Here is a 144,179-nt window from a genome sequence, read left to right as displayed (position 1 = left end):
ATTACGGCACAAGAATCACTGGACGACATTTGTTGTTTAATCCTAGATGGATATAAACCCATTGCAATGGAACCTCCACCATGTCAACACAATCCATGGTTCCATTGCCAACCACATAGTCATATTCATAGTTATGAAAATAGTGGTTTTGCTTTTTATGCACGAGTGATAAACATAGTACTTTGCAAGTAATTTGATAAAAATACTCAAATGACATGAGCAAGCGATGAACTTGCCTTTCTTGACTGCAAGATTATGCAGACAAGGTCTTCGATACGCAATAACTCCAAATTCTGAAATAGCATCATCGTCCGATAAGGACGATGTTTAAAAGATTGGCAAATATGCTATAATGCATAAGTATGAGATGCAATCGCTCTAAGCGTGACCTAACCCCGATGATTTAGGATTAGTGACTTGTAATGGTTGATTTAGGGTGTGTTGCACTTTTAAAGTGATTCACAAACAAGATTCTTATCTATGTTGATTACTTGGTATTATAAACAAGTAATAGAATGCATATTAACAATCATACATATCAAAGGATAGTGGTTGTATAATAAGTAAAGAGCAGTTGTCAATTTTAAGTCCTATAGTATATGGTTGATGATTACTTATTATATACTTCAAAAGAATAACTTTTGAAGAACATATTCGTTAATAAAGAATAAGTATGATAATTATGGTTGTGGCTCTGTGGTTTACTATTGTTTCAAGTAGCTTAAGGATTAGATGGATCACAGCAAGTTTGGATTCATCAATAGTTAGGACTTGTAGGATTGAGTTAAACTTAAGCATCTTAAGAAATTTATTATAATTAGTTGCTATTAAGGTTGGTATACTTTGCTGGTGTTAATTGACTATTGTTTATAAGTCCTAACAAGCAAGGTTGACGAATACTCTATATTTACCTCAAAAGAATAACTTTTGAAGAACATACTTCTTAAAGAATAAGAAGTATATCAATTTAGGGTTGAGGTTGTCTAGGATTTACTATTGGTTCCACTAAATAAATAGTAGTTGGTACCTAAATAGGATGATTCATTATTTATGAATTACTTGTAGGGTTTAGTGGTATATGATTGGGTAATGCACAATATTTGGCATTGTTGCTAATGGGGTTCATCACAATGGTGCGATGCTAAATATGGACAACCAAGGATGGTGGTTTTGGTACTATTAGCTAGGTTTAAATATGGTTGATCCTATTTGATCACCATAGTTTGATTGTATGCATACATGGAATGCTAAAGTATTAGTGACAGGGTTCCTACATTTCATGTGGACTTGGTAAGCATTTAGTTGCTAATTATGGATCCATGAATACTAATGAAGTATCATGATCACATAGTTGTCCTAAGGTTTAGGTTGAGAGTCAAATTAGGATTCATATGGAATAGTAGAGCTAGGGTTCCTAATAAAATTAGGGTTTCAGGATTCACATGAAATGATAAGGTTGTAATATAATTCAATAAGGAATTAGGGTTTACTAATTAGTAAATAATTCTTGGGTTAATAACTTCATTATAATTGAAGTTATAATAACTTTGAAATAAAAATAATATTGGATTTGGCAATATATTATTTTTATCTAATTAATAATTAAGATAATTATTAATCAGGGTTTAAATTCCAATAATAAAGATTTAATAAGTTACAAATAAAGAAAATTAGTTTTATTGTTTTCTTTATTTACTTTACTGGTTTTTATTTATTTTAGAAACTTTTCTTAATTTCTGAGATTTAAATTCAATTAAGAATAATAGAAAATGCTCAAATAACAAGTATTAAATACTTAAATTTTTATTACAAATAAAAATTCCATTTTATGTTTTTATTGGATAGATTTTTCTTTTCTAAGAATTTTGATATCTTATTTTCATTTTTCTGAGTTAATATGAATTTTCTAAATTCATTTGAAGTCTCTGGAATTTATGAATTTGAATTAAAATGAATCAAAATACTAAGGCTACCCGGATAAGAGCTACACACAGTCACTGGCCAGTGGGCCATTGCCACGGTGGCTGCCACACAAGCATTGACCAAGGTCAAAATTCGAGTTCATCTCCAGAGGCTACTGGACGGCGGGGAAATCGTCAATCGACAACGATTGCAGGCTTGCGTGGATGGGAAAATAGGCGGGTTAGACTCAGGGTGACTAGAGGATCCTTTTGGTGGTGGCGCCGCCGTTTTTGAGTCGCCGGAGCACGATCAACGGTGAGGTGCGGCGGCGGCGGTTACGGCCTAAACGATGCGACGATGCTACGATGGTGAATCGAGCAAATTAAGGATGCGGAGATGTTCAGGAGCTCACCAGGAGCATGTAGAGCTTGACGGCGAAGTCAATGGTGGTCGGCATCGCCGGAATTCATCGGTGCCGGTGTCGAGGAAGAAGAGCTCGGCGGCGAGGCTACAGCTCTCCCTGGCTCGATTCCTTTTGCACCGAGAGCATGTCGAGGACGGCGGAGACGATGGTGTACTTTGTTTGGCTCGGGGAAGCTTCGTTCGCCGGCGATAGAAATCACCGGTGTGTCCAGGGTTGCGGTGTGGGGAAATTAGAGCAGCGAGGAAGAAGGGAACGGATAGGGTTCGTCGTGGTTTATATATGGCGTCAGTGCGCGTGCCTCGTCATGATTTTGGAGAGCTGGGAAGTCGACAGCGAGAGAGAGGAAGAATTCCACGGCGTCTTCTTTGTCGGCCATGCGAGAGAAGGAGATGAGGATGAACTCCTCCAGATCTTTTCAACGAAGAGGTATGGGCTAGGGTTTGGGCTGTGCTTGTTGGGCTTGGTTAGTGGGCTGCTCAGCCAGGTAATGTTTTTTTTTTCATTTCTGTTTTTATTTTCTGTTTTATATATTCTATTTGAATTCATATTTGAATTCAATTCTGCTTGCAGATATTTCATTTATGTTGATTCAATCAAGATTTAGTTTTCTGATTGTTATTCCCAAATTCTATTTGAACAAATATTTTGAATGAGTTTATATTACATATTTATGGATTAATTCAATATAGCAATTAGGCATGAATTATATTTTCACTTTATTTTCCTTCATACAATGAATTTAATTCTATGTAGAAATATGAGAGTTGATACTTTCATCTTAAAGTATTTCAGAGATTGTTATTAGATCATGGTTTCTATTGGAGGGTTTATTCACTTGCATATTATTTCATGTGAGCACTTATTTATTAAGGGCTTGTAGAATTTAATTATAACTCATATCAAAGTTAGCATTAGTGTTATGTTTTATTAACACTATGAAATACTAGAGTAGATATTACTCTCCTCAAGGTTGGGCTTTATTTATAGAGATAAGTGGTTGATCATCACACATGGATTTAATTGTGAGATTAAGAACTAGATGTTTCTTAGGTTTAATTAGTGAAGAATAGAATTTAGCTAATGAGCAATTCTAGGGTTCTAATTATATTCACCTAATGACAAATGGTTTGAATCTCAATTATGGCCTGGGTTCATATTGTGATCACCATAGTGATACACAAACTAGAGTTGAAATATATTTTTAGGTTATAGATATAAGGTGACATCATATTACATTTGCTAGGGTTTAATCTCCCCTATCCATGATAAGATGATTACTTACTTAATAGTTAATGTTCTCCTTTAGTGACTAAGGATTTGAGAATTGATTCTATCTTATTCCTATAGACTTCTTTTCTATCCTTAATCTATTATTTAAGTAACTATAATGGCTATGGTTCTTTTTATAGTTAACTTTGGTTATAATGATTAATGGTCTCTCACCATACAAAGTGTAGAGTTTGTTTCTAAGTGTTCTTAGGTTCTTAACATCCTCTACCTTAAGTTCTTAGGGTTTATGATCCCTACTCAATTTATAGTGATCAAGGTTTGGCTTCTTAAGGTATCTCTCAAGAATTAGGTTTCTCACTCTCAAGATCAAGTATTGTCTTGATCATCTAGGGTATAGTACTTCTGTTATACTATCTTGAGTGGACATGGCTATGGTTGTCTCAATAGATTATATCCCAGGAGAATGCCTGAGATATTCACTTAGAGTTATTCTCAAGGAATGATGATATAATCATCTGGATATATGGATTAGTTCTCTCTCACAATTCTAAGTGTTGCCTCAACTATCTTGAGTGTAACACCATAGCTTGAGCTCTCTTATATAGGAATGGATTCTTCTAGGGTTTATGGTGTACTCATAATATCTTCTTAGGTATCTAGGCTAAGATTCCATTTGTCTAACTTAATTGGATTAGTCTCCTCCTTACTTTATCAATTCATGGATATAATCTTATTCCATGTGATATTAGGTTATCTCACCACTCCCAGATGAAATGGTTAATCTCCTAATACTTTAGTTCAATGGTGGTCCTTTATTCTTAAATAGGTAAAGCTAAGATTGGTATGAATGGTCTCTCTCATTTGGGAAAGACTTCAATGCTAACCTAAGGTTAGGCTCCATAGAGAATGATGTGATCATCAATATCTATGTTTAACATAAATGGGTTTTCTCTCTCAGGATTATCTTGAATAATATCCTAGGGTTTCTCTTAAAGATGATGATTTGAATACATGGATACATATCCAAGGTTTAGCTCAAAGTTTGTCATTGCTTCTCTAATAAATAATATAGAACTCTCACCTCTCTAGGTTTGATGTATGATAATTTGGAATAGAGAAGAATATATACTTCTAGAGTTGATCTCCTTGTCATGTTTTCAAGAATTAAGTGGAATGAATACCATGAGGTTCATGGTAAGAACATTAATTAGTTTAAGACATGGAAAAGATAAGTGAAGAATGGTTTCTCCACTTATTGTTATTTGATTTCCAATTAAATGAATGTTCATATGTTATGGCAAAGAATACCATGTTATGATCTTTCATAAGATCAAGTAGTTGACCATTGATTAAAGTGTTGTTGTGTTAGTTTTAATTCCATTTGATCTAACCCCTTAGATCAAATCATTTCTACCCAAAACAAAGTTTTAGAAAAGGTCACATTGAGGTTTATAGCACTTGGCTTGATGATCTACTTCAATTCCATCAAGGTCAAGTGAAACTTCGATTCTTGTATTTATTTTACTTTAAAGCGCGAAAATTCCCCGGATTTTCTATGCATGAATGCAATGCACACATCTGTTTCCTCTATTTTTGTAACCCCAAATCCTGGGATATTACAGTCTCTACCCCTTAAACTAAACTTCGTCCTCGAAGTTTGAACTCTCTCACGTTCCGGAGTGTGGATCTGACTTGTGCAGACTACAACATTTCTCGAACTCCATGGTGATCTCACTGGATATAGTTGAACATTCCCCTTGTCCAGATTCTTCCTGGAATCAAATCGTGTCTGTCTCTGAGCCATGGCTTCTTACTTCAATTCCCTGATTTCTTTCAATATTATAATCTTGTTTCCTTTCTCATTGAAGATTCAATGATTGGGACTTCTTCTGGTGCTGCTAGTCTTAACTAAAGACTAATTTGATAACATACTCCTAATTGGTAAATAGGTCTTTGTTTTCCCATACTACCAAAACTGCAATAATGGTACTTGGTAAGGTACTTACCATGGAAATGGTCGTGATGGTTTATTTCCCTAAGAATGGATTAGACTCATTTAGTCCATCCAATCATGGTTTATAGTTGATACCTATAACTATTTTGGGTTCTTTAGGTTCCATGAAAGGAATCTTTCAACTAGTCTTTGATTCTGGTATGGTCAAACTCCTTCAGTCTTTGACCTTTTTGAGTTGTATTTGGTCTCCGGTATTTCCTTCGTCCAACTTCATTAACCTTAGTTTACTTGAGCTGTCGTACTTCTGAGTAAATATTACTCACTTTCTCAAGTTATAATCCATTTCTTACTTCCTCGAGGTATAAACCTCGGCTTCTGGTCTGACATCCTTCTGAAAGTAGTGTCAAACAATCTTATGAAAATAAGATCGAACTTCCTCTCAGTTCAGACCTTCTACTTCTATCTTACTCAAAGTAATGAGTCATTGTACATCCAACACAATCTTTACTCTACCCCTTGGAGTTTTCTTATAGTTTTCAACTCCTTTTCTTCCAACCATTGGACTTATGGTTAAATTATTGGTCTAGGTCTAGCTTATGGTTTGTACTTTTCTAAAAGTCTCGCGAAGAATCTTTGTGGTGTATCCACTCAATTGTGGATATCCAATGTGAATCCTTCGACTGGATGTTTATATGTCACAGTTATTTGGTTAATAAGGTTTTATTTGTTCACAACTTCTTGTTACAAATAATTAAATGGTGGACTACTTGATACCAACTGTGGCTATTTGATATCCAAAATTGGATTCTAGTATAGGTTCTAATCAACTGGACGAGACATCCTCTACTTTATCTCGCAGTATTGATCCTATACCAACTGTGGTCTTCTGATACCAACTGTGGTCTTCTTATATCTGCTATGGTTTCATATGTCATCTTCCTTCCTTTAGGGTTTATTTTGCAAGAAAACCACTAGCTGACACTTTTAATATAGTATCCTAAGTGATTTCCCTTGCATTCCCTCTTCCATAATGACTATGGATCTACTTCTACTTCACCATAATCACCAGATTTCTCACATTCATGCTTCTCCTGTGCTAAAGTACTCCTCTGTTGAGGCTAAGCATGAGTTTTGATTGATACTCCCTTCAGGGTATTGTGGTTACTTCCCACAATTTTTTTCTTTCTTCTTCTGATGAACCTTCATCTTGTCTTCAAAATCTTCAGATTTCGTCACTTCCTCACACGAATACCATTACCCTCTAGATCTATGACATCAAGTAAGAACTTGATATTGCAACATGCACTTGCATATCAAAGTCGAACTTCATGTATGGATCTAGTCAATCAAATAAAATCCCATAAAAATCCAAGAAGATTCAGCTTTGTGCTTATAATACACATTATCATAAGCCTGAATAATAATAGTTGAGTAAGACATCTCTAAACATCAGGCCCTGATGTGTAGTATATAACACCACATAAGATAGGTTTATATCGTGATACTTAGCACGAATATGTGGATTTCTACTATTTGTCTCAACATTTATCTTAATTGCACATTTGCAATGAGATAGACTTGAAACAAAGTGGCCTAGGATAGTTAAAGTTAACCTAGTTTTCTTTAGAAGTACTAATTAAATCGTATACCCTATATACGTGCTATTGAGGACTACTTCCTATGATACATTTAGTTCTAACTTGTCTACTCTGAATACATATTTATTAGGATATAGCTCCTATACTTCCAAGTGTTTCTACCATGTGACTATGGTCCTGATGTACTTGACACAGTTCCCATGGTTTTGGAACATAATTCTTGCACTATTATTTAACACTTGGCTTCTTATTGTACTTCTCCTAAGTATTTATGATGTTCTACTCCATCACATAATGATTCTCAAGTGAATCATATATGATTAATAACTCTACCCTGTAAGTAGACATATTTTATTCCTATATCTCTTCCTTACCTCCCATGATTGACTCATCATGGTCTATACTACCTCATATAACTTATATTTATCACTTACTATCAGTTATTTCACAAACTTGGATAAATTTTACTTACCCATTACTTATCTTGGTATACATCTTCTAGTAAGACATCTTCCTTATATACCTCGCTTCATTACTTGATATTACTCCTATTACAGGTCTGGATAACTTTTACTTAACCATAACATGTGTTGGTACACATATTCCAATAGGATATCTTCCTTATGGTTGTATCCTCTCTTTGGACTACCATGTATTGTATACCACTGTGGTCTACTCATATATTATTTTCAGGACTTAATGGTGTGGTACATACTTGGGATTAGCTAACTGACTTCACTTAGCAAAGATAGATAAGAAAGTTTGACTCGAGTGTGTTAGGATTATTCTCAATTGAATATCCATCTCAAGTCATAAAAAGAATTTGGTTTAGCTAAGACAACTTCCTATAGACACTACCAAACCTATGGGTCTCCTTTAAAGGGTGTTAATCCTAGGTCAAAGCATTTGCTCTGATACCAACTGTGGTGACCCAGCATACCACTGCATGGTGTAGTATGCAAGTCTGATATAACACCAATGAAACACCGTTCCACTAGTATTATATCGCTCAGAGTGGTACAACAGAAACATATGCGGGTCCAAGGCATGTCTATAAAATTACAACACTGACTCTTTACAAAGGATCCACACAGCCTCCTACTTTACAATGAGGTAAAACTGCAAATAAACTCCAGAAGAACGTCTCGTGGTCTAATCTTATCACAAACTCCAATTATAGAGTATTTGACTAGCTACAGAGGTTAAGACTAGATTCTAGCTACATAGGAGCTAGGTTTAGGGAGCTAGTTCCCTTCTACTGTTTAATCTAGGTTTTCTCCATGGTAGATGTGGTGTTCGACTCTTCTGGCAGGGTTCTGTCCCCTTGAAGTAGTTGTATACTCCTCGGTCTTCGAGTTGCACGGTAGATCTTCCTTCGATGCCTCCATATCTAAGCAGGGGATTTAAGAGTGGGATGAGTACGAGCGTACTCAACAAGTTCATTATAGGAAAGAGGTGTTTAATGCACTAGCTACAACCATGGACCAGAAAGTCCAAGGCAATGCAGGTTTTTGTAATCATTTCTTCAAATGGTTGCTTTTATTCAGAAGAGCTATGTCCGTCAGCCTTCACCGGTTTACTAGAACTTCATGGAGTTCCTTTCCGGCAGCGTTCACAGTTCCATATCCCGGAACAGGGAGTGCCAGGTCACGATTCATTACACTCTGCAGAGGTGTGTTGCTTTACCCATAAGAGATCTTAACCTTGGTGCCAACCGGGTGATCTTTCCCGTCCATACTTCCTTTGGTGTGAGGCCCGGTATAAGGTCTAGCCAATCATGTTCCTCCGCTACCTCGAACACCCACCCTTTGTTGCAATTCCGACCTTGGGTTCTCGCCGGCCAGCGTATCCATAGGATACCATCCGACCTCAACTATTACCAGGTCGCAACCATGGTCCTTCGCCGGTCGTTGCAACCCATCATAGACCGCATTACCGTGGGGAATTAGAATGGGATCCCCACCCTCCGGTTGTTCTCGCAAGATACAACTGCTACGGTAAGCGCATCCGTTGATGAACGAGAGGTGGAAACACTTTTGACTACTCCGTCCCACTCCAAATCTTATGGTTAACACGGGTATTACGGCACAAGAATCACTGGACGACATTTGTTGTTTAATCCTAGATGGATATAAACCCATTGCAATGGAACCTCCACCATGTCAACACAATCCATGGTTCCATTGCCAACCACATAGTCATATTCATAGTTATGAAAATAGTGGTTTTGCTTTTTATGCACGAGTGATAAACATAGTACTTTGCAAGTAATTTGATAAAAATACTCAAATGACATGAGCAAGCGATGAACTTGCCTTTCTTGACTGCAAGATTATGCAGACAAGGTCTTCGATACGCAATAACTCCAAATTCTGAAATAGCATCATCGTCCGATAAGGACGATGTTTAAAAGATTGGCAAATATGCTATAATGCATAAGTATGAGATGCAATCGCTCTAAGCGTGACCTAACCCCGATGATTTAGGATTAGTGACTTGTAATGGTTGATTTAGGGTGTGTTGCACTTTTAAAGTGATTCACAAACAAGATTCTTATCTATGTTGATTACTTGGTATTATAAACAAGTAATAGAATGCATATTAACAATCATACATATCAAAGGATAGTGGTTGTATAATAAGTAAAGAGCAGTTGTCAATTTTAAGTCCTATAGTATATGGTTGATGATTACTTATTATATACTTCAAAAGAATAACTTTTGAAGAACATATTCGTTAATAAAGAATAAGTATGATAATTATGGTTGTGGCTCTGTGGTTTACTATTGTTTCAAGTAGCTTAAGGATTAGATGGATCACAGCAAGTTTGGATTCATCAATAGTTAGGACTTGTAGGATTGAGTTAAACTTAAGCATCTTAAGAAATTTATTATAATTAGTTGCTATTAAGGTTGGTATACTTTGCTGGTGTTAATTGACTATTGTTTATAAGTCCTAACAAGCAAGGTTGACGAATACTCTATATTTACCTCAAAAGAATAACTTTTGAAGAACATACTTCTTAAAGAATAAGAAGTATATCAATTTAGGGTTGAGGTTGTCTAGGATTTACTATTGGTTCCACTAAATAAATAGTAGTTGGTACCTAAATAGGATGATTCATTATTTATGAATTACTTGTAGGGTTTAGTGGTATATGATTGGGTAATGCACAATATTTGGCATTGTTGCTAATGGGGTTCATCACAATGGTGCGATGCTAAATATGGACAACCAAGGATGGTGGTTTTGGTACTATTAGCTAGGTTTAAATATGGTTGATCCTATTTGATCACCATAGTTTGATTGTATGCATACATGGAATGCTAAAGTATTAGTGACAGGGTTCCTACATTTCATGTGGACTTGGTAAGCATTTAGTTGCTAATTATGGATCCATGAATACTAATGAAGTATCATGATCACATAGTTGTCCTAAGGTTTAGGTTTAGAGTCAAATTAGGATTCATATGGAATAGTAGAGCTAGGGTTCCTAATAAAATTAGGGTTTTAGGATTCACATGAAATGATAAGGTTGTAATATAATTCAATAAGGAATTAGGGTTTACTAATTAGTAAATAATTCTTGGGTTAATAACTTCATTATAATTGAAGTTATAATAACTTTGAAATAAAAATAATATTGGATTTGGCAATATATTATTTTTATCTAATTAATAATTAAGATAATTATTAATCAGGGTTTAAATTCCAATAATAAAGATTTAATAAGTTACAAATAAAGAAAATTAGTTTTATTGTTTTCTTTATTTACTTTACTGGTTTTTATTTATTTTAGAAACTTTTCTTAATTTCTGAGATTTAAATTCAATTAAGAATAATAGAAAATGCTCAAATAACAAGTATTAAATACTTAAATTTTTATTACAAATAAAAATTCCATTTTATGTTTTTATTGGATAGATTTTTCTTTTCTAAGAATTTTGATATCTTATTTTCATTTTTCTGAGTTAATATGAATTTTCTAAATTCATTTGAAGTCTCTGGAATTTATGAATTTGAATTAAAATGAATCAAAATACTAAGGCTACCCGGATAAGAGCTACACACAGTCACTGGCCAGTGGGCCATTGCCACGGTGGCTGCCACACAAGCATTGACCAAGGTCAAAATTCGAGTTCATCTCCAGAGGCTACTGGACGGCGGGGAAATCGTCAATCGACAACGATTGCAGGCTTGCGTGGATGGGAAAATAGGCGGGTTAGACTCAGGGTGACTAGAGGATCCTTTTGGTGGTGGCGCCGCCGTTTTTGAGTCGCCGGAGCACGATCAACGGTGAGGTGCGGCGGCGGCGGTTACGGCCTAAACGATGCGACGATGCTACGACGGTGAATCGAGCAAATTAAGGATGCGGAGATGTTCAGGAGCTCACCAGGAGCATGTAGAGCTTGACGGCGAAGTCAATGGTGGTCGGCATCGCCGGAATTCATCGGTGCCGGTGTCGAGGAAGAAGAGCTCGGCGGCGAGGCTACAGCTCTCCCTGGCTCGATTCCTTTTGCACCGAGAGCATGTCGAGGACGGCGGAGACGATGGTGTACTTTGTTTGGCTCGGGGAAGCTTCGTTCGCCGGCGATAGAAATCACCGGTGTGTCCAGGGTTGCGGTGTGGGGAAATTAGAGCAGCGAGGAAGAAGGGAACGGATAGGGTTCGTCGTGGTTTATATATGGCGTCAGTGCGCGTGCCTCGTCATGATTTTGGAGAGCTGGGAAGTCGACAGCGAGAGAGAGGAAGAATTCCACGGCGTCTTGCTGTCGGCCATGCGAGAGAAGGAGATGAGGATGAACTCCTCCAGATCTTTTCAACGAAGAGGTATGGGCTAGGGTTTGGGCTGTGCTTGTTGGGCTTGGTTAGTGGGCTGCTCAGCCAGGTAATGTTTTTTTTTTCATTTCTGTTTTTATTTTCTGTTTTATATATTCTATTTGAATTCATATTTGAATTCAATTCTGCTTGCAGATATTTCATTTATGTTGATTCAATCAAGATTTAGTTTTCTGATTGTTATTCCCAAATTCTATTTGAACAAATATTTTGAATGAGTTTATATTACATATTTATGGATTAATTCAATATAGCAATTAGGCATGAATTATATTTTCACTTTATTTTCCTTCATACAATGAATTTAATTCTATGTAGAAATATGAGAGTTGATACTTTCATCTTAAAGTATTTCAGAGATTGTTATTAGATCATGGTTTCTATTGGAGGGTTTATTCACTTGCATATTATTTCATGTGAGCACTTATTTATTAAGGGCTTGTAGAATTTAATTATAACTCATATCAAAGTTAGCATTAGTGTTATGTTTTATTAACACTATGAAATACTAGAGTAGATATTACTCTCCTCAAGGTTGGGCTTTATTTATAGAGATAAGTGGTTGATCATCACACATGGATTTAATTGTGAGATTAAGAACTAGATGTTTCTTAGGTTTAATTAGTGAAGAATAGAATTTAGCTAATGAGCAATTCTAGGGTTCTAATTATATTCACCTAATGACAAATGGTTTGAATCTCAATTATGGCCTGGGTTCATATTGTGATCACCATAGTGATACACAAACTAGAGTTGAAATATATTTTTAGGTTATAGATATAAGGTGACATCATATTACATTTGCTAGGGTTTAATCTCCCCTATCCATGATAAGATGATTACTTACTTAATAGTTAATGTTCTCCTTTAGTGACTAAGGATTTGAGAATTGATTCTATCTTATTCCTATAGACTTCTTTTCTATCCTTAATCTATTATTTAAGTAACTATAATGGCTATGGTTCTTTTTATAGTTAACTTTGGTTATAATGATTAATGGTCTCTCACCATACAAAGTGTAGAGTTTGTTTCTAAGTGTTCTTAGGTTCTTAACATCCTCTACCTTAAGTTCTTAGGGTTTATGATCCCTACTCAATTTATAGTGATCAAGGTTTGGCTTCTTAAGGTATCTCTCAAGAATTAGGTTTCTCACTCTCAAGATCAAGTATTGTCTTGATCATCTAGGGTATAGTACTTCTGTTATACTATCTTGAGTGGACATGGCTATGGTTGTCTCAATAGATTATATCCCAGGAGAATGCCTGAGATATTCACTTAGAGTTATTCTCAAGGAATGATGATATAATCATCTGGATATATGGATTAGTTCTCTCTCACAATTCTAAGTGTTGCCTCAACTATCTTGAGTGTAACACCATAGCTTGAGCTCTCTTATATAGGAATGGATTCTTCTAGGGTTTATGGTGTACTCATAATATCTTCTTAGGTATCTAGGCTAAGATTCCATTTGTCTAACTTAATTGGATTAGTCTCCTCCTTACTTTATCAATTCATGGATATAATCTTATTCCATGTGATATTAGGTTATCTCACCACTCCCAGATGAAATGGTTAATCTCCTAATACTTTAGTTCAATGGTGGTCCTTTATTCTTAAATAGGTAAAGCTAAGATTGGTATGAATGGTCTCTCTCATTTGGGAAAGACTTCAATGCTAACCTAAGGTTAGGCTCCATAGAGAATGATGTGATCATCAATATCTATGTTTAACATAAATGGGTTTTCTCTCTCAGGATTATCTTGAATAATATCCTAGGGTTTCTCTTAAAGATGATGATTTGAATACATGGATACATATCCAAGGTTTAGCTCAAAGTTTGTCATTGCTTCTCTAATAAATAATATAGAACTCTCACCTCTCTAGGTTTGATGTATGATAATTTGGAATAGAGAAGAATATATACTTCTAGAGTTGATCTCCTTGTCATGTTTTCAAGAATTAAGTGGAATGAATACCATGAGGTTCATGGTAAGAACATTAATTAGTTTAAGACATGGAAAAGATAAGTGAAGAATGGTTTCTCCACTTATTGTTATTTGATTTCCAATTAAATGAATGTTCATATGTTATGGCAAAGAATACCATGTTATGATCTTTCATAAGATCAAGTAGTTGACCATTGATTAAAGTGTTGTTGTGTTAGTTTTAATTCCATTTGATCTAACCCCTTAGATCAAATCATTTCTACCCAAAACAAAGTTTTAGAAAAGGTCACATTGAGGTTTATAGCACTTGGCTTGATGATCTACTTCAATTCCATCAAGGTCAAGTGAAACTTCAGTTACTGTGACTGTTTTACTTTAAAGCGCGAAAATTCCCCGGATTTTCTATGCATGAATGCAATGCACACATCTGTTTCCTCTATTTTTGTAACCCCAAATCCTGGGATATTACAGTCTCTACCCCTTAAACTAAACTTCGTCCTCGAAGTTTGAACTCTCTCACGTTCCGGAGTGTGGATCTGACTTGTGCAGACTACAACATTTCTCGAACTCCATGGTGATCTCACTGGATATAGTTGAACATTCCCCTTGTCCAGATTCTTCCTGGAATCAAATCGTGTCTGTCTCTGAGCCATGGCTTCTTACTTCAATTCCCTGATTTCTTTCAATATTATAATCTTGTTTCCTTTCTCATTGAAGATTCAATGATTGGGACTTCTTCTGGTGCTGCTAGTCTTAACTAAAGACTAATTTGATAACATACTCCTAATTGGTAAATAGGTCTTTGTTTTCCCATACTACCAAAACTGCAATAATGGTACTTGGTAAGGTACTTACCATGGAAATGGTCGTGATGGTTTATTTCCCTAAGAATGGATTAGACTCATTTAGTCCATCCAATCATGGTTTATAGTTGATACCTATAACTATTTTGGGTTCTTTAGGTTCCATGAAAGGAATCTTTCAACTAGTCTTTGATTCTGGTATGGTCAAACTCCTTCAGTCTTTGACCTTTTTGAGTTGTATTTGGTCTCCGGTATTTCCTTCGTCCAACTTCATTAACCTTAGTTTACTTGAGCTGTCGTACTTCTGAGTAAATATTACTCACTTTCTCAAGTTATAATCCATTTCTTACTTCCTCGAGGTATAAACCTCGGCTTCTGGTCTGACATCCTTCTGAAAGTAGTGTCAAACAATCTTATGAAAATAAGATCGAACTTCCTCTCAGTTCAGACCTTCTACTTCTATCTTACTCAAAGTAATGAGTCATTGTACATCCAACACAATCTTTACTCTACCCCTTGGAGTTTTCTTATAGTTTTCAACTCCTTTTCTTCCAACCATTGGACTTATGGTTAAATTATTGGTCTAGGTCTAGCTTATGGTTTGTACTTTTCTAAAAGTCTCGCGAAGAATCTTTGTGGTGTATCCACTCAATTGTGGATATCCAATGTGAATCCTTCGACTGGATGTTTATATGTCACAGTTATTTGGTTAATAAGGTTTTATTTGTTCACAACTTCTTGTTACAAATAATTAAATGGTGGACTACTTGATACCAACTGTGGCTATTTGATATCCAAAATTGGATTCTAGTATAGGTTCTAATCAACTGGACGAGACATCCTCTACTTTATCTCGCAGTATTGATCCTATACCAACTGTGGTCTTCTGATACCAACTGTGGTCTTCTTATATCTGCTATGGTTTCATATGTCATCTTCCTTCCTTTAGGGTTTATTTTGCAAGAAAACCACTAGCTGACACTTTTAATATAGTATCCTAAGTGATTTCCCTTGCATTCCCTCTTCCATAATGACTATGGATCTACTTCTACTTCACCATAATCACCAGATTTCTCACATTCATGCTTCTCCTGTGCTAAAGTACTCCTCTGTTGAGGCTAAGCATGAGTTTTGATTGATACTCCCTTCAGGGTATTGTGGTTACTTCCCACAATTTTTTTCTTTCTTCTTCTGATGAACCTTCATCTTGTCTTCAAAATCTTCAGATTTCGTCACTTCCTCACACGAATACCATTACCCTCTAGATCTATAACATCAAGTAAGAACTTGATATTGCAACATGCACTTGCATATCAAAGTCGAACTTCATGTATGGATCTAGTCAATCAAATAAAATCCCATAAAAATCCAAGAAGATTCAGCTTTGTGCTTATAATACACATTATCATAAGCCTGAATAATAATAGTTGAGTAAGACATCTCTAAACATCAGGCCCTGATGTGTAGTATATAACACCACATAAGATAGGTTTATATCGTGATACTTAGCACGAATATGTGGATTTCTACTATTTGTCTCAACATTTATCTTAATTGCACATTTGCAATGAGATAGACTTGAAACAAAGTGGCCTAGGATAGTTAAAGTTATCCTAGTTTTCTTTAGAAGTACTAATTAAATCGTATACCCTATATACGTGCTATTGAGGACTACTTCCTATGATACATTTAGTTCTAACTTGTCTACTCTGAATACATATTTATTAGGATATAGCTCCTATACTTCCAAGTGTTTCTACCATGTGACTATGGTCCTGATGTACTTGACACAGTTCCCATGGTTTTGGAACATAATTCTTGCACTATTATTTAACACTTGGCTTCTTATTGTACTTCTCCTAAGTATTTATGATGTTCTACTCCATCACATAATGATTCTCAAGTGAATCATATATGATTAATAACTCTACCCTGTAAGTAGACATATTTTATTCCTATATCTCTTCCTTACCTCCCATGATTGACTCATCATGGTCTATACTACCTCATATAACTTATATTTATCACTTACTATCAGTTATTTCACAAACTTGGATAAATTTTACTTACTCATTACTTATCTTGGTATACATCTTCTAGTAAGACATCTTCCTTATATACCTCGCTTCATTACTTGATATTACTCCTATTACAGGTCTGGATAACTTTTACTTAACCATAACATGTGTTGGTACACATATTCCAATAGGATATCTTCCTTATGGTTGTATCCTCTCTTTGGACTACCATGTATTGTATACCACTGTGGTCTACTCATATATTATTTTCAGGACTTAATGGTGTGGTACATACTTGGGATTAGCTAACTGACTTCACTTAGCAAAGATAGATAAGAAAGTTTGACTCGAGTGTGTTAGGATTATTCTCAATTGAATATCCATCTCAAGTCATAAAAATAATTTGGTTTAGCTAAGACAACTTCCTATAGACACTACCAAACCTATGGGTCTCCTTTAAAGGGTTTTAATCCTAGGTCAAAGCATTTGCTCTGATACCAACTGTGGTGACCCAGCATACCACTGCATGGTGTAGTATGCAAGTCTGATATAACACCAATGAAACACCGTTCCACTAGTATTATATCGCTCAGAGTGGTACAACAGAAACATATGCGGGTCCAAGGCATGTCTATAAAATTACAACACTGACTCTTTACAAAGGATCCACACAGCCTCCTACTTTATATCTTGGCGGCTAGCTTCTTCGCGGCGGCCTTCTTCGCCGCCGGCTTCTTCTGTGGGTTGTTGACTGACTTCTTCGACCGCTTGGTCGGAGCGGGAGCGGGAGAAGCATCCCCGGTTGCAACGACATGCTTCCCCAGCCGCTTCCGTTTGTCGTTGGGGAGGGCAGCTTACTGGGCGCCGTCGACCACGAGCTCCTTGGCGGCTCCTAGTGCGGCGGCGGCTCGAGATCTGGTGGGCGGGGTCGATCCGAGCGGCGCGGCCTGGTCAGCGACCACCGGCTAGTTGGGGGCTTCCATTGCAGTGCAAGTTCGCTGCGGCGGGGGCTGGAAAGGGTGGGGGTGGCGGGATCGGCGGCAAATAGTGGGGCGGATGCGGAAAGGGGAGGAGCTAAAACTTCCTTGGCGCCAACGCGGGGGTGGGGATGGGGTTCGCGCTCGGGCAGCCTCGCGGAACTAGGTACTTGGGGTTTCCGTGGCGCAGAACTAGATGGTCTGAAAAAATATTTTTGAATGCGGGCTCGATGCGGTGTCTGGACTAGCCCTTTTGCTTCTGAACCTGCAAAGCTACAATTATTATGCGCGGAACTAGGCACTTGGGGTTTCCGTGGCGCGGAACTGGATAGTCCGGAAAAATATTTTTGAATGTGGGCTCGATGCGGTGTCTGGACTAACCCTTTTGCTTCTAAACCTGCAAAGCTACAGTTATTATGCGGATACGGGGTTCTCATACTCCCGCTTGCTGCCAGAGTAATCTTCGCGCGCCACCCATTCCTCTCCTTGGTGGCTGTCAGAAGTCTCCCCGCGCGCCATGCCTAGCGGCCTAGCGCTCCATGGTCGCCGCCCCGTCCCCAATTCTCCATGCCGACGGCCGACACCAACTCTCTTCTGAGGTCTCCAGCCGCGGAATGCCATGGCCTCCCTGAGGCACTCGGCGCGATGCCGCTCCTCCCCTCGTGTTGCTGGAGCACAAGCATTCTACAAGGAGACCGATGGCAGGGAACTCATTAGTCCTCGTTCGGCAGGCCAGGTTCGAAAGATTTTATCGTGTAATCATCCTCACCAGGCCTATGTATAACACGCTAAAACACTTGCGCATCGTTCGGTAGTCCGGTTTTGAACAGAACTAGCCCCATAAATCTGGAAGCACATTTGATGCACATGAGCACCAGTTCTTCCAGTATTCAAAAATATTTAAAAATTATATATTTTTGTTTTAAAAAATTGTCACATTTTATTTTATGAATACATACACATGTCCTGAATGCTCGTGTGAAATTTTGGTAGAAATTGCATTGTATTTTGAGCTACATGAAAAAAACAAATTTGTGGCTACGTATAGGAGTATATTTATCAGAAATTTGTTCTTTTTTGTTTAGCTCAATATACAACATATTTTTCTCCAAAATTTCTATAGTATATGTCTATATATATGTGGGTATTTAATTTTAAATTTTTTAGAATTCAAAAATTGTGATTTTAAAAAACCAGAAGTGCTGATGCTCATGTGCCAAACACACTTTTCTCATGAATCCCCTATTTTACGCTGAAATACTGGTTAGTTCCACGGGATCACAAAACGTGTCACTTAGCTACCTCGCGCTTTTGCTGGATCCGAACTCCTTTTTTTAAGTACTAATAGAAAATCAAGTTACATACCAGACATACCAGAATTAAACGGTTGTTCTGAAAACATTGTAGAAAAAAATCTAAAGGACAGAAATATACAAAACTATTTCTAGCGTTTCCTGCACTCGCCGAAGCGAGCACCGCCGCCTAGACGCGTGTTGGAAGAGAGGCGCTGAGCCTCCACCATTGCCAGATCCAAAAAAACACCATCGTTAACGAGGCTTTGTAAGTCGATGAACAGGCCCGCTGCAAGCAGCGAGGAACATGTCGCTTGACCGGAGACATCCCCGTGCTATCTTGGACCAAGATCCACTGCATCCCATCGACGAAGTCGAGGAATAATGACAAATCCACCACCCCCGGACCAGCATCCTTGCTCCAGAGCATCCACCTCGCCCCAACCCAGGGTCGTCGTGGACAATGAGAGACGTCAACGACACGTCGAGAAACAGATCTCGCCAGATCTGAAAACGGCGAGAAGACCAAGCTGCGGACCTGAACGATCGACAAGCACACGTTGCCAACAACCCCGAGACGCCGCCGTAAAGGTCGTCGCCGGTGTGAGATTGGAGTTAAGGCAGATTTATTTGCCTGGACGCCGCTTCCACCACCCCACCGACGCACCACGGCAACTACAAACCGGAGGAACGAGGTCCTCTCCCCCTCCTGCCACCAGAGCGATAAACGGAGGGAGAGGGGCCCAACGATGCTGCCCGTGGAGATGGGATCTGGCCGCCTGCACCCCATCGCATGGGAGAGAGAGGGGCAAAACGGTTCGCACCTCTCTGAACTCCCGATTAATGCCTCTTCAGTTACGCCCCAATCTATGGATCGATGGGATCAACGGGATTAGCTGTTAGGATCCACTCCCTTTCTTTTTTCTGCTAGCACATTCATCAGCTATCTTTATCCGTAAATACGGGATAGAGATTTGGTGCACATAGGCACCAGTGATCCCTTTTTTAAAAATAATTAAAAATCATGTTTCTAAGTTTCAAAAAATCTGAAAATTTATGATGTAGCCAGTATTGTATCCCACAAACGTATAAACTTTCAACTAGAAATAATATATATTTTAGGCTACACAAAAATAACAAATATGTAGATCTAAGTATAGTGATTCAAATCTCCAAAAAAAAAAAATCACACTTCAGCATTTTTGTGTAGCTCAGAAAACAAAACATTTGTAATTCGAGTTTTGTATGTTAGTGGGATACATCATCAACTCCTTTTAGGATTTTGTTACATATTTTTTTTGTACACATAAATATAATTTTCATTTTTTAAATACAACGAGACCACTGGTGCCTAGGATCCAAAATAACTTTTCGGTGAATACGAGCCTAGTATCGTACATGAAAACACCTCGAAGTCCTCGATCGTTGAATATACACGCTAATCCACGCCTTACTCACCCAAGACACTCCGAATAAAACTCTTTAACCACGTCTTCCATCCATGGGAGATGGGAAGTAGCGGGGGCAGGTAGGGAGAGAACGGCGATGCCGGTACTTTCTTTTCCTTTGTTATTATGCCAGACCAAGCGGTGGAGCTTCTCGATAGTCCGCACCGTTTTGACCGTGCTTTGGTAGCTGCTACTCCCTCCGTTCCGGTTTACAGGGTCTACACGTATCCCAAAATCGTTAATTTAATCAATATAATATAAATTTTACGGTACAAAAATTATACCATTAGAAAGTACAACATCCGAACTTTCTAATGCTATATATTTTGTGGTATATATATTATGTTACGTTAGATAAATTAGTGACCTAGGGATACGTGTAAGACCTATAAACCGGGACGGAGGTAGTAGATGAAACCCAGGTCACGAAATAACTGGGTCACCATTCGAAAATAAATCAAACGGAAAAGAAAAATCGAGTCACTGTACGTAGACTGACACCATCTACAGTAACCAAAATCGTTGAGATTCCAGTAAAAGGTTATGGTGCATTGGAAACCAAAGAATTACGATCAAAACCTTACTCATAATTCTCTGTTAATGCTCCTTGCCGTCACAATGCAATGGAACAGTTCCCCTAATGCAATTTGCTATATAGGTTGCCTAACATTGGATGCACTGATATTCCATCAATCCATCAGCGGTCATTTCTGTAATCGATCGGGCCAGTGAATTCTTGGAACCACTTCATATTGTCGATTGATAATGCATATCTGCTGGAATTTCATAGTGGGGTCGATAATCTACACACTGAATTACTACTGTATATGTATGTCCACTGCCTATAAATATCACAAGCCCATCACACAGAAAACATGTCCAACTTGGAGTAGATTAACGTAATTTTAAGCAAGGACTCTTCCGAATCAATTCATACGGTATCCATGTTGCAAAATTCCATTTTTGTCACTTGCAGCATTTTCATATCATTTCCTCAAAATTTTGTTTCCTTTCAGATTTATACCACAACTTGTGAAAAAAATGAAGGGGGTTGCAGTTATTGTCTGCATCATATTGGTGATCACTTCGTCTGCTGCTGCTCCAGCCAGAAAGTTGGCCGGAGATGATGGACAGCAGACAGCCGAAACACAGACGGAGATGCGGGGGAATGATCGTATGCCAACACCAGGTGAACGTCACTGCACAACTGGAAAGTTACCCTGTTGCCCACCAAGCTTGGGAAAGCCCGCTCATAATTGTCGTGGTTGAATGCAAAATTTCTGGCAGCTGCATCAAAGACGGATCTATGAATATTACCGCGAAAGGTTTATATGTATAAATAAGCTGATGCTCTTCAACAGAAAGCGTCCACTTCCGTTAAATTAGGGTACATGGACACTAGTATAATTAACATATACTAAATATATGCCAAGAGCATGGTTATAAATATAATTACCAGTTTATTCTTGCATCCATATGAATGCATGATGTACGATGTGTACCTTCAGATTGTATTTATAATATCTGAGTAAATAAGAGTTGTCAAAAGTTTCGACGATTTGGACAACCCACGTCATCACAAAAGCAGCAAGCCTCCGGTGGCGACCTCGGGAGGACAAGCAGAACCATCACAATGGAGCCTCCGTCTTCCGGCCATGGTCTCACCGCTGGTCCCCTAGTGAGATTCACATGTGCGCGCCTCTCGCAAACGTCCATCTCCTGCCCCGAGTCAATGTATGGTGGCTAGGAGTGCGCACGGTGGGACGCCTTCGAAGCACGTGACGCCTCCGGTTCAGCGTTGTAGGTCCCGGTGGCATCCGACGTGGTTGGGCTAGGTCTTGGTTGTACAGGGGTCATCCCTGGGAGATCGTGAAGTGGGTTCCATTTGCGCAGTAAACACACTCTCTCATACCCACGAATTAGGTTGTACGCCATATGCCTCACCTACACGCGAGCTACCGTCAACTGATGATCAGCTACGCATGGCTTTATGTCACCCTCATGAAACCTTCAGGAAGAAGCCGCGCTGCATTTTTAACTGACGCCTCGCCCACCCTATTCTCCGCCCGCATTTGCCTATACATACTGTATTCGTCATAGCTTCATCTCAGTGTTGGCGTTTGGGTTTACCAGAAATCACTACAAAAGATTCCTTTACCCGGCGGATTTTTTGAACGGCCGCTTACAAAAATAAATATGCATACCGTCGATTAAATATGTCGTGCTTGGTCGCAGGCAAGCCCGGCACCAGGTAATGCCGCGGTTGAGCAAGTAAGGAATTTAGCATTGCACCATCCATTGTAAGCAGTGTCGTAAGTTAGAGAATGGTCAAGCATGTACCGCTGACTTGTGAAAGTCATGCAATGTCTTTATATGGGTCGTTTGTGCATACACAGCCCAAATAGCTGGCCGCACTAGTTCTAGGGCCCATAAACAAATCCTAACCACCATTCGCTAGCCCCGTTTGCTATATAATACATGAAACACTTAGCCACCACTTCCCACTCTGCACTCCACTCTCCATACGATGCGTGCACTCACACTTATGGACTTCCACTACCTAAGACGAACCCTAGATGGAAAAACTAGATCTCATCAACTCCTATCTCTTTTACTAAATGCCCTCCCCACTCTCGCCGTGTGTCCTAGTCTGGGGCACCCTCCATGTCGCAGTCCTCCACCTTCATTTCTTGTTCTAAAGTATGATCTTCATCTCTTGAATAAACCGTGTTACATCTTATTCTTTCACCTCCACTCGCGTTCCCGATTCTAACCGATCCAATGTCCCTTTCAGATCCAAACTTACTTGGAGAATGGTGGACATTTGTACACCATCGTCGGCGTTCGCCGCGCAGAGGACATCGGGCATCTGGGCGACGTCGTTGTCAGCGTTAGGCCTAAGGAGGATGGTGGTCGTATCGCCGCACCCGTCTTAGTACCATGCACGAAGGAAGCCAGCATGTCGTCGTCGTTGGCGTTGTACATAGGATGTGGATAAATTTTCTCTAGTTATCCTATAGATATTGTAATTACTTTTCTTTTCGTTTGTAATGAAAAATCATAGGATAAGTGAAGAAATTAATTTCCATTGTAATCTTATTATATGATTATTACGGAACTATTATCTTGATGAAACTGAAATTACTGTCTTGATAGAAGATTGATCGCTTCATTATGAATTATTGATTGTGATTGATCTATCAACGGTGGCATAATTTTGTGCGGCAACTTATCTGTGCACGGCACTAAATAATGTGCCGTCTATTAATGGAGAGAGACGTTTTAATTTTGGTGCCACACACGAGAACGTGCGGCATATCGCCATGTGCCGAGCGAAAAAACACCGGCGTTTAAAGCCGCCATGGCTGGCGTGTCATGTTGTAATTAATGTCTAGTCAGATAATTTGGGTTTTAAGAAATTTTGGTAACAAGAAAAGACATCCAAAAAATTTCGCTATAATTCCACAAGTCTGACAATCATACAAGAATATCCTCAAGACAAATACCTCAAATCTCGATACATATGCATGATTACATGATCAATCTCATCCAATCCCCTTCTGCCTCACATGCCTACGGAGAACTACTCACACATGATGATGGAGAGTGAGCACATGGTTGTTGGTGACGATGCTTGTGGTGATGACGTTGGTGATATGTCTCAAACGTATCTATAATTTTTGATGATCCATGCAGGTTTTACACCAATTTATATATGTTTTGCTTACACTTCGTTGCACTTTTATATATTTTCTGGCACTAACCAATTAACAAGATGACATAGTGCCAGTTCCTTGTTTTCTGCTGTTTTGTATTTCTGAAAAGTTGTACAGGAAATATTCTCGAAATTGGACGAAACAAAAGCCGAAGTCAATATTTTTCCGTAACGAAGACAGAGTCCAGAGGGGGGGTCGAAGAAGTGGCGCAGGGCGGCCAGACCACACCTAGGCGCGGCCTGGCCTTGGCCCGCGCCTAGGGATGGTGTGGGCCCCCCTGGCCTCCACCAACCTCGCCCTTCCGCCTATTTATTCACGATCCCGGGAAAAACCTAAAGACCCGAGCCTCCATCCACGAAAATTTCCGTCGCGGCCGCCATCGCAGACCCTAGCTCGGGAGTGTTCTGAAGCCCTTTCCGGCACCCTGCCGGAGGGGGAAATCATCGCCGGAGGCATCTACATCTCCATGCCCGCCTCCGAAGTGATGCGTGAGTAGTTCATCCCTGGACTATGGGTCCATAGCAGTAGCTAGATGGTTGTCTTCTCCAATTTGTGCCTCATGTTTAGATCTTGTGAGCTGCCCTGCATGATCAAGATCATCCTTATGCAATGCTACATGTTGTGTTTGCTGGGATCCGATGAATATTGAATACTATGTTGAGATCGATTATATATTCTTATCATATGTTATTTGTGATCTTGCATGCTCTCCGTTACTAGTAGATACTCTGGCCAAGTAGATGCTTGTGACTCCAAGAGGGGGTATTTATGCTCGATATTAGGTTCATGCCTCTAGTTTTCTGGAAGAGTGACAATAACTTCTAAGATTGTAGATGTGCTGTTGCTACTAGGGAGAAAATAAGAATGTTTTATCCGAGGGTAATTCTATTGTTTACTTTACACATATTGCTTAATGCGATAATCTGTTGCTTACAACTTAATACTGGAAGGGGTTCGGATGATAACCGGAAGGTGGATTATTAGTCATAGACGCAGTTGGATTACGGTATATGTATTATGATATGGGGGTTGCCCGATCTTCTCAGTAAGCGACGGTGGATGGTGATGAACACACGATGAACACATCGGAGATACACGATGATGAAGTGGATGATAACTTGTATGACGCTGACGAGTCTCTCGATCGATCCCTGTCGCCAATGCAACAGCTCTCAACCCTGCAAGATATTCGCAACTCCACATTCTTGCGTACGTAACCGCCGACCACGAAGCGGTAAGTTGCAACCGTCTAATTCCCAAAGGAACAGCAGATCACACAAGACTTTCAGTAGCAAACACCAAATTGATGCAATATGGTGTAGAGATTCAATAGAGTTGCAAAGCAATCAACTATGAACTAGGGTTTATCTTAAACGTGGTCTAAACCTAATTTGGGGGCGTCCTGGGCACTTTTATAGGGGTTCAGGATGACCAGAAGTCGAGAAAATACATTGAAAACCGACCCAGATCGGGATCTGGTTGAGACAGACTCGGACACAGCCGGTCTGGGGGCCGGTTGACCGGGCCTGGGACCGGGCAGGCTGATGTCTACGCACGCTTCTATTCCTGTAGACAGTGTTGGGCCTCCAAGAGCAGAGGTTTGTAGAACAGCAGCAAGTTTCCCTTAAGTGAATCACCCAAGGTTTATCGAACTCAGGGAGGTAGAGGTCAAAGATATCCCTCTCAAGCAACCCTGCAATTAAGATACAAGAAGTCTCTTGTGTGCCCAACACACCTAATACACTTGTCAGATGTATAGGTGCACTAGTTCGGCGAAGAGATAGTGAAATACAACTAATATGGATGATTATAAGTAGTAATTGCAATCTGAAATAAAAATGGCAGCAAGCGAACATGTAGCAGAACTTGTTGGAAACGGTGTTTCAATGCTTAGAAACAATGCCTAGGGATCATACTTTCACTAGTGGACATTCTCAACAATGATCACATAATTGAATAGATAAATGCTACTCTCAAACACTCTCTTGTTGGATAACAAACACCATTCATTGTGTAGGGCTGCAAAAGCACACCTCAAGCCGGAGTAAACAAGCTCCACAACGTCATAAAGGAATCACACACGATGCGCACACTGTCACCATCACACCGTGGAGAGTGAATCCGGAGTTCATATTAAAGTAACCTCTAGAGTGCATAATAGACAAGAGTAACATCTACATATTCAACTAGATTACAAAGCTCATGATCACATAAAGATCACACCACGGGAGAGAGAGATGAACCACATAGCTACCGGTAGAGCCCTCAGCCTCGGGGGAGAACTACTCCCTCCTCATCATGGGAGACAGCAACGGCGATGAAGATGGCGATGGAGTCGATGGAGATGGATTTCGGGGGCACTTCCCCGTCCCGGCGGCGTGCCGGAACAGAGACTTCTGTCCCCCGAACTTGGCTTCGCGATGGCGGCGGCTACGTAACTTTTCGTGGCAGAAGACCGATCGTGTTAGGGTTTTCGGAGACGGAGGAATATATAGGCGAAGGGGCGATGTCGGTGGAGTCCCGAGGGGCCCACCCCATAGGGCGGCGCGGCCAGGGGTGGGGCCGCGCCCCCCTACGGTGTGGCCGCCTCGTGGCTCCTCTTCGTCTCCTCTTCGGTGTTCTGGAAGCCTCCGTGGAAAATAAGACCATGGGCTTTTTTTTCGTCCAATTCCGAGAATATTTCCTGTGTAGAATTTCTGAAGCCAAAAACAGCAGAAAACAGGAACTGGCGCTTCGGCATCTTGTTAATAGGTTAGTACCGGAAAATGCATCAAAATGATATAAAGTATGAATAAAACATGTAGGTATTGTCATAAAACTAGCATGGAACATAAGAAATTATAGATACGTTGGAGACGTATCACAGGCCGGTTCAAACCGGGCCTGGCACCGGGTGGAGACCGGATAAGGGGTCCAGGCTTACTGGATTGTGCCCGGTTGGCACCAGTCCAGGATCCGGTCGGCGCCGGGCTCGTCCGGTCTGGAGTCCGGCTGGACCGAACGTGGGACCGGGCGCACCGGCGTGGCGGTCGGTCTGACCGGGCTGTGCACCGGCCTGGACTTTGTCTTCCTCCCTCGCGCATGCCTCTCACTCCTCCCTCGCGCGTCCGTGGAATGTCTTCATGTCCAGCACCATGTCCAGCTGCTCCTCTCCTCCTCGTGCGATGCTTGCTCCTTCTTTGTACCTGATCATACATAAGTAACAGGACTTAGGCAATATAAAGTTCTCATCAATCAAAGTATCGTTTAGGAACAAGTTCACCTGTTGTTTTAGAGGCTTCGCACGAGCTCTTGTCATAGGTCCAATCCTAACTTCATTGGACTTGAGCTTCACAGCTGCATCGTCTTCATCTTGTAATGACGGAGGTAGTGGTTCGGTAGGGATGTCCTCATCATCTCCCCCCCTTCAAAAGGCGTCGACCTCGACGCTCCAAGGTCTTCTCCGTCATATGGTGTCAAATCAGCCACATTGAAAGAATTACTGACACCAAACTCATCAGTTGGAAGATCTATAGAGTATGCATTATCATTGATCTTGGCAAGCACTTTGTAAGGACCAGCACCACGAGGAAGCAACTTGGACTTCCGTAGCTTCGAGAACCTATCCTTGCGAAAATGTACCCATACCATATCACCAGGCTTGAACAGCATCTCCTTGCGCTTCTTGTTCACCCTTCCAGCATTGTTCTTGCCTTTCTTCTCTATCAACTCTTTAGTATTCACATGTATCTTCCGTACAAAATCTACCCTCTTTGACGCCTCCATATTGACTCTCTCATGTATGGGTAGAGGCAACAAGTCAAGTGGAGTAATGGGTTTGAAACCATACACCACCTCAAAGGGACACAGCTCTGTGGTAGAATGTACCGCCCTGTTGTAAGCAAACTCCACATGCGGCAAACAATCTTCCCACTCCTTCAAGTTCTTCTTGATCATGGATCTCAACAGTTGTGACAATGTCCGGTTCACCACCTCAGTTTGACCATCAGTTTGGGGATGAAAAGTAGTACTGAAAAGTAGCTTTGTCCCCAGCTTTCCCCAAAGTGTCTTCCAGAAGTAGCTCATGATCTTCACGTCACGATCAGAAACAATAGTCTTCGGAACTCCATGTAGACGTACAATCTCCCTGAAAAACAGGTTAGCAATATGCGACGCATCGTCGCTCTTGTGGCAGGCAATAAAATGTGACATCTTAGATAATCTATCCACTACCACAAATATAGAATCATGGCCTCTCTTAGTACGCGGCAAACCCAACACAAAATCCATACTTATATCTTCCCATGGTGTAGTAGGTGCCGGTAAAGGAGTATACAAACCGTGAGGCTTCAGCTTGGACTTGTACTTGTTGCAAGTAATGCATCTCTTCACATACCTGTCCACATCCCGCCTCATCTTTGGCCAATAGAAGTGATCAGCGAGCATGAGTAGCGTCTTCTCACGCCCAAAGTGACCCATCAAACCTGCAGCATGTGATTCCTGAAATAAGAGCAAACGCACAGATGATTCTGGAACACATAGTTTGTTAGCTCTAAACAAGAACCCATCATGTATGTGATATTTCTCCCACGCTTTACCAATAGCACACAAGCGATACGGTTCAGCAAAATCATGATCAGTAGCATACAAATCACATAGCACCTCTAATCCAGGAATTTTAACATCAAGCTGAGTTAATAGCATGTTCTTCCTAGACAAAGCATCAGCAACAATATTATCTTTTCCCTTCTTATGCTTAATAATGTATGGAAAAGACTCAATAAACTCAACCCACTTAGCAAGACACCGATGCAAGTTAGATTGAGCTTTCAGATATTTCAAAGCTTCATGATCAGAATGTATGATAAATTCTTTTGGCCACAAATAATATTGCCAAACCTCAAGAACTCTAATTAAAGCATACAATTCTTTATCATATATAGGATAGTTTAACTTAGCACCAGATAGTTTCTCAGAAAAATATGCAATTGGGTGACCCTCTTGCTTCAGCACACCACCAATTCCAATACCACTAGCATCACATTCAATCTCAAATTGCTTATTGAAATCAGGAAGTGCAAGCAACGGTGCAGAAGTTAACATACGTTTCAGCTCATCAAAGGCATGATCTTGGGCTGCGCCCCACTCAAATGCAACACCCTTTTTAGTCAATTCATTCAAAGGTGCAGCAATAGTACTAAAATTGGGCACAAATCTTCTATAAAACCCAGCAAGACCATGCAAACTTCTTACTTGACTCACATTCATGGGAGTAGGACAATTTTGAATTGCTTCAATCTTAGATGAATCTACCTCTACTCCATGCTTAGAGACAACATAACCCAGAAATATGACCTTATCTTTGCAAAATGTGAACTTCTCAAGATTACCATAGAGTTTATTATCACGCAACACTTGCAAAACATGTTGAATATGCATAGTATGATCATATTCATTGCGGCTGTAAATTAACATGTCATCAAAATACACAACCACAAACTTGCCAATAAAATCATGCAAAACATGGTTCATCAGTCTCATGAAAGTGCTAGGTGCATTAGTTAAACCAAAAGGCATTACTAACCACTCATATAAACCAAATTTTGTTTTAAAGGCTGTTTTCCATTCATCCCCCTCTTTCATCCTAATTTGATGATAACCACTACACAAATCAATTTTAGAGAAAACAACAGCACCACTCAATTCATCTAGCATATCCTCTAAACGGGGAATAGGATGACGATATCGAATAGTAATGTTGTTTATCGCTCTACAATCTACACACATGCGCCATGTACCATCTTTCATAGGAACTAGAATAACAGGAACAACACAAGGACTTAGGCTTATGCGAATATAACCTTTGTCGAGTAGCGCTTGTACTTGCTTCTGTATCTCCTTCGTCTCTTCGGGGTTCGTCCTGTATGGCGCCCTATTGGGCAGCGAAGCTCCGGAGATCAAGTCAATTTGATGCTCAATACCACGCAATGGTGGCAATCCTGCAAGCACCTCCTCCGGAAACACATCGCTGAATTCCTGCAAAACACTAGAAACACCAAGAGAAATAGGGGTCATGTCGTTAGAAACCAAAACCTCACCCTTGTACATGAGCACAAGAGGCATGGCTGTAGGATCCTCACTAAATTCTCCCATATCCTCTTTGGTGGCTAATAGGACGAAGGAATTCACTCTCTCACTTTTCGTTATATCACTCACGGCATTACAAATCTCTCGCCTATCTATAGGTGCATCTTCCAAGTTTACTTCAACTTTCTGACGAGACTCATTGACAATTTGCTGTGGTGACATAGGCTGTAAGTTAATTTTCTTGCCCTTGAACTCCAAGTGATATGTATTGGCACGGCCATTGTGTTGCACAGATCGGTCATAGAGCCATGGCCGACCCAATAGTAGGTGACACACCGTCATAGGAACCACATCAAAATCAATGGAATCCTTATACGGTCCAATCTCAAAATCAACACGCACCATGTGGTTTACCTTCATCTCACCATTGTCGCTCAACCACTGAATGTAATATGGATGCGGGTGCGGTAGATACTTCAGTTTCAGCTTGGCACACAACTCCTTGCTTGCTAGATTGCGACAAATCCCGCATCAATAATGACCTTGCAAGCTTTATCAGGACCAACTAGTGCCTTTGTTTGGAACAAATTGCAGCGTTGAGTAGATGCACTCAGCTTCACTTTAAGAGCACGCTGTGACATAACAATAGTGTGAGCTTCAGACAGGAAAGCATCTACACCATCACTGTCATAATCATCATCTTCTGGAGCATACGGATCAGCATCATCTCCAGTCTCATACTCATTGTCCTCATTAATAAACATGACCTTGCGGTTAGGACAATCTCTCTTGAAATGACCCTTGCCACCACATGTATGACAAGCCATATCACGGTTGCGCGCCATAGACATGCTAGAACCACTTCCACTTGCAGCAGGTTCAGACTTCTTTGTGTTAGACACATTGGAGACCGGCTTGCTAGACGAAGTAGGAAACGGTGCGGGACGCGTAGATGGAGCCGGTGTAGTAGAGGGTGGCGCCCGAGGCGTGTAACGCCCAGCTCCCGTAGCACGGCCTTTGATTTGCGCCTCCTCCGCGAACTGTGCTTCAGCTTCTCTTGCATGATGTAGCAGCTCATTCATAGTAGTGTAATGGTGATGACGAACAATGCCCTTGATATTATATTTCAAACCATGAAGAAAACGCTGCATTGTCATCTGAAGTGACTCACGGACACGGCCACGCTGCATAAGCATCTCCATCTCCATGTAGTAAGCATCAACCGTCATAACACCTTGTCTCAAGAGGGTCAACTTATCATATATAGATCGCAAATAATTAGTGGGAACAAAACGAGCTTGCATAAGTTCCTTCATCTCGCGCCATGTAAGAACTGGCAATTGTTGATCTTCTTGACGAGAACGTGTAACTCCATCCCACCAACGCAATGCATAGCCATCAAATTCTGAGGAAGCAAGCTTAACCTTCCTCTCTTCAGTATAATCATGTAGGCGCCATAACTTCTCAATTTTCAGCTCCCAAGTGAGGTATTGTTCAACATAGCACCTCCTTCAAATTTGGGTATTGAGAACTTTGGCTTACCCAAACCATCGTCTTGCGGTTGTGGAGGGACACGCCGAGGTCCGAGTTCAGCAAAGCCACGACCACGGTTACCACGTCCAGCACCACGACCAGCACCACGTGCATCAGATTCAAGATCGCCATCTTCATCTTCATATTGTTGTTGTTGGGTCAAATTGTCAACAACTAGAGTCAACGCTTGAAGATTGCGCTGAATATCCGTCATTTGTTCTTGAATTGTGTTGACGGTCTCATTAGTAGTATCCAGCTTCTTGGTGACCTCCTGAATGGTCCCATTAAGTTCTTCGCCCTGATCACGGAATTCACGTCGCATCTCATTACGAAGAGCTTCATACTCCCGCCATGTCATCACATCAGCTCCATCCTTGTTTTTCTGGTTAACAATTTTAGCATCACTAGAAGACATGGTTAGTAGGTTAGTGCACTAAAACAAAATCTGTGGTGGTACTCTCACAACTCACTCAAAACTGATAAGAAAAGGTAAATCTTACCGCTCCAAAATGAATTAGTGTTGCTTACCAACTTGGATTGACAACTAGTGCACGGATGTAGCGAAGCGAATATCAAGGGTATAAGAACAATCACACGACAAAGCAGGATATATGTGGGGCTGTAGGTAGGCTACCTATTTGCACCAATAACAAGCTCTAGCCCTGACCGTAGAACAACCAATGATACTCACACAAGGCGATAAATGTGGCAATGCAACTATATGGATGAACAGGCTGCAATGCGCTCGAGAGACACTAGCAAAGCTCAACGAAACAGGCACAAGATTGCTGAACTACAGGTGCAGAAAAGTAAACTAGGCCTTCACTTGATCTCTTACTAGCACTTCACTTTTTCTTTTTGGATTTTTTTTTATCACACGCAGCACTTGTAGCTCTTTTTGCTTCTTTTCTATTTTCTCTTTTTTTTTATTTTATGACTCAACTCGTTGTAACACGGCCAACAGAAAATTGCAAAGCACCAAAACCCTAACGAGCAGCCTGTCGAGCGGTAAAACTAGTCTCTTTTGGGAAAGTTCCTAGTCACTTATATCGAAAGGTTGTGTCTATGGTTGGGAATAAGCAAACTGTACGCTATGTGGACTCGGAGTAACAAAAACTGCAAACTAGATGATAATAACACTCAAACCCTAGACAATCCTATGAGATGAAAGAAAAAGATACGCAAAAACAACTACGAAAAGCAAATAAAACTCGAAATTGATGCAATCTAAGGCTATGGCAAACCCTAACCCTAACTTTTTTTGGCTTTTTCTAGATAGGAAACACTCACAACTCAACTATGGGGTGGATTGTGGATAGCTTACCGAGGAAACACTGAAATCTGATACCAAGATGATATGGGGGTTGCCCGATCTTCTCAGTAATCGACGGTGGATGGTGATGAACACACGATGAACACATCGGAGATACACGATGATGAAGTGGATGATAACTTGTATGACGCTGATGAGTATCTCGATCGATCCCTGTCGCCAATGCAACAGCTCTCAACCCTGCAAGATATTCGCAACTCCACACACTTGCGCACGTAGCCGCCGACCACGAAGCGGTAAGTTTCAACCGTCTAATTCCCAATGGAACAACAGACCACACAAGACTTTCAGTAGCAAACACCAAATTGATGCAATATGGTGTAGAGATTTAATAGAGTTGCAAAGCAATCAACTATGAACTAGGGTTTATCTTAAACGTGGTCTAAACCTAATTTGTGGGCGTCCTGGGCACTTATATAGGTGTTCAGGACGACCAGAAGTCGAGAAAATACATTGAAAACCGACCCAGATCGGGATCTGGTCGAGACAGACTCGGACACGGCCGGTCTGGGGGCCGGTCGACCGGGCCTGGGACCGGGCAGGCCGGTTCAAACCGGGCCTGGCACGGGGTGGAGACCGGATAAGGGGTCCAGGCTTACTGGATTGTGCCCGGTTGGCACCAGTCCAGGATCCGGTCAGCGCCGGGCTCATCCGGTCTGGAGTCCGGCTGGACCGGACGTGGGACCGGGTGCGCCGGCGTGGCGGTCGGTCTGACCGGGCTGTGCACTGGCCTGGACTTTGTCTTCCTCCCTCGCGCATGCCTCCCGCTCCTCCCCCGCGCGTCCGTGGAATGTCTTCATGTCCAGCACCATGTCCAGCTGCTCCTCTCCTCCTCGTGCGATGCTTGCTCCTTCTTCGTACCTGATCATACATAAGTAACAGGACTTCGGCAGTATAAAGTTCTCATCAATCAAAGTATCGTTTAGGAACAAGTTCACCTGTTGTTTTAGTAGCTTCGCACGAGCTCTTGTCATAGGTCCAATCCTAACTTCATTGGACTTGAGCTTCACAGCAGCATCGTCTTCATCTTGTAATGATGGAGGTAGTGGTTCGGTAGGGATGTCCTCATCATATTATGTTGTAATGCCCAAACGAATCTCATAGTGATCATCTTGTCATGTATGGTCGGTATTCTCTCAATTGCCTAGCTGTAATTTGTTCACCCAGCATGTTATTTATCTTTATGGAGAGACACCTCTAGTGAACTGTGGACCCCGGTCCTTTCCTTTACGCTGATAAATTCATCCACTTCAATCCTGTTCTGTTTACTTTTCGCAAGCATTGTTCTCTTTAATTACTGCAAACATCTCCTTCCACTCGATACATTTAATCCTCTGTGTTCAGTAAAACCGGTGAGATTGACAACCTCACTGTAAGTTGGGGCAAAGTATTTTGGTTGTGTTGTGTGCAGGTTCCACGTTGTTGCTGACGCCGGTAGTGCGCCCTGCCAATAGTCAGCTAGCCACACCTTCAGAAGTCACGCCTTTCTCCTACTGGTCTATTAAACCTTGGTTTCTTACCAAGGGAAAGCTTGCTGCTGTGCTCATCATACCTTCCTCTTGGGGTTCCCCAACGGTGTGCAATCTGCGCTCATCAAGCTAATTTTCTGGCGACGTTGCCGGGGAGAAAGAGGATTTCTGCAAGGGGAGTCTCTCATCTCCAATCTCTTTACTTTGTTATTGTTTTGGTTAGTTTACTTTATTTTTGTCTTGTTTGCTTCTTTATATCAAAAACACAAAAAAAATTAGTTGCTTTTATAGTTGTTATTTTGTTTTTCGTTCATTATGTTGATCCCTAAGTACGATCTGAAGGACCTATTAGTAGGTAGTGGTTCTATAATTGGGAAAGATAACATTGAAAAATTCTTGAATCATGTTAGTAAGCATAAAGATATTGAGGATAAATCCCTGGTAGAACTTGCTCCTAATTATGAAACTGCTGCAGCATATTTAGTTCAAATGTTGGAGGCTGGATTTGTTAGCCTTAACCCCATAATGCAGCAAATGTTTCTTAAACTCCATGAAGTTGAGGATGATGAAAAGAAAGATTTTATCCTAGAAACTTTGCTTAAAGAATTTAAAGATGTTGTTATAGAAGTTAGGAAAGTTTTTTATCAGTTTGAGATGCTAGGCTCATGTGTAGATATTATTGGTACACTCGAAAAAATAGACAAAATCAACCCTGAAAATAGGAAAGAGAGTAAAATACCAATACCTTTCAAACTTGTAGCAACGCATGAAGCTTTGGAAAAGAATTTTGATTGGATTGTTCCTGAAAATCCATTTGATGAAAGTAGTGAACCTAAAAGTGCTGAGAGAGGGTCTTCTAAAACTTATATTTATAAAATACAAATCCTTGTTGAAAAAACTTCTTGCATTGATCTTGATGCTTCCACTTGATAATACTTGATGCTAGCTCTTTTTCTGCGCCTAGCTGAAAGGCGTTAAAGAAAAGCACTCTTGAGAGATAACGAATGTTTTATTTCTGTAATTTTTCTATTGTCCAGTCTTGAAGTTATTACCGCTGTAATAACGTCTCCTTATCATTTTTATTTCGTTTTTGTGCCAAAAATAGCCTCTAATAGGGAGAAAGTAAGATTTGGGGAAGTTGTTGTCCTGAAAACAGATTCTGTGATGTCACCATAAAAATTCGTATTCACAACCAGAGCGGAATTTTGAGCTGCCAATTTTTGTGCATATGCCCTAGGTTATTATCTAACTTTCATTACTTGAACACTTTTCGAGCTGAGCAACAAAAGATTTTCGAAAATATCGATCTTTACCTGGTTTTCTGTTTTGACAGATTTCTGCCACTATTTGCATTTGCCTCTTAATCTCTTTCTTTTTGAGTTCTTTTGAGCAAAGAACTTTTTGAAGAGGTTGCTACAGTATATAATGCTTTGATAGGTGTTTGATATATGTTAGAACTGAACCCAAGTGGATTTATTTATTTTGATTGTACTAATGCTGCTAACAAAGAATTGTGTGAAGTTTCGTATGAAGGAAGTTTTCAAGTGTAGGGAGAAAAGACTGATGTAATGAGATGAAGAATGGACAAAAGCTCAAGCTTGGGGATGCCCATGTCACCCCAAGAAATATCCAAGAGGTACAAGTGTCAAAACTTGGGGATGCCCAAGGCATCCCCTCTTCATCAAGAAAGCATCAGGCCATCTTTCTATGCGCTATATTTTTATTGCTACATACGCTATGTGTTGTTCTTGGAGCATCTTTATTTTGTTTTTAGTTTTATTTTTTTTGTTTGCTGTAGCATATGGTTGGATCCCAGCATATTTGTTTTGGAGAATGACACACTCCGTTTTAATTGCATAGAACGCTCTAGTTTTCGCTCTTATTGTTCTGCGAGCGTTCTAGTTTTCTAGTACTGCGTTTGGCTCTTGGTTTTCGATTCTAATTTTGTTCAGAGCTCGTTAGTATTCTTTATTTATGTATGATTAGCTCTCTGGTCCATATTGTTTTTCATCTCTGAGAGCTATTTCAAATAAGTTGATTGGTGTTGGAGACGAGTAAAATGTTTCATGCTTATAGTGATGCAAAAGGAAGCTTGTCTAGACTGTGGCATAGACTTTGGTATGTCATGTTAGATGTTATTCTTGTCATATGCTTAGTATTTATTGTTGTAGCATGACTTGTCTCAAATAGCTGAGAGTGCATAATGTGCTATTGAAAGAATCATGTGTTGTTTCCATCATAGAAGCATAATATTGTGGTATTCTCCTTTGATGATTTATTGGGTTGACTTGGCACATGCTTATACCATGTTATGACTATAACCAGTCAATAAAGCCTCTATGATCATTTAGTTTTTGACTTGTAATATCACTTTATGCTTTGATTGATAATGTTTTGTCACTATGCATGATTATGGCCATTATTGCTCTCTTAGTTGGTCGCTCCCAGTCTTTTGCTAGCTTCCGCCTGTACTGTGTATGAGCTCTACTCGTGTATCCAACCACCAATAACCAAAGTTTGTCAATTGTGTCCACCATATCTACCTAGTAGCATTATTGCTATTCCAAGTATATTCATCATGTTTTTATTTATCTTCCAAATTAAATTTTGGCATGAGAAAATTAGTCAGTAAAACTCTCACGAACTTGATGGCACATTTACTTTCTTGCACTTAATAAACTTGATCATTGTGACTATCTTATGAAGTTTATATGTTTGCAAATTGCGAGTTGGAAGTTAGCACAACCATGCTTTCATGGGGAACACTTTCAACATTGCACTTATTCATATTTAGTTGATGTCATGTTCTTTTGTTTATGGATGCCTAGCGGTGCGAAATAAAATGGAAACTTGTAAGTCCATGGAGTTTGTATATGAGTTAGAGAAACGCCTGGGCCACTAATCTAAGCCATGCATCATTCATGGTGGAAATTTACAGCGAACCATAGTGAGCATTCTATGAAGCATTTTCAATAAAAAGCTATACCCATAGTAAATTAAAAATTGCTGAGATGCTCATTGTCTGTTTGTCTTGTCATTTTGGCATGGGATTGCTCCTACAAGAGTACTTCCATATCATCGGGCAAAAGGTACCCCGTTGGTGGTTCTCGATGATACATGTATACTTACAATGACAAGAACTTATTTGGGACCTAAGTTGAGTAGCATGAGGTTTAAGTACTCGTATTCAAGGGGCATGAGATTTTCAACTTGTGATTTGTCAAGCATATAGCTCATATTTGCCATCACATTAACTTTAACCATTCAAGATGCTTATGATAGGGGCAATGAGAGCTCAAAGCTAATGAGTACCATACTTTTTGGAAGGTTTATAAAACTTGTTAATATTGCTTCCTCTGCAAAGAGCCTCTCTTTTACTTTTATGTTGAGTCTTCATCTTCTTCTTTATGCACCAATTAAGAGAGCATAGTTGTCATTCTTAGTATAATGTGCATAGTCCCAAAATTATTATTGATTGATTCATGATTATGCTATTGCTTGTTCTTAAATTACTTGTATCTTGTCACCCTTTGAACTTTAAAGGTGTCCTAGCATTTATGTTTTGCTACTTCATAAAGGACATTTTGAGTACCACTTTGGTATGTTTTCTCTATGCTCATAAACAAACAGTTGCTTTCAATGCACTATTATTCATGATCCTTTGTTTGAGTTACTTCTCATGTTGTAACATAGTTCTATTGTTAGAATTATATCTATCATGCCTATGTTTAGAGTACTTTGATCCCAGCTCACAATGCTTTACAATAACTTGATCAAGATTGTGTTGGCTTCATGTCACCTCAAAAATTATTTTGTTATCACTTACCTACTCGAGGACGAGTAGGAGTTAAGCTTGGGGATGCTTGATACGTCTCAAACGTATCTATAATTTTTTATGCGCCATGCTTGTTTTACACCAATTTATATATGTTTTGCTTACACTTCGTTGCACTTTTATACATTTTCCGGCACTAAACTATTAACAAGATGCCACAGTGCCAGTTCCCTTTTTTCTGCTGTTTTGTATTTCAGAAAAGTTGTACAGGAAATATTCTCGGAATTGGACGAAACAAAAGCCGAAGTCAATATTTTTCCGTAACGAAGACAGAGTCCAGAGGGGGGTCAAAGAAGTGGCGCAGGGCGGCTAGACCACACCTAGGCGTGGCCTGGCCTTGGCCCGCGCCTAGGGGTGGTGTGCCCCCCCTGGCCTCCACCGACCTCGCCCTTCCGCCTATTTATTCACGATCTCGGGAAAAACCTAAAGACCTAAGCCTCCATCCACGAAAATTTCCGTCGTGGCCGCCATCGCAGACCGTAGCTCGGGAGGATTCTGAAGCTCTTCCCGGCACCCTGCCGGAGGGGGAAATCATCGCCGGAGGCATCTACATTGCCATGCCCGCCTCCGAAGTGATGCGTGAGTGTTCATCCCTGGACTATGGGTCCATAGCAGTAGCTAGATGGTTGTCTTCTCCAATTTGTGCCTCATGTTTAGATCTTGTGAGCTGCCCTACATGATCAAGATCATCCTTATGTAATGCTACATGTTGTGTTTGCTGGGATCCGATGAATATTGAATACTATGTTGAGATCGATTATATATTCTTATCATATGTTATTTGTGGTCTTGCATGCTCTCCGTTGCTAGTAGATACTCTGGCCAAGTAGATGCTTGTGACTCCAAGAGGGGGTATTTATGCTCGATATTAGGTTCATGCCTCTAGTTTTCTGGAAGAGTGACAATAACTTCTAAGATTGTAGATGTGTTGTTGCTAGTAGGGAGAAAACAAGAATGTTTTATCCGAGGGTAATTCTATTGTTTACTTTACACATATTGCTTAATGCGATAATCTGTTGCTTGCCACTTATTACTGGAAGGGGTTCGAACGACAACCGGAAGGTGGATTATTAGTCATAGACGCAGTTGGATTACGGTCTGTGTATTATGTTGTAATGCCCAAACGAATCTCATAGTAATCATCTTGTCATGTATGGTTGGTATTCTGTCAATTGCCCAGCTGTAATTTGTTCACCCAACATGTTATTTATCTTTCTGGAGAGACACCTCTAGTGAACTGTGGACCCCGGTCCTTTCCTTTACACTGATAAATTCATCCACTGCAATCCTGTACTGTTTACTTTCCGCAAGCACTATTCTCTTTAATTACTGCAAACATCTCCTTCCACTCGATACATTTAATCCTTTGTGTTCAGCAAAATCGGTGAGATTGACAACCTCACTTTAAGTTGGGGCAAAGTATTTTGGTTGTGTTGTGTGCAGGTTCCACGTTGTTGCTGACGCCGATAGTGCGCCCTGCCAATAGTCAGCTAGCCACACCTTCAGAAGTCACGCCTTTCTCCTACTGGCCGATTAAACCTTGGTTTCTTACTGAGGGAAAACTTGCTGCTGTGCTCATCATACCTTCCTCTTGGGGTTCCCCAACAGTGTGCAATCTGCGCTCATCAGTTGGTAGTGATGACAGTGGAGAAGACCTCGAAATCCCCCTCTCCGACGTGGAGAGCAGGACCAATCTGACCCCCAAAACGAAGATTGTGGATGTGACGGCGCTGTCTTTCGCGAAAGATTCCGTGTCCCTGGATACCTAGGTTTTTCAGGTATGTATGGGGGTATGCCAAAGGAGAGGTCGAGACAATGCTCCAGGGCCGAAATAGCATGGGTGGCACGCCCAGTAGAGGGGGGCACGCCAGCTGTACTCTTTTGGGCCTCGTGGCCCCTCTCGTGTGATTCCAAAGCCCTAGGCTCCTTTGTTTTGATGAAAAACTAGCGTGGTATATTTCCTCGATTTTATTTTCTGCGAAAACATACAGAAAGAAGACTTTTGCTAAAAACATCGTCAAATTCAGCAGTTTTAGCCAAGTGAGATTCCGGAGCAAATCATCGAGTAAAGTACTTGTAAAAGTAGGTACATTTGAGATATATCAGCATCTCCTAGCGTCATCGATCGCCCCTCAATTACGTCTACATCCTCGCCACCAACGTGCTCTTATGACCTAGAGCAATGCGCCGCCGAAGATGCCAATCGAGACCATCGAGACGCATCCTCCTCTGGCTCGTCCGCATCATCCGCCTCCACCTCCTCCTCTCTGCATCATCCTCGACCATTGACATCGATGCCTCCGCTTCGGTCGCCGTCCTCTAGTGGCCCATCACGTCACCTATATCCCAAGATAATCACAAAAATAAAATAAAAGCATAAATCATATGATATGCAAGGAACTTGTACATCTAGCCTTGCTGTCGTGGGAAACCATGAGAGGGGCGATGCAATACAGAGGAGCAATAAGTAGAAGAGACGATTCAAGCGGGCTAGAAATCGCCTCATCTACAATAAGTGGGATGGAATGGGAAACGATGCGCCTTCTATGCAATTAATCTTACAAGAAATTGCGGCGGCCGTGGTGCCTGATGGCCTTCCGAGGCAAGGCAGAGCACAGTTATGGCCCAATTCACAAGAAGAGGCCCATGTCATTTTACAGAATAGCTGCCCACTAATGTTAGGCCAAGTTTTTTTTGAAAGGTCCAGCAATTGCTGGCTTTCGGTTATATTGCAGGGGGAAACTTACAAGGACTATCCGAGCACAAAATTATGCGACGGAATAGACGGAAAAAAGGAGCGAAATAAAAAAGGACCTCAGAAACAGAGAGGAGATACAGGCTTCAAGGAGGCTCGAAGAGTAGCTCTCGCAAGGCCTTGGCACCGGCCTGCGTCCACTCGCTTGCGTCGTCATGGATTCTGGCAAGGGTGCTGCTGAGCGGAGTAAATTTTCCTTTGAATATCCTATCGTTCCGCTCACGCCAGATAGCAGAGCAAGTGAGAATGAAGAGGGATTGGATCCCTTTGCGATGAGCTGTAGCAGCATCGGCTGTCATTTTGTGCCAAACCTGGAGCATGGAAGCCTCATTTCGCCAGCGCTCAGGCTCTAGCGAACCGCAGCGCGGCCATTGCGCGATCCCCTGCCAGATGCGTCTGGAGAGAGGGCATTCAAAGAATAGATGCCAAGAGGTTTCCAGGTTGCGGTTGCATAGTTGACAGAAGTAGCAGTTTGGCCATCCTCGCTGCATGAGGCGATCAGCACACCAGAGGCGGTTTTGCAGGAGTAGCTAGGTCATGATCTTGCACCGCGCGGGCGCCCAGGTCTTCCAAATCATAGCTGGGGTGATGGAGCGGGTGCGGCCCTCGTACTGAATGTTGTACGCAGAGGATGCGGAGTAGCGGCCATCAGCCATCAGTATCCAACGAATGGAATCAGGGTTGGTTGAGAGTGGGGTGGCACTGCAGATCATGCGCCAAAGTCTGACAAACTCCGGTAGCAGGTCGGGCAGGAAGGTCCTCCCAAGGTCCTTGACCCAGCTATTGTTTCGAATGGCTTGCGCGACGGTCTTGTTTTTGCGGCGGGAGATGCTGAAGATGCATGGGAACTGAAGCGCAAGGGGTGAATCGAGGATCCAGGTAGAGTGCCAGAACCTCGCGCGTTCCCCGTTGCCGATGGTAACTCTGGTGGCAAGGTGGAAGAGGGCATGATCCTCAATGTCACATGGAGTGGGTGTTCCCGCCCAGGGCCGTGGTGGGTTACTCCATTCGAACCAGAGCCATCTGAGGCGCAAGGCGCGTCTGAAGAGCTTAAGGTTCAGGAAGCCAAGAGCCCCAAACTCATAAGGCGAGCATACCTTATCCCAGCTGATCTTGCATTTGCTGCCAATGGGCGCATCATCATGGATGTCCCAGGTGAAGTTTCGTCGGAGCCGATCGATGTCTTTGATGAACTTCAGGGGTAGCCTGAGCATGGTCATGGCGAAGATGGAGAGCGTGCTCAGAACCGAGGACACGAGCTGCTTGCGGCCACCCGCGTTTACCCACTTTCCGCGCCAAGCTGCCAAGTGGGATCTAGCACGATCGAGGATGGGCTGAAGATGGACGTAGCGAAGCCGTCCCAGGGTCAGGGGTAGACCGAGGTATTTGAGAGGGAAAGTAGCTCGCTCTCCCTGGAAAGGCAGGAGAACGTCGTCCAAGTCAAGGCCCTCGCAGCGGATAGCGGAGACAGCACACTTTGCAACGTTGATCTCAAGACCGGTGGCGGAGCCAAAGGACTGCAACAGTTTTAGCAAAGCGGTGACCTCCTGACGGGCCGGGTTGAGGAAGATGATGGCGTCATCTGCGTACAGACTGGTGCGCAGCCTCGCCTCACGCACCGGCAGTGGAGAAAAAGCGCCAAGAGTCGTGGCCTTCTGAAGGATGTGGTGGAGCGGGTCCAGGGCCAGGATGAAGAGAAGAGGAGAGAGCGGGTCTCCCTGTCGGAGCCCGCGTCGATGCCGGATGGGCTGCCCGGCCGCACCATTGAGTAGGATAGACGAGGAGGCGGATGCGAGGAGCAGCGCAATGCAGTCCCGCCAGCGCGCCGAGAAACCCATGCGCTGCAACAGCTCGAGGAGGTAGGTCCAGGACACGAAGTCGGAGGCACGCGCGAAGTCTAGTTTGAAGAGGAGCGCTGGCTTCTTTTTACGGTGAAGGGCACGCGCCAAGTTTCGCACGTAGAGGAAACTGTCGTGCAAGCACCGCTTCTTGAGGAAGGCGGTCTGGGCTTGGGAGATCATGGTGCCAATGATGGGAGTGAGTCGCCGCGCGAGTACTTTGGAGAAGAGCTTAGCGAAGGAATGGAATTGGGCGGTAGTCGCCAGCCCGGCTGGCACAATCCTTCTTGGGGACGAGGCAGATGAAGGCTTTGTTTAGGGCGGCAAAGTCACCGTTGGCGAGGTGGAAGACATGGTGGAAAGCCGCCATGATGTCGTGCTTGATGGTGCCCCAACAGCGTCGAAAGAACATGCCGGTGAAACCGTCCGGCCCCGGCGCCTTCTCCGCCGGAGAGTCCTTGATCGCCTCCCATACTTCCTTGGAGGTGAAGGGGTTGTCCAGCCCGGCTGCTGGGATTATTGGCAGCTCAAGATTGTCCCAGTTAAGCGTGTGACCACGATGCTTGGAAGAGCCCAGGACGAGTGGATCGCGCAAGGGACTTATTGAAAATGGCTCTGAGCAAGCGGCAGGATGATAGAAATATCTAAGACGGCCAACTATAAAATCCGATGGCCCAAAACGTCACAACACCGTGGGAGTCCCTAGGTGGTTTAGTTTTACTCTCTCTTAATATGATGACTTGGTCTCTGACATCATTAAAGAAGCAAAGTGGATGTCTCACAATCAGAAAATTCATGGAGCCACGGCCCATGCCCTAGCAAACTTAAGCACACATATTTTAAAGGGATCACTTTAAAGTCAAACTCCATCTCAAGATTGGAGAAACTACTTACTTTCCAACAATAATATAAATCATATATATCAATAAATTATTATCGGCGTGCCAATAATTGGCCTCACAACGAGAAATTATTCACATAAATCAAGGGTGGTATTTGTTAACTATCAATGGCTCACTAGAACTTTGACAGCGCGCCATGACAAGCAAAAAAAATCTAGTTTGAAACATGATGATATCTTTTACAATTAGTTTGTCACTGGTTATGGGTTCCACCATCTACAACAACTGCGAGGAGCGACCTACATGGCGGAGATGACAGGACGTTGAGTGCGAGAGCACACCGGAGCAGGGAGGGTGCAGAGGCGAGTGAGAAGCATGCATGCTAGAGCAGGGAGGAGCATGCACAAAGAGGGTGCCGTGGCGACCCGTGGCTTGGGTGTTGTGACGTGGCACACAAAAAACATTTGATTGAACCACTAGTAGAAAAGGAGGCTTTCGTCTAAGCCTTTAGTACCGGTTCCCTTACGAACCGGTACTAAAGGGTGCATTAGTACCGGTTGCACTGCCTAGGTCTTTAATACCGGTTCGTAAGGACCTTTAGTACCGGTTCGTGTCACGAACCGGTACTAAAAGGTTAGCGTCAGCCGGAAAACCTTTAATACCGGTTCGTGACACGAACCGGTACTAAAGGGTAGACCTTTAGTACCGGTTCGTGTCACGAACCGGTACTAAAGGTTTTCCTGCTCCCCATTCGGTGAAAATGATAGAAATTTTGCTTTTGTAAAATACAAATGAAAATGATAGAAAATTCAAAAAATAAAATATTTTTAGATTCTTGTATGTTATGCAACCTACTATTCGGTGAAATTAAGAAATTCAAATTTTGACTTTTTTTGCAAAAAAAGTTTGAAAATGGTAAAATCGCATTAATTTTTAAATACGACGTCGAAAAAATGCGTATAATATATCAAAATCATCGTGAGAAAAAGTTACATCCGAATTCACCTGGGTTTACCCGGTTAGCCAATTTTTAGATTCTCAAAATTCCAAATGAAAATATGAAAGCATGAAGATTTTAGTTTTTTTTCCAGAAATTTAGAATTTTATGTTTTTTTATTTTTAAAAATTAAAATTAATAATTATAAGATTTTTTGAGTACTAAAATATTACTATTACTTTTAGCAAATTATAAGATTTTCAATTTTCAGGTTTTAGGTTTGGCAAAAAAAATTAAAATTTTAAAAAATAATTAAAAATAATAGAAATTAAAAAAAATTAATTTAATTTATTTATTCAACATTATTATTACATCATTACTTTTGTTTATTAAAATAATTATTTGGATTTTAAACAATAAAGAAGTGTGACATCGACGAACATGTTAATAGGATTGATATGATAGTACTATCAACAACATGCGCGCGAAGCACTTGGAAGTGGAACGGGTTGGAACTCGGAAGTTAAGCGTGCTAGTGCGGGAGTAGTGTGAGGATGGGTGACCGACCGGGAAGTTTGACCACGGGTAAGTAATTTGACTAGAGATAAAGTGTAGTTAGAGACTAACGAAAATACTAGAAATTCTGAAAAAAATAAAAAAAGAGGGAGTGAAAAAAATAAAATAAAACAGAGAGTGAAAAATAATTAGAAAAAAATGGATAAAAAAAATTAAACGAAATAGCCTTTAGTGCCGGTTCGTGTTACGAACCGGTACTAAAGGTCTTCAGCCCCGCGGGCTCCTCCGTGCCCACGTGGAGGCACCTTTAGTACCGGTTCATAAGGAACCGGTACTAAAAATGGGAGGCCTTTAGTACCGGATATTTAGTACCGGTTCCAAAACCGGTACTAAAGGCCCTTTAGAACCGGTACTAAAGGGGGGTTTTTCTACTAGTGAACACCTTATCTGCAGCGAATCGGAGAAGATAATGACATATGTACCTTGATCATTCGCTCAATATAACACCACTCTCGTGTTAGAAACTGTCATTAACAGTGAGTGGCATGCCTTCTGCCGTGGTCACCATGCGTAGAGGAACGAAAACAACGAGCTTTCGGGCTGGTTCGAGCCGAGCCACGAGCCTGCAGTGGTCCAAAATATTTGGCTCGACTCGGTCTTCTTCAGCAGCGAGCCGAGCCTAACTTGACGTGAACCAATAAAAGCTCAAGCCGAGCCAAAAACTCGGCCCGTATGTCCAACCCTAATGATATGGGTCAGGAGAAGCCAAGAGGAAAGCTTCCAGGGAAGATCCAACGACAACCCACATCACGAACCCCTCAATTCCTGGTGAATAGCTCCTGTGCGATGTCTTTCCTTGCTATTGGAAAGAAAACGACGTTGTTCGTAGGAATAGCCCCCATGCGATGCTCTTGACGACGCAAATAGCTAGCATGCGACACTTCTCTTAAACAACAGTAGACAGCTTATCAACTCAAATCACATGGGCTGAGCGGGACCCACAACTTATCCACATCAGCACAGAACACCTCCGAGCGCGGGGCCTACCTCTTGTCCACCTCACCGCGAGACCCACAGCTTATCCACCTCACTGCATGGGACCCACAGCTCTCAGCTGGTACAAAATAGAGCCGCCTCGCCCCCTCGTCGGAGCAATCCCCGACCGTTGCATCCTCCTCTGCATCCTCTCTTCCCCCTTCTTCTCCGACGACGATGCGCGGCAACGCCGACAGACGATGTCGAGCTCCTCTTCCGCCTCCCAGCTCAAATGGCCACGCTATGGTCCAGTGCCGTTGGGCAGCTGCCCTGATTGCCCACGGATGGCGCCCCTGAAGAGGCTGGTCACCATGAGCGACAAGAATGGCAACGCCGGGCGTGAGTTTGTCAAATGCGAGAGCAAAGCAGAGCCAGGGAAGGTGGGATCAGAGTTTCCCCTTTGCCAATTTCGTTTGATTTTCCTCAATTTTGCGTTTTCATCCGATTTGGGAATTAGGGTTAATTTTTTTCTTTTTTCAGGATCTGGCGAAATGCACGCATTTTGAGTGGATTGATGAGTACATCAGGAGGATTGAGATGGAGGGCGCAACCTTGGGGTTCAATTTGCCGTCGGTGGTGGAGCAATTGGGATCTGCTGCTACGGTGGGGAAATCGGAAGGGGTTGCGGAAGAGATGGGGTTGAAGGAATTGAAGAAGATCAACAAGCAGCTAGTGAAACTTGTGAATTTGAAAAAGCAGGATAATTTGATGGCCGGGCTATTTTATTTTTGTGTAATTTCTCTCAGCTTTGTTTATCTCTTGATCATGAGCCGTTAGACAAAGCAATCAGTGTTCACTTAACAATTTCCATGCTTTGTAATAGTACTGAGATGGATCTTATGCTTTGTAATCAGTGTTCAATCAAATGCAACAACAATTTGGCAAAACTACCATGTTGTTCAGGTCGCGTGGTGTGTGCAGGGTTTGCAAAGTTCAGTTAAATGAAAAAAAAACGACGACAGATTCTAGGAAAGGCCAGGCCCAATAGTGCGTTTTCAGGCCCAATACGGTCGCTTCTTATAAGTGTTTTTAATAGTGGTTCAAATTTGAATTTGAATTTGAATTTGAATTTGTAATAGTACTGAGCATTTTTATAAGTGTTTTTAGTGGAAGGTAGTACTCCCTCCATTCCTTGATGTATAGTTTTTCCGAAAAAAGCTCCAAAATATAAGGTGTATTGCGTAGAACCACTCAGTTGGACTTTTTTTTACGGATTCGATTGCATTTTCTTAGCTCATGCAAACTCCTCTATTTTCTCAAAGCAATAATTTAGGGGTAATCTTGCCCAAAACTCGTGTAACTTGCCCTCAATGTGCGTTTCTTAATTTCCGTGCCAAAAACTATATACCATATATTTAGGAACGGAGGGAGTAGTACTGAGCATTTGAATTTGTCATAAAACAAGGAAATAGATAAAAATACATTAAAAATAGATAAAAACATTAAAACACTCATAATAGTAGCATTACGATATTTAGTGTCGTGTCACGACACGAACACGTACATAGTAGCCTTTTTACACATAAATAAAACTCATTAGAAATATATAAATACTACCGGGCTGGCCCCACCCCAAACCCTAGCCGAGTTGGCGGCGATCTGGCAGCCATCCTCGCTGCCGGGGCGGCTGGCCTACTGCCTCGCCGGTGGCTTCCACCCCGCTGCCTTCCAGTCCTCCACCCTCGCCGCCCTCTGGGCCGCGTTGAACGCGGCCTCACCCTCCTCCCGGAGCCGTGTTGCGATGCGAGCCTCCCTGTCCGCCCGCCGCTGCGCCGCGGCGCGCTTCTCCCTTAACGCCGCCCGCTGCGCCTCACGAGCTTCTTCACGAGCCTCCAGCCGCTCCTGCCGCTCCCAGTACTTCTCGGTGCGGGGGATGGAGATGTCGTTGGGGTCGGGGTTGTGGATGAACACGTCGTCCGACTCCTTGGGGGAGTCGGAGTCGTGGGCGATACGTCGCCAGCGTCCACCCTGCCCGCGTCGCCCGCGTCGGGCTCGCTTCTTCTCCGGCTCCCGTCCGTACCAATGGCGTCGGTTGGGGTGGTTGTCCTCGTCGCTCACCTTGTTGGAGCTGCTGCTGAACGGTGGGTGGTACGACATGGTGGCTAGGCTTTTGGAAGATGAAGAAGAAGAGGAAGTTGAGGCGCACTATTTATTGACCCGGGGCGAGGAAGTTGAGGCGTAGTGAATTAATTGGGGGAGATGAAGCCGGTTGATGGAGCTACGTGGGAAAGCGTAGGAAGTAATGGTAACGTGTGCTAGGCGATGGCAGCCGCGTGCTCTGCGCTGCGCGCGATCAATGCTTTGACTGAAAAATAGCTCCGATGCGACGTCCCCTGCATGCATGCGTGCATTGCACGGTGGGCCTGCCCTCCTCTGCGTCGACACGCTGCGCTCCTCTGCGTCGACACGGCGGACCGACGAGTGTACCTTAGGGGACAAAAAATATTAATTACCTGCATCTTCCCTCTTTTTGGGATTTTTCGTTACAAACCAATGCACACGATTTAGGGACGTAACGTGATTAACTTCACGCCACGTCAGTCCGTAGATTTAGGAGCGAAGGAAAAAACAAAATAAAAGGGGAGAAAATTACGGTGCAATTAAGGGTATGAACAATGGTTGATAAGACCGTCTTATTTTAACCCTGCCACGTAATCTAGATATAACAACAAAACATGATATACAATGGGTTATTTGTTAGTGTTATCTCTAGTAATGAGAAATCCCTAAATATGTGTTGAGAGAGATTGTTGCTAAGAGATGATCTCTTAGCTGCTAAGAGAAGGCAAACCACTTTTTTCTATTTCTCTCTCCTCCGTGTACATGCTCTAAGTGGCATCGCCAAAATATAACTATTGTTGCTAAGAGATGATCAATTATCCTACGTGGCATCGCCAAAATATAACCATTGTACATGCCCTAAGTGGGTAGATTTAATGTCTCTCACCGATTTCTAGCCGACGTGTTGGTACGATGCTGCATGGGGCATGCATGGAAAAGGTTGGGAGAAGCGCATGCGTGGCAGGTCTAGACGGGCCCGTGAGCTAGGTGTTGACGCGGCGACGGGCCAACTGGCATTTCCCTATCTCTCGCGAGCTGTACTCGAAGCGCTGAGAGAAACAAAAGAAGCCAATCACGTGGAAGAATGGGTGCTGCCGCGGATTGGGCATGATTCCTTCTAGAAGCCATGATCAGACGGCTGAGATTGCCTCAATGAACGATGTACGCTGCAAGCCGAGCTTCCCACGGATCGGGCTGAGGTTTCCTTCTAGAAGACTAGATCGGATGGACAGCGTAGCACGTTAGGGTTAGATCTACGGCTGACATTGGTCAATAGGGTTAGCTGGTCAACAAATAGGGTTTTGAGGGGTTTAGCTGAAATTTGAAATGAGGCTAGAAAATTAAAAAAAAAATAGAAAAATGTGAAACCAACTCTCATAGTCTTCTTATGTCATATACTAACCATATAAAATGATAAACAAGGTATAGATGGCATTAAACAAAAAAATCATGTAAGGAATGTCATATCTCCAACAATGTCGTATGAAGTCTAAGGGTTGAAGAGAAGGGTTTGAACTTTGAATCATGAAATTGAACAAAAATTGGGGAATAGCCCTATTTTGGAGTAAGTAAGAAGGATCCAGGCTTAGTTTTCCATTTTCATGTTTTAAACTTGTTCAAATCATGGTCAAACCTGAGTTTGGCTTAAGTTTGACCAAATTTGAAATGAGGCTAGAAAATTCAACAAAAATCAGAAAAATGTGAAACCAACTCTCATAGTCTTCTTATGTCATATACTAACCATATAAAATGATAAACAAGGTGTAGATGGCATGAAACAAAAAAATCATGTAATGAATGTCATATCTCCAACAGTGTCGTATGAAGTCTAAGGGTTGAAGAGAAGGGTTTGAACTTTGAAGCATGAAATTTAACAAAAAATGGGGAATAGCTTCATTTTGGAGTAAGTAAGAAGCATCCAGGCTTAGTTTTCCATTTTCATGTTTTAAACTTGTTCAAATCTTGGTTAGGGTTAGGTTAGGGTTAGGGTTAGGGTTTAGGGTTAGGGTTAGGGTTAGGGTTAGGGTTAGGGTTAGGGTTAGGGTTAGGGCTTAGGGTTTAGGACTTAGGGCTTAGGGTTAGGGTTAGTGTTAGGGTTTAGGGTTAGGGTTAGGGCTTAGGGTTTAGGGTTAGGGTTTAGGGTTAGGGTTAGGGCTTAGGGTTTAGGGTTAGGGTTTAGGGTTTAGGGTTTGAACTTTGAATCATGAAATCGAACAAACCTTTGGTAATAGCTTCATTTTGGACCAAGTAAGAAGGAACCATGCATAGTTTTCCATTTTCATGTTTTAAACTTGTTCAAATCATGGTCAAACCTGAGTTTGGCCTAAGTTTGACCAATTTTGAAATGAGGATATAAAATTCAAAAAAAATCAGAAAAATGTAAAACCAACTCACATAGTCTTATTATGTCATGTACTAATGATTCCTAAAATATAAGTTGATTTAGACAAGGTTGAAAAAAAGTGCTTAGGAATGGGGTCGTTTACCCCCACCCCGGAGCCGTTTTTGAACACATCTTAGAGGCCGTTCTTGAAAATGGTGAAAATGAGTTTACTCCAGAAAATGAACAAGTTACAAAAAAGTAGTGATGCAGAACAATCAAATAGCATTGCAACATCACTTATTCAGGAATGCCAAATTTCAAATTTGAATTTGGTTCAAATTTGAATTTGAAATATTCATAATACAAATTACAAATCACACAGGTTTTCAAGAATCAAAGTAACAATACAATACATCACTTATTCTTGGCTTTTGATTTCTTCTTCTTCGGCTTCGGCTTGCTTTTGCTTGTTTTTGGTTTTATACCAAGAATATCATTCATGCTCCTTTTTTTCTTTGCATCACTTTCCGTAGGCCTTCCCACAGCACGACTTGGAGGCGGAATTTCAGGTTGGACAACATGCTCTAAAGCAGCTTCAGTTTGCTCTTGGTCCAAAACATCATCAGTTTCCACTTGGTCCAAAAGATCATCAGTTTGCACATCCTCGAAAACAGATTCAGTTTGCACATCCTCCAAAACAGCTTCAGTTTGCACATCCTCCAAACCAGCATCAATTTGGACATCCTCCAAAATAGGACCCTGTTCTTCCAAAACTGCTATAGGTACTGCTCCAGGTTGCACAGAGCCGAACACAGTCAGCACACTCCTCTTCTTTCTACACCCCCCAATTCTTGCCTTTTTGGCTGGACAAAGTGGTTCAGTTACAAGGGGCTGAAACACACGTTTCTTCCTGAAAAACAATTCATGCCATATGGTTAGTGAGTGCAAAAATAGAGATTTTGGATGAATTAGAACATACTTACCCCTTTGGCTCGGTGTATCTACACTTGGGTGATCCAGCTCGGTGTCCAAGTTCTTCACAAAGCTTGCATCTATTTTTGTTACCTTTTTGGGGCCTTTTCGGCTTGGCGTCTTTCTTTTCATCTTTCTTGCCCTTCTTACTGCTCCCACCTTTTTCAAACCAAGCCTTTTATCTACTCTGTTTAGGCCTGCCAGCCTTCCTTCTCGTCAAAGGAGCGCACAAGGAGAATTCTATGTCCACTTCAGGCCACTGAGACTGATCTGTAAGTGGTGGAATTGGTTGTGCATATGCAGCTCTGAATATTTCAACTGAGTAATATTCATGCAAATATGGGTGCATATTTAGCTTGGGTTTGGATGCCAAAAAAATGATGGCATGTTCACAAGGTTTTCCAGTGTGTTGCCACTCAAGGCAGCTGCATTCTTTATTTTCAGTGTCAACAACATGCCTTCTGGTAGTCTTTGTGTCTCTAACTTCACCACCATGCAATGAGGATTTCACAACACACAAGTGTGCAAGCCCTCTGCTCCTGTTGACTACCTGCTGCACTACAACAGGCAGTTTATCCTGCCCTTGCAGCTTATCACCAATCCTTGCTCTCAATTCCCATAACCTCATGATCATGATCCTAATTTGGTCAACCATGTCATCGACAGGCAAGTCCTTCTAATCCTTTATCCTGTTGTTAAAACTTTCTGCCAAATTGTTGTTGATATGATCACACTTGATGGCAGTGTTAAATCCTGACCTGTACCACAAAAGAGAATGGTAGGTCTCCATCCAAGGGCCAAACTCAGTGCTTGCTTCTTTTATCTTATTCAGATGATACTCCTGTGTACTAAGCTTGTATGCTCTTGCTGCTGGCCACAGGCGGCCAAATGCATCTCCTCTGAATTTTTTGATCACATTCATCCACATATGACCAAAGCACTCCCTCTGCTCAGCATAGGGAAAAACATTCTTCACTGCATTTTCTAGCCCTTTACATGCGTCAGTGTGGACTGCCAAAGGGGACACTGGACCAATGCTTCTTTTCAACTGCATCATGAACCATGTCCATGAAGCCTCTGTCTCAGACTGAAACAAACCAATAGCTACAGGGTACATCCAATTGTGTCCATCTAGAGCATTGCAAGCTGCAAGTTGACAATTCCACTTGCCAGTCAAAAATGATGAATCTATACTCAAATATGGACGACAGCCTGCTTTGAAGCCATCAATGCAAGGCTTTAAAGCCATGAAGAATTTGGAGAAGTACACTTTCCCATCTGGTGTCACCTCAGTATCTATCTCAACAACACTGCCAGGACACCTTTTATCCACTTCTGCTTTGAAGTTATAAATCATTCTAAATGTATTTGCCCAATCACCAAATAATTGCTTCATCACTCTTTGCTTTGCCTTCCAAACTGTAGTATATTTCAGCTGGATTGGGTAATCCTTTTCCAGGTCTACTTTCAGTTTCTTTGCAGTGGTGTTTGGTGTCTTGGCTAAAATAGGAGTGATTTTTTCTGCCACCCAAAGTTGGGATGTCATTTTTGAAACCATTTGTGAACTTGTAATACAAGTATGTGCTTTTGGAATTTGATTCACCCTTATTGTCCTTCCATCAGGTTGACGTCTAGCTGATATATACCACTTGCATGGCATGGCACCATCATCATAACCTTTGCACTTAGCATAGAATTTCTTTGTATCTGTCCACAAAGTCTTGGTTTCAAACTCATGTTTGACTGCATAAGTCCTGAAACACATCCTAAACTCATCCATGCTTGGAAACAATCTACCTACTTCAATAACTGGATTCTCTTTGTCATAAACACAAATAAGCTCATCATCATGTCCATCACCCACTTCAACTGCAGCATCATGCATCAACTCTGAATCTATATCTGCATCAGCATCTGCATTTGCAGTCCTTGATTGTCTGTTACCATCATCTGCAGCTTCATCTTTCTCCTTTTCCTTGTCTTTCTCATCTATAGGAATACCAAACATAGTTGCCATTTGAATGTCAGACATTGGATCAATGACCAAATCTGTTCGGTCACTTATGTCAACTGTATTCCAATCAATAGATACATGGACCTCCTCAACATGATCTGCCTCTTCTGCACCTGCCTCCCCTGATAACACTGCCAATTCAGTAACTATAGGCATTATCTACATTTGTGTAGCCCAATCATCATCAACAATCTGACAAGCCAACTTCGATGCCACATATCCAACCCTAGATGCAGGGTTCAAATCAATGAGCTCTGCTAAAAACAGAACACTACTGCTTGTCCAGCCGTCTCGCCGATCGATTTCTTCTACCATTTCTTCCCCTGTTTCAATCCTAACATACTCCTGTTTCCAATCATCAAACGCTAAGAAAGATACTTCTTGCTTTGGCCCCCAAACCACACTCTCCCCAATTTTGTCCACCACATTCCTCACCGCCTCCTCTTCCATTCTTTTTAGTTCTTGTGGATCAATGTCTGCACTAGGTACATCCCATTCAGCCATCGTGTCTCTCTCAATCTCCCGCATGCTTCCATCAATTAACAATGCCTTGGAGGGAAAGAATTTTATGCAAATTTTAAATGTACCCCTTCCCCTATTTTTGGCGGGCAATGTGAGCTACGATTCGAGGCAGTAAGCAAATAGAATTGAAATTAAGCTTCAAGATGGGATGAATTACCGATTGCTTGTCCCCTCTCCCGCCTCCCCCATCTCGTTCCCCTCGCTCAGCAACGCCGCCAGCCACAATCTAAGCTCAACCCAACCCAGCCCTCAGATCTAATGGGGTGAGAATGATGGAAGAGGAATTAGGGTTTCGAATGGCACTCACCACGTCCGCCGTAGAACGAAAGCGCCGCCGTCCTCGGAGCAAGCTCCGCCGCCATCGACAAGGATGGTGAGCTCCACCGCCACCGCTAGAAAATGTCACGCACGCGCTCAGTCGAAAGGGTGCGGTTGGGTCAGTTGGTTTGACTAAGGGCCACCACTAACTTAACCAAACCCTTAACTAACCTAACTGTCTCCTTAACGGCCGTTTTATGGCCCGGGTGGCCCTGAGCTATTTCCTACCTAAACAACGTCGCATGCTAGCTATTTTCACGAACAACGTCGCTTCTCATCCAATTCCATGGAAAAACGTCGCATAGGAGCTATTGACCCCTCAATTCCAGACCTGGTTCTCCTGGAGGAGGACTACCCGTACTAGGCCTTGTTGCCTTAGAAGTCAAGGATGTGGATGAAGGAATGGAGCAGCTGACGGTGGAGGAAGAGTATCTGGAGCCGGTCGGTGGTGAAGATCTGGATCAGCTGGTGGTGGAGAAAGAACTAATGTACACGGACCGGACGAGGGCCGCGGAGGGCCGGCGGCCGCCGTCTATGGGGAACATGAGCGATATCGTCCTTCATCTCTTTTATCAAACACGTTGACAAGCAACTACATTATAATTGTTAGATTAAATGATTATTTATAGAACAATCGATTTTCGTTCTCCAAGTTTTTATTTTATCATTTTTAATTGTAAAACATATGGTACAGTGATAAGCCACGCGAAGGGCGGGCCGGGGCCGGGGCCGGCGGATGGTGCGTGTCAAAGTCGCATGACGATTCTAGTGATCTGAATTTTTGGAAGTGCCCGAGCGGAGCTTCCCAGCGTGTTCCATTGTCTTGCCTCCTCCTAGAGAAAAATACTATGCCTCAAAAATCATCGACCCACCCATCTCTCTCCGCACCGCAGCCTGCACAGAATAAAACAATGGCCTCCACGGCGGCGGCGGTGGCTCGGCACGTGTTCGCGTTACCGTACCCGGGCCGCGGCCACATCAACCCCATGATCGCCGTGTGCCGGCCATCTGCCCGTGGCCGCCGACAGCGCGCTCACCGTCACCATCGTCGTCACGGAGGAGTGGCACGGGCTGCTGGCCTCGGCCGGGGTGCCCCCCACGCTGCCGGACCGCATCCGCTTGGCCACCATCCCCAACGCCATCCCCTCCGAGCACTGCCGTTGGGCCGACATGGCCGGCTTCTACGAGGCCGTGCGCGACAAGATGGGGGAGCACGTCGAGCGACTTCTCGATCGGCTGGCGCTGGAGCGGAGGCCGAAGGCACTCGTAATCGTGGCCGACACCTTCCTGACTTGGGCGGTGGCGGCCGGCGCGCGGCGCGGGGTACCGGTGTGCTCGCTGTGGACTCAACCGACGACGTTCTTCTTGGTGCTCTACCACATGGATCTGTGGCCATTGGTGGATGGCGGAGACTCTGAACAAGGTAATTAGGGCATCTCCAACAGGGCGACGCAAACGGACGCGCAACATCTCCAACGGGGTGACGCAAACGGACGCTGCGCGACCGTTTGCGTCCGGATGGATCGGAAATGCGCCTGCACCCTGCTCTAGTGGGGCGATGCATAGTGTTCGGGCCGTCCGCGGAGACGCAAACGTGCCGCATTTTTGCGCCGCGTTTGCGTCTCCGCGGTCGTGCCGAGCGTCCGCTCGCTTGTCCCACGGGCCAGCCTGGTAGCGACCCTGGCTCGAGTCGGCGCGAATTAAGCACAGCAACTGCCAGGAGGGCAACCGCCGGAGTGGCAACCGCACCGATCGATGCGCGAACAGCCGGAATGGAGCGCCGAACCGCCGCGGAAGAGCAACCGCAGCCTTCTTCATTATACACGCCGCCATTAATCTCCGCTCAATAAGACCCCTGCACCTGCGCTAATTCATCTCCAACCGGCCTGCCATTCATCTTCATCTCCAACACCGGTGTGCCACCTGCGTGAAGCCATGAGCAACCTATCGTTGCCATCGGACACCGACCGCGAGGGGAAGCCGCTGGGATGGCAGTATTGGTGGGATAGAGCTGCCACGCCGAGCAGCTCTAGCTCCCCGCCGACGGAGGGCGAGGAGGAGGGGGAGGCCGTCGCCAACGACGGTTAGGATGAGGAGGGGGTGCCGTTGGCCACGACGGCCAGGATGAGGAGGATGAAAAGGAAGAGGATTCATATGCAAGGTGGACACAGCTGGAGGCAGAGGAGGCGGCCGAGGAGGCGGCGGCGACAATGTGGGGCCTCGGACTTACCAGTCCAAGACTCCTGTTATGTATCCAATTTCATGATCCCAAGATCATTCCATCGTGAACACATAACCGAACTGATACCAGATTAAATCATCCATTACAGTACCGAATTTAAAGTATTACGGAAGTCTTACATCATAGGCCATCAAGGCCGTAGTTCAACAAACAGCAGCGGAAACAAACTTGACTCCAAAAGCGGTGGAACCCAAGTCAGGCCTTTACCCTACAGGCGACTGACTGGGAGAACGCCCTAGTTCGCGTCTTCGGCATCGTACTCCTCTTCTTCGTAGTACTCTTCTTCACAGTCTGACCAAGTAAATAGCCAGGACAACAATGCCAATGAGTACTTTTGAATGTACTCGCAAACCACCTTAGAGAGAAATAAAGGATATGCAATATGGTAGTAGCAAGGAACAGGCACTAGATTACGGCTACAAGGAGTGAGAGATAAATTCTCTCGAGAGTATGATATCTCTATATCTTTGTTGAAAACCTTTTTGAAAACAAGTTTTCTTTTGAAGACTAATAGGTAAGGAAGGCCCATTTTCATTTCCGGCCATCGGAGTGACCAAAACACTTTCAACTTTCCTCCGTACCTCCCAGGTACATCTCCACCAGTCCCACTGGTACCATTTCCAAAACTCATTTTGGAAAACTCATTTTATAAACCAAAACTTTCTTTAATGTCAAGCAGCTTCCATTCCCACGTCCATAACCGCGGACACGGCTATTCGAATAGATTTACACTCTCCAGAGGTTGCACACTTTCCCCACAAGATCCGAATACTTATCGTGTGGGCATCATCCCCGCATACCAACATATGCCACGAGAAGCACCCGATCGCAGTTTTTTGCTTTCTCGCCTTAGCCTAAGACATGCCGCCTAGAGTTGTACCTGCCAACACCAGAGTCCGAGGGCTATCTAGGAGTAGCAAAGTCCCCAGCTAACTCGACCCTCCGGAATACCGCGTCCAATTGCGGGGCATATTTCAATGGGAGCTCATAGGTTGTACCCCTGCCATCGATACGCAATGGAAAGGCGTTCCCAGTTCGTCGGGAAGGCCACGGTCGATAGGTATCCATGCTCGGACTACCCCTTACACTTGCAGGACCCAAACTAAGGTGTCGGGGCAATAAACCCCGGTAGGCTAACCTGGGCTATACTTAGCCGACATAAGAAGTTTATATCGGATACATAAGGTTATGCCAGAGTACGGCATAATGGTCTCAGGAATATCGGGTAACCCAAAGTTCACCCATCCTGAATAACGATGAGAGATAGAAGTTTCCGACATAAGGGAACCTGGAAGGAAATTCGGCATAATAATCCGGGATGTGGGTCAGCCCAAACCGGGATGCCAAGGGTATGCCGGTACGATGATCCGGCATAAGACTAACGGTCTACTGCAGGTCAAAGATCCGGTCGTCCGGTACGAGACCAAGATGATGTATGCGGGATCAGCTTTATACGAAGCTCTGAGGCCAAAGCAAGGAGCTGATGATTAAACGGCCGTAGGCTGACCAAGAGGTGTCAGAAGACAAGGGCCGCAGAGGGGAGCGTCACGGCTTGAGCCAAATAAGCTTTATAAAGTAGGCTTAGGTAGGCATAGATTCCTGGATGGTTCCTTCCTTTGTAAGCCACCTCTCCCCTATATAAGGAGAGGGGCACCTCCCTTGTGGAAAAGAGCTCGAGCCTTGGGTTATACCGTACACTCTTTCTTCTACCTCCTGTTATTCTACCTCTGGCCATTGGCTAAGTGTAAACCTTGTAGCTCCTTGTTGAGATCATATATTGAGAGCATGCAGGAGTAGGGGCGTTACCTCCTCACGAGGGCCCTGAACCTAGGTAGATCGCCTTGTTCGTGTGAGTTTGTGTGAGTCTCGTCTCAATCCTCCCCTCCTCCGGTCCCCTCGGTACACATTGGCCCCAACATAAGCCTACCCATGGCATCTGTTTGTTCACCACGATGACAGTTGGCGCCCACCGTGGGGCCGGCAGTTGCTCCGGCAGGGGTTCATATCTGGACGGGGTTCGTCACCACCTCCGGCGAGCAGGTGGTTTCTGGTCTCATCCAGAGGATCGGCTCGCTGGACTTCGTTAGCGACAACGCCGGCAGCTTCGCCAACGGCACCAAGTGGCCCAGGAACAACGGCGTCATGCTCTTCGGCTCGCACCGAATCTACGTCGGCACTGTGCCGGCACGCCGGTACCCTACGGAGGTGCTGGTGGCACCGGATCCACCACAACCTGCAGCAGCCCGTGGGTTGCGCACCGATCGCCCCGCTGGCAGTGTCGAGGTGATGATGGCTGGCGCAGCGGATGCCAGCAAAGGAGCAGCCGGCGAGAACAACGCCCCCACCAAGTCCACGCGCCCGGCAAAGCCCGCGCTCGAGCGGGACGAGAACATCGCCGGCACCTCCAACGTGGCGCCAGTGGCAACTCCACTTCAAGCCGCCATGAACGTGATGTCAACGCCCATCGCGCCCAATGCCGATGCGGTGGCAACTCAAGCCGAACTGGAGGCGCAGCGCCAGGCACTTCTTCACGGAGCAGCCGACGTTGCCCGCGCTCAGCAGGAGCTCAACATAACACTACGTGAGTACAATGCAGCCCACGACTTTTCTTCAGTTAGCGCAGATTCTAGAGTAGCTGCTACCCGGCTTAGAGGTAGAAATTTAGGCAAGGACTTGCGCCATGAAGTTCATTCCGGTAAATCTATGTCGGTGTCACTTTCACCGGCAGAGAAGCCGAAGTACAGTACTCCAGATAAAACTCTTAGGGCTGCTAGAGCCGTGGTAGAGGCATGTGAATCTCTGTCGGGTGATGCTCTGGCAAAACAGCAAGCCCGGGTTAAAGAATTACTTGCTATGGCTACTAAACAAACTGCGGAGGTTGCCCGGAGCAAACAAGGTGCCGGCGCATCCCAAGTCGTTCATTCGGCTAGAAATGCCGTAGAAAAGTCGCATGGGCAGGCATCGTCCCCCCATCCCGACGGAAGAAGAGAAAACGTTGTAAACACCCAGAAGATGACGGTGTATGATCCGGTTTTAACCGAAAAACAAAAGGCCGGGCTGAACAATGCCGGCAGAAGAAGCCAAGGGGTAGGCCACGACTATGCCAGGAATGGTTATGCCGGACACGCTCATGCCAGAAACGGCGAAACTGGGAAAAACTATCGCCCGATAAGAGCGGTGAATGCCGGTGTAGAAATGCCACCGCCGAAATATCCAAGAGCCGGTGGTGCAACACCAAGCCGGTATGATGATGACGACTCTAAGCTAGAAAGAGCCGATTATCAGAGAAACCCTCTGGGGGACCGTGTGGGAGAAAGATGCCTGCCGGAACAAGATGCGCGGCATAGATTGGATAGAGTATATTTGTACGAGATGATCGAAGCTGAAGGTCCTCCAGGTCTGCCGTGTTTCGGCCCCTGGATCATGAAGGAAGAGCCTCCAGTGCGTAACTTTCAGTTGCCCCGGGATACGAAGACCTATGACGACAGCACTAAGCCGGAAGATTGGCTCGCTGATTACATCACGGCGGTTTATGTCGCTGGAGGAGGTGGCACCGTTGCTGGAGGAGGAAACCGCCGTTGGGCGGTAAGATTCATACCGTCGGTACTGGTGGGGCTGACACGTATTTGGTTGAACAATTTGCCAAGAGGAAGCATAAATGGGTGGCTTGACTTCGAAGAGGCCTTTGTCAGTAACTTCAGCAGCACCTACAGAAGGCCAAACCGTCCGCAGCAGCTCGCCATGTGCCAGCAGTGCGAGAACGAAACCGACCGGGAATATCTAACCCGGTGGAGTTCAACAAGAAACTCCTGCGAAGGTGTGATAGAAGCTCAGGCCATCAGTTGGTTCAGCAATGGATGCCGGAGGGGCTAGCCACTATGGAAAAGACTACAGAGAAACATGCCAACCACTTTGGCTGAGATGATCAAGGTGGCAGACAGTTATGCATTGGGAGATCCGATGTAGCCGGCAATCGCGGCTGATCCACTGCCGAGATACCCGCCGCGCCAAGACTACCGGAACAACAACAACCACAACAAAAGAAGGGAAGATTTTCCGGATAGAAGGTACGGGATGCAACAAGTGGCGGCGGTACAAGATAACTCGGAAGCCGGTGGAAGCCAAAGGCAAAAGACCGGAGGTAAGCCGTGGGCCGGCCAGAAGAAGCAGTGGGGAGAGAAGAAGCCTTGGCATAATCAGCCCAAGGACACCATGGAATCGGCAATGGATCAACCATGCCAGTGGCACACGCCTAACCCGGGCAAGCCGGCAAATCACACTACCAGGGATTGTTCCTGGACCCGGAGGTTGATGAAGGAAGGCTCGGATGCACTGCCACCGCCACCACCGCTCACTGGAGCAAATGCACAACCGGTTCAAGCTCAACCCAACCGGCCGCAGCAGCAGGAAGGAGTTCATCAGGTGGCTGAAGGGAACAACAACAATGCCACGCCTCACGCACCTCAAGGCCGGAATGTGTATCATGATCCGGACATGTGTTGTGTGGTCTTCGTAAGTGAACTGATGGACCGGCAAAGTGTGCATCGGCGTTCCATGGAGGTGAATGCAGTCATACCGGCAGTCCCGAGATACATGCAGTGGTCGGAGCTAGAGATCACTTGGTCCATGAAAGATCATCCGAAGGTGATGCCTAACCCGGGTGGATATGCTCTGGTGGTGGATCCCATAATGCATGGGCCATCAGCGCGCGCCCGGTTCAGCAAAGTGCTGGTGGACAACAGCAGCAGCATCAACATCATGTACCGGCATACCATGCACACGCTCGGCATCACAGAAAACATGCTGGAGACAAGTCGCACGACATTTCACGGCATAGTTCCGGGGTTGTCCTTGTCGTCGTGGTGAACAAACAGATGCCATAGGATGGCTTAAGTTGGGGCCTGATGTGCGCAAGGGGATCTGGAGGAGGGGAAGGTTGAGAGAGAAAGTTGTAGAGCCCAGAACTATGTATGTATTCAAGAGATCAACAGGGAGCTACAGAACTTGGCCTCTGGCCAGAGGTTGAAGACGTACGACAGCTAGCCTATCTCCTGCTGTAACTACCTAAGGATCGATTGTCCGTTGTTTTCCCGTCCTGCGCAGGGGAGCCCCTCCTCTCCTTATATAGCGGAGAGGGGGCTTACAAGAGAAGGAACCCAAGGGGTATCTTTGATGACCTAAGCTACTTTATAAAGCTTCTTTGGCTCCAGGGGTGACGCTCCCTTCTTTAATTGAAGGCCTGATGACCTCCTCCGGTACCTTTTACGTCATCTTCCTCTTTAGCCCCAGTGCTTCGATTAAAGCCGAACTGCTTAGCTCTTCATGTCCTTCGGTCTTTGAGAGAATCTTGGACCAGGGTGCCGACATGCTACTGTTGAGACCATGCCGGATCCTCGGTAACTTAACCGGTATAAACCGGACTCTTGTTCTTTTTATCCTGAGACTTCAGCTCTTGGCCGTGCCTCTGGCTTAGATATCACCGGTTGCCCTTACTCCGGCATACCCCTTCTGGTATACCGGATTGTATCTTCCGATACTAATAAACCAAGCTTTCATAATCCGGATTATCCTTTAATCTGGTTTACAAACACTTTATCATGGCATATTTGCCAGAGTCTTGACCTACCGGGGGTCATCCCCCCGATAGTAGTCCCCGAAGCTGGTGTGGCCCAGCTGAGTCGTCCGACGGACCGCACCAGGTTCCCATGCAAAGCGTACCGGATTAGTCATTCCAGTTTCAATTTAACTCATGCCGGCATCTTGCCGGACTCGTCGAGACATTCAGATAAACCGAATTCTTCAAAATCTTCCCGGCCTCTTTCCGGTGGCTCCTTCGTCTTTAAGTTTCCTCGGCGAAGTCGAGAATATATCGGTATCTGTGCCCATCAGAGACATGCGCACTGTACCTAACGGTGCAGCGGTCAGCGAGGGTCAAATCCCTCGCCTCCCGCGCGCAGTTATGGTGGCGCATGTGATCCGTGTAACCCCCGTGTGGCCTATTTAACTGCTGCGTGTATCCCTGTGCCACGCAGCGGCCCAACCGATGAAGCGACGTGGGCCGAGCGGTTTCCAACCCATTAACTGCTCTTCCCTATTTAAGGGGCGATGGTTCGCACCCCGTCCATCTTCTTCCTCACTCTCGTTCCTTTCGCCTCGGAGTTCTCTGTGAAACCACCGCACGGTCTTTTCCGCCGCCGCTCTCGCCCGCGCCCGTTTCCTCTGGCGAACTCAACAGCGCCACCGAGGAGAGTCTCCGCCGCCCGTTTGAGGTTAGTGTGGACCATCTCGATGCCCTTTCCCTGCTAGTATTCTTCGCGTTCGTCACCGTGAGCGGTAGATCTTGGGCATTTACTTATGCATTTTCCTCTTCTTTCTTCCATGTCTTTAGATCTTCTCGAACGAGTAGAATCGAGGAAAACCAGTTTGTAGCTAGTACCGGTTGAGTTAGTCCAATGGCCTCAGAAGAACAAGACTTAGAACTTTCCGGCGAGCCGGAAGTATCCGGAGAGAATGAAGAGGCCGAAGAGCCTGAGGTCGCCGGGGGGCATGAAGATGCCGGGGAGCAAGAAGGTGCCGGGGAGGAAGAGGCCGGCCCCTTCTCCGCGGCTTACTCGCGAGGCCACTGGGAGGGCTCCGACGTTTCCCAGGCCGAGATTGACTGGTTGTACCGGTCCCGGCGCATAACGGAAGGAGTAACATGCCGGATCCCGGGCAATGAGAGGGAACCAAAGGTGGAACCGGGCGAAGTGGTGGTGTTTACCGCTCACTTCGTGCGCGGATTAGGTTTGCCGGCTTCGGACTTCTTCCGGCGTTTTCTTGATTTTTATCAACTTCAACCCCATCATCTTCCCGACAACGCCATTTTCTATCTATCCTCTTTCGTATCTTTCCTTGAAGGATATGCCGGCCTCCGGCCCACAATTGAAGCCTTTGCTCGGTTTTACAATCTCCGGATCAACTCTATCCAAGATCCGAACCTGCCACTTCCTAAACCGGTAGTTCAGTGCGGGGCATGCATAATCACCCCCCGCCAGAAGAGTCCATACTACACAATTTCTGGCTTAGAATCTTGCCGGAAGTGGCAGCAAACCTTTTTCTACGTCAGGAACTCCAGAACCACTGATCTTATCAACTTGCCGGCCTATGTTCCCGGCGAACCTTCCAAGGTTAATTGGCTCTTCAATCCGAAGGATACCCATCCCGAAACAAACCGAATCGTCAAGTTCATCCTGGCACTTCGTAAGCATGACGAGCTCACGACAGATGATATTGTGTGCACTTTCATCATGCGCCGGGTTCTTCCCCTCCAGCGTCGTGTCCATAAGATCTGTCAGATGAGCGGGCGCCTCAACCCCACCCGGATTTCTACCTTCAAGCTTTCCAAAGCTGATGTGGTCGCCAAGGCCAAGCTCATCTCGAAGACTAAGATGCCGGTTGACTGGGAATGGGGCTTAAAGCCTCTAAACCGCAAGCATTCGCAAGCAGCCCAAGTAAGATCTTGGGGACTCCGGAATATCTTTTCCGGAATGTCTGAATTCATGATTTCCAACTCAACTATTTCACCTTGTGTGTTCAGAACTTCGCCCGTTGGAGCCTCGAGGAGCCGGCTGAATTCACCGCAGACCGCGCCGAGGAGGACGAGGAGGATCCGGATTCTATCCAGAACACTCTTGAGATGGACACCACCCATAACATGGGCTCCGGTATGTCCTCAGCACCTTCTCCATCAAGAGCTCGGGCCGGTGATGCCGGCAGCGGGGAAGATGATTGTGTCATCCTTGAGGTATTTGACCCCGTTCCCATCTCTTACGCGTTCTTCACGATGCCGGTTTCAGATGATCCGGATCGTCAGGTGCTGGAGAATACGGTGCCTCTCTCTGCCAATCCTGGGGCACCTCCGGCCTCTCGCACCCGGAAGACCCCTGCAACCGACGGTGGTTCTGGTGCTGCTCAGCCCACCAAGCGCCGGAAGGTACCAGGCGCGGGTCCAGCGCGGGACAAGAAGCGGTCCAAGGCCATTCCCACCTCATCTGGGTAAGACATGATAATGTTGTTTTCCGGTTTAAGCTTTTGCTTCCAGTATCTTTTGCAGCTAACATCTTTTCTACTTTGCTTTCAGGGCTCCGCTTGAGCTTAACCGGAGCGCTCCCGGCAGGACCCGGCTTCCTCCCCAGAATACCGATCAAACTCGTGACAATGTTGAAGAAGAAGAAGCTCCCCTCCTGGTGCCTAGCCCTTCTAAGGACAAGCGCCGCACCTCTCGCGCAAGTCCGGCACACTCTGGTGCCGACAAATCTCCTTCGCCCTCTCGGGGGCCCACTGCAAGTGAGGGGAACACGGCCCCTAGAACTGAAGATCACCGTACCGAGGGGGACTTCGCCTCGCCCCCGAAACCAGAAAACCCCGGCGCCAGCAACATGGGCGCCGGTTAAAATCAAACCGGGCGGTCGGACCCTTTAGTGGTTTCGCCTGTCCCTAACCAAACTCCTGACGCACCACACGTTTAGCCCAAGAAGACTTCATCCTCTGTGCCGCCGGAATCTTCCAAACCGGCTTCTCCTGCCAAAGGTCCTTCTGCACCTCCGCTGGTGCCCTTCAAGAACAAGCCTCCAACTGCTCCTACTGCTAAGAAAGTCTCCTCTCGAAGGAGCACTACTATCACCCCGGAGCAGCTTTCCAGCGCACTCCAGGCCACTGTGGCCCAGCTAACCGGCTCCCGGGCTCTCACTCTGCACACTAGCCGAGCCGCAGCTTCTATGAGCGAGAAGATATCCGCGCAAGCTGGCCGGATCATCGAGCTCAACCGCGGCGAAGCTAATCTGGGCTCGCTCCAGAGGTACGCCGACGAGTGGAACAACTCGGACATTACTGAGGCAACCTCTGGTCTGGGCAAGGACGGATTGCCTGTGCTGGACCCTCGCGGCCCCCGAAATACGATTCAAGATATGCAGCGGCTCAAGCGGTGCATGCGAGATTTCGACAACGCTTGGTACGATGTTGACAAGAATGTATTGGTAAGTTTTTCTTCCGAAACTGAATTTCGGCATCATTCCGATTTGCCATTAACTTAGCCGCTACACATATATCCTCATAGTCCCCGAGTTTCGGGTTAAGTATGCAATACTTAGCATGAAACTGCTCAAAAAACCGGCATACATAGTCCCCGAGTTTCGGGTTAAGTATGTAGTACTTAGCGTGAAACTGCTCAAAAAACCGGCATACATAGTCCCCGAGTTTCGGGATAAGTATGCAGTACTTAGCGTGAAACTGCTCAAAAAACCGGCATACATAGTCCCCGAGTTTCGGGTTAAGTATGCAGTACTTAGCATGAAACTGCTAAAAAAACCGGCATACATCATACTTGCACTTAATCCCTACAGGGCGTGCTGGAATCTCGCAAGAAGCTGTTCGAGCAGCTGCTGTGGGAGCACCGCAGTCTGTCTGATGCTCATGCGGCGCTCCAGCTGACCCACACCCAGTGCAGAGGTTTGTTTTTTGTTTGTGCTTCTCTTTTCTGACCGGTTTCTTTCATACCAGTTTTGCCATTATTCAACTTTGTGAATCGGTTTCTTTTCGTACAGCCGCGCTACCGGAATCTTCCCAGCTCGATGAGCTCATCAGCCGGGTTGCAGCCCTCCAAGGTTTGTTTCATTTTGCCTTTTCTTTTCACTTGTTAATTTTCACTTTGCTAACTTCTTTTATTCCGATTTCCAGGCGAGAAGGAAAAGCTTTCCCTTCAGCACCAGAATGAACTGCAGGCTCAGAAGAATGAGACTGCCTGGCTCAAGGAAGAGGTGATCCAGCTCGGGCTGCGTCATGACAATGCCTTGAAAGAGGTCGTCAAAGCTGGGAAAGCCGAGGTGGAAGAAGCCAAAACTGCTTTGATTGAGCTGCATGAGCAGGAGGTGAAAGAACTTGTGGACCTGTTGCATAAGGACATAGATGAAGAGAAGAATCTGCGGGAGCTGGAGAGGCAGCGGAACAACCAACTGGAGTTAGTCCAGATTTCGTATGGCAAGATCATCAAGGACCTGGATGATAAGATCCGGAGTAAGTGCTTTTTCTCTTCTCTGTAATTTTGCTTATCTTACCGGTTTGTTCTTATACCGGTTCCTTTTGTTCACTTTCGCAGCCGTCTTCCCTGAATCACAGGCACGTGCCGAAGTGGCCGTTGCTAAGTTCAGGGTCAAGGATTCGGCTTCTGATGCCGCCCCCTGGACCACAGAGGAACACGTCACTGCTCTCTCCGCTCGTGTGACCCACATGACTAAGCTTGCCAAGCTCCTAGATGCCGCAATTCAAGCCTTCAAGTGCCTCTGGCCCGGTGAAACTGTTCCGGACCGCGTTGATGCCCTCTGTGCCCGGCTTAATGAGTGCGGTGCCCGGCTTCATGAATGGTGGCATTCTGCCACGCGTTCTGGTGCAGACACCGCTCTGCGGTTTGTTTGCTCCTGGTATGAAGACCTGGACTTGGATGCTATGGCCACGCTGCGCTTTGGTGCTCCTACTGACACCGACCCAATTCTTACCGCCAAGCGCCGCGAGCGAGCTTATCAAGTGGCCCACAACGCCTCCGTGAGCACTTTCATACCATGTCCGGAAGACTTTGAAGATGCTCAAAGAGATGAAGAAGTTGAAGAAACCACCGAAGACACCACTGCCAACGATGAACCGGCTGCGTCTGGCCAAGCTCCAGAAAGCTCCTCTCCGGAATATGCGTGACAAACTTTGTTCCTGTCCTCAAAAACAATTTGTGAAATGCCCGGTATGCCGGGTTTGAAGATGTAATATACAGTTTAAGCCCGTTTGGTCCGTGAAACTTATTAAGTCGGTAGGTTCGAACCCGTTACTTTTGGTTCGTGTGAACTTATTATGTCAAGTACTCCGAGTTCAATCCTGAGTTCAATTTAGTGTTTGCTTAGCTCCTTGACTTTGGCTCTGTCTACCTCTTTTGGGTGTTTTGACGTATGAGGTCCAAAGTCTTTTTGCCAAACACACAATCTCTTGAACTTAGAGAAAAAACTTCGAGTAACCCGAAAATTTTGCAAAAAACCGGTATAACCGGGGTTAGTTAAATTTTATTCCGGATTGTCTGTTTTCATTCTCTCTTTCGTTTTTCATGTGTTGGGTCCTTCCGGGTTTTCTTGCTTGCCATGAAGCCGGGTTGCGGACAGCAGCTAAGTCGAAGATCCACCTTTGGGTCAAACACACTACTAAACCGGAAAAGAAAATTTCAAACGAACCAACCGGCATATAGAAAAAATAAACATGTTACATGCAATTTTGGCAAAGGCAGTCCCCGAGATTCATTCGAGGTGCCAGCATTTCATTGATAGCAAATGTTTGAAAGGTACAAGAGCTCCTTACATTACATCTTCAGGAATAGAAAGGGCGAAGAAGGGCTACATTCCACGGTCGCTTTGTTTCCTCCCCTGACCTATCTTGCTTTTCCTCCTTGGGATCCTGTGCATCTATAAGATAGTAGGCATCATTGTGCAGTGCTTTGCTGACAATGAAAGGTCCCTCCCATGGGGGTGCTAGCTTGTGCTGTCCTGCAGTGCGCTGCACTAGACGTAACACTAGGTCTCCTTCTTGGAATAGCCTCGGATTTACCTTCCGGCTATGATAACGTCTGAGGTTTTGTTGGTATATGGCTGATCTTGCCAGTGCCAATTCTCTTTGTTCTTCGAGAAAATCGACATCATTTTCTCTAGTCTCTTTGACCTCTTGCTCTGTATACAGCTGAACTCGCGGTGAGTCATGGAGAATGTCGGTTGGTATGACCGCTTCTGCTCCATATACCATGAAGAATGGTGTATATCCGGTTGACCGGTTTGGTGTGGTCCTTAGACTCCACAGCACAGATGGTAATTCATCAAGCCAACATCCTGGCGTTTTTTCCAGTGGCTCAATAAGTCAGGGCTTTATTCCGGACATCACAAGTGCATTTATCCTTTCCACTTGCCCATTGGCTTGTGGATGTGCCACAGAGGCAATATCAAGCCGGATTTTGTTATCCTCACAAAACCATGAAAATTCTCCCTTGGCAAAATTTGTGTCGTTGTCAGTGATAATGCTGTGCGGGTAACCATACCGCAGGATGATGTCCTTCAGAAACTTCACGGCCGTTATTTTCAAGTCAACCACTTCAAACAGAATATTTTCAACCACTTCAAGCAGAGCATGGTAAGGGCTGTCCAAATCAACCACTTCAAACAGAATATTTTCCACACGGCAGTTATCCCGGCTGCCAAACAGCACATACACCCGGACTTTGCCCATCGGGGAACAAGACAATCCCGGAACTATGCCGTGGAACGTCGTGTGACTTGGCTCCAGCATGTTTTGAGTTATGCCGAGCATGTGCATGGTGTGCCGGTACATGATATTGATGCTGCTGCCATTGTCCACCAGCACCTTGCTGAACCGGACTCACGACGATGGCCCGTGCATGATTGGATCCACCACCAAAGCATATCCACCCGGATTGGGCATCACTTTTGGATGATCCTTGAAGGACCAGGTGATCTCTTGTTCTGACCACAACATGTATCTCGGCACCACCGGTATAACAACATTCACTTCCATGGAACGGCGATGCACACTTCGCCGGTCCATCGGTTCTGTGACGAAAATGACACAGCACATGTCCGGATCATGGTACACATTCCGGCCTAGGGGTGCCTGTGGCGCGGCATTGTTGTTCCCTTGTGCCACCTGATGAACTCCTTCCGGCTGCTGCGGCCGGTTTGGCTGTGCATGAACCGGTTGCGCATTCGCCCCGGTAAGCGGAGGTGGTGGTGGCAACGTTTCAAAGCCTTCTTTCATCAACCTCTTGGTCCAAGAGCAATCTTTTGTTAAGTGATTCGCCGGCTTTGTCGGGTTCGGAGTATGCCAGCGGCACGGCTGATCTATTGCAGACTCCATGGTATACTTGGGCTGATCATGCCAAGGTTTCTTCTCTCCCCATTGCTTCTTTTGGCCAGCCCATGGCTGACCTCCAGTTATCTGCCTTTGGCTTCCACCGGCTTCCAAATTATCTTGCACCGCGGCCACTTGCTGCATTCCGTATCTTCTATCCAGAAAATCTTCCCTTCTCTTGTTGTGGTGGTTGTTCCGATATTGATCTTGGCGCGGCGGGAATCTCGGCAGGGGGTCACCTGCGATTGCCGGCTGCGTTGGATCTCCCAACGCATAGCTATCGGCCACCCGGATCATATCAGCCAAAGTAGTTGGCATATTTCTCTGCAGCCTCTGCCACAGCGGTGAGCCTCTCCGGCATCCGTTACAGAACCAACTTATGGCCTGAGCTTCTATCACGCCCTCACAGGAGTTTCTCGTTGAACTCCACCGGGTTAGATATTCCCGGTCGGTTTCGTTCTCGCGCTGCTAGCACATGGCGAGCTGCTGCGGACGGTTTGGCCACCGGTATGTGCTGCTGAAATTTCTCACGAATACTTCTTCAAAGTCAAGCCACCCATTTATGCTTCCTTTTGGCAAGTTGTTTAGCCAAATACGTGCCGGTCCAACTAGCACCGACTGTATGAATCTTACCGCCCAGCGCCGGTTTCCTCCTCCAGCTATGGTTCCTCCACCTCCAGCGACATATACCGCTGTGATGTAATCTGCGAGCCAATCTTCCGGCTTAGTGCTGCCGTCATATGTTTTTGTATCCCGGGGCAACTGGAAGTTACGCACCGGAGGTTCTTCCCTCATGATCCGGGGGCCGAAACATGGCGGACCTGGTGGACCCTCAGACTCAATCATCTCGGACAAGTATACTTTGTCCAATTTGTGCCGCGCATCTTGCTCTGGCAGGCACATTTCTCCGACATGCTCTCCCAGAGGATTCCTGTGATACCCTGCTCTTTCTAACCCGGAGTCACCGTCATCATACCGGCTTGGCGCTGCGGCATTACCTCTTGGACATCTCGGCGGCGGCACTTCAGTGCTGGCATATGCGGCTCTGGCCGGCCGATAGTTTTGCCCAGTTTCACCGTTTCCGGCATGAGCGTTTTCGGCATAGCCATTTCCGGCATAGCCATGGCCTGCTCCTTGGCTCCTCCTGCCGGCATTGTATTGCCCGGCTTTTTGTTTTCCGGCTAAAACCGGATCATACACCGTCATCTGCTGAGCATTCACATCTTTTTCTCTCCTTCTATCAGGATGGGGGGACGAGGCCTGCCCATGTGACTTACTTCTGGCATTTCTAGCCGAGTGAACAATTTGGGATCCTCCGGCAGCTTTCTTGCTCCGAGCAACCTTTGCATTCTGCTCAGCAGCCATATCAAGCAACTCTTTTACCTAGGCTTGTTGTTTTACGAGAGCATCACCCGACAGAGAATCACATGCTTCTACCATAGCTCTAGCAGCCTTGAGAGTTTTATCCGGACTACTGTATTTCGGTTTCTCTGCTGGCCCAAGCGACACCGACATAGTTTTACCGGAAAGAACTTCCCAGCGCAAGTCTTTGTCTAAGTTACGACCTCTAAGCTGGGTTGCAGCTACTCTAGCAGGGTTAGCGCTAACTGAAGCAAAGCCATGTGCTGCATTTTACTCACGTAGGGTTAGGTTGAGCTCCTGCTGAGTGCGGGCGATGTCTGCTGCTCCGGTAAGAAGCGTCTGCCGCTACGCCTCCAGCTCGGCTTGAGTGGCCGTGGAATCGGCGTTGGCCGCGATGGGCGTGGCCAACCCGCTCATGGCGGCTTGGAGCGGAGTTGCCACTGACGGTAGGTCGGAGGTGCCGGCGGCGTTCTCGTTCCGCTCGAGCGGGTGCTTCGCCTGGCGCCCGGACTTGGTGGGCTCGACGTCTTCTCCTGCTGCTCCCTTGCCAGCGTCTGCTGCGCTGGCCATCATCACCTCGACGCTGCCAGCGGTGCGATTGGTGCGTGACCCGCGGGCAGCTGCTGACCTTGGTGGATCCGGCGCCTCCAGCACCATTGATGGGTACCGGGGCTCCGACACGGTGCCGAGGTAGACACGGTGCGAGCTGAAGTGGACGATGTGGCCATTCTTGGGGAAGCGGCCGCCGTTGGCGAAGTAGTCGGCGTTGTCGTTGACGAAGTCCAGCGAGCCGAGGCGCTGCACGAGGCCAGACACCACGCGCTCGCCGGAGGCGGTGAGGAAACCCGTCCGGATATGAACCCCAGCAAGCGCAGCTGCTGGCCCCATGGTGGGCGCCAACTGTCGTCGTGGTGAACAAACAGATGCCATAGGATGGCTTAAGTTGGGGCCTGATGTGCGCAAGGGGATCCGGAGGAGGGGAAGATTGAGAGAGAAAGCTGTAGAGCCCAGAACTATGTATGTATTCAAGAGATCAACAGGGAGCTACAGAACTTGGCATCTGGCCAGAGGTTGAAGACGTACGGCAGCTTGCCTATCTCCTGCTGTAACTACCTAAGGATCGATTGTCCGTTGTTTTCCCGTCCCGCTCAAGGGAGCCCCTCCTCTCCTTATATAGCGGAGAGGGAGCTTACAAGAGAAGGAACCCAAGGGGTATCTTTGATGACCTAAGCTACTTTATAAAGCTTCTTTGGCTCCAGGGGTGACGCTCCCTTCTTTAATCGAAGGCCTGATGACCTCCTCCGGTACCTTTTACGTCATCTTCCTCTTTGGCCCCAGTGCTTCGATTAAAGCCGAACTGCTTAGCTCTGCATGTCCTTCGGTCTTTAAGAGAATCTTGGACCAGGGTGCCGACATGCTACTGTTGAGACTATGCTGGATCCCCGGTAACTTAACCGGTATAAACCGGACTCTTGTTCTTTTTATCCTGAGACTTCAGCTCTTGGGCATGCCTCCGGCTTAGATATCACCGGTTGCCCTTACTCCGGCATACCCCTTCTGGTATACTGGATTGTATCTTCCGATACTAATAAACCAAGCTTTCATAATCCAGATTATCCTTTAATCCGGTTTACAAACACTTTATCATGGCATATTTGCCAGAGTCTTGACCTACCGGGGGTCATCCCCCCGACAGTCCTGCTCCCCAATGGGCAAAGTCTGGGTTGATGTACTGTTTGGTGGCCGAGATAACTGCCGGGTGGAGAACGTTCTGTTCGAGGTGGTTGATCTGGACAGCCCCTATCATGCCCTGCTTGGAAGGCCGACATTGGCGAAATTCATGGCATCTACCCATACGGCTTACCTGAAGATGAAGATACCAGCACCCAACGGTCCAATAACCGTGGTGGGAAACTACAAGTTTTTGCTGGACACTGCTTCAGCCGGATCAAACTTGGCCGAATCACTGGTCATAGCGGAAGAGAAGAGGAGGATCCAGACTGCTGTCGCGCTGGCACAATCATCCCAGCTGAACTTAGCAGCACTGAGCAGCCCGCTCGGCGGAACGGCATTCAAGCCATCAAAGGAGACGAAGGACATTGTGCTGGACCCGGCATACCCAGAGCGCACCGTTCGCATCGGTGCCGGATTGAGTGAGGCATAGGAAAGCGCGCTCGTCAACTTCCTCCATGAGAATTGGAGCATCTTCGCTTGGTCAACTTCCTCCATGATGCTTTACATAGCAGCAACAAACCAGGTGGTAAGTGCTGTAGTTGTGGTAGAAAGAGAAGAGGAAGGAAAAACCGTGCAGAGGCCGGTATATTACCTGAGCGAGGTGCTCTCCCTCTCAAAATAAAACTACCCGCACTACCAAAAAATGACTTATGGCGTGTTCATGGCCGCCACGAAACTCAAGCACTACTTTGAAGAACACCCGATGACGGTGGTGTGCGAGGCTCCTATCTCGGAGATCATCGGCAACAAAGATGCCAGTGGCAGGATAGCCAAGTGGGCAATCCAGTTGTCACCTTATGTGCCGCTTTACAAAAGGAGGGATGCGATTAAGTCGCAGGCACTGGCAAATTTCCTGGTGGATTGGGCCGAGATGCAATATATGCCGCCCAAGCTGGAAACAGAATACTGGAGAATGCACTTTGACGGATGAAAACTCAAAGAAGGTCTTGGAGCCGGAGTGGTTCTCACCTCACCAAAGGGGGACAACCTGAGATACGTGTTGCAGATACAGTTCAGGGCATCAAATAATGTCGCTGAGTATGAAGCACTGGTCCATGGACTTAAGGTGGCGAAGGAAGTCAGAGTACGCCGGATAATATGTTATGGCGATTCGGATCTGGTGGTGCAGCAGTGTTCCGGAGATTGGGACGCGAAGGATGCCAACATGGCATCATACCAGTTTCATGTGCAACAAATTGCCGGGTTCTTTGAAGGATGCGAATTTCACCATGTGCCGCAGGCAAAAAACGACGCAGCTGACACTTTGTCTAAACTGGGCTCATCCAGGCAAGAGATTCCTCCCGGAATAGCCTTATCCCACCTCAGGAAGCCCTCGATCAAACCCAGCCCAGAGTCCGAATCAATCTTTGTTCCAGAGTCGCATGTTGTTGCGATGGACATTGACAAGGTGAACCTGAGGACTGCATCATCTAACCCAGGGACTTCAGCGTCGAAGCTGGATGAAGCTATGTCGGTGGACTGCATGGAGGTTGATGTGCCGATCTTTGTTGTTCGAGAAGCACCATCTTGGGTGAAGCCAATCATGGAATTCCTGGTCAATGGCGGTTTACCAGCTGAGGAAGCTGAGTCAAGGAGGATCCAGAGAAGGTCCAAAGCTTACACCATCATCAGTGGTGAGATGTACAAAAGAAGTGTAACAGGAGTGCTGCAGCGCTGTGTGGAGCCAGAAGAAGGAAAGGATATGCTCCAGGAAATTCGCCGAGGAGAATGTGGGCACCATGCCTCATCAAGAGCTTTGGTTGCCAAAGCATTCCGGCATGGATTCTACTGGCCCACTGCTTTGGAAGATGTAGAGGATATGGTCCGGAAGTGCAACGGGTGCCAGAGATACATCAAGCAGAATCACACCCCAGCTTCCGGCTTAAAAACAATTCCGATAACTTGGCCGTTAGTGGTTTGGTGCCTGGATATGGTTGGACCCTTCCGACCGGCGCGAGGAAACATGACTCACATCTTGGTCATGGTGGACAAGTTTACCAAGTGAGTGGAGGTCAAACCAATCCGGAAGTGCGATGGACATACAGCTGTGAAGTTCCTGAAGGACATCATCCTGCGGTATGGTTACCCGCACAGTATCATCACTGACAATGGCACAAACTTTGCCAAGGGGGAATTTTCATGGTTCTGCGAGGATAACAAAATCCGGCTCGACATTGCCTCAGTGGCACATCCTCAAGCCAATGGGCAAGTGGAAAGGACGAATGCCCTTGTGCTGTCCGGAATAAAGCTCCTGCTTATTGAGTCGCTGGAAAAAACTCCAGGATGCTGGCTGGATGAATTACCATCTGTGCTATGGAGCTTAAGGACCACACCAAACCGGTCAATCGGATATACACCATTTTTCATGGTATATGGAGCAGAAGCGGCCATCCCAACCGATATTATCCATGACTCACCACGAGTCCAACTCCATACAGAGGAAGAGGTCAAAGAGGCCCGAGAAAATGATGTGGATCTGCTTGAAGAGCAAAGAGAATTGGCACTCGCCAGATCAGCTATATATCAGCAAAACATCAGACGCTATCATAGCCGGAAGGTAAATCCAAGGGTATTCCAAGAAGGAGACCTAGTGCTACGTCTAGTGCAATACACTGCAGGACAACATAAGCTTGCGGCCCCATGGGAGGGACCATTCATAGTGAGCAAGGCTCTGCACAATGATGCTTATTATCTTATAGATGCACATGAGGCCAAGAAAGGAAGGAAAGATAGGTCGGGTGAGGAAACCAAACGACCATGGAATGTAGCTCTTCTTCGCCCTTTCTATTCCTGAGGATGTGATGTAAGGAGTTCCTGTACCTTTTCAGTATTTACTATGAATGAAATGCTGGCATCCCGAGTGAATCTCGAGGACTGCCTTTATCGAAATTGCATGTGATATGTTTATTTTTTCTGTATGCCGGTTGGTTTGTTTGAAATTTTCTTTTCCGGTTTAGTAATGTGTTTAACCCGAAGATGAGTCTTCGACTTAGCTGCTGTCCGCAACCCGGCTTCATGGCAAGCAAGAAAAGCCGGAAGGACTTGAACACATGAAAAACGAAAGAGGAAACAAAAACAAGCAATCCGGAATAAAATTTAACTAACCCCGGTTATACCGGTTTTTTGCAAAATTTTCGAGCTACTCGAAGTTTTTTCTCTAAGTTCAAGAGATTGTTTGTTTGGCAAAAGGACTTTGGACCTCGTACGTCAAAACACCCAAAAGAGGTAGACAGAGCCAAAGTCAAAGAACTAAGCAAACATTAGACTGAACTTGGGACTGAACCCGGAGTGCTTAACATATAAGTTCGCAAACTGCCAAACCTAAGAGGTTCCAACGAGCAAAAGGACTTTAGCGTATATTACATCGCCACCCGTCATACCGGGGATTTAACGAATTTAAATTTTTTTCGGACCAGCAGGGATAAAATTTTATGCATCACCAGCACCCGGTGCTGAAGTAGAAGTGGAGCAGGAAGGGTCAACCGGAACAGACTTCGTAGTGGGGGAGCCTCAGCTTCCAATTCTTCATCAACATCTTCGTCGCTTCCGGCTTCACCATCACCCGGAGCTTCTTCGGCCTGGGCTTCATCCTCAGGAACATCCTCAGGATCCGGGATGAACTTGTGGATGGCGGCATACTGGGCAATGTCATAAGCTCGGGCTTGGCGTTTACGGATCTTTTCTTCATCAGAAAGGGCAGTGAGCTGATCCTTAGTGTTTCCAAAGCATCGAGATCAAGCTCTTCATACCAAGACAAGACAAACTTTAAAGCCTGATCCGCTCCGGCCCGGCCGGCTGAACGGCGCCATTCGTTCAGTTGAAGGTCAACGGCATTCAACCACTCGCAGAGATCCGGAAGTTCCTTGGGCCTTGGCTCGGTGGGATAAAGGGCATCAAATGCCTTGAGCGCAGCTTCTAGAACATCCACACCAAGGACCTTCATGTGGGAAACCCGGGCGGCCATGGCAACGATATAGTCTTCCATAGTGGTCATGATTGGGTCAAGAGGCTAGGTCAGACCCTTCCGGGCTTCCTTGACGGCTTTGATGGCACGCTTCTCGGATTCTGGGAAAGCCTCTGATGTAACCATAAGACAAAGGGTTCAGGTCAGGCCGAGTATAAGGAAAAGATCAAAAGGGAATATCTGGGACAGTTACAATGGGCAAATAGGAAGCATACCTGCCATGTCCTCGTTCAGTTTCCCGGCATAAGTCGCCCAGTGCTTCATCTTGCCGTTCAACAAGTCAACTTGTTCCTTCTGGAGCTCATTAAGCCGGCGTTCGGTGGTGTTGATGGTGTTCAGCCTAGCAACTTCTTTTTCAAACTTTGCATTGGTCTCATTAACTGCGTTAGTCTTCTCGCTCTCCATGTCACCCTTGGCTTTGGCAATCTCTTCTTTGAAACTCTTCTTCATTCTAGAAATCTCTATTTCATGCTGCTGCTTCAGATGTTCAACCTCAGCTTTCAACCGAGGAACTTCATCTTTCTCCACCTTCAACTCAGCATCTTGTTGTTCCTTCAGTTGCGACATTTTAGATTCGATTTTCTCTTTGTCCCCTACACCCAACTAAAACTTAGACAGCATGAAAACGGATTAGGCATAACAGATGAGCGTAAGAGAAAAGGCATACCTTGGAGGCTGTTAATCCTTTCTACCAGATCAACCACTTGGGCTAGGTCTTGCTTGTCAGCTGAGGAAGGAAAACAAAGATGAGTGTCAACATACAAGATAGGTATGTCGGCGGAAAATAAAAAGAAAAAAGACGTCGACGTTACCGTTGGCTTTGTCAAAAGCAGCAAGCAGTGATTTGCAAGCATTGCTGAGTTCACGGTGCTCCCATAGCAGGTTCTGGTATAATTCCTTGCGGTTTTGGCTGCAGTTCTGCATAAAATGACGTGGATGGTTAGTTCAGCTTGATAATATGTGTGCCGGAATTTCGAAGCAAGTTCCGCTCCAAGTGCTACGCGCTTAACCCGGAACTCGGGGACTGTGTGTGCCGGAATTTCAACGCAAGTTCCGCGCCAAGCGCTACGCGCTTAACCTGGAACTCGGGGACTATGTGTGCCAGAATTTCGAAGCAAGTTCCACACCAAGTGCTACGCGCTTAACCCGGAACTCGGGGACTATGTGTGCCGGAATTTCAACGCAAGTTCCGCGCCTAGTGCTACGCGCTTAACCCGGAACTCGGGGACTGTGTGTGCCGGAATTTCAACCCAAGTTCCGCGCCAAGTGCTACGCGCTTAACCCGGAACTTGGGGACTATGAGTGCCGGAATTTCGATGCAAGTTCCGCGCCAAGTTCTAAGCACTTGACCCGAAACTCGGGGACTACGGACATTGCATTTTCTAAAAGAGTTCCGCACTAAGTACTGCGCACTTAACACGAAACTCGGGGACTATGAGTATGATTATGAGTATTTTCATATCTAGACATGATTCAAGTTTGGTTGCTACACGCTACACGCTAAGCTAAGTAGACACAGAAATATGAGCATGATTTTCAAAGAAAAAGATAAGGCTTAAAAGTGACAAAGTGCTTACCACAACGGATTTGTTCGTGTCAAACCAGGCATTATCCATAGCCTTGACGGCTTTCTTCATCCTCAAAAGATGGTTGATCAGCGATATTGGGCCAGTGGGAGCAATGATTGGCTCCTGGGCCTCATTCAAGCCAGAGGTTACATCACTCATGTCGGCACTATTCCAGTCTTGCGTGTAATGCTCCAAGGAGCCCAAGCTATCTCCGCTGCGGGTTTGAACCAGCACGTTACCAAAACGTGGCGCCATTTGGCGCGCAGCTACGATGGTGGCATGGCTGGCGTGCAATGTCAGCTGCTGTTCACCGCTCCCGGAGCTTGGCTCAGTGCCGGCTTTGGAGCGCGCGGTAAACTTCTTACTCTTGGGTTTGGGCGCATCACCCGCAGTAGCTGTTGAAGGTGTCGGGGAATGAGCTGGGCCCTTGCCAGTATCAGGTGGAGGAGTTGATGGCTTCGGAGAGGCTGGCTTGTCAGATCCCGCGACAGGGTCCTCAGTGGCTTTGGGCTCCGCGGATGGGTCACTTGTTTCTCCATGAGAATCTTCCGAAACAAGCGGCCGGAACGACGGAACCGGAATTTCCACACTCGGAAGTGGAAAATGATCCGGAGGAGGTGAAGTAGGTCGAGAAGAGCTAGGAGGTACGTCTTGTGTTGGCCGCACTGGCGGCGGCGGGATAACAGTTGTCACTGGTGGATCTTCAGGTGCACTTTCGTGGGTCCTCCCGCGGGCGGAACGGGTGATGTTCAATGCCGGACTGAAAAAGAAAACATAAAAAGATGTCAATACGACTGAAAGTGATTAACACAAAGACAAAGGAAATGGTGCCACAAGTATGCTTACCCGGAGGACGTAGGTGGTTCCTTGGGGGCGGTATTCTTATCTCGGCGAGGAGGTTTGTTGCCGCTGGCCTTGGGGCGTTTTGCCGGTGGAACCGCTGTTGAACCAGTTGCTGTGCTGGCGCGCTTCCGGGTTGTAGTCTTCTTGACTTTGCCGCGGCCAGCAGCAAGGGGAGCAGCATTCTCCAATACCTGAGCATTGGGATCTGTTGAACCCAGGATCCAAACAGTTTACAAATAAGAAGGGAAAGGAGTTAATACCTCCAAGATACCGCAATCATCATCATCATCATCGTCAGCCCAAGTCCTTAAGGGGTGCTCGATAGGGGCCTTACCAGTGTCGGCGCCGAGGATGGTGTTGTCAACATTAAGGTCGGGCGCACTGGCGGCGGTGTCGGGGTCTTCATTGTCAACGTCTGTCCGATCAGCCGGGAAGACAATGGTGGCATTCTTGGTCAACTGTCGGTCAAACCTCTGTGGGGATAAAAGATTCAACAAGAGAAACCAGTTACTTCATGAGACAAACGTCAAAGAAAGAAAAGTGCCAGATTAACTTAAAGTATCTCGGTGATATTACCTGAGGTGGCGGGTTAGCACAGCTGTACGGTTCTTGGTCCCAATCCCAATCCGGTCCCATGTCGGTTTGTGCGATGGCTTTGACCTGAGCCAACACCTCCAGCTTCTCCAGCTCGAAGGTGGTCATCCGGGTCGGATCCAGACAGCCGCTCATTTGACAAATCTTGTGGCGAAACCCTCCGGGTGATGAATGTACGCACAAGGTCATCCCGTGAAGGGAGGCCAGACTCGTGCATCTCGCAGATGAGAGTATATATCTGGTTATTTTTTCGGCATGGGAGTTACCCGGATTATAGGTCCAGTTGAACTTTTCGGGTGTTCCTTTAACATAGGGGGGAAGGTTGATGAAATCCTCACTACCGGCATTCTTGACATAGAAAAAAGTCTTTTGCCATTTGCGGCATGAATCAAGGCTGTTCACCCGGATGAACTTGGTGCTCCGGCGCGGCGTAAACATAGCCGCGCCACAGGTCACCATCGGCTTATACGGAGCCGAAATAGATGGTTCCTGGACATATTGAGTCTGGAGGTTGTGAAGCCGTGCCCACAGCTCGATGTTGGGCCATAAACCGAGATAACCTTCGGTAAAGGCCACAAAGGATGACAGGAGCGTAAATGCGTTGGCTGGGAGACGATGGGGCTGAAGCCGGAATTTGTCTAGAAAAGCGTGGAAGAAGCCGCTGGCGGGGAGCCCAAAGCCACGCGCAAAATGGGCAAGGAATACAACTACTTCTCCCTCCTCTGGGATTGGCTCTAGCTCACCCTTAGGGAGTCTACAGATGACCTCGGGAGGAACGCGTTTGGTTTTGTACAACCAGTCTATTTCTACGGGGCGTACATTGGAGCCCTCCCAGCCCACGTGCCTGGGCCGTGCGCCGGGCTCTGGCGCGAGATCATCGGCGCCTTCGGCCCCTTCGGCCCCATCGGCCTCCTCCGTTAGAGGAACAACAGTGAGGATCTGCTCTTCCGAGGACATCGTATCGATGAACTCAGGGAGAGGAGTAGAGGGAACCAGACCTATCCTTCACAGACTAGAAGAAGAGATCTGCAAAAACGCAAGAAATCGGAAAGAAAATGTGAGAATCTTGTGGAGATAGGCAACCCAAAGCACCAAGAACTCAAAAACCGAGCAATGGCGGACAGAGTCGGTGCAGAGAGCAAAGGAGGAGGATTTAGATCAAACTTACCGTGGTTGATTGGGCTTGCTGGAGAGGGAATCGACGGCGGCAGAGCAGCCTCCACCGATGCTGCGGTAGAAAAGAGGAGAAGAACCCCAGCGGCGATGCTCCTCCACTGGTTCCTCACCGGCGACGGAGGCGAACCGTCCAAGGGAGACGAAGGAAGAAGAAAATGAAGTGCGGTCAAGATAAAAGAAACTGACCGTCAGGGGTATTTATACTCCCCTGGGGAGATCGTGGGTCGCGGATCTGCTGCGGCTGCGGGAGCAGTAACCGCATCAGTCTTGGGTGGTGAAATTGCGTACACGGTGATGGTGCTCCGGTGATGGCGCCAGACAATCTTGTTGGCAATTTTTGTGGAAGCGGTTGGGAAACCCCAAGAGGAAGGTGTCATGAGCACAGCAGCAAGTTTTCCCTCAGTACGAAACCAAGGTTTAATCGACCAGTAGGAGAAATGCGTGACTTCTGAAGGTGTTGCTGGCTGACTAGTGGCAGAGCGCACTACCGGCGTCAGCAACAACGTGGAACCTGCACACAACACAACCAAAGTACTTTGCCCCAACTTGCAGTGAGGTTGTCAATCTTACCGGTTTGCTAAACACAAAGGATTAGACGTATCGAGTGGAAAGAGATGTTTGCAGAAAGTAAACAGAATAGGATTGCAGTAGAATTTATCTGTAAAGGAAATAGGAACGGGGTCCACAGTTCACTAGAGGTGTCTCTCCATAAAGATAAATAGCATGTTGGGTGAACAAATTACAGCTAGGAAATTGATAGAATATCGACCAATACATGACAAGATGATTACTATGAGATTTGATATGGACATTCCAGCATAATACATAGACCGTAATCCAATTGCGTCTATGACTAATAATCCACCTTCAGGTTATCGTCCGAACCCCTTTCAGTATTAAGTTGCAAGCAACAGACTATCGCATTAAGCAATGTGTGTAAAGTAAACAATATAATTACCCTCGGATAAAACATTGTTGTTTTCTCCCTATTAGCAACATCACATCTACAATCTTAGAAGTTAAATGTCACTCTCCCAGAAAACTAGAGGCATGAACCTACTATCGAGCATAAATACCCCCTCTTGGAGTCACAAGTGTCCACTTGGCTAGAGTTTCTTCTAGCAATGGAGAGCATGCAAGATCACAAATAACATATGACATGAATATATAATCAATCTCAACATAGTATACAATATTCATCGGATCCCAGCAAACGCAACATATAGGATTACATAAAGATGATCTTGATCATGTAGGGCAGCTCACAAGATCTATACATGAAGCACAAAGTGGAGAAGACAACCATCTAGCTACTGCTATGGACCCATAGTCCAGGGATGAACTACTCACGCATCACTTCGGAGGCGGGCTTGGCGATGTAGATGCCTCCGTCGATGTTTTCCCCTTCCGACAGGGTGCCGGGAAGAGCTTCAGAACCCCCCTTGATGGGTTCTGCGATGGCGACCGCGACGGAACAGGCGGAGGATTTAGGTCGATGGGGTGCCTGGTGGGCCTAGACCACCCGTTGGCGCGGGCCCAGGCCAGGCCGAGCCAAGGGCAGGTCTGGCCGCCCTGTGGTGCCTCTTCGACCCCCCTCTGGACTTCGTCTTCGTTTCGGTAAAATATTGACTTCGGCTTTTGTTTCGTCCAATTCCGAGAATATTTCCTGTACAACTTTTCTAAAATACAAAAACAGCAGAAAACAGGGAACTGACACTGTGGCATCTTGTTAATAGGTTAGTGCCGGAAATCATGTAAAAGTGCAACGAAGTGTAAGCAAAACATATATGAATTGGTGTAAAACAAGCATGGAGCATCACAAATTATAGATACGTTTGAGACGTATCAAGCATCCCCAAGCTTAACTCCTGCTCGCCCTCGAGTAGGTAAGTGATAACAAAGATAATTTTTGAGGTGACATGAAGCCAACACAATCTTGATCAAGCATGTAAAGCATTGTGAGCTGGGATCTAAGTACTCTAACATAGGCATGATAGATATAATTCAATAGAACTTAACGACTATGTTATAACATGAAGAGTAACTCAAACAAAGGATCATGAATAATAGTGCATTGAAAGCAACTGTTTGTTTATGAGCATAGAGTAAACATAACAAAGTGGTACTCAACATGTCCTTTATGGAATAGCAAAACATAAATGCTAAGACACCTTCAAAGTTGAGAGGGTGACTAGATACAAGTAATTTAAGAACAAGCAATAGTCATAATCATGAATCAATCAATAATAATTTTGGGACTATGCACATTGCACTAAGAATGACAACTATGCTCTCTTAATCGTTGCATAAAGTAGAAGATGAAGACTCAACATAATAGTAAAAGAGAGACTCTTTGCAAAGTAAGCAAGGTAAACAAATTTTATAAACCTTCCAAAAAGTATGGTACTTATTAGCTTCGAGCTCTCATTGCCCCTATTATAAGCATCTTCAATGGTTAAAGTTAATGTGTGTCAAAAATGAGCTATATGCTTGCAAATCACAAGTTGGAAATCTCATGCCCCTTGAATGCGAGTACCTAAACCTCATGCTACTCAACTTAGGTCCCAAATAAGTTCTTGTCATTGTAAGTATACATGTATCATTGAGAACCGCCAACGGGGTACCTCTTGCCCGATGATATGGAGGTACTCTTGCAGGAGCAATCCCATGCCAAAATGACAAGAGAAAAGGACAATGAGCATCTCAGCAATTTTTTATTTACTATGAGTATAGCTTTTTTATTGCAAATGCTTCATAGAATGCTGACTATGGTTTAGCTGTAAATTTCCACCATGAATTATGCATGGCTTAGATTAGCGGCCCAGGCGTTTCCCTAACTCATATACGAACTCCATGGACTTATAAGTTTCCATTTTATTTCGCACCGCTAGGCATCCATAAACAAGAGAACATGACATCAACTAAATATAAGTGCAATGTCGAAAGTGTTCCCCATGAAAGCATGGTTCTACTAACTCCCAACTCGCAATTTGCAAACATATAAACTTCATAGGATAGGCACAATGATCAAATTTATTAAGTACAAGAAAGTAAATGTGCCATCATGTTCGTGAGAGCTTTACTGACTAATTTTCTCATGCCAAAATTTAATTTGGAAGATAAATAAAACATGATGAATTACTTGGAATAGCAATAATGCTACTAGGTAGATATGGTGGACACAATTGGCAAACTTTGTTTCATGGTGGTTGGATGCACGAGTAGAGTTCATACTCAGCACAGGCGAAGGCTAGCAAAAGACTGGGAGAGACCAACTAAGAGAGCAATAATGGTCATAATCATGCATAGCGACAAAACATTATCAATCAAAGCATAAAGTGATATTACAAGTCAAAAACTAAATGATCGTAGAGGCTTTAGTTGACTGGTTATAGTCATAACATGGTGTAAGCATGCGCCAAGTCAACCCAATAAAGCATCAAAGGAGAATACCACAATATTATGCTTTTATGATAGAAACAACACATGATTCTTTCAATGACACATTATGCACTCTCAGCCATTTGAAACAAGTCATGCTACAACAATAAATACTAAGCATATGACAAGAATAACATCCAACATGACATGCCAAAGTCTATGCCACAGTCTAGACAAGCTCCTTTTTGCATCACTATAGTCATGAAATATTTTACTCGTATCCAACACCAATCAACTTATTTGAAATATCTCTCAGAGATGAAATACATTATGGACCAGAGAGCTAATCATACATAAATAAAGAATACTAACGAGCTCTGAACAAAATTCAAGTGAAAGAACAAGAGCTAAACGTAGTACCAGAAAACTAGAACACTCGCAGAACAATAACAGCGAAAACTAGAGTGTTCTATGCAATTAAAAAGGAGCGGGTCGTTCTCCAAAAGAAATGTGCCGGGATCCAACATATGCTACAGAAAACAAAACAAAACAAAACAAAAAACAAAAATAAAGACGCTCCAAGAACAACACATAGCGTATGAAGCAATAAAAATATAGCGCATAGAGAGATGACCCGTTGCTTTATTGATGAAGAGGGGATGCCTTGGGCATCCCCAAGCTTTGATGCTTGTACCTCTTGAATATGCCTTGGGGTGCAGGGGAATCCCCAAGCTTGAGCTTTTATCCATTCTTCATCTCATCACATCATTCTTCTTTCCCTACACTTGAAAACTTCCTTCATACAAAACTTCACACAATTCTTCATTAGCAGCACTAGTACAATCAAAATAAAAAAATCCACTTTGGTTCAGTACTAACATATATCAAACATATATTAAAGCATTAGATACTGTAGCAACCTTTCAAAAAGCTCTTTGATCAAAAGAACTCAAAAAGAAAGAGATTTAAGAGGCAAATGCAGATAGTGCAGAAATATGTCAAAAGAGAACAGCAGGTAAATCTCGATTTTTTCGAAAAGTGGTCAACTAACGAAAGTTAGATAATAACCTGGGGCACTGGCATCAAAAATGATAGCTCAAAATTCCGATCTGACTATTTTTACGATTTTTTATGGTAACAACACATAATCTGTTTTTAGGATAGCAACTTCCCAAAATCTTACTTTCTTCCTATTAGAGCATATTCTTGGCAAAAAACGAATTAAAAATGATAAGGAGAGGTTATTACAGTGGTAATAACTTCCAAGACTCAACAAAAAGAAAAATTACTGTAAATAAAACATGGGTTATCTCCCAAGAGTGCTTTTCTTTAACGCCTTTCAGCTATGCGCAGAAAAAGAGTGAGCATCAAGTATTATCAAGTGAAGAAGCATCAAGAAGCAAATATGAAATACATTTAAGTCTAACCCACTGTCGTGGTATTGTCACGGCATATGCCATAGGGTGGCTAATGAGAGTGGTTCCTAGTATGGTCTACGGCGGTTTCCGGATGCGGGTATGAGTACGAGCGGCACAGCGACGTACCCAGGTTCAGGGCCCTCGTAGGGAGGTAACACCCCTACTCCTGCTCTAGAGTGTATAAGAGATATCACAGTACAATGGTGCTCCTGGAGCTGTAATCCGGCTGCGAGGGGAGGCTAGAGGTAGACGAAGGTCTCTCTCCCCGAGCGGTGCTAAGTATGAGAAATGTCTAAAATGATCGATCGTTCGTCCTCCCCCTCGCACGAGAGGGGTGGTGTGGCTTATATAGTGCCTGTTACATTTACAGAGAAGTCCCTACTGCTACTGGCCGGGCCCGCCGGCTTCGGCTTTCCCGCATCCTGACGAGGGGCGGCGTCACCGGTCGTGGGCGTCACATCCGTCCTTCCGTCGGGGTCAGCGGGGACGGGACAGGTGAGCGACGTGCGGGAGGCGCCCGCTGTCTCCGCCGGCCGCCCAGCAGCGCGTGACGCAGGCCTCTGGCGTGGGGCACTATTGCTCCACAGTGCCCCTCGCCCTTACACTGCAGATGAGCTCAGCGTAGACTTTTTGAACCCGGATAGCCCTTCCTGAGCCTTCTCCTGCAAGTCTCACCAGCCAGGAGCCGGTCAGGGGGAACGAAGCCAAGCCGGATATGGCTCGTAGAAGTCGGCCCGGCCATAGCGCCGCCGGCCATGACTGGACCAGCGCAGACCTGGGATCAGCCGGCTCGCAAGGCAGCCGGCCACGGCTCCAGCCGGCTGCTCCTCAGCCGGCCTTAGCCGCGGGCCAGCCGGCCTCAGCCAACTGTACCCAGTCTTTTGCCATACCCGGGGTTTTCCCCCCGACATTAGCCCCCGAAACTGGCGAGGTCCTGCGTAGAGAAGGACCTGGGCAGGTTTCCCTGGCCGTTTAGTCGTTGAACTCACCAATCGTGTGTGAAGCACTTGAGGGGCCGGCTGAGAATTTTCGTTCAGCCGGCTGCGCCTCCTTCGGCTTGTTTCATCCGGCTGCTCTGGAGCCGGACGCCGCTTTGGTTTCGCGGATTGGATTTTTGTAAGTGCTGGAGATGTCTCCGGATTGTTAGGAGAGTGTGGGCCGCCTCCGCGGAGATCGTTCGGCTGCGGCTTGGGCGCGCCGGAGTCTCCGCCGCCTCGAGGCCCGAGCCCCGACTGACCGGCTCTGACGGAATCTTTCCGTCGCGTCGCCTCGTCTGGTCACTTCATTGTCCCCCCGGATTTTCTGCGGGCGTGGCTGACGTGGCACGGGGGTTACTAGTAACTGCCGACGGCGTGGTGGAGATCGTGGGCGCAGTTAATCCCCACGACGTGGCCCACGACCCCACGTCGCCTCACGCCTGGCGCCCTATAAATGGGGGCGGGGAGGCATCGAGGAGGCCTCCCCGCGCACATCTTCTTCCTCGCGCCGCGCCCCTTCTCTCTCTGCTCCCCACACTTCGTCGCGTAGGTCTATTTCGCCGGCGAATCTTCGGCGAGCCCTGCACCCGGACGTGGCCACGCTGCTCCGCCGGCCCGTCGCCTCCGCGCAGCCGTTCCGCCGCCACGGGGGGTCGTCCGTCCGCGGCGCGCACTTCTCCGCCGCGCTTGCCGCCGTCAAGTTCTTCGCCGTCGTCTTCCTCCTCCTCGAACTCGGTGGAGATGGCGCTCCCGAGCGGCTCGTGGGAGGGGTCCAGCGTTACTGACGAAGACATCGCGTGCCTCGTGCGCCTCCGCCGGATCCCGCCGCAGGTGCAGGCGCGCGCCCCGGGGAACGAGATGGCGCCGCAGCCGGAACCTGGCGAACGGGTGGTCTTCACCGCCCACTTCGAGCGGGGGTTTGGGCTGCCGGCATCCGCCTTCTTCCGGCACTTCCTTGATTTCTTCGGCCTGCAGCAGCACCACCTGCCGGCCAACGCCATTGTCACCCTCAGCTGCTACGTGGCCTTCTATGAGGGCTACTCCGGCTTGTGGCCAGACGTGGACTTCTGGAGCCGGCTCTTCTTCATGAAGGCCCAGACCACCGACGGCCACCTGCGAGCCTGCGGCGCGGCTTCCCTCTACTCGCGCCCCTCGACGCCGCTTCCGAAGATCCCGACGGTGGATTCGGTGAAGAAGTGGCAGACGACGTTCTTCTATGTGAAGAACGAGAACCCGGGGTTCGACTGGGTGAACCTGCCGGAGTACTCCCCCGATCCGCCTGCCGCCAAGCTCAACTGGGGCCACTGCTACAAGCCGGCCGACCAAGAGGAGGAGGTGAACATGCTCTGGCAGCTCCTTCGCGACTACGTCAACGCAGAGCGGCTGACGGCTGCCGACCTCCTCTGCTGCTACGTCTCCCGCCGGGTGCTGCCTCTGCAGGCACGCGCCCACAAGATAGGTCACATGAGCGGCCGGTTCGACCCGACCCGGACGTCGAAGCTTGAGCTCAGCAAGAGCGGGGTGGCCAAGCGGGTCAACTTCGTCTCCAACGCCAGGTTGTCGGACAACTGGGACTGGGGGATGGAGCCGTTCCGCCGGGACGATCCGCCGCCTTTGGTAAGCTCTTCTACGCTTGGCCGGCTGCCGACTTGTTGCCGCTGGGCCGAATGGTCTAACATGTTTACGCTGTCTGCAGAGGTTTGCCCGGCAGTCTGTTGAAGACGGGGACCTGGCGCTGAAGGTGTGGGCGCCGGATCACGTCGATCTGGCCGACCAAGCCGGCGACGATGAGAGCCCGGAGGCGGCGGAACAGGCCGCCCAAGGGCATGACGACCCGCCGCCTTCGCCGCAGCCAGACGAGCAGGAGGTGGAGATGCCGACTTCATCGGCGCCGCCGATCCCCGCGGTGCCCCTCTCGACGAGGCCGCCCGCGGCTTCTTCGACTGCACCCCAGGGGCGGAAGCGGACCACCGCCCAGCTGGAGGCGGAGGCCAAGAAGCGGTGCCGGAAGGGGCTGAAGTAGGTCCCGGAAGCAGCCGGGTGAGTTTCTCTCTTCTTTTTTGTTTGATTCCTTTTCTTTCTTCTTTTTCTCATCTTCTTGTTCGACCGACTCCAGGGCCGCCATTAAGTTTAGCAAGAGTGCCGGCCCTGGCCCGGCCTCTAGCGTTGTGTCACCGCCGCCTTTGCAGCGGCAGAGGAGGGAGCCGACTCCGCAGCCTCCGCCGCGGGCGCGCACGCCGCCCGTCTTCCCGCCGCCTGCTGCGGGGGCGGGGTCTTCTGCGCCGCCGCCTGGTTCCGGCGCTCAGGGCGAGCCGGCTCGGCGCGCCGCCCAGCCGACCATTGACGACCTCTTCCCACGCCGCCGGCCTCGAGTAGCAGCTGGAGCTGGAGCCGGCGGGGCTACCCCCGAAGTCGTCGTCCTTGACACGAGGTCAGGGGATGTGCTGCCTCCGCCAGAGCCTACTGCCGCGCCCGGCCCGGTGGGTCGGGCTGAGCCGCCTCCAGCTTCGGAGCCGACTCGGGAGGAGCCGGCGGGTCCAGCCGGCGCGGACGCCGGGGCGTTGGTCAAGGCCAAGGGCCCGGCGAAGGAGCCGCTGGTGAGCCTGCACGTTTCGCCAGCCGCCTCGCTCCTCAATGTCGTTTCCGCTCCCGACTCCAGCATGGGCTCAGCCGGCACCATGGAGAAGGAGTGGCGCGATGCCGATGTGCACGAGGTGACGAGCCGTGACAAGCGGAAGGGGATGGCCTCCATGGAGATGTTCTTCTCTGACTTCCGCGCCTTCGCCGACGCCACCGGTGCTGAAGCCAACAACCGCCTGAGGCGGATTGAGAAGGTCCACAAGGTAAGTTGATCGTTGTGCATTTTTTGCAATTTGGTATTGTCCTGGAAGCCCTCCGAGGCGCGGGCCGGCTGCGGTGCGGCCGGCTTGGGTTTCGTTTATGTTCTAACTTTCGACTTCTTCCGCAGTCGGTCTCGGACAAGCGCACCGCCCTGTACAACCGGCTTGTGGCCAGCTACCACAAGGCGAAAGGCGAGCGTGCCGACATGGCCCGCGAGCTGGAGGCTGTCCAAGGTAAGACTTCTTTCCTTACGATTATCTTCTTTCTTTGGGTTATCCGGCTTGACGGCTTTGTTTTGCCGGCTTGTAGCCGTTGCTGCCCGAGTCCCCCAGCTGGAGGAGGACCTTCGCGCCGCCCGTGCACAGTGCGCCGAGAGCGAGAAGGCGGTCAAGGCTGCGGCCATCAAGGCGCAGAAGACCGAGGGGGAGCTGGTGCGCCTGCGCCAGCTCGAGGCCGACCATCTCTCCGCCCTTGAGTCCGTCAAGCGGGTTGAGCAGGTGAAGGTGGATGACCTCAGCAAGCGGCTGAACGAGGTGGACGGGCAGTGCCGGAGGCTTCGCGACGAGGTGAACTCCAAGTCGGAGGAGCTGACGGCCACGGCCAAACGCTGGGTGGAGGAGATCAGCGCGCTCGACCGCGGCTTGGCGGGTAAGTCCCATTTTTCCTTACTTTTCTTCTGTCCCTTTGCCGGCTTCCGGCTGTCGGCTGCCAGCAAGGATTTTTGTTGGTAACCGGCAGCTGGAAATCCTTGAATATTTTCCAGCTTCCGACTGGCGGGAGGCGGTGCTTACTCGCAGGCTGCCGCCAGGTCCCCCTTTTTTTTCGATGATCTCCATCTTCAGGCTGGTGGCAGGCGGCGATTCTCGCCGGCTGCCGCCAGGCTTTGCTTTTAACTTCGATGATCTCCATCTTCGGGCTGGTGGCAGGCGGCGATTCTCGCCGGCTGCCGCCAGGCTTTGCTTTTAACTTCGATGATCTCCATCTTCAGGCTGGTGGCAGGCGGCAATTCTCGCCGGCTGCCGCCAGGCTTTGCTTTTAACTTCGATGATCTCCATCTTCGGGCTGGTGGCAGGTGGCGATTCTCGCCGGCTGCCGCCAGGCTTTGCTTTTAACTTCGATGATCTCCATCTTCAGGCTGGTGGCAGGCGGCGATTCTCGCCGGCTGCCGCCAGGATTTGCTTTTAACTTCGATGATCTCCATCTTTAGGCTGGTGGCAGGCGGCGATTCTCGCCGGCTGCCGCCAGGCTTTTCTTTTAACTTCGATGATTTTGCATTTTTCTGTCCTTTCCCCGGTTTCCGACTGACACTGCTGGCAGGGACCTGCCGGCTGGAGTCAGCCGTATTTACAGGCTTTTGACATGCTTCTTTTGCAGCGGCTTTTCCCGAGGCGCAGTAGGCGGCGCTGGACGCGGCCGGTAGGGCGCGGCTTGCGCGCCGGGAAGCTACCGGCGAAGAGAGCTCGCTGCACTTCTCCATGGACGATTATTTGGCCTCCATGGCCGCCCGCGTCGAGCCGATCACCATGCTGGGCTACGAGCTTCGGCAGGCGGCTGAGGAGCTGTACCGGATGCTGTGGCCGACGGAGACGCTGCCGGGCGAACTCGCCAACTTGATCCAGTGGCTCGAGATGGCGCCCGACCGCCTGCTCGACTGGAAGGATTCGGCTGCGCGCGCTGGGGCCGACATGGCCCTCTCCTTCGTGCTCTCCTGGTATGACGAGGTGGACCTCAACCAGCTGGAGACTCGGCGAGCCGGCGTGGAGGATGGGCTCAGCCCGGAGACCAAGACCTTCCGGCTTGCCCGGGCCTGCGCCATAGCCGACTTCGTCGACAAGGGCATCTTCATCGAGGACCCGAATCCGCCTGAAGAGGGGGAGGACGAAGCCGAAGATGAAGACATGGCGGGCGCGGAAGCGGATCCGGCAGCCGGTCCCAGTGCTCCCCCGGCTGGTCCTCCTCCAGCCGGTGCTTAGACTTTCCTGCCTTTTACTTGCTTTTGCCAAAAGACAACCGTTAAATCTCCGGAATGCCGGGTGTAGGTGTAAGACAATATTATTATCTCTTTTTTTATGAAGTCACGCTTTAGTGTGTTTGTTAATCATTTGTGCTCCGGCTTGTTTTCCCCCGGTCCGTTTGCTTTTTCTCATCCGCCCCACTCTTTGGCTTTGCTCTTGCCGATCAACAGCCGGGTTGCGGTCTGCAGCCGGATCAAGAGCGGGCCGCTGGGTGAGGCCGATAATATTTCAGTCGAACGAGCCGAGTTGAACATGCCGGTGCTTTTATGAAAATTTGGACGAGGGTCGAGTCGCTTTTTCTCTTTCCCTTAGTCGTTTTTCCCGTGCCTGGTTCCTTAAGCATCTACTCCCGCCAGTCGGTCAGCCGGTTTGCGGTCTGCTGCTGGTTCGGGAGCTGGCTGTCCGGAAGTCGGATCACGGTACTAATCCGGCTGAGTGAGAGGGTTCAAGCCAATCGGCGAAAGCAGTAAGGTATGCGAAAAAATTGTTGGCGCACTCGGCGCAAACTTTTCCATTAGCATAGATTACAAAAGGGATATAAGGGATACATACATTCCTCTCCTCAAGTGTAAAATGGGCGGAGCAGGTTGACGTTCCAGGGACGTTTAGTCTCCTCGTCAGCCCTGTCCGGCTTGTTTTTTCTGGCCTCTTGGGCATCTATGAGATAGTAGGAATCGTTTCCCACCGCCTTGCTCACGATGAAGGGACCTTCCCATGGGGATGAAAGTTTATGCTGTCCGGCTGTCCGTTGGATCAGCCGGAGCACTAGGTCTCCTTCTCGGAATGCTAAGGGCAGGACCTTCCGGCTGTGATAGCGTCGGAGGCTTTGTTGATATATAGTGGATCTGGACACGGCCAGCAGCCGGGCCTCTTCGACCAAGTCGACTCCATCTTCACGAGCTTCTCTGGCTTCGGCTTCAGTGTACAGCTTGATCCTTGGCGCGTCGTGCTCGATATCAGTCGGTAGGACGGCTTCGGCCCCGTAAACGAGGAAGAATGGCGTGAAGCCGACAGAGCGGTTTGGCGTGGTGCGCAGGCTCCATAGTACGGAGGGCAGCTCTTCAATCCAGCAGCCGGCTGCTCGCTCCAGCGGCTCCACCAGCCGGGGCCGGATGCCGGCTAGGATCAAGCCGTTGGCTTTCTCCACTTGTCCATTGGACTCCGGATGCGCCACGGATGCCAAATCCATCTGGATCCCCATTTCCTCGCAATAGAGAGAGAAGGTGCCTTGGGCGAAGTTGCTGCCGTTGTCGGTGATGATGCTGTGGGGGTAGCCGTATCTCACGACGATATCCTTGAGGAAGGTGACGGCTGTGGAGCCGTCCAGCTTTTTGATCGGCTTGGCTTCGATCCACTTAGTGAATTTATCGATCATTACCAAGAGGTGTGTCATGCCGCCTCGGGCAGTTCTGAACGGGCCCACCATGTCCAGGCCCCATACGGCAAATGGCCAAGTGATGGGGATGGTTTTCAAGGCGGAAGCCGGCGCGTGCCTTTTCTTGGCAAAGCGCTGACAAGCATTGCATTTCTTCACCAGCTCTTCTGCGTCTTTGAGCGCAGTCGGCCAGTAAAAACCGTGCCGGAAGGCTTTGCCTACTATGGCTCTGGAGGAGGCGTGGTGGCCGCACTCTCCCTGATGGATTTCCCTGAGGAGTTCAATCCCTTCAGCCGGCTCGACACACAGCTGGAACACCCCACTTACGCTACGTTTGTACAGCTGGTGGTTGATGATTGTATAGGCCTTGGCCCTTCTCTCAATCTGCCTGGCCTGGACCCGGTTTTCGGGCAATTTGCCATCTGCCAGGTAGGAGAGGAATGCTTGTGCCCATGATGGTACGCATCTTATCTCGAATACGCTTACCAACAAGGCCTCCAGCGTCGGAGCTTCCGGGTTCGACTTGATGGTCGCCGGGTTCGGCTGTGGAGCCGGCGGGTTCGGCTTATAAGCCCCCGACTTTGGCTGAAGAGCCCCCGGGTTCGACTGCGTGGTCGCCGGGTTCGGCTGTGGAGCCGGCGGGTTCGGCTGAGAAGCCCCCGACTTTGGCTGAAGAGCCCCCGGGTTCGACTGCGTGGTCGCCGGGTTCGGCTGTGGAGCCGGCGGGTTCGGCTGAGAAGCCCCCGACTTTGGCTGAAGAGCCCTCGGGTTCGACTGCGTGGTCGCCGGGTTCGGCTGAGAAGCCCCCGACTTTGGCTGAAGAGCCCCCGGGTTCGACTGCGTGGTCGCCGGGTTCGGCTGTGGAGCCGGCGGGTTCAGCTGATAAGCCCCCGGGTCAGCCGGCACGAATATGGAATCCGAGTCCGGTGACGGCATGATGGACGGCTTCCGCAAATGCGCCAGGGCGACGCCTGGTGGGATTGCTTGCCGGGTTGAGCCTATCTTGGATAGGGCGTCAGCCGCCTCGTTGTTTGCTCGCGGCACATGATGGAACTCACAACCATCGAAGAAGCCGGATAGCTGCTGGACGTGGAAGCGGTATGACGCCATGTTGGCATCCTTCGCGTCCCAGTCGCCAGACGCTTGCTGTATAACCAAGTCGGAGTCGCCGAAGTAGAGAATGCGGCGCACGCCAATCTCCTTGGCCAGCTTAAGCCCATGAATGAGCGCCTCATACTCCGCCACATTGTTGGATGCGGCGAAGTGAATCTGCAGGACGTAGTCCAGCCGATCTCCCTTGGGAGAGGTGACGACGATGCCGGCTCCCAAGCCGTTGCGCATCTTCGAGCCGTCGAAATGCATCTTCCAGTGTGTGGAATCAGGCACAGGCGGCAGGTACTGCATCTCGGCCCAGTCGACGAAGAAGTCCGCGAGGATCTGCGACTTGATGGCCGTTCGCGCCTCGTAGAGGATGGTATGAGCAGCTAGCTCCAGGGCCCATTTGGCAACCCGGCCATTGGCGTCTTTACTGCCAATGATTTCCGCCAGGGGTGCTGTGGCCACCACCTTGATGGGGTGCTCTTGGAAGTAGTGCTTGAGCTTCTTGGCCGCCATGTACACGCCGTAGGTGACTTTCTGGTAGTGGGGGTAGTTTTGCTTCGACTGGGAAAGCACCTCACTGAGGTAGTAGACTGGGCGCTGAACCGGCTGCTCCTTGCCGGCTTCCTTTCGCTCCACCACCAGGACCACGCTAACCACTCGATTGGTGGCTGCGATGTACAACAGCATCGGCTCCATTGAAGCCGGCGATGCTAGGACGGGTGCGGTTGAGAGCACGCGCTTTAAGTCACGGAAAGCCTCATCCGCCTGCGGTGATCAGACGAATTTGTCTGACTTCTTGAGCAACTGGTACAGGGGCAGTGCCTTCTCCCCCAGTCGGCTGATGAAGCGGCTCAAGGAGGCCAGGCAGCCAGTGAACTTCTGGACGTCCTTGAGGCACTGCGGCAGTTCCATCTTCTCTAGGGCACTGATCTTCTCCGGGTTGGCTTCGATTCCTCGCTGAGAGACGAGGTAGCCAAGGAGTTGGCCGGCTGGCACGCCGAAAGTGCACTTGGCCGGGTTGAGCTTCATCCGGAATCTTCGCAGATTGGTGAAGGTCTCTCTCAGATCGTCAAGGAGGGTATGCGTCTCCTTGGTTTTTACAACGACATCGTCCACGTATGCGTGAACATTTCTGCCGATTTGCTCTTGTAAGCATTTTTGCATGCACCTTTGGTAGGTGGCGCCTGCATTTTTCAAGCCGAATGGCATAGTCGTGTAGCAATAAGCCCCGTACGGGGTAATGAACGAAGTCTTTATTTGATCATCCGGATTCAAAGGAATCTGGTGGTAGCCTGAATAGGCATCTAGGAAAGACAACAGTTCACAGCCGGCAGTCGAATCTACGAGCGGCAGGGGGAAGGGGTCCTTCGGGCACGCCTTGTTCAGGCTGGTGTAGTCGATACACATGCACCAGGAGCCGTTCTTTTTCAGGACCAGGACCGGGTTCGCCAACCAGTCCGGGTGCAGTACTTCCATGATGAAGCCGGCTGCGAGCAGCCGGGCGATTTCTTCACCGATGGCCTTCCTTCTTTCTTCGGCGAAGCGGCGAAGGGGTTGCTTCACCGGCTTGGCCTCTAGCCTGACGTGGAGGTGGTGCTCAGCCAACTCCTTCGGTACACCCGGCATGTCTCGTGGAGACCATGCGAAGATGTCCCGATTCTCACGGAGGAAGTCGGTGAGCTCGCCTTCCTATTTGCTGCTCAAGCCGGCACCGATGGTGACGAACTTGTCCGGCTGCGCCGGGTCCAGCAGGATCTTCTTGGTGTTGTTGGCCGGCTGGAAGTGAGTCGTCCCAGCCGGGTTGCCTACAGCCGGCATGTCCGTGTGCGCTGTCGGGGGGAAGACCCCGGGTAGGGCAAAGGACTGAGAACGGCTGGCTCAAGGCCGGCTGGCCCGCGGCAAAGGCCGGCTGAGGAGCAGCCGGCTGGAGCCGTGGCCGGCCGCCTTGGGAGCCGGCTGGTTCAAAGTCCATGCTTGTCTGGCCATAGCCGACTGCGCTATGGCTGGGCCGGCTTCAACTTGTCATATCCGGCTTCGTCCGTCTCTCCCCTGACCGGCTTCGAGCTGGTGAGCCTTGCAGGAGAAGGAACTGGAAAGGTGATCCGGCTGCCGCAGTCCACGATGACCTCATCTCCGTAAAGTACGGGGCACTGTGGAGCAACAGCGCCTCTGCCGGACACGCCCTCATGCTGACGCCGCGCCGTACGGCTACAGGCCATCGATGGGACACGGACACTTCCTCTCCATGCCGCTGACTTCGACAGGGGACGAGACAGGGCCTCAACGCCTCACCTGGACATCGGCGCCTCGGGAAGCAGCGGGAAGCCGGAGCCGGCCATACCGGCCCCCACGTCATAGGGACCTCTTTGTACATAGCCAGCTCCTATATAAGCTGGGCAACCCCTCTCGTGCAGGGGGACGATCGATCCTTTCATTCATTCTACTCTTAGAGCTGCCCTGTGAGAGAGACCTTCGTCTACCTTAGCCTCATAGGCCAGCCGGATACAGCTCAAGGAGCACCATTGTACTGTGATACCACTTATACACTCGCAGCAGGAGTAGAGGTGTTACCTCCACAGGAGGGCCTCGAACCTGGGTACGACCTCGTGTGCTCTTACCCATACCCGCATCCGGATCCGCCGTAGAACATATTAGGAACCACCCTCATAAGCCAACCTATGGCATATGCCGTACCACTACCACGACATTTGGCGCCCACCGTGGGGCCTTCAGCGTCTGCGGCCGGTGTCTTCTTCCGGACGGGCCTCACCACCGCCACCGGCGAGCGAGTCGCTTCAGGCCTGGTCTGGAGATTCGGCTCCCTCGACTGCGTCAGCGACAACGCTGGCTGCTTCGCAGACAGGCCCTTCCCTGCCGGCGGCAGCATCATCTCCTTCGGCCAGCACGACGTCTAGGTCGCTGCCATCGCGCCACCACGCTACCCGCAGCAAGTGCTGCGCTGTGCAAGCCCTCCCCCAGGAGCCGGCGCCAGCAACACCCTCGCCAGCCCCTGCGTCGTGCAGGTCATGGCGACCGGTGATGAGAACACCACCCGTACCACGCGCGCCCGCGGCCCGAACCTGGAGCGCAACGCCGACGGCAGCGGCGCCGGCTTCGGCCCAAAGGCACTGCCGCCACCATCCCGGATGGACGCGGCCAGGGCCAGGCTGAGCACTCCGCTCACAGCCGGCGCAGACCCCACCACCATCGAGGCAGACCTGGAGGCACACCGCCAGTTCCTCCTGAAGCAGGCGGAAGAAGTAGCCGCCGCCCAGCGCCAGCTGCAAATCACCAGGCGCGAGTTCGACCGCGCCCACGGCTTCACTCCAGCCGGTAATGCCCCCAGCCGAGCCGGCCAGATCCGCCGCAGAGGAGGCGACCTAGGCGCGGAGATTGACCGCGATGGCGCGGAATCGCCGGCTCCCTCCATGGAGCTGCCCATCTACAACACCCCCGAGAAGAACATGCGCGCAGCCGAAGCTGCCGCAGAAGAACTGAGCCGCCTGGAGGGCGAAGAGCTGCGCCGCCAAACGAGGCGGGTAACGGAGTTGCTCCACATCGCCTCCGAGCAGCAGAAAAACCCAAGGTACGCCGGTAACATTCATGTTGCAGCCGGCCGCAACGGAGGCGGCCCCCGGGACACGGCGGAATCGTCCTCCCCCGCGCCAAGCCGGCGCAGGGACTCCCAGGCCACGCACGACAGCCCAAGCCGTCAGAGCCGCCGGAGAAGCAGCGGAAGCGGCTACAGCCGCCCGCCACCGAGCAGAAGCCAGGAGCACAACTCCGGGCAACCAGCGCCAAGACGGCCACCTCAGCCGGCTCCCGAAGCAAGCGGCGCCCGCCAGCCGGCCCACTCCCGCCTGGGCCCGCGCGTCGAGCCGGTTGACGCCAGAGACCGCCTCGACCGGCTCACGAATTCCCGCATCGTGGAGGAAGAGGGGCCCGCCGGCCCCAAGTGCTTCGGGCCGCGGATCCTGGGCGAGCCGGTCATGGACGGCTTCCTGCTCCCTAGGGACACCCCTAAGTACGACGGCACCGCCAAGCCGGAGGATTGGCTGCTGGACTACTCCACCGCGGTCGGCATCGCCAAGGGCAACAAGCGCTGGGCGGTGCGCTACTCGCCCCTCATGCTGCTCGGCTCCGCCCGCACCTGGCTCAACAACCTGCCAGCCGGCAGCATCAACGGCTGGCTGGATTTCGAGGAGGCCTTCATCAGCAACTTCACCGGCACCTATCGTCGGCCGGGTCGCCCCCGCCAGCTGGAAATGTGCAAGCAGGAGCCGGACGAGACGGACCGTGCGTACCTGACGCGCTGGTGCGAAATGCGCAACTCCTGCGAGGGTGTGCACGAGGTCCAGGCCATCAGCTTCTTCATGGCCGGCTGCCGGCCCAACACGATGCTGTGGCACAAGCTGCGTCGCAGCGACCCCAAGACCATGGCGGCCCTCATGGCCATCGCGGACAAATACGCCTTGGCTGAGGAAGCCGGCCAGGGCATAGTCAACAATTCGCCAGCCGCGCCTCGGCGCGATCAAGTCAAGCCGGCCGAGCACAAGCCGGCCGAAGGAGCCACGCAGGGCAGCCGCCGCGACAACTACCGCGGCAAGAGGCACAGCGACCAGCCGGATCGCCGGTACGGCTCAACCCATGTGGCAGCCGTGGCGGACAACGCGTCGGCTGGCGGAAGCCGGCGCCAGAAGCAAGACCGGGACCGGCCCTGGAGGCCCAAGTTCACGTTCGAGCAGATGCTCGACACGCCGTGCAAGTACCACAGCGGCAAGAATCCATCCAACCACACGACCCGCGACTGCCACTTCACCAAGCGGCTGAACAGCGGTGAGCCGCTGCCGCCTCCGCCGCCGCCCCCGCCAGCCGGCGGGCCGGCTGGAGGACAAGCCGGCGCCAAGGACGGCAACCTCGAGCAGCAGCACGAGGCCAACATGGTCCAACAGGGGCGGTACCTCGCCGAGGACGCCGCCTACATCATCTTCACCTCCGAGCCCGAGGACAGAACGAGCCAACAGCACCGTTCCCTCGAGGTAAACGCGGTCATACCACCGGTCCCCCAGTACCTAAACTGGTCAGAGCAGGCCATCACCTTCGATCGCCGCGACACACCGGCTGTTCTGCCGAAGCCGGGAGGCTATGCCCTGGTCCTCGACCCAACCATCGGCACTAACCGGCGCGGTGTGCACTTTTCGCGCGTCCTCATCGACGGGGGCAGCAGTATCAACATTCTCTACCGCGACACCGCCCGCAAGCTGGGCATTCAGGAGGCCGAGTTGCACCCCACCCATACCGTCTTCCACGGCATCGTGCTGGGCCACTGCTGCCAGCCGATCGGCCGCATCACGCTGGAGGTAATGTTCGGGAAGCCGGACCACTTCCGCACCGAGAGGATCGAGTTCGAGGTGGTGGACCTCGTCAGCCCCTACCACGCGCTCATGGGCCGGCCAGCCCTGGCCAAGTTCATGGCGGTGCCCCACTACGGGTACCTGAAGATGAAGCTGCCGGGCCCAAAGGGGGTCATCACCATAGCCGGCGACTACCGCCGCTCCATGGATTGCGCCACGCAGAGCTCCAAGATGGCCCAGACGCTGGTCATCGCCACCGAGAAGCAGCTCATCCACGACGCCGTCGCCATGGCCAAAGCCGCGCAAGTCGGCATGCCGGCTGTAGGCAACCCGGCTGGGACGACTCACTTCCAGCCGGCCAACAACACCAAGCAGATCCCGCTGGACCCGGCGCAGCCGGACAAGTTCGTCACCATCGGGGCCGGCTTGAGCAGCAAATAGGAAAGCGAGCTCACCGACTTCCTCCGTGAGAATCGGGACATCTTCGCGTGGTCTCCAAGGGACATGCCGGGTGTGCCGAGGGAGTTGGCGGAGCACCACCTCCACGTCAGGCCTGGGGCCAAGCCGGTGAAGCAACCCCTTCGCCGCTTCGCCGAAGAAAGAAGGAAGGCCATCGGTGAAGAAATCGCCCGGCTGCTCGCAGCCGGCTTCATCATGGAAGTGCTGCACCCGGACTGGTTGGCAAACCCGGTCCTGGTCCTGAAGAAGAACGGCTCCTGGCGCATGTGTATCGACTACACCAGCCTAAACAAGGCGTGCCCGAAGGACCCCTTCCCCCTGCCGCGCATAGATCAAGTCGTAGATTCGACTGCCGGCTGTGAATTGTTGTCTTTTCTAGATGCCTATTCAGGCTACCACCAGATTCCTTTGAATCCGGAGGATCAAATAAAGACTTCGTTCATCACCCCGTACGGGGCTTATTGCTACACAACTATGCCGTTCGGCTTGAAAAATGCAGGCGCCACCTACCAAAGGTGCATGCAAAAATGCCTGCAAGAGCAAATCGGCAGAAATGTTCACGCATATGTGGACGATGTTGTTGTAAAAACCAAGGAGAAGCTCACTCTCCTTGATGATCTGAGAGAAACCTTCACCAACCTGCGAAGATTCCGGATGAAGCTCAACCTGGCCAAATGCACGTTCGGCGTGCCAGCCGGCCAACTCCTGGGCTACCTCGTCTCTCAGCGAGGAATCGAAGCCAACCCGGAGAAGATCAGAGCCCTAGAGAAGATGGAACTGCCGCAGTGCCTCAAGGACGTCCAAAAGTTCACTGGCAACCCGGCCATTGGCGTCCTTGCTGCCAATGATTTCCGCCAGGGGCGCTGTGGCCACCACCTTGATGGGATGCTCTTGGAAATAGTGCTTGAGCTTCTTGGCCGCCAAGTACACGCCATAGGTGACCTTCTGGTAGTGGGGGTAGTTTTGCTTCGACTGGGAAAGCACCTCACTGAGGTAGTAGACTGGGCGCTGAACCGGCTGCTCCCTGCCGGCTTCCTTGCGCTCCACCACAAGGACAACGCTAACCACTCGGTTGGTGGCTGCGATGCACAACAGCATCGGCTCCATTGAAGCCGGCGATGCTAGGACGGGTGCGGTTGAGAGCACGCGCTTTAAGTCGCGGAAGGCTTCATCCGCCTGCGGTGACCAGACGAATTTGTCTGACTTCTTGAGCAACTGGTACAGGGGCAGTGCCTTCTCCCCCATCACTTGGCCATTTGCCGTGTGGGACCTGGACATGGTGGGCCCATTCAGAACCGCCCGAGGCGGCATGACACACCTCTTGGTGATGATTGACAAATTCACCAAGTGGATCGAGGCTAAGCCGATCAAGAAACTGGACGGCTCCACAGCCGTCACCTTCCTGAAGGACATCATCATGCGGTACGGCTACCCCCATAGCATCATCACCGACAACGGCAGCAACTTCGCCCAAGGCATCTTCTCCCGCTATTGCGAGGAAATGGGGATCCAGATGGACCTAGCATCCGTGGCGCATCCGGAGTCCAATGGACAAGTGGAGAAGGCAAACGACTTGATTCTAGCCGGCATCCGGCCCCGGCTGGTGGAGCCGCTCGAGCGAGCTGCCGGCTGCTGGATTGAAGAGCTGCCCTCCGTACTTTGGAGCCTGCGCACCACGCCAAACCGCTATGTCGGCTTCACGCCATTCTTCCTCGTTTATGGGGCCGAAGCCGTCCTGCCGACTGATATCGAGCACGACGCGCCAAGGATCAAGCTATACACTGAAGCCGAAGCCAAAGAAGCTCGTGAAGATGGAGTCGACTTGGTCGAAGAGGCCCGGCTGCTGGCCGTGTCCAGATCCACCATATATCAGCAAAGCCTCCGACGCTATCACAGCCGGAAGGTCAAGACCTTAGCATTCCGAGAAGGAGACCTAGTGCTCCGGCTGATCCAACGGACAGCCGGACAGCATAAGCTTTCATCCCCATGGGAAGGTCCCTTCATCGTGAGCAAGGCGGTGGGAAACGATTCCTACTATCTCATAGACGCCCAAGAGGCCAGAAAAAACAAGCCGGACAGGGCTGACGAGGAGACTAAACGTCCCTGGAATGTCAGACTGCTCCGCCCATTTTACACTTGAGGAAAGGAACGTATGTATCCCTTATATCCCTTTTGTATTCTATGCTAAAGGAAAAGTTTGCGCCGAGCGCACCAACAATTTTTTCGCATGCTTTACCGCTTTCGCCGATTGGCTTGAACCCTCTCACTCAGCCGGATTAGTACCGTGATCCGACTCCCGGACAGCCAGCTCCCGAACCAGCAGCAGACCGCAACCCGGCTGACCGACTGGCGGGAGTAGATGCTTAAGGAACCGGACACGTGAAAAACGACTAAGGGAAAGAGCAAAAGCGACTCGTCCAGATTTTCAAAAAGCACCGGCATGTCCAACCCGGCTCGTTCGACTGAAGTATTATCGGCCTCACCCAGCGGCCCGCTCTTGATCCGGCTGCAGACCGCAACTCGGCTGTTGATCGGCAAGAGCAAAGCCAAAGAGTGGGGCGGATGAAAAAAAGCAAACGAATCGGGGGAAAACAAGCCGGAGCACAAATGACAAACACACACTAAAGTGTGACTTCATACAAAAGGAGATAATAATATTGTCTTACATATGCACCCGGCATTCCGGGGATTTAACAAGTTGTCTTGGAAAAAGCAAAAACAGAAACAGGTAAATCTAGGCGCCGGCTGGCGGAGGACCAGCCGGGGGAGCATCTGCCGAGCCGGCCGCCGGGTCCGCTTCGGGCGCATCCGGCGCGTCCTGCATGTCTTCGTCTCCAGACTCCTCATCCTCCGAAGGCGGATTCGGGTCCTCGATGAAGGTGCCCTTGTTGGCGAAGTCGACGATGGCACAGGCACGGGCAAGCCGGGCGGTCTTATTCTCCGCGCTGAGCTTGTCCTCCACGTCGGCCCGCCGAGTCTCCAGCTGGTTGAGGTCCACCTCGTCATACCAGGAGAGCACGAAGGACAGCGCCATGTCGGCCCCAGCACGCGCAGCCGAGTCCTTCCAGTCGAGGAAGCGATCGGGCACGGTCTCAAGCCACTTGATAAGGTTGGACAGCTCGCCAGGCAGCGTCTCCGTCGGCCAGAGCAACTGGAACAACTCCTCTGCCGCCTTCCTGAGCTCATAGCCCAGCATAGTTATCGGCTCGACGCGGGCGGCCATGGATGCCAGGTAGTCATCCATGGAGAAGTGCGCAGAACTCCCCTCGCCGGTGGCTTGCCGGCGGGCCTCACGCGCCTGGCCGGCTGCTGCTAGCGCCGCCTCCTGCGCCTCCGGGAAAGCCGCTGCAAGGACAAAACATGTCAAATAACCTGAAGATCTGACTGACCACAGACGGCAGACATTCGCCGACTGCAATCAGCCGCAAGCCAGGGAGAGCGCAGAAAAATGCAAAATTTCGAAGCAAAAGTAGACTGGCGGCAGCCGGCGAGAAACGCCGCCTGCCCCCAGCCTGAAGATGGAGATCATCGAAGAAAAAGCAGACTGGTGGCAGCCGGCGAGAAACGCCGCCTGCCCCCAGCCTGAAGATGGAGATCATCGAAGAAAAAGCAGACTGGCGGCAGCCGGCGAGAAACGCCGCCTGCCCCCAGCCTGAAGATGGAGATCATCGAAGAAAAAGCAGACTGGCGGCAGCCGGCGAGAAACGCCGCCTGCCCCCAGCCTGAAGATGGAGATATCAATCGTTGAAGTGGTTTCAGCTGCCGGCTGCCAACCTAAGCCGGCAGCCGACAGCCGAAAGCCGGCAAAGGGAAGAAAGAGATGCAAGGACTCACCCGCCAAGCCACGGTCGAGCGCGCTAATCTCTGACACCCACCGCTTGGCGGTGGCCGACAGCTCGTTGGACTTGGAGGTCACCTCGTCCCGAAGCTTCAGGCGCTGCTGATCCACCTCCTCCAGCCGTTTCTTGAGGTTCTCCACCTCCTCTCGCCCAACCCGCTTGGCAGCCTCAAGCTCAACAAGGTGGTTGGCCTCGAGTCGGCGCAGCCGTGCCAGCTCCCCGTCCGTCTCCCGCACCTTGACGGCTGCGGCCTGGACCGCCTTCTCGCTCTCGGCGCATTGAGCACGGGCGGCCCGAAGATCCTCCTCCAGTTGCGGGACCCGGGCGGCAGCAGCTGCAAGCCGGCAAGAGAAGCCGTCAGCCGGATAAAACCAAAGAAAAAGAAAGTCAAAGAAAAAAGACCTTACCCTTGGCAACCTCCAGCTCGCGGGCGAAGTCGGCCCGCTCCCTCTTGGCCTTGTGATAGCTGGCCACGAGCCGGTTGTGCAAGGCGGACCGTCTGGCCTCAACCGCCTGAGAAATGAAAAAAATGAGCGTGCGGACGAAGCCCGAACCGGCTCCAAGCAGCCGGCCCACGCCTCGGAGGGCTACCAGGACAATACCAAAACTGCAGAAAAGAGCATACATAAACTTACCTTGTCAGCCTTCTCCAGCCGCGCCACCCGAGCCTCGACCTCGGCGGCCTGGGCCTTGACACTGGCACGCAAGCCGGAGAAGAACATCTCCTTGGGCGCCACGCCTTTGTGCCCCTCTCGGCTGGTCACCTCGCAGGCGTCCGCCTGGTGCCAATCCTTCTCCATGGTGCCAGCCGAGCCGAAGCTTGAGTCGGAGGCGGACACCACGTTCAGCAGCGAGGCGGCCGGCGAGATGTGAAGACCCTGGGGCGCCCGCGCCGGGCCCTTCGCCGTCACCAGTGCCCTGGCATCCGCGTCGGCCGAACGCGCCGGCTCCTTCCCCGCCGGCTCCTGCCCCGCCGGCTCCTCCCTCGCCGGCTCCGAAGACGAAGGCGGCACGGTCGAAACCGTTGGCCCGGTGGGATCGGCAGACCCTGGCGCAGGCGGCGCCTCGTCTGAACTCGCGTCCAAGACGACGACGTCGGCCGCGGGCCCGCCGGCTCCGGCCGCGGTGGCGTTGCCCCGCCGGCTCCGCTCGCGCCGGACGCGCCCCCACCGGTTCCGGCCGCAGATCTTGCGGCGGGCGCGGCGCGGGAACAGGTCGTCGATGGAAGGTTGGCCGGCACGACGAGCCGGCCCGCTCCGGGAGCCGGAGCCGGGCGCATCCCCCGAAGAACCCGCCCCCGAAGTAGGCGGCGGGACGACAGGTGGCACGACGACGGGCGGCGTGCGTGAACGCGGCGCAGGCTGCGGAGTCGGCTCCCTCCTCGGCCGCTGGAGCGGCGACGCAACGCTGGGAGTCGGGCGGGAGCCGCCGCCCTTGGAAAACTTGATGGCGGCACTGAAGGGTCGAACAAGAAAAAGGATAAGCAAAAGAGGAAAAGAAAAAGGAATCAAATGGTAAAGGCAAAAGACTCACCCGGCCGCCTCCGGAACCTTCTTGGGCCCCGCCTGGCGCTGCTTCTTCAACTTCGCCTCCAGCTGGGCGGTGGTCCGATCGATGGCCCGCTTCCGCCCCTTGGGCGCGGACGAGGAAGTCGCCGAAGTCGCAGGCGGCCTCGCCGACAGAGGCACCGCGCGAATCGGCACTGAGGCGGACGGCGCCTGCTCCTGCTCTCCCCCCTGCTGGTGCGGAGACGGCGGCGGATCGTGTTGCCCCTGGGCGGCCTGCTCAGCCGCCTCCGGGCTCTCGTCATCGCCGGCTTGGTCAGCCGGATCAACGTGATCCGGCGTCCAATGTTTATGCTCCAGGTCGCCGTCCTCAACCGGCTGCCGGGCGAAAAGCTGCAGACACAAGAAAACGTCAAGACAAAAGCCGGCCACGCAGCCGCAAGCCGGCATCCGGCCAGAAAAAGAAACTTACCACGGGCGGCAGCTCCGCTCGGCTGTAGGGCTCCATCCCCCAGTTCCAGTTTTCGGGCAACTTCGCCTGGGAGACAAAGTTCACCCGCTTGGCGACTTGGGCGGGGGTGAGCTCCAGTTTGGATGTCCGGGTCGGATCGAACCGACCGGACATATGATAGATCTTGTGGGCGCGTGCCTGCAGAGGCAGCACCCGGCGGGAGGCATAGCAGCAGAGGAGGTCGGCTGCGCACAGCCCGCCTTCGGTGACGCACTCCTGGAGAAAGTCCCAGAGCATGTTCACCTCCGCATCCGGGTTCGCCGACTTGTGGTTGGCGCCCCAGTTGAGCCGAGCAGTCGGCGGGGCCGGGTTGTACTCCGGCAGGTTGACCCAATCAAACATTGGGTTGTCACTCTTCACGTAGAAGAACGACATTTGCCACTTCTTCACCGAGTCCACAGTCGGGATCTTCGGGAAGGGCGTGGCCGTGCGGGAGTAGATCGAGGTGGCGCCGCAGGTTCGCATGTGGCCGTCGGCGGTCTGCGTCTTCAAGTAGAAGAGCCGGCTCCAGAACTCTACGTCAGGCCACAAGCCGGCGTAGCCCTCCATGAAGGCCACGTAGCAGCTCAGCGTGACGAAGGCGTTGGCCGGCAGGTGGTGCGGCTGCAGGCCGAAGAAGTCGAGAAATTGGCGGAGGAAGGGTGAAGCCGGCAGGCCCAGCCCCCGGTCGAAGTGCGCCCCGAAGACGACGCGCTCGCCGGGCTGCGGATCCGGCGCCACCTCCTCCCCCGGAGCTCGCGTGATCACCTCCGACGGGATCCGGCGCAGGCGCACGAGGCGAGCAATGTCGTCATCCCTCATGTACGAGCCCTCCCACGAGCCAGCCGGGAGAGCCATCGCCGAAGAGGAGGAAGAGGAAGAAGACCAAGAAAGTGCGAAGGGCGACGAGGAACCACCCGACGGCGGCGAGCACGGCGGCGGAAGACGTACCGTGGAAACGCGGGGACCCGTGGCGCCGGATCGAGGCGGAGAAAGCTGCGGCCCGGCGGAGGAGCTTGGCCGCGGTTGTTCGCCGGAGTCCGCCAGGGGGCCGCTTGTGAGATCGCCTGGGCGCGAGGAAGATCGCTCGGGCAGAAGAGAAGAGCGGAGCGTGGGCGCGAGGAAGAAGACGCAGTGAAACGCCTCAGCACCGCCCCGCCGGCTTTTATAGGCGCCTGCCACGCGTGGGACGTGGCCAAGTGGGGGACGTGGCCCACGACGCGGGATTCACTGCGCCATAACTCCCCCCACGACCGCTACGGTTACTAGAAACGGCCACACCACGTCGCCCACTACCGCATAAAATCCGGAAGAAACGGTGATGTGACCAGACACAACGGCCACAGCAGTAACCGTCAGAGCCGTCAAGTCGGGCGCAGGACCCAAGGCGGCGGAGACCCCGGCGCGCCCAAGCCGCAGCCGGACGTCCCTCTCCAACTCGGCTCAAACTCTCCGAGAAAGGCGGAGAAGCCTCCAGCACTTGAGAAATGTAAAAACCTGCATAACAAAGCAGCGTCCGGCTCGAGAGCAGCCGGATGGGGCAAGCCGAATGGGGGCGCAGCCGGCTGAACGAAAATTCTCAGCCGGCCCCTCGAGTGCTTGTCAAATACAATCTGTGGGATCAGACTAACGGTCAGGAAAACCTGCCCAGGTCCTTCTTTGTGCAGGACCTTGCCAGCTTCGGGGGCTAATGTCGGGGGGAAGACCCCGGGTAGGGCAAAGGACTGAGAACGGCTGGCTCAAGGCCGGCTGGCCCGCGGCAAAGGCCGGCTGAGGAGCAGCCGGCTGGAGCCGTGGCCGGCCGCCTTGGGAGCCGGCTGGTTCAAAGTCCATGCTTGTCTGGCCATAGCCGACTGCGCTATGGCTGGGCCGGCTTCAACTTGTCATATCCGGCTTCGTCCGTCTCTCCCCTGACCGGCTTCGAGCTGGTGAGCCTTGCAGGAGAAGGAACTGGAAAGGTGATCCGGCTGCCGCAGTCCACGATGACCTCATCTCCGTAAAGTACGGGGCACTGTGGAGCAACAGCGCCTCTGCCGGACACGCCCTCATGCTGACGCCGCGCCGTACGGCTACAGGCCATCGATGGGACACGGACACTTCCTCTCCATGCCGCTGACTTCGACAGGGGACGAGACAGGGCCTCAACGCCTCACCTGGACATCGGCGCCTCGGGAAGCAGCGGGAAGCCGGAGCCGGCCATACCGGCCCCCACGTCATAGGGACCTCTTTGTACATAGCCAGCGCCTATATAAGCTGGGCAACCCCTCTCGTGCAGGGGGACGATCGATCCTTTCATTCATTCTACTCTTAGAGCTGCCCTGTGAGAGAGACCTTCGTCTACCTTAGCCTCATAGGCCAGCCGGATACAGCTCAAGGAGCACCATTGTACTGTGATACCACTTATACACTCGCAGCAGGAGTAGAGGTGTTACCTCCACAGGAGGGCCTCGAACCTGGGTACGACCTCGTGTGCTCTTACCCATACCCGCATCCGGATCCGCCGTAGAACATATTAGGAACCACCCTCATAAGCCAACCTATGGCATATGCCGTACCACTACCACGACATGCGCGGCCTTGGCCAAGGCGACAGCGTCGTGGATGAGCTGCTTCTCGGTGGCGATGACCAGTGTCTGGGCCATCTTGGAGCTCTGCGTGGCGCACTCCATGGAGCGGCGATAGTCGCCGGCTACGGTGATGACCCCTTTTGGGCCCGACAGCTTCATCTTCAGGTACCCGTAATGGGGCACCGCCATGAACTTGGTCAGGGCTGGCCGGCCCAGGAGCGCATGGTAGGGGCTGACGAGGTCCACCACCTCGAACTCGATCTTCTCGGTGCGGAAGTGGTCCGGCTTCCTGAACATTACCTCCAGCGTGATCCGGCCGATCGGCTGGCAGCAGTGCCCTGGCACGATGCCATGGAAGACGGTAGGGGTGGGGTGCAACTCGGCCTCCTGAATGCCCAGCTTGCGGGCAGTGTCGCGGTAGAGAATGTTGATGCTGCTGCCCCCGTCGATGAGAACGCGCGAAAAGCGCACGCTGCGTTGGCTCGTCCCAATGGTTGGGTCGAGGACCAGGGCATAGCTTCCCGGCTTTGGCAGGACAGCCGGTGTGTCGCGGCGATCGAAGGTGATGGCCTGCTCTGACTAGTTTAGGTACTGCGGGACCGGCGGTATGACCGCGTTTACCTCGAGGGAACGGCGCTGCTGGCTCGTTTTGTCCTCGGGCTCGGAGGTGAAGATGATGTAGGCGGCGTCCTCAGCGAGGTACCGCCCCTATTGGACCATGTTGGCCTCGTGCTGCTGCTGCTCGGGGTTGCTGTCCTTGGCGCCGGCTTGGCCACCCGGCCCGCCGGCTGGCGGGGGCGGGGGCGGCGGTGGCAGCGGCTCACCGCTGTTCAGCCGCTTGGTGAAGTGGCATTCGCGGGTAGTGTGGTTGGACGGGTTCTTGCCGCTGTGGTACTTGCACGGCGTGTCGAGCATCTGCTCGAACATGAACTTGGGCCTCCAGGGCCGGTCTTGCTTCTGGCGCCGGCTTCCTCCAGCCGACGCATTGTCCGCCATGGCTGTGCCTCTTGCCGCGGTAGTTGTCGCGGCGGCTGCCTTGCGTGGCTCCTTCGGCCGGCTTGTGCTCGGCCGGCTTGGCTTGATCGCGCCGAGGCGCGGCTGGCGAGTTGTTGACTACGCCCTGGCCGGCTTTCTCAGCCAACGCGTATTTGTCCGCGATGGCCATCAGGGCCGCCATGGTCTTGGGGTCGCTGCGGCGCAGCTTGTGCCACAGCATCGTGTTGGGCCGGCAACCGGCCATGAAGAAGCCGATGGCCTGGATCTCGTGCACACCCTCGCAGGAGTTGCGCATCTCACACCAGCGCGTCAGGTACGCGCGATCCGTCTCGTCCGGCTCCTGCTTGCACATTTCCAGCTGGCGGGGGCGACCCGGCCGGCGATAGGTGCCGGTGAAGTTGCTGATGAAGGCGTCCTCGAAGTCCAGCCAGCCGTTGATGCTGCCGGCTGGAAGGTTGTTGAGCCAGGTGCGGGCGGAGCCGAGCAACATGAGGGGTGAGTAGCGTACTGCCCAGCGCTTGTTGCCCTTGGCGATGCCGACTGCCGTGGAGTAATCCAGCAACCAGTCCTCCGGCTTGGCGGAGCCGTCGTACTTGGGCGTATCGCGGGGGAGTTGAAAACCGTCGACCATGGGCTCGCCCAGGATGCGCGGGCCGAAACATTTCGGGCCGGCTGGCCCTTCTTCCTCCGCGATGCGGGATTCCATGAGCCGGTCGAGGCGGTTTCTGGCGTCAACCGGCTCGACGCGCGGGCCCAGCCGGGAGTGGGCCGGCTGGCGAGCGCCGCTTGCTTCGGGAGCCGGCTGAGGTGGCCATCTTGGCGCCGGTTGCTCGGAGTTGTACTCCTGGCTGCCGCTTGGTGGCGGGCGGCTGTAGCCGCTTCTGCCGCTTCTCAGCCGGCTCTGCCGGCTTGGGCTGTCGCGGGTGGCCTGGGAGTCCCGGCGCCGGCTTGGCGCGGGTGAGGATGACTCCGCCGTGTCCCTAGGGCCGCCTCCGTTGCGACCGGCTGCAACATGAACGTTGCCGGCGTACCTTGGGTTTTTCTGCTGCTCGGAGGCGATGTGGAGCAACTTCGTTACCCGCCTCGTTTCGCAGCGTAGCTCTTCGCCCTCCAGGCGGCTCAGCTCTTCTGCGGCAGCTTCCGCTGCGCGCATGTTCTTGTCGGGGGTGTTGTAGGCCGGCAGCTCCATGGAAGGAGCCGGCGAATCCGCGCCGTCGCGGTCGATCTCGGCGCCTAAGCCGCCTCCTCTGCGGCGGATCTGGCCGGCTCGGCTGGGGTAGTTACCAGCCGGAGTGAAACCGTGGGCGCGGTCGAACTCGCGCCTGGTGATTTCCAGCTGGCGCTTGGCGGCGGCCACTTCCTCCGCCTGTTTCAGGAGGAACTGGCGGTGTGCCTCGAGGTCTGCCTCGATGGTGGTGGGGTCTGCGCCGGCGGTGAGCGGAGTGCTCAGTTTGGCCCTGGCCTCCTCCAGGCGGGACGGTGGTGGCGGTGCCTTTGGGCCGGAGCCGGAGCCGCCGCCGTCGGCGTTGCGCTCCAGGTTCGGGCCGCGGACGCGCGTGGTCCGGGTGGTGTTCTCGTCACCGGTCGCCATAACCTCCTGCACGACGCAGGGGCTGGCGAGGGTGTTGCTGGCGCCGGCTCCTGGGGGAGGGCTTGCACAGCGCAGCACCTGCTGCGGGTAGCGCGGTGGCGCGATGGCTGCGACGTAGACGTCGTGCTGGCCGAAGGAGATGATGCTACCGCCAGCGGGGAAGGGCCTGTCGGCGAAGCAGCCAGCGTTGTCGCTGACGCAGTCGAGGGAGCCGAATCTCCAGATCAAGCCTGAAGCGACTCGCTCGCCGGTGGCAGTGGCGAGGCCCGTCCGGAATAAGACACCAGCCGGAGACGCTGAAGGCCCCACGGTGGGCGCCAAATGTCGTGGTATTGTCACGGCATATGCCATAGGGTGGCTAATGAGAGTGGTTCCTAGTATGGTCTACGGCAGGTTTCCGGATGCGGGTATGAGTACGAGCGGCACGGCGACGTACCAGGTTCGGGGCCCTCGTAGGGAGGTAACACCCCTACTCCTGCTCTAGAGTGTATAAGAGATATCACAGTACAATGGTGCTCCTGGAGCTGTAATCCGGCTGCGAGGGGAGGCTAGAGGTAGACGAAGGTCTCTCTCCCCGAGCGGTGCTAAGTATGAGAAATGTCTAAAATGATCGATCGTTCGTCCTCCCCCTCGCACGAGAGGGGTGGTGTGGCTTATATAGTGCCTGTTACATTTACAGAGAAGTCCCTACTGCTACTGGCCGGGCCCGCCGGCTCCGGCTTTCCCGCATCCTGACGAGGGGCGGCGTCACTGGTCATGGGCGTCACATCCGTCCCTCCGTCGGGGTCAGCGGGGACGGGACAGGCGAGCGACGTGCGGGAGGCGCCCGCTGTCTCCGCCGGCCGCCCAGCAGCGCGTGACGCAGGCCTCTGGCGTGGGGCACTATTGCTCCACAGTGCCCCTCGCCCTTACACTGCAGATGAGCTCAGCGTAGACTTTTTGAACCCGGATAGCCCTTCCTGAGCCTTCTCCTGCAAGGCTCACCAGCCAGGAGCCGATCAGGGAGAACGAAGCCAAGCCGGATATGGCTCGTAGAAGCCAGCCCGGCCATAGCGCAGCCGGCCATGACTGGACCAGCGCAGACCTAGGATCAGCCGGCTCGCAAGGCAGCCGGCCACGGCTCCAGCCGGCTGCTCCTCAGCCGGCCTTAGCCGCGGGCCAGCCGGCCTCAGCCAACTGTACCCAGTCTTTTGCCATACCCGGGGTCTTCCCCCCGACACCCACTTCCTATGGGTATGCATCTTGTACACAAATAGATTCACAAATAACAAAGTGACAAGCATAGGAAGATAAAAAAAAAGAGCAACTTCAAAACTTTCAGCATATAGAGATGTGTTTTAATAACATGAAAACTTCTACAGCCATATTTTCCTCTCTCATAATAATTTTTAGTAGCATCATGAATAAACTCAACAATATAACTATCACATAAAACACTCTTATCATGAGCCACATGAATAAAGTAATTATTACTCTCCACATAAGCATAGTCATTCTTATTAATTGTAGTGGGAGCAAATTCAATAAAATAGCTATCATTATTATTCTCATCACCATAATCATCAGATATAGGAGACATATTGTAATCATAATTAATTTTCTACTCAATATTAGGTGGACTGAAAATATCATATTCATCATTGCAATCATCATAGCAAATTTTCTCCTCTAAAGCGGGGGAAGTAAAAAGATCATGAAAACTAGCTTCCCCAAGATTAGACTTTTCCATATCATTAGCAATAATGGTGTTCAAAGAATTCATACTAATAACATTGCCATTAGCATGCAAATAAAGTTCCATAGGTTTGTTAATTTTCTCTTCGAACACTTCATGTCCTAACTCGAGATAAATACTATACATCTCTCTAATTTTGTTGTTGTTTTCCATTAAGCCTACTAGTGAAAATAAAAACAAGAAACATCAACATGGAAAGTGAGCATAGAATAAACTAAGCAACAAAAATAACAGCTATAATAGAAACTAATTTTTTTGTGTGTTTTTGATATGATAAAGCAAACAAAACAAAATAAAGTAAACTAAGCAAACTATAACAAACTAAAAAGGTTGGAGATGAGAGACTCCTTGCAGAAATCCTCTTTCTCCCCGGCAACGGCGCCAGAAAATCTTGATGGTGCTCCGGTGATGGCGCCAGACAATCTTGTTGGCAATTGTTGTGGAAGCGGTTGGGAAACCCCAAGAGGAAGGTGTGATGAGCACAGCAGCAAGTTTTCCCTCAGTACGAAACCAAGGTTTAATCGACCAGTAGGAGAAAGGCGTGACTTCTGAAGGTGTTGCTGGCTGACTAGTGGCAGGGCGCACTACCGGCGTCAGCAACAACGTGGAACCTGCACACAATACAACCAAAGTACTTTGCCCCAACTTGCAGTTAGGTTGTCAATCTTACCGGTTTGCTAAACACAAAGGATTAGACATATCGAGTGGAAAGAGATGTTTGCAGAAAGTAAACAGAACAGGATTGCAGTAGAATTTATCAGTAAAGGAAATTAGACCGGGGTCCACAGTTCACTAGAGGTGTCTCTCCATAAAGATAAATAGCATGTTGGGTGAACAAATTACAGTTGGGCAATTGATAGAATATCGACCAATACATGACAAGATGATTACTATGAGATTTGATATGGGCATTACAACATAATACATAGACCGTAATCCAACTACGTCTAGGACTAATAGTCCACCTTCAGGTTATCGTCCGAACCCCTTTCAGTATTAAGTTGCAAGCAATAGACTATCGCATTAAGCAATGTGTGTAAAATAAACAATAGAATTACCCTCGGATAAAACATTGTTGTTTTCTCCCTAATAGCAACAGCACATCTACAATCTTAGAAGTTAAATGTCACTCTCCCAGAAAACTAGAGGCATGAACCTACTATCGAGCATAAATACCCCCTCTTGGAGTCACAAGTGTCCACTTGGCCAGAGTTTCTACTAGCAACAGAGAGCATGCAACATCACAAATAACATATGACATGAATATATAATCAATCTCAACATAGTATACAATATTCATCGGATCCCAGCAAACGCAACATATAGGATTACATAAAGATGATCTTGATCATGTAGGGCAGCTCACAAGATCTATACATGAAGCACAAAGTGGAGAAGACAACCATCTAGCTACTGCTATGGACCCATAGTCCAGGGATGAACTACTCACGCATCACTTCGAAGGCGGGCATGGCGATGTAGATGCCTCCGGCGATGATTTCCCCTTCCGGCAGGGTGCCGGGAAGAGCTTCAGAACCCCCCAATATGGGTTCTGCGATGGCGGCCGCGATGGAACTTTTCGTGGATGGAGGCTCGGGTATCCAGTGTTTTCCCGAGAAGATGTATAAATAGGCGGAGGATTTAGGTCGGTGGGGTGCCTGGTGGGCCCAGACCACCCCTTGGCGCGGGCCCATGCCAGGCCGCCCCAAGGGCAGGTCCGGCCGCCCTGTGGGGCCTCTTCGACCCCCCTCTGGACTTCATCTTCGTTTCGGTAAAATATTGACTCCGGCTTTTGTTTCGTCCAATTCCGAGAATATTTCCTGTACAACTTTTCTGAAATACAAAAACAGCAGAAAACAGGGAACTGGCACTGTGGCATCTTGTTAATAGGTTAGTGCCGGAAATCATGTAAAAGTGCAACGAAGTGTAAGCAAAACATATATGAATTGGTGTAAAATAAGCATGGAGCATCAAAAATTATAGATACGTTTGAGACGTATCACACGGCCACACCAGGGGCCACACGGATTTCGTGTGCCATATTAAATGCACACGGTTATCAGTAAAAATAGCATGATTACAGCGGCAGCGTCAATTTGACTACACAGGGGTCCATTAGTCAGTAACAGTGACCGTTGCCACTAACATTGGCGAGTTCCCATATACTCCCTGACAATGGCGCAGGCGATGCCGGACACCGTCGGCGATTTCTTGCTAAGTGTCGCTCGGTTGTTCCGGATGAGGCTTATGCCGGCAAAGGAGATGTTCGTGTCTAAGAAAGGCTGGGATATTTAATCCGGCGGGAAAGTTAATCTCGGATGGAGAACCTGCCGTGGCCCATCGGCTAAGGCCTCCGGACCACACCAGCTTCAGGGACTAATGTCGGGGGGATAAACCCCGGTAGGCTAACCTGGGCTATACTTAGCCGGCATAAGAAGTTTATATCGGATACATAAGGTTATGCCAGAGTACGGCATATTGGTCTCAGGAATATCGGGTAACCCAAAGTTCACCCATCCTGAATAACGATGAGAGATAGAAGTTTCCGATATAAGGGAACCTAGAAGGAAATCCGGCATAATAATCCGGGATACGAGTCAGCCCAAATCGGGATGCCAAGGGTATGTTGGTACAATGATCCGGCATAAGACTAATGGTCTACTGCAGGTCAAAGATCCGGTCGTCCGGTACGAGACCAAGATGATGTATACGGGATCAGCTTTATACGAAGCTCTGAGGCCAAAGCAAGGAGCTAACGATTAAACGGCCGTAGGCCGACCAAGAGGTGTCACCAAACAAGGGCCGCAGAGGGGAGCGTCACGGCCTGAGCCAAAGAAGCTTTATAAAGTAGGCTTAGGTAGGCATAGATTCCCTGAGGGTTCCTTCCTTTGTAAGCCACCTCTCCCCTATATAAGGAGAGGGGCACCTCCCTTGTGGAAAAGAGCTCGAGCCTTGGGTTATACCGTACACTCTTTCTTCTACCTCCTGTTATTCTACCTCTGGCCATTGGCTATGTGTAAACCTTGTAGCTCCTTGTTGAGATCATATACTGAGAGCATGCAGGAGTAGGGGCGTTACCTCCTCACGAGGGCCCTGAACCTGGGTAGATCGCCTTGTTCGTGTGAGTTTGTGTGAGTCTCGTCTCAATCCTCCCCTCCTCCGGTCCCCTCGGTACACATCGGACCCAACATAAGCCTACCCATGGCATCTGTTTGTTCACCACGACGACATAAGGCGAGACAAACTACTACGCTGCGCCCCGTCCCACTTAAGGGTAATGTGGTTGTACTGGCTAGGTCCGATTAGGTACTTAGTCACCAAAGTTTTTCGAAAACAATTTTCTCCACTTGCCTCCAGCAACTTTCTTCCCAAAAACCTTATTCCTTTTTATAAACTCACACTTGGGCAGGGCTACCCCGTTCCAAGGTTTTTCGAAACACTCCTTTTCTTGAAAACATTTTCACAAAACATCTTTTTCAAAGGGGGCTCCCAACCTATAGTCCCACTTTTCTTGAAAAGCGGCGACAAGAATGATAAGGTGATAAGCACCATATCACTAACAAGTGGTTGATTAGTTGGTATCAACGAGGGCTGCACCCTAAGGGTGGAATAATAAAGCTTCGAGTGGCAATAACCACTCACACAAATAATAAAAGATATGCAATTTAATAAAACATGTGATAATGCAAGAGTAAGATAATTAGGATGAGATATGCATCAAGAGGTGGCTTGCCTTGATCAGCAAAGTGTCCCTGGCCTTCTTCTTCAAATTCCCCAAAGTCACCCCCTCATTTGTTTCCGGCGGCGTTCGAATCCAGCGTGCAAATAAAAAGAAACAAGCAACACACCAACTCAACAAGCCATTCCAGAATAGCTCACACAAAAATTTGATAAATTACAGAGTGTAAAGATTTACTTTAAGAAGCTACTGGAAGTGGATTTACTAAATTAGTGTTTTTAAAACAATAGTTATGGATTTTATAAAACAAGAAATGACTTACGGACAATTTAAATGGCCTAAATCTTTCTGTGAGTCACAAAAATGCATGCATCACCTCTACTGGAAGTTATCATCATGAGGAACACACATACACAGGGATCACACACAAATAAATTTTTAAATAATTTAGAAGATTTAAACAACACAGAAACTAGGCCAATCCAATTCCTAAGCACACAAGCACCAGAGTACAATCAACCAGAGACAACCATACCAATGGATAGATACTACCAAATGTGATCTAACAAAACTGGTTTGGCATTTTTCTAAGCTGTAAAATAATTTACAAAAATCAGATACTGAGAAAGTACCCTGTTTCAGTAGTAAAATGCTCAGAAATAAACTAGCACTCACAAAAATATTTCCTCCTACCTAGATGTACCCTAGAATGATACCTAACAACAGCACTTGGATTTTCTTTAAAACAAGTTTTATTTTTCAAGACAAAAATCAGTGAATAGCTCACTGGACAAAATTCGTTTTGCTAAACAAACGAAATCCAGGAAGCTCCAGCATGAGGGACCTATGCAAAAATAAGCGTATTGGCTTCTATTGCACTACAAATTTGGTTTCAATCAAAAAGAAACTACACAAGTAACTCAAGGAATTAAATACTGAAACAACAACTTTCCAGGGTTTTATTTATCAGCACAAAATCATATGAGTAAAGCACAAGCATGAAATTTATGCGGTCAGGAATTTCATCAAGAGTACCCAGGATTTTGAATAGTGAATTTTGGGCACTCGAGGAATTTTTAAAATTTAAAAAGTTGGCGCAGTACTTACTGGGTAATTTAAACAAGAAAAGAGGAGAAAATGAGAGCGGGCCGAGTCCCTGGGCTCGCCAGATTCGGCCCAAACCCGTAGAGGCCGCGCGGGAGGCGTTTAATTCAAACGCGGGGCGGGCCATGCCACGCCAGTGAGCGGGTCCCGCGGAACTCCCGCGTGCACGCGTTGGATTGAGATCCAACGGTGCCCGGCGTTTCTCCTACCTAGCGACGCAAGGGTTTGGCGGGGGAAACCCTAGTTACGGGGAGGAGCAGAAGCTCACCTAGGGTAGCTCGGGGCTGGTCTGGAGTGGTCGGGGAAGATGCAGTGGGTCGGTGTAGTGCAGCCGTCGGCCCAGAACTTGCATGCAGCGTCCCCAGCACCGGCCCAGCCAGTGACACTTGCGGAGATGATGGGGAGCTCGCGGCGCCCTCAGCTAACCCTGGAGGATGAGAGGAGGCGCGTAAGAAGGGGAACTATGGGACGGGCTCGACCGCACAGAGAGGAAGAGATAAAGTGACGCGAGTCAATAGCAACCTCCACCGTCCCGAGATGGATGTCGACGAAGAGCACGAGCGTTGCAGAGAGAGGTAGGCTCTCTCCTCTTGGGGAAAGTTGGTGGAGCGAAGGGGGAGGGTGGTGGCGAAGGGGACTGGAAAGAGGAGGGTTGTGCCCTATTTATCCTCGCCGCGCGGTGCACGGTGCACCCAGTTCGGGCAAGGTGGAGGGAGAGGGCGGCAGCGTCCTACTGGGCGAGAGGGGCAGCGAGGCTGTGCCAGAAGCGTACGGTGAGGGTTTTGGAGTGTAGCAGTTGTCCTCAGTTGTAAGGGAATCGGAGGATAGGGTGAAGTCGCGCACGCGTGCAAGCTGCTCGACAAAAAGCCGTGGAGACGGCGCAGACGAGCGCGTGCATACCAGGGCATGAAAAGGGCTCTCCGCTCAGGTGCACATGCGTGGTACACGGCTGCCTCACTGCAACATGTCTAAGGGGGTAGGAAGAGTGTGTGGTGTTGATGGCGTGGCCGCGCCCACGATGGCGTGGACGACGGTCATTGGGGTCGCTTGGGCGTGTTAGAGGGAGAGAGGTGCTGGGGAGGTGTACGGGAGTGGGAGAGGCGACCAGAGATGCGGCTTCGATCACTGCATGGTCTCCAGAAACAGCGGGGCGAGTGGGGCATGTCTCTTTCCATTGCCTCGGTTTTCCAAGAAAAGAAAGAAAGAGAGAGGGCCTAGGGTTGGATAGGGAGAAGGATGCAGACCTGAGAGAGGGGTGCAAGGGCAGGGCTGCAGGGCATTGTCCCGTCTTTGGCTGGGAGTGAGGAGAGGGATGCGGCAAGGCATCTATTTTTGCATGGCTTCGGGTCAACCAGCCTCCTCTCTTCTTTGCCCTTCCTATCAGACTCAACATGCCAAGCACACACATGCCCAAGTGTTCGAGTAGGGCAGAGGAGAGGGAGTGAAGAAGTGAGAAAAATATGAGTGGAGAGGAAAGGAAGGAAAAAAAAAAGAAAGGAGACAAAAAGAATGTTGTTGAAGGGGACTTGCATCTTCACATGCAATAAAAAGATTTGAACAAATCTATTCAACCAACCAAGTTCAATAGAGGAGGTGTTTAGGAACATGTGGTTATTAAGATGTGTAAAAGAATTTTAAGTGATCCCAAGGGTTTGGGTTTGCATTAGAGTTATCCTTAAGAGAGGGAGAGAAGAAAGAAAGGGGTAAGGGTATGGTCTACTTGACCATTCCTTGATTTGGGCACACTTTCAGATTTTTGGCATGAGTAGTCTCCTTAGATTTGTGGCAAGACAAGAGCAATTATGAGGTGAGATCAATAGCACAAGGCTAAGGAAAATTCCAAAATAATATTTTGGTAAGAAAAGAGAAAGAGATGACAAAAACTAAATGAGTAGAAATGTGATCTCAGAAGATCCAAACCAAACACTAGGAGTATTTCTAGTCCTAGGGTTTAGTGAAAATTTAAGTTTCCACAAGACAATAAGGAGAAGAGTTAAACTACTCCAAGGGTTTTAGGGATTTGGGGTTGCTGCCAAGGTCAATTTTTTTTAAAAAAGGTTTGCACACACACAACATGGCAAGGCAAACAATCAGGCAAGTATTAAATAAAAACAAGATAGAAAAAATTTTGTTGGTAGAAATTTTTTTATTGGCCCTAAAATTTGAATTTCAACAATAAACCTAGGTGTAAAAAGTTGGGTTGTCACAGCAAGGAAGGAGGCAAGGGCCCGGGCGAGGGCGCAGGCACGGGCGGAGGCTCATCATCCGTTCACCGACGACGAGGAAGACCACAATGACCACTCGTCGGAGGGGGACTCAAGCTCGTCGGACGCGTCGACCGCCAGTACCTCTTCGGAGGAGGTGACGGAAGCGCGTCCGTGAGGATGACGAGGCGGCGCCTTCAGACAAGAAGTAGCTAGTTTAAAAAGTTGTATGTTTTCGCAGTTTGTATGTTTAATTTGTTTGAACTTGTTACACTAATTTTAAAATATCGATTCTACTTAGAAATGTGAGGACAACGGTTTATACTTAGAATGGCATGATCAAACACTCGTTGGAGATACTTCACATAGGCAGCCGTAGAAGCAATTTGGGAAAGGGTTAATGCAAACTTTAACCAAAGAACAACAACAACAACAACAACAACAACAACCAAGCCTTTCAGTCCAAAACAAGTTGGGGTAGGCTAGAGTTGAAACCCATAAGATCTCGAAGCCAAGTCATGGTTCTGGAACGTGGATAGCTAACTTCCACGCACCCCTGTCCATGGCTAAATCTTTGTCGATATTCCAAACCTTCAGGTCTCTCTTAACGGACTCCTCCCATGTCAAGTTTGGTCTACCACGACCCCTCTTAACATTCTTAGCACGCTTTATCCGTCCGCTATGCACTGGCGCTTCCGGAGGCCTCCGTTGGATATGTCCAAACCATCTGAGACGATGTTGGACCAGCTTCTCTTCAATCGGTGCTACCCCAACTCTCTCCCGTATATCGTCATTCCGTACCCGATCCTTTCTTGTGTGGCCACATATCCATCTCAACATGCGCATCTCTGCTACACTTAACTGTTGGATATGTCGTCTCTTCGTTGGCCAACACTCCGCGCCATACAACATCGCAGGTCGGATAGCTGTCCTATAAAACCTGCCTTTTAGCTTTTGTGGCACTCTCTTGTCACAGAGTACGCCAGAAGCTTGGCGCCACTTCATCCAACCAGCCTTGATTCGGTGGCCCACATCTTCATCGATATCGCCATCCTTCTGCAACATGGACCCCAAATATCGAAAAGTGTCTCTCTCCGGTACCACCTGCCCATCAAGGCTAACCTCTCCCTCCTCGTGCCTAGTAGAACTGAAACTGCACCTCATGTATTCAGTTTTAGTTCTACTAAGCCTAAAACCTTTCGATTCTAGAGTTCGCCTCCACAACTCTAACTTTCTATTAACCCCCGTTCGGCTATCATCGACTAGCACCACATCATCCGCAAAGAGCATACACCATGGGATATCTCCTTGTATATCCCTTGTGACCTCATCCATCACCAAATCAAAAAGGTAAGGGCTCAAAGCTGACCCTTGGTGTAGCCCTATTCTAATTGGAAAGTCATCAGTGTCGCCATCACTTGTTCGAACACTTGTCACAACATTATCATACATATCCTTGATGAGGGTAATGTACTTTATTGGGACTTTGTGTTTCTCCAAGGCCCACCACATGACATTCCGAGGTATCTTATCATAGGCCTTCTCCAAATCAATGAACACCATATGAAGGTCCTTCTTTTGCTCCCTGTATCTCTCCATCAGCTGTCGTACCAAGAAGATGGCTTCCATGGTAGACCTCCCAGGCATGAAACCAAATTGGTTTTTGGTCACGCTTGTCAACCTTCTTAAGCGGTACTCAATGACTCTCTCCCATAGCTTCATAGTATGGCTCATCAGCTTGATTCCACGGTAATTAGTACAACTTTGGACACCCCCCTTGTTCTTGAAGATTGGTACTAAAATACTCCGCCTCCATTCTTCGGGCATCTTGTTTGACTGAAAAATGAGGTTGAAAAGCTTAGTTAGCCATACTATCGCTATGTCTCCAAGGCCTCTCCACGCTTCGATGGGGATACCATCAAGACCCATCGCCTTGCCTCCCTTCATCCTCCTTAACGCCTCCTTAACCTCAGACTCCTGGATACGTCGCACAAAGCACATGCTAGTATCATCAAAGGAGTCGTCTAGCTCAATGGTAGAGCTCTCAACCTCTCCATTGTAAAGGTTGTCAAAGTACTCCCGCCATCTACGCTTGATCGCCTCATCCTTCACAAGAAGTTGATCCTCTCCGTCCTTGATGCATTTGACTTCGTTGACATCCCTCGTCTTCCTCTCCCTAAACTTGGCCATCTTATAGATGTCCCTTTCGCCTTCCTTCGTGTTTAAACGTTGGTAGAGGTCCTCATACGCCCGACCCCTTGCTTCACTCACCGCCCGCTTTGCAGCCTTCTTCGCCACCTTGTACTTCTCCATGTTAGCTGCACTCCTGTCCAGATATAGACATCTGAAACAGTCCTTCTTCTCCCTAATAACCTTCTGGACCTCATCGTTCCACCACCAGGTATCCTTAGCTTCCCTTCTACTTCCCTTAGTCACCCCAAACTCCTCTACAGCGACCTTCCGTAAGCAGGTCGCCATACTCGTCCACATCATGTTTGCATCGCCTCCTTCCTCCCAAGGGCCCTCCTTAATAACCCTCTCCCTGAAAGCCTGGGATGCCTCACCCTTGAGCTTCCACCACTTCGTTCTAGCGACTTTGGCGCGCTTACCCCGCTAGACACGGATCCTAAAGCGAAAGTCAGCAACCACCAGCTTATGTTGAGGGACAACACTCTCTCCAGGTATCGCCTTACAATCAATGCAGGCGCGTCTGTCTTCTCTTCTAGAGAGGACAAAATCAATCTGGCTAGAGTGTAGACCACTACTGAACGTCACTAGATGGGATTCTCTCTTCCTAAAGAGGGTGTTAGCTACGACCATGTCATAGGCTAGAGCGAAGCTCAGGACGTCTTCTCCTTCTTGGTTCCTGATGCCATAGCCAAAGCCCCCATGCACCCTTTCAAAACCTGTGTTAGATGTACCCACATGGCCATTGAGGTCTCCTCCTATGAAGACCTTCTCACCAATAGGTACCCTCCTAACCAAGTCCTCCAGGCCTTCCCAGAACTCCCTCTTGGTGATCTCATTGTGGCCTACTTGTGGGGCATACGCGCTGATAACATTGAGGACTAAGTCCCCAACAACCAGCTTGACAAGGATCATCCGGTCCCCTTGCCTCTTGACGTCCACAACTCCATCCCTGAGGCTCTTATTGACCAAGATGCCTACTCCATTTTTGTTTGAAGTTGTCCCCGTGTACCACAACTTGAAACCGGTATCCTCCACCTCCTTCGCCTTCTGTCCCTTCCATTTGGTCTCTTGGACACATAGGACATCAACACGCCTCCTCACCGCCGTATCAACTAACTCCCGTAACTTACCCGTCAGGGACCCTACGTTCCAGCTACCTAAGTGTATCCTCCTAGGCTCGGCTAACTTCCTTACCCTCCGCACTCGTCGAGTCAAATGCGGAGACCCTTGCTCATTTTTCACTACACCGGGGCGTCGGTGCAGCGCGCCACTAAGGATGCGGCGACCCGACCCTTGCTCACTTATCACCGTATCCAGATCAAGATACGGCGCGCCACCAAGGGGGTGACGGCCCGGCCCTTGCCCATTTGACACCACACCCGGGTTCCGATGTGGCGCGTCGCTAAGAGGGTTACGCCCCAACGAGGTTCCTTTGGGTTTCATCTCCATAAGAAGTATCTCCAAAATATCAATTCTACTTTAGAAATAGGTCGGGCCGCTGGGGTTGCCCCCCGACGCAAACGGACAATTTGCGCTTAGCAACCATTTCGGCGTCCGCGGGCCAATGCAAACGGATGCGCGCGAACAATTTAGGCGTCCGACATACGTCGTCCCGTTGGAGATGCCCTTATCTAATTTGCCAGGCTCCAAGATTTTATTTCTCCTCAGAGTATGATGGTAATCGGAACAGCACCCATGCTACGATGCATCTCCAGAATTGCTGTGCTCTGCTTTTATGTTGTGCTCTGCAGAACTAAGAACCAAATCTTTGGAGCAATATGTCTAGGGCCTCTCCTTGGTACGGCTGTCTGATCTTAAGATCTTCAGCGCAATCGCAATGGAGCAGTCAATGAAAATAGTAGCGGAGGCGTTTGCCAACCTACGGAAAGCGCACTGTGTGCTTTTCACCTCCTTCCTCGAGCTTGAGCCCCGTGCCTTCAACACAATAACGGAGTCACTTCCATGTCCAGCATATCCGATCGGCCCTTCGATTGCAAGGATGCCGCTCAAAGGCGGCGGCGGCGAGGAGCACCGTGACTGGCTGGACGCACAGGGTGGCTGTCGGCGTAGGTAAAAAAGGGGTGAAGGATATGCCGAGGGCAGCCGTTGGCGTAGCCTTGATGCCGTCACAGCACCGTCACAACCTAACTTTGGTGGGCCGCATGCACAGGCCTACGCCGACGCCCCGCGATGTGCCGAGAGCAGCCGTCGACGTAGCGTTTCCTACACTGAGGGCATCAGCACGCCGACCCCTTTTGGCGGGCTGGCCTAGTGGCCCATACGTCGACGGCCCTGACTTTTGGCCGTCGGCGTATGAGCAGGCCGTCGGCGTTTCGAGCCATTCCTGTAGTGTTATTCTCCAGCAAGCAAATACCTCAGTACCTCACACACTCAACCCACCCCTTCCACTCACAAGATGCCACGCTGAGTGATCCTGGGAGATCAAGATCGAACGAAGTCCATGGGAAAAAGAGGAAATAGAGATAAGATCTTGAATGGAAGCACCAGAGAAACAGAAGGACAAACATGTTTTGGCTGAAAACCTACTTGGAATTGAAGAAACTCAGCAGTCCCATGTATGTTCATGGACTTCCTGTAATTTAAAACATGAAATGTGTACTGTCTGATCAAGCTAGTAGGTTAGTGCTTATAGTATTTAGGTAAATGATACACAGAATGAACATTGAAAATGAAAAATGAGCTCTAAAACTTTCCTCTTAGGTTGTTGACGATAGAATGATACACCGCATAGAGAGAGAGAAAGTCTCCTTCCACCTTTTTCTAACTCAAAATCTGATGAGCACCGTACTCATGAAAAAGGAGCATGAGTGTGTTGGGGAACAACCCCACTATGCCTGTGTGAAAACTGTTGAAATATTAGGTCCATATGAAGTGGCCCAAATTAGATTTCAGATTTTGTTGGGGGGATGACCCCCGGTATGCCAAAGGCATGCCAAACTTGGCCAGTTTAGGCTGTTAAGGTACCGGTTTAAAGGTTATTCCGGATAACAAAGACAGGTTCATGGCTAAGTGAAATCATACCGGTATCCCAGGAAGGGTATACCGGAAAAGGCTAAGAAGGTACCGGAATACCGGTACAGGCTACACTGTAGCACGTCGGCAAGCTGGTCAAAGATTCTCTCAAGAGCTAGAGGACAAGGATGAGCGAAGCACTTCATCTTTAATCGAAGCTCTGAGGCCAAAGCAGAAGATGACGTAAAAGGTACCGGAGGAGGTCACCGTTCCTGATTAAAGGTCTACCGGCGTCACCTGCTGCCAAAGAGGCTTTGTAAAGTAGTTTGTCTAGTCAAAGATGCCATTAGGGTTTCCTAGGGTTTCTTCCCCTGTAAGCCACCTTCTCCCCTATATAAGGAGAGGGGGCACTCCCTTACGCGGGGGGGTTATAACTAAGAACTGATAGCCTGTAACCTGATTCGCGCACGGAATAGAGAGATCCAGAGTTAAGCTAGTTCTTGTGTTCTTCTTCTTCAACCTCTTGCCAAGGCCAAGTTCATCAAGAAAGCATCCGGCAATCCATCCGGAAACCCTCCCCCGAATCCTCTAGCGCACATTCGGCCCCAACTCAAGCCATCCCATGGCATCTGTCTGTTCAGCACGACGACAGTTGGCGCCCACCGTGGGGCCAGCAGCTGCGCTTGCTGGAGTTCATATTCGGGCGGGCCTCCTCACCATCTCCGGCGAGCGTGTGGTCACTGCGCTCGTCGACCGCGTCCTCGCGATGGACTTCATCAACGACAACACTGGCAGCTTCGCCAACGGCGGTAAGTTCCCCAAGAACGGCAGCGTCATCGAGTTCGGCAACCTCCGCGTCTACTACGGCACCGTCCCCGAGCGCCAGTGCCTCTCGCCGGTGCTGGTAGCTCTGGACCCGCCAAGGTCTGCAGTTTGCAGCGGCCACGCTGCCGGCAGTGTGGAAGTGCTGGTGGTTGGTGCGGCTGACGCCGGCAAGGGAACTGCGGCGGAAGGCGCTGGACAGACGAAGTCTACGCGCACGGCCAAGCCGCCGACCGAGCGTGACCAGGGGGTTGCGGGTGCATCTGCAGCGCCACCGGAGAATCCTCTCCAAGCAGCCATGAGCGTGCTGGCGACGCCCATCGCGCAGAACATCGATCCGGCAGCGGCTCAGGCGGAGCTGGAGGCACAACATCAGAAGCTGCTCTCCGGGGGCGCGGACATCATCCGGGCGCAGCGCGAGATGAACCTAACCCTACGTGAGTACAACGCTGCCCATGGCTTTGCTTCTGTTAGCGCTCAGCCTGCTAGAGTACCGGAAAACCGGCTTAGAGCTCGCAACCTAGATCAGGATCTACGTAAGGAGATTCTTGCCGGAAAAAGTACCTCTGCATCTTTGAGCATCGTAGAGAAACCTAAGTACAGTAGTCCGGATAAAACCATAAAAGCTGCTAGGGCTGCAGTAGAGCTGTGTGACTCGCTTACCGGAGATGCATTAGCAAAACAGCAAGATCGTGTCAGGGAGTTGCTTGATATGATACAGGAACAAAATGCTGAGCAGCTTGCTAAAGTGAACAAAGCTGCAGCATCAAAATCTGTGCGTTCGGCAAAGAATGCCGGAAGCAAGTCCCATGGGCAGGCATCGTCCCCCCATCCGGACAGGAGAAAAGAAAAAGAAGTGAATGCGCAGCAAATGACTGTGTATGATCCGGTACTTGCCGGAAAACAACAAGCCGGGCGACACGAGGCCGGTAGAAAAAGCCATGGGGCAGTTCGTGGGTATGCCGGAAATGGCTACGCCGGAAATGATTATGCCGGTAGAGGTGAAACCGGGCAAAATTATCGCGCAGCAAGAGCAGCTTGTGTCGAGGAAATGCCTCCGCCAAGGTACCGGCAGGCAAGAGCCGCGGTACCGGAACGTTACGATGAAGCTGATTCAGGAACTGAAAGAATCGCAGCCTACCGGAACCCTCTGGGGAACGCGTAGGAGAAAGGTGCCTGCCAGACCGGGATGCGAGGCACAGGCTGGACAGGGTGTATTTATCTGAGATGATCGAGGCAGAAGGTCCTCCGGGTCCAAAATGCTTTGGCCCACGAATCATGAAAGAGGAACCACCGGTTAGCAACTTCCAGTTGCCCCGTGACACAAAAACATATGATGGCACCACTAAGCCGGAAGACTGGCTTGCGGATTACGTGACCGCAGTATACGTCGCTGGCGGCGGAGGAACCGTAACAGGTGGAGGAAACCGGCGTTGGGCCGTGCGAATCGTACCATCCTTCCTGGTAGGACCGGCACGCATTTGGCTTAACAACTTGCCAGCAGGAAGCATAAATGGCTGGTTGGACTTTGAGGAAGCTTTCGTAAGTAACTTCAGCAGTACGTACCGGAGGCCAAACAGGCCGCAGCAGCTCGCCCTGTGCGTGCAGCGCTCCAATGAAACAGACCGGGATTACCTGACTCGGTGGAACTCCACAAGGAACTCCTGTGAAGGAGTGATCGAGGCACAGGCCATTGCTTGGTTTTGCAATGGGTGCAGAAGAGGTTCACCGCTGTGGCAAAAGCTGCAGAGAAACATGCCAGCAACTTTAGCAGAGATGATACGTGTGGCAGATAGCTACGCATTGGGAGACCCAATGGAACCGGCGGTTCAAGCTGAACCGGCACAAACGAGCCAACCGCGCCAAGATCAATACCGGGACAACCGGCACAACAAAAGAAGGGACGATTTTCCGGATCGGAGGTATGGTCCGCAGCAAGTAGCCGCGGTGCAGGATAATTCCGGCGCCAGTGGAAGCCAGAGGCAAAAAACTGGATCGCAGCCATGGGCGGGTCCTAAAAAACAATGGGTTGAAAAGAAACCGTGGCAAAATGATGAGAGGTACACCATGGAATCCGACATGGATCAGCCGTGCCGGTGGCACACACCAAATCCCGCAAGACCTGCGAACCATTTGACAAAAGATTGCACTTGGACCAAAAGGTTGATGGAAAGAGGCATGATGAAAGATGCAAGGGATCAGGGTACCGGAAGACTACCACCACCACCCCCGCTTACCGGAGCAAATGCTCTACTGGTACAGCCTCAGCCGAACCGGCAGCAGCAACAACAAGTTCACCAGGTGGCACAAGGTATTAACCAAGCTCCACCACCGGCACCTTTAGGCCGGAATGTTTACCAGGACCCGGATATGTGCTGCGTTGTGTTCGTTACTGAGCCAACAGACAAGCAAAGCATGCATCGCCGTTCCATAGAAGTGAACGCGGTGATGCCGGCAGTTCCAAAATACATGCTGTGGTCAGATCAGGAAATTACCTGGTCATTCAAGGATCACCCTAAGATAATTCCGAATCCGGGTGGCTACGCTCTCGTTGTGGACCCAATCATGCATGGGCCAACGACTCGTGTCAAGTTCAGCAAAGTGCTGATAGATAATGGGAGCGACATAAATATCATGTACCGGCACACCATGCATACGCTTGGGATAACAGAAAACATGTTGCAACCAACTCACACAACTTTCCACGGAATCGTTCCGGGATTGTCCTGTTCGCCCATGGGAAAAATCCGGGTGGATGTGTCGTTTGGAGGACGTGATAATTGCCGGGTCGAAAACCTTCTGTTCGAGGTCGTGGACCTGGATAGTCCTTACCATGCACTGCTGGGGTGTCGTGGTTTTGGCACGGCATATGCCATAGGGTGGCTTATGAGAGTGGTTCCTAGTATGTTCTACGGCGGATCCGGATGCGGGTATGGGCAAGAGCACACGAGGACGTACCCAGGTTCGAGGCCCTCCTGTGGAGGTAACCTCTACTCCTGCTATGAGTGTATAAGTGGTATCACAGTACAATGGTGCTCCTTGAGCTGTATCCGGCTGTCCCTGGGAGGCTAGGGTAGACGAAGGTCTCTCTCACAGGGCAGCTCTAACACTAGAATGAATGAAAGGATCGATCGTCCCCCTGCACGAGAGGGGTTGCCCAGCTTATATAGACGCTGGCAATATACAAAGAAGTCCCTATGACGTGGTGGTCGGCATGGCCGGCTCCGGCTTCCCGCTCCTTCCCGAGGCGCCGATGTCAGAAGCAGGTGAGGCGTTGAGGCCCTGTCTCGTCTCCTGTCGAAGTCAGCGGTATGGAGAGGAAGCATCCGTGTCGCCGTCGACGGCCTGTAGCCGTACGGCGCGGCGTGAGCATGAGCGCGTGTCCGGTAGAGGCACTGTTGCTCTACAGTGCCCCGTACTTTACGGAGATGAGGTCATCGTGGACTTCGGCAGCCGGATCACCTTTCCAGTTCCTTCTCCTGCAAGGCTTACCAGCTTGAAGCCGGTCAGGAGAGAGACAGACGAAGCCGGATATGACAAGTTGAAGCCGGCCCAGCCATAGCGCAGCCGGCTATGGCCAGACAAGCGTGGACTTTGAACCAGCCGGCTCCCAAGGCAGCCGGCCACGGCTCCAGCCGGCTGCTCCTCAGCCGGCCTTTGCCGCGGGCCAGCCGGCCTTGAGCCAGCTGTTCTCAGTCCTTTGCCCTACCCGGGGTCTTCCCCCCGACATTAGCCCCTGAAGCTGGCAAGGTCCTGCACAAAGAAGGACCTGGGCAGGTTTTCCTGACCGTTAGTCTTTGATCCCACAGATTGTATTTGACAAGCACTCGAGGGGCCGGCTGAGAATTTCCGTTCAGCCGGCTGCGCCCCCATTCGGCTTGCTTCATCCGGCTGCTCTCAAGCCGGACGCTGCTTTGTTATGCAGGTTTTTATATTTCTCAAGTGTTGGAGGCTTCTCCGCCTTACTCGGAGAGTTTGAGCCGAATTGGAGAGGGACGTCCGGCTGCGGCTTGGGCGCGCCGGAGTCTCCGCCGCCTCGGGCCCTGCGCCCGACTTGACGGCTCTGACGGTAACTGCTGTGGCCACTGCGTCTGGTCACATCACCGTTTCGTCCGGATTTTATGCGGTAGTGGGCGACGTGGTGTGGCCGTTTCTGGTAACCGCAGCGGTCGTGGGGGGAGTTATGGCGCAGTGAATCCCGCGTCGTGGGCCACGCTCCCCACTTGGCCAAGTCCCACGCGTGGCAGGCGCCTATAAATGCCGGCGGGGCGGTACCGAGGCGCTTCACCGCACCTCTTCTTCCTCGCGCCCACGCTCTGTTCTTCTCTTCTGCCAGAGCAATCTTCCTCGCGCCCAGGCGATCTCACCGGCGGCCCCCTGGCGGACTCCGGCGAATAACTGCGGCCAAGCTCCTCCGCCGTGCCGCAGCTTTCTCCGCCTCGATCCGGCACCACGGGTCCCCGCGTTTCCACGGTACGTCTTCCGCCGCCGTGCTCGCCGCCGTCGGCTGGCTCCTCGTCGCCCTTCGCACTTTCTTGGTCTTCTTCGTCTTCCTCCTCTACGGCGATGGCTCTCCCGGCTGGTTCGTGGGAGGGCTCGTACATGAGGGACGACGACATTGCTCGCCTCGTGCGCCTGCGCCGGATCCCGTCGGAGGTGATCACACGAGCTCCGGGGGAGGAGGTGGCGCCGGATCCGCAGCCCGGCGAGCGCGTCGTCTTCGGGGCGCACTTCGACCGGGGGCTGGGCCTGCCGGCTTCGCCCTTCCTCCTCCAATTTCTGTACTTCTTCGGCCTGCAGCCGCACCACCTGCCGGCCAACGCCTTTGTCACGCTGAGCTGCTATGTGGCCTTCATGGAGGGCTACGCCGGCTTGTGGCCTGACATAGAATTCTGGAGCCGGCTCTTCTACTTGAAGACGCAGACCACTGACGGCCACATGCGAGCCTGCGGCGCCGCCTCGATCTACTCCCGCACAGCCACGCCCTTCCCGAAGATCCCGACTGTGGACTCGGTGAAGAAGTGGCAAATGTCGTTCTTCTACGTGAAGAGTGACAACCCAATGTTTGATTGGATCAACCTGCCGGAGTACAACCCGGACCCGCCGACTGCTCGGCTCAACTGGGGCGCCAACCACAAGTCGGCGGACCCGGATGCGGAGGTGAACATGCTCTGGGACTTCCTCCAGGAGTGCGTCACCGAAGGCGGGCTGTGCGCAGCCGACCTCCTCTGCTGCTATGCCTCCCGCCGGGTGCTGCCTCTGCAGGCACGCGCCCACAAGATCTGCCACATGTCCGGTCGGTTCGATCCGACCCGGACCTCCAAACTGGAGCTCACCCCCGCCCAAGTCGCCAAGCGGGTGAACTTTGTCTCCCAGGCAAAGTTGCCCGACAACTGGAACTGGGGGATGGAGCCCTACAGCCGGAAGGAGCTGCCGCCCGTGGTAAGTTTCTTTTTCTGGCCGGATGCCGGCTTGCGGCTGCGTGGCCGGCTTTTGTCTTGACGTTTTCCTGTGTCTGCAGCTTTTCGCCCGGCAGCCGGTTGAGGACGGCGACCTGGAGCATAAACATTGGACGCCGGATCACGTTGATCCGGCTGACCAAGCCGGCGACGACAAGAGCCCGGAGGCGGCTGAGCAAGCCGCCCAGGGGCAACACGATCCGCCGCCGTCTCCGCACCAGCAGGGGGGGAGCAGGAGCAGGCGCCGTCCGCCTCAGTGCCGATTCGCGCGGTGCCTCTGTCGACGAGGCCGCCTGCGACTTCGGCGACTTCCTCGTCCGCGCCCAAGGGGCGGAAGCGGGTCAGCGATCGGACCACCGCCCAGCTGGAGGCGAAGCTGAAGAAGCAGCGCCAGGCGGGGCCCAGGAAGGTTCCGGAGGCGGCCGGGTGAGTCTTTTGCCTTTACCGTTTGATTCCTTTTTCTTTTCCTCTTTTGCTTATCTTTTTCTTGTTCGACCCTCCAGGGCCGCCATCAAGTTTTCCAAGGGCAGCGGCTCTCACCCGACTCCCAGCGTTGCGTCGCCGCTCCAGCGGAAGAGGAGGGAGCCGACTCCGCAGCCTGCGCCGCGTTCGCGCACGCCGCCCGTCGTCGTGCCGCCTGTCGTCCCGCCGCCTACTGTGGGGGCGGGTTCTTCGGCTGCATCTTCGGGGGATGCGCCCGGCTCCGGCTCCCGGAGCGGGCCGGCTCGTCGTGCCGGCCAACCTTCAATCGACGACATGTTCCCGCGCCGCGCCCGCCTATAAGATCTACGGCCGGAACCGGTGGGGGCGCGTCCGGCGCGACCGGAGCCGGCGGGGCAGCGTCTACCGCGGCCGGAGCCGGCGGGCCCGCGCCCGACGTCGTTGTCTTGGACGCGAGTTCAGACGAGGCGCCACCTGCGCCAGGGTCTACTAACCCCACCGGGCCAACGGCTTCGACCGTGCCGCCTTCATCTTCGGAGCCGGCGAGGGAGGAGCCGGCGGGGCAGGAGCCGGCGCATTCGGCCGGCGCGGATGCCAGGGCACTGGTGACGGCGAAGGGCCCAGCGCAGGCGCCCCAAGGTCTTCACATCTCGCCGGCCGCCTCGTTGCTGAACGTGGTGTCCGCCTCTGACTCAAGCTTCGGTTCGGCCGGCACCATGGAGAAGGATTGGCGCCAGGCGGACATCTGCGAGGTGACCAGCCGAGAGGGGCACAAAGGCGTGGCGCCCAAGGAGATGTTCTTCTCCGGCTTGCGTGCCAGTGTCAAGGCCCAGGCCGCCGAGGTCGAGGCCCGGGTGGCGCGGCTGGAGAAGGCTGACAAGGTAAGTTTATGTATGCTCTTTTCTGCAATTTTGGTATTGTCCTGGTAGCCCTCCGAGGCGTGGGCCGGCTGCTTGGAGCCGGTCCGGGCTTCGTCCGAACGCTCATTTTTTTCATTTCTCAGGCGGTTGAGGCCAGGCGGACCGCCTTGCACAACCGGCTCGTGGCCAGCTATCACAAGGCCAAGAGGGAGCGGGCCGACTTCGCCCGCGAGCTGGAGGTTGCCAAGGGTAAGGCCTTTTTTCTTTTTGACTTTCTTTTTCTTTGATTTTATCCGGCTGACGGCTTCTTTTGCCGGCTTGCAGCTGCTGCCGCCCGGGTTCCGCAACTGGAGGAGGACCTTCGGGCCGCCCGTGCTCAATGCGCCGAGAGCGAGAAGGCGGTCCAGGCCGCAGCCGTCAAGGCGTGGGAGACTGACGGGGAGCTGGCACGGCTGCGCCGACTCGAGGCCAACCACCTTGTTGAGCTTGAAGCTGCCAAGCGGGTTGGGCGAGAGGAGGTGGAAAACCTCAAGAAGCGGCTGGAGGAGGTGGATCAGCAGCGCCTGAAGCTTCGGGACGAGGTGACCTCCAAGTCCAACGAGCTGTCGGCCACCGCCAAGCGGTGGGTGTCAGAGATTAGCGCGCTCGACCGTGGCTTGGCGGGTGAGTCCTTGCATCTCTTTCTTCCCCTTTGCCGGCTTTCCGCTGTCGGCTGCCGGATTAGGTTGGCAGCCGGCAGCTGAAACCACTTCAGCGATCGATATCTCCATCTTCAGGCTGGGGGCAGGCGGCGTTTCTCGCCGGCTGCCGCCAGTCTACTTTTACTTCGATGATCTCCATCTTCAGGCTAGGGGCAGGCGGCGTTTCTCGCCGGCTGCCGCCAGTCTACCTATACTTCGATCTCCATCTTCAGGCTAGGGGCAGGCGGCGTTTCTCGCCGGCTGCCGCCAGTCTACTTTTACTTCGATGATCTCCATCTTCAGGCTGGGGGCAGGCGGCGTTTCTCGCCGGCTGCCGCCAGTCTACTTTTATACTTCGAAATTTTGTATTTTTCTGTCCTTTCCCTGGCTTGCGGCTGATTGCAGTCGGCAAGTATCTGCCGGCTGTGGTCAGTCGGATCTTCAGGTTATTTGACATGTTTTGTCTTTGCAGCGGCTTTCCCCGAGGCGCAGGAGGCGGCGCTAGCAGCAGCCGGCCAGGCGCGGGAGGCCCGCCGGCAAGCCACCGGCGAGGAGAGTTCTGTGCACTTCTCCATGGATGACTACCTGGCATCCATGGCCGCCCGCGTCGAGCCGATAACTATGCTGGGCTATGAGCTTAGGAAGGCGGCGGAGGAGTTGTTCCAGCTGCTCTGGCCGACGGAGACGCTGCCTGGCGAGCTGTCCAAGCTTATCAAGTGGCTCGAGACCGCGCCCGATCGCTTCCTCGACTGGAAGGACTCGGCTGCGCGTGCTGGGGCCGACATGGCGCTGTCCTTCGTGCTCTCCTGGTATGACGAGGTGGACCTCAACCAGCTGGAGACTCGGCGGGCCGACGTGGAGGACAAGCTCAGCGCGGAGAATAAGACCTCCCGGCTTGCCCGTGCCTGTGCCATCGCCGACTTCGCCAACAAGGGCACCTTCATCGAGGACCCGAATCCGCCTTCGGAGGATGAGGAGTCTGAAGACGAAGACATGCAGGACGCGCCGGATGCGCCCGAAGCGGACCCGGCGGCTGGCTCGGCAGATGCTCCCCCGGCTGGTCCTCCGCCAGCCGGCGCCTAGATTTACCTATTTCTGTTTTTGCTTTTGCCAAGACAATTTGTTAAATCCCCGGAATGTCGGGTGCATATGTAAGACAATATTATTATCTCCTTTTGTATGAAGTCACACTTTAGTGTGTGTGTTAGTCATTTGTGCTCCGGCTTGTTTTCCCCCGGTTCGTTTGCTTTTTTTCATCCGCCCCACTCTTTGGCTTTGCTCTTGCCGATCAACAGCCGAGTTGCGGTCTGCAGCCGGATCAAGAGCGGGCCGCTGGGTGAGGCCGATAATACTTCAGTCGAACGAGCCGGGTTGAACATGCCGGTGCTTTATGAAAATTTGGACGAGTCGAGTCGCTTTTGCTCTTTCCCTTAGTCGTTTTTCACGTGTCCGGTTCCTTAAGCATCTACTCCCGCCAGTCGGTCAGCCGGGTTGCGGTCTGCTGCTGGTTCGGGAGCTGGCTGTCCGGGAGTCGGATCACGGTACTAATCCGGCTGAGTGAGAGGGTTCAAGCCAATCGGCGAAAGCGGTAAAGCATGTGAAAAAATTGTTGGTGCACTCGGCGCAAACTTTTCCTTTAGCATAGATTACAAAAGGGATATAAGGGATACATACGTTCCTCTCCTCAAGTGTAAAATGGGCGGAGCAGGCTGACATTCCAGGGACGTTTAGTCTCCTCATCAGCCCTGTCCGGCTTGTTTTTTCTGGCCTCTTGGGCGTCTATGAGATAGTAGGAATCGTTTCCCACCGCCTTGCTCACGATGAAGGGACCTTCCCATGGGGATGAAAGCTTATGCTGTCCGGCTGTCCGTTGGATCAGCCGGAGCACTAGGTCTCCTTCTAGGAATGCTAAGGGCTTGACCTTCCGGCTGTGATAGCATCGGAGGCTTTGCTGATATATGGTGGATCTGGACACGGCCAGCAGCCGGGCCTCTTCGACCAAGTCGACTCCATCTTCACGAGCTTCTTTGGCTTCGGCTTCAGTGTACAGCTTGATCCTTGGCGCGTCGTGCTCGATATCAGTCGGCAGGACGGCTTCGGCCCCATAAACGAGGAAGAATGGCGTGAAGCCGACGGAGCGGTTTGGCGTGGTGCGCAGGCTCCAAAGTACGGAGGGCAGCTCTTCAATCCAGCAGCCGACAGCTCGCTCGAGCGGCTCCACCAGCCGGGGCCGGATGCCGGCTAGGATCAAGCCGTTTGCTTTCTCCACTTGTCCATTGAACTCCGGATGCGCCACGGATGCTAGGTCCATCTGGATCCCCATTTCCTCGCAATAGCGAGAGAAGATGCCTTGGGCGAAGTTGCTGCCGTTGTCGGTGATGATGCTATGGGGGTAGCCGTACCGCACGATGATGTCCTTGAGGAAGGTGACGGCTGTGGAGCCGTCCAGCTTCTTGATCGGCTTAGCCTCGATCCACTTGGTGAATTTGTCAATCATCACCAAGAGGTGTGTCATGCCGCCTCGGGCGGTTCTGAATGGGCCCACCATGTCCAGGCCCCACACGGCAAATGGCCAAGTGATGGGGATGGTTTTCAAGGCGGAAGCCGGCGCGTGCCTTTTCTTGGCAAAGTGCTGACAACCATTGCATTTTTTCACCATTTCTTCGGCATCTTTGAGCGCAGTCGGCCAGTAGAAACCGTGCCGAAAGGCTTTGCCTACTATGGCTCTGGAGGAGACGTGATGTCCGCACTCTCCTTGATGGATTTCCCTGAGGAGCTCAATCCCTTCAGCCGGCTTGACACACCGCTGGAACACCCCACTTACGCTGCGTTTGTACAGCTGGTGGTTGATGATTGTGTAGGCCTTGGCCCTTCTCTCAATCTGCCTGGCCTGGACCCGGTTTTCGGGCAATTTGCCATCTGGCAGGTAGGAGAGGAATGCTTGTGCCCATGATGGTACGCATCTTATCTCGAATACGCTTACCAACACGGCCTCCAGCGTCGGAGCTTCCGGGTTCGACTTGATGGTCGCCGGGTTCGGCTGTGGAGCCGGCGGGTTCGGCTGATAAGCCCCCGACTTTGGCTGAGAAGCCCCCGGGTTCGACTGCATGGTCGCCGGGTTCGGCTGTGGAGCCGGCGGGTTCGGCTGATAAGCCCTCGGCTTTGGCTGAAGAGCCCCCGGGTCAGCCGGCACGAATATGGAATCCGACTCCGGTGACGGTGTGATGGATGGCTTCCGCAAATGCTGTCGGGCAATGCCCGGCGGAATTGCCTGCCGGGTTGAGCCAATCTTGGACAGAGCGTCAGCCGCTTCGTTGTTGGCCCGTGGCACGTGATGAAATTCACATCCGTCGAAGAAGCTGGTTAGCTGCTGGACGAGGAAGCGGTATGAAGCCATGTTGGCTTCTCTCGCGTCCCACTCACCAGATGCTTGCTGTATGACCAAGTCGGAGTCGCCGAATCAAAGGATGCGGCGCACACCAATCTCCTTGGCCAGTTTGAGCCCATGGATGAGCGCTTCATACTCTGCCACATTATTGGATGCGGCGAAGTGGATCTGCAGGACGTAGTCCAGCCGGTCTCCTTTGGGAGAGGTGATGACGATGCCGGCTCCCAAGCCGGTGCGCATCTTCGAGCCGTCGAAGTGCATCTTCCAGTGCGTGGAGTCAGGCACGGGCGGCAGGTACTGCATCTCGGTCCAGTCGACGAAGAAGTCTGCGAGGATCTGCGACTTGATGGCCGTTCGTGGCTCGTAGAGGATGGTATGAGCAGCTAGCTCCAGGGCCCACTTGGCCACCCGGCCATTGGCGTCTTTGCTGCCAATGATTTCCGCCAGGGGTGGTGTGGCCACCACCTTGATGGGGTGCTCTTGGAAGTAGTGCTTGAGCTTCTTGGCCGCCAAGTACACGCCGTAGGTGACTTTCTGGTAGTGGGGGTAGTTTTGCTTTGACTGGGAAAGCACCTCACTGAGGTAGTAGACTGGACGCTGAACCAGCTGCTCCCTGCCGACTTCCTTGCGCTCCACCACCAGGACAACGCTAACCACTCGGTTGGTGGCTGCGATGTACAACAGCATCGGCTCCATTGAAGCCGGCGATGCTAGGACGGGTGCTGTTGAGAGCACGCGCTTTAAGTCACGGAAGGCCTCATCCGCCTGCGGTGACCAGACGAATTTGTCTGACTTCTTGAGCAACTGGTACAGGGGCAGTGCCTTCTCCCCCAGCCGGCTGACGAAGCGGCTCAAGGAGGCCAGGCAGCCAGTGAACTTCTGGACGTCCTTGAGGCACTGCGGCAGTTCCATCTTCTCTAGGGCACTGATCTTCTCCGGGTTGGCTTCGATTCCTCGCTGAGAGACGAGGTAGCCCAGGAGTTGGCCGGCTGGCACGCCGAACGTGCATTTGGCCGGGTTGAGCTTCATCCGGAATCTTCGCAGATTGGTGAAGGTTTCTCTCAGATCATCAAGGAGAGTGAGCTTCTCCTTGGTCTTTACAACGACATCATCCACGTACGCGTGGACATTTCTGCTGATTTGCTCTTGTAAGCACTTCTGCATGCACCTTTGGTAGGTGGCGCCTGCATTTTTCAAGCCGAATGGCATAGTCATGTAGCAGTAAGCCCCATACGGGGTAATGAACGAAGTCTTTATTTGATCATCCGGATTCAGAGGAATCTGGTGGTAGCCTGAATAGGCATCTAGAAAAGACAACAATTCACAGCCGGCAGTCGAATCTACGACTTGATCTATGCGCGGCAGGGGGAAGGGGTCCTTCGGGCACGCCTTGTTCAGGCTGGTGTAGTCGATACACATGCGCCAGGAGCCGTTCTTCTTCAGGACCAGGACCGGGTTTGCCAACCAGTCCGAGTGCAGCACTTCCATGATGAAGCCGGCTGCGAGCAGCCGGGCGATTTCTTCACCGATGGCCTTCCTTCTTTCTTCGGCGAAGCGGCGAAGGGGTTGCTTCACCGGCTTGGCCCCAGGCCTGACGTGGAGGTGGTGCTCCGCCAACTCCCTCGGCACACCCGGCATGTCCCTTGGAGACCACGCGAAGATGTCCCGATTCTCACGGAGGAAGTCGGTGAGCTCGCTTTCCTATTTGCTGCTCAAGCCGGCACCGATGGTGACGAACTTGTCCGGCTGCGCCGGGTCCAGCAGGATCTTCTTGGTGTTGTTGGCCGGCTGGAAGTGAGTCGTCCCAGCCGGGTTGCCTACAGCCGGCATGCCGACTTGCGCGGCCTTGGCCATGGCGACTGCGTCATGGATGAGCTGCTTCTCGGTGGCGATGACCAGCGTCTGGGCCATCTTGGAGCTCTGCGTGGCGCAATCCATGGAGCGGCGGTAGTCGCCGGCTACGGTGATGACCCCTTTTGGGCCCGGCAGCTTCATCTTCAGGTACCCGTAGTGGGGCACCGCCATGAACTTGGCCAGGGCTGGCCGGCCCAGGAGCGCGTGGTAGGGGCTGACGAGGTCCACCACCTCGAACTCGATCTTCTCGGTGCGGAAGTGGTCCGGCTTCCCGAACATTACCTCCAGCGTGATCCGGCCGATCGGCTGGCAGCAGTGGCCTGGCACGATGCCGTGGAAGACGGTAGGGGTGGGGCGCAACTCGGCCTCCTGAATGCCCAGCTTGCGGGCGGTGTCGCGGTAGAGAATGTTGATGCTGCTGCCCCCGTCGATGAGGACGCGCGAAAAGCGCACGCTGCGCCGGTTCGTGCCGATGGTTGGGTCGAGGACCAGGGCATAGCTTCCCGGCTTTGGCAGGACAGCCGGTGTGTCGCGGCGATCGAAGGTGATGGCCTACTCCGACCAGTTTAGGTACTGGGGGACTGGCGGTATGACCGCGTTTACCTCGAGGGAACGGCGCTGCTGGCTCGTTCTGTCCTCGGGCTCGGAGGTGAAGATGATGTAGGCGGCGTCCTCAGCGAGGTACCGCCCCTGTTGGACCATGTTGGCCTCGTGCCGCTGCTCGAGGTTGCCATCCTTGGCGCCGGCTTGGCCACCCGGCCCGCCGGCTGGCGGGGGCGGTGGCGGAGGTGGCAGCGGCTCACCGCTGTTCAGCCGCTTGGTGAAGTGGCATTCGCGGGTCGTGTGGTTGGACGGGTTCTTGCCGCTGTGGTACTTGCACGGCGTGTCGAGCATCTGCTCGAACGTGAACTTGGGCCTCCAGGGCCGGTCCCGGTCTTGCTTCTGGCGCCGGCTTCCACCAGCCGACGCATTGTCCGCCACGGCTGCCACATGGGTGGAGCCGTACCGGCGATCCGGCTGGTCGCTATGCCTCTTGCCGCGGTAGTTGTCGCGGCGGCTGCCTTGCGTGGCTCCTTCGGCCGGCTTGTGCTCGGCCGGCTTGACTTGATCGCGCCGAGGCGCGGCTGGCGAATTGTTGACTACGCCCTGGCCGGCTTCCTCAGCCAACGCGTATTTGTCCGCGATGGCCATCAGGGCCGTCATGGTCTTGGGGTCGCTGCGACGCAGCTTGTGCCACAGCATCGTGTTGGGCCGGCAGCCGGCCATGAAGAAGCTGATGGCCTGGACCTCGTGCACACCCTCGCAGGAGTTGCGTATCTCGCACCAGCGCGTCAGGTATGCACGGTCCGTCTCGTCCGGCTCCTGCTTGCACATTTCCAGCTGGCGGGGGCGACCCGGCCGGCGATAGGTGCCGGTGAAGTTGCTGATGAAGGCCTCCTCGAAGTCTAGCCAGCCGTTGATGCTGCCGGCTGGCAGGTTGTTGAGCCAGGTGCGGGCGGAGCCGAGCAACATGAGGGGTGAATAGCGCACTGCCCAGCGCTTGTTGCCCTTGGCTATGCCGACTGCCGTGGAGTAATCCAGCAACCAGTCTTCCGGCTTGGCGGAGCCGTCGTACTTCGGCGTATCGCGGGGGAGTTGAAAACCGTCGACCATGGGCTCGCCCAGGATGCGCGGGCCGAAGCATTTTGGGCCGGCTGGACCTTCTTCCTCCGCGATGCGGGATTCTGTGAGCCGGTCAAGGCGGTTTCTGGCGTCAACCGGCTCGACGCGCGGGCCCAGCCGGGAGTGGGCCGGCTGGCGAGCGCCGCTTGCTTCGGGAGCCGGCTGAGGTGGCCATCTTGGCGCCGGTTGCCCGGAGTTGTACTCCTGGCTTCTGCTTGGTGGCGGGCGGCTGTAGCCGCTTCCGCCGCTTCTCAGTCGGCTCTGCCGGCTTGGGCTGTCGTGCGTGGCCTGGGAGTCCCTACGCCGGCTTGGCGCGGGGGAGGACAATTCCGCCGTGTCCCTGGGGCCGTCCCCGTTGCGGCCGGCTGCAGCATGAATGTTACCGGCGTACCTTGGGTTTTTCTGCTGCTCGGAGGCGATGTGGAGCAACTCCGTCACCCGCCTCGTTTGGCGGCGCAGCTCTTCGCCCTCCAGGCGGCTCAGCTCTTCTGCGGCAGCTTCGGCTGCGTGCATGTTCTTCTCGGGGGTGTTGTAGATGGGAAGCTCCATGGAAGGAGCCGGCGATTCCGCGCCATCGCGGTCAATCTCCGCGCCTAGGCCGCCTCCTCTGCGGCGGATCTGGCCGGCTCAGCTGGGGTCATTACCGGCCGGAGTGAAGCCGTGGGCGCGGTCGACCTCGCGCATGGTGATTTGCAGCTGGCGCTGGGCGGCGGCCACTTCCTCCGCCTGCTTCAGGAGGAACTGGTGGTGTGCCTCCAGGTCTGCCTCGATGGTGGTGGGGTCTGCGCCGGCTGTGAGCGGAGTGCTCAGCCTGGCCCTGGCCGCGTCCAACCGGGATGGTGGTGGCGGTGCCTTTGGGCCGGAGCCGGAGCCGCCGCCGTCGGCGTTGCGCTCCAGGTTCGGGCCGAGGACGTGCGTGGTCCGGGTGGTGTTCTCGTCACCGGTCGCCATGACCTCCTGCACGACGCAGGGGCTGGCGAGGGTGTTGCTGGCGCCAGCTCCTGGGGGAGGGCTTGCACAGCGCAGCACCTGCTGCGGGTAGCGCGGTGGCGCGATGGCAGCGACGTAGACGTCGTGCTGGCCGAAGGAGATGATGCTGCCGCCGGCAGGGAAAGGCCTGTCGGCGAAGCAGCCAGCGTTGTCGCTGACGCAGTCGAGGGAGCCGAATCTCCAGACCAAGCCTGAAGCGACTCGCTCGCCGGTGGTGGTGGTGAGGCCCGTCCGGAAGAAGACACCGGCCGCAGACGCTGAAGGCCCCACGGTGGGCGCCAAATGTCGTGGTTTTGGCACGGCATATGCCATAGGGTGGCTTATGAGAGTGGTTCCTAGTATGTTCTACGGCGGATCCGGATGCGGGTATGGGCAAGAGCACACGAGGACGTACCCAGGTTCGAGGCCCTCCTGTGGAGGTAACACCTCTACTCCTGCTATGAGTGTATAAGTGGTATCACAGTACAATGGTGCTCCTTGAGCTGTATCCGGCTGTCCCTGGGAGGCTAGGGTAGACGAAGGTCTCTCTCACAGGGCAGCTCTAACACTAGAATGAATGAAAGGATCGATCGTCCCCCTGCACGAGAGGGGTTGCCCAGCTTATATAGACGCTGGCAATATACAAAGAAGTCCCTATGACGTGGTGGTCGGCATGGCCGGCTCCGGCTTCCCGCTCCTTCCCGAGGCGGAGATGTCAGAAGCAGGTGAGGCGTTGAGGCCCTGTCTCGTCTCCTGTCGAAGTTAGCGGTATGGAGAGGAAGCATCTGTGTCGCCGTCGACGGCCTGTAGCCGTACGGCGCGGCGTGAGCATGAGCGCGTGTCCGGCAGAGGCACTGTTGCTCTACAGTGCCCCGTACTTTACGGAGATGAGGTCATCGTGGACTTCGGCAGCCGGATCACCTTTCCAGTTCCTTCTCCTGCAAGGCTTACCAGCTTGAAGCCGGTCAGGGGAGAGACAGACGAAGCCGGATATGACAAGTTGAAGCCGGCCCAGCCATAGCGCAGCTGGCTATGGCCAGACAAGCGTGGACTTTGAACCAGCCGGCTCCCAAGGCAGCCGGTCACGGCTCCAGCCGGCTGCTCCTCAGCCGGCCTTTGCCGCGAGCCAGCCGGCCTTGAGCCAGCTGTTCTCAGTCCTTTGCCCTACCCGGGGTCTTCCCCCCGACATGGGGAGACCGGCATTGGCGGCGTTCATGGCCTCAACTCATACGGCGTATCTCAAGATGAAGATGCCAGCACCTCGTGGACCCTTGACTGTGGTGGGAAACTATAAGGTCTCGCTGGAAACCGCTTCCGCCGGATCAAACCTGGCAGAATCGCTGGTGATTGCAGAGGAAAAAAGAAGGATACAAACCGCAGTTGCGCTGGCTCAGTCCTCACAGTTGAGCTTAGCGGCAATGAGTGGCAACTTGGGCACACCGGCATTTAAGCCAACCAAGGAGACAAAAGACATCGTGCTGGACCCGGCATATCCTGAGCGCACCGTTCGTATCGGTGCTGGCCTGAGTGACGCATAGGAAAGCGCGCTCGTCAACTTCCTCCGTGAGAATCGGAATATCTTTGCCTGGTCTACCGATGACTTGGTAGGTGTCCCGAGGGAGTTGGCTGAGCACTCTCTGAATGTCCGGAAAGATGCAAGGCCGGTACGGCAACCTATACGCCGGTTCGCTGAAGACAGGAGGAAAATCATTGGAGAAGAAGTAACAAAGTTACTGGTTGCCGGTTTCATCGTGGAGGTACTGCATACCGAGTGGCTAGCCAATCCGGTGCTGGTCGAAAAGAAAAAAGAGGAAGACCCCAAAGCTCCAAAGGTGTGGCGCATGTGCATCGACTACACCAACCTCAACAAGGCCTGCCCAAAAGATCCATTCCCTTTACCGCGAATTGATCAGGTGATTGATTCTACCGCTGGTTGTGAGTTGTTGTCTTTTCTGGATGCTTATTCCGGCTTCTATCAAATTCCCCTGAAAAAGGAAGATCAAATAAAAACTGCGTTCATTACCCCGCACGGGGCTTATTGCTATGTCACCATGCCTTTCGGTTTGCGCAACGCTGGTGCAACGTACCAGCGCTGTATGCAAAAGTGTTTGTTTGATCAAATTGGAAAAAATGTGCAAGTCTATGTGGACGATGTCGTGATAAAAACTAAGGTAAAAGAAACCTTGGTCGACGATCTGAGGCAAACATTTGAAAACTTGAGGAGGTTCCGGATGAAACTGAATCCGGCAAAATGCACTTTCGGTGTTCCTGCCGGCAAACTGCTTGGTTTCCTCGTGTCAAGCCGTGGAATAGAGGTTAATCCGGTAAAAATACGGGCCATCGAAAGAATGACTATACCGCAAGATCTCAAAGATGTGCAAAAGTTTACCGGAAGCTTGGCATCGCTAAGCCGGTTCATAAGCAGGTTGGGAGAAAAGGCTCTGCCGCTCTATGCTTTGATGAAAAAATCCGATACCTTTGTCTGGACCCCTCAGGCAGACGCGGCATTTAAGGAACTAAAAACAATGCTAGCAACTGCACCGGTATTGGCTTCGCCTTTGGAAAGGGAACCCATGCTGTTGTACATAGCAGCGACGAACAGGGTCGTGAGTGTTGTGGTTGTGGTGGAAAGAGAAGAGGAAGGAAAAACCGTGCAAAGGCCGGTATACTACCTGAGCGAGGTGCTCTCCCTCTCAAAACAAAACTACCCCCACTTCCAAAAAATGACCTACGGCGTGTTCATGGCCGCCACAAAACTCAAGCACTACTTTGAAGAGCACCCCATGAAGGTGGTGAGTGAGGCACCCATTTCAGATATCATGTCTAACAAGGATGCTAGCGGCAGGATTGCCAAATGGGCAATTCAGCTATCACCGTACGTACCGGTATACGCAAGAAGAGAGGCCATAAAATCACAAGCCTTGGCTGATTTTCTGGTCGATTGGGTGGAAATGCAATACAAACCGCCGGAACACAAAATAGAATACTGGAAGATGCACTTTGACGGATCCAAGCTCAAAGAGGGTCTAGGTGCCGGTGTAGTTCTTACTTCACCTAAGGGAGATCACCTCCGGTATGTTCTGCAAGTGCACTTCAGGGCATCAAACAATGTCGCTGAGTATGAGGCTCTAATCCATGGGCTCAAGGTCGCAAAAGAAATCGGTGCGCACCGGATCATTTGCTACGGTGACTCAGATCTTGTGGTGCAACAATGTTCCGGAGATTGGGATGCAAAAGATGCCAACATGGCCTCATACCGGTTTCATGTGCAAAAGATTGCCGGATTCTTCGAGGGCTGTGAATTTCATCATGTACCGCGGGCGGAAAATG

General features: G+C 50.2%; 1 pseudogene; it reads left to right on the top strand.

The window, feature by feature from the left end:
- The first annotated feature begins 55,251 nt into the window (after nt 1–55,251).
- LOC127316222 (UDP-glycosyltransferase 87A2-like) lies at nt 55,252–123,815 on the top strand (annotated as a pseudogene).
- Nucleotides 123,816–144,179: the final 20,364 nt, after the last annotated feature.

This window comes from Lolium perenne, chromosome 7, assembly GCF_019359855.2.
Source record: "Lolium perenne isolate Kyuss_39 chromosome 7, Kyuss_2.0, whole genome shotgun sequence".
Taxonomy (NCBI): Eukaryota; Viridiplantae; Streptophyta; class Magnoliopsida; order Poales; family Poaceae; genus Lolium; species Lolium perenne.
This window is presented reverse-complemented; position numbering and strand designations above follow the sequence as displayed.